Source organism: Chaetodon trifascialis, chromosome 12, assembly GCF_039877785.1.
Source record: "Chaetodon trifascialis isolate fChaTrf1 chromosome 12, fChaTrf1.hap1, whole genome shotgun sequence".
NCBI classification, from domain to species: Eukaryota; Metazoa; Chordata; class Actinopteri; order Chaetodontiformes; family Chaetodontidae; genus Chaetodon; species Chaetodon trifascialis.
The window spans coordinates 3315623-3459801 of record NC_092067.1 but is presented as its reverse complement, the minus strand read 5'-3'; the positions used below and the strand labels follow the sequence as shown (position 1 = coordinate 3459801).

General features: G+C 42.3%; 1 protein-coding gene across 1 annotated transcript; it reads right to left on the bottom strand.

The window, feature by feature from the left end:
• Positions 1-28100: 28100 nt before the first annotated feature.
• On the bottom strand, positions 28101-123074 carry plcl1 (phospholipase C like 1). The gene is made up of 12 exons (XM_070976124.1): positions 122216-123074; positions 61717-61791; positions 61340-61627; positions 60923-61213; positions 59208-59599; positions 57119-58241; positions 56765-56941; positions 42313-42675; positions 38766-38969; positions 35220-35295; positions 34394-34503; positions 28101-33379 (listed from the first exon to the last, which is right to left on the bottom strand). Exons 1-12 carry the CDS (start codon positions 122393-122395, stop codon positions 33188-33190), a joined length of 3471 nt encoding a protein of 1156 aa, XP_070832225.1. The 5' UTR covers positions 122396-123074; the 3' UTR covers positions 28101-33187.
• Positions 123075-144179: the final 21105 nt, after the last annotated feature.

The following is a 144179-nucleotide window of genomic DNA, read 5'->3' as shown; positions in this document are numbered from 1 at the left end:
AGAAAAACAACATGCATGCACAAATTCAGATATGCTCAGTATCACTCTCCCTTCCACACACACAAATACACATACACACAGATGTCCATCACTCACATTTTGTTTCAAGTCGGAACTGTATATGCAGACTTGGTGAGAGACATTTCACAGCACCCATTTCTCCCACACTCATAAGCACACACACACACACACACACACACACACACACACACACACACACACACACACACACACACACACACACACACACCTCGGCCTGATTGGAGGGCGCTGGGGAGGCAGGGTGAGCGTCCCTGCCAAAAGTAGAGGCCAGTAGAGGTGAGGAGAGAGTTTCATATGGAGCGTGGGGTCAATATTTTAAAGAGAGCAGCTGGTCTCATGCTGTCACAGCCACAAGCTTTACCAGGCCTCTACTGCTCCCTGTTGGCCACAGAGGAAACCGTCCACCTCACAGCACTTCAGTCATGTCGTCTCTGTGTATATTCTCTACGGGTAGTGAGGTTTTTTAAGTGTTTATGCTCTTATGTACAGTGCGCTGATGTTCATGTGTATCCCCACTCAAATGCCTTCTAACTCAAAACCTGCGGCACTCTCGGTTCAAAGGCACCCCAGAACCCGAGACAAAGTTTATTTGATTGCTGGTCAAAATATGTGGTGTCACTATGGGATAACAAAGCCTGTAACCCTCCTGCATTACAGAGCGCAGCACAACACTCCATATGCATCCACACAAGCAGCTAGAGTTACAGGCACTGACCACCACAACCCGTTATTCAAGCTTCTCTCCTGTAAACACACTGCGTCTCTCTGGCTTTGCTCTCTTTCATCTCATCCTCCTTCTGATTGTTGTGGAGAGGTGTTCTTGAGAGAATACCACCCCCCGACACATACACACACACACACAAACACACAAATGCAGTGAGAGTCAGTTACCGCTCTTTGTGATGAGCACTACACAAATATATACACTTGCGAGCATGTAAACGTGGTCCAGCAAAAATATAAGCAGTGGACACAAGATGCAGACCAGAGGAACCACTTTTGAAAGTTATTGTTTTTTCTTAATGATATGTGAATGTATCCGTGTGCTCATGTGTGTCCACAACATCTGAAAAATATTTTTCATTTTGCAGTCTTTCAGTGAAATCTTATTTTTCTCAGATTCAGTGAAAACAAACAGGATTTGGTCAATTCTGCTTTTTCTTTCACAGAAAAAAACAACAACAAGATCTTCCTGAGATTCAGGTCTTAGATCTATACTATCAGAAAAATATTTGAATCACGAACCACACAAAATTAATTTTCCTCTTTTTTGGGGGGGGGGGGGGCACTGCTCATATGAGTGAGTGAGACAAAGCCTATATGAACAGTATATGTATGTGTGTTTACGTATTCACACAGTACACTGTATACACACAAATACATATATACATATACAGTACATATACACATGTATGTACAGCCACATAATATGTACAGTACATGAATGTGTCCTTTCAGCTAACTTAGTGGCTGGTTAAACATTAACGAGAAAGCTAACGTTATGTTTAAGCTACGTCAGGCTTGGTTTTGATTCAGTTGTTCATTTTATGATTCTCATGACGTGTCCTATGGCCTGTTATCATTACAGAGCCCTGCTCTCCATTGTTGTTTATTTAGGCAGTTTGTTATTGAGGTGTCAGCAGGCTGCAGGATTTCACGTTAATGTAGAAAATAAAACTCCACTTTTCATGAGCACTGTCTTTAAAGTGATTTAAATGTGGAAACTGGCTCGCCAGGATTTCATATGACTTGTGACTTGTTTGACCTGAGCGATGACTTGTTTTGTGTGACTTAGAGCAGGAACTTGCTTGGTTCTCACCACACTAACTTGGGACTTGTTTGAGACTAGAAGGTTAAGACTTTGGACTTGCTTGAGACTTACTACTACCTCTAATTGCTCTAGTTACTCTACAGATTAAAATGTAATGATCAGTTTAGAAAACATAATGCATATTAAACTACCACTAGTCTATAACATTATTAAAATCAGTTCCACCTCAGGGATCTAATTACGCAGAATAGCCCATTTTCCAACAACATATTATTGAATTCTAATTATTGATGCATTAATGTGTTCCAATTTGAATGACTTTATCTACTGCTGGATAACTTGTATCCCTTACAATAATGTATCAGATAAATTACTAATAATTATTTGTTGCTTATATTTTGTATTATTAATCTGGAACTGCAAAGAACAGTAACTTAAGATGTAAAATAATTGTGGCGTGGTAAAAATTTCCCTCTGAATTGTAGTAGAGAGGTAGAGTAGGAATTATTCAAGTAAAATAGAGCATGTGTGTAAATATACTTAGTTACTGTACTTTCCACCAGTTATTGCACAAAAAAGTTAAATAATTATTCAAAGAAGAGTTTTTTCATATGTCTTAAATGTGTGTAGTTCATCATAAAAGACACCATTCTGCTCACTTTTGATTCATGTACATTTTGCTGTTAACTCTTGTACTTCAATGTAGGAGTTTACTTCCTTTTTGAATTCAGGACTTTCGCTTCTAATGCTGCATATTTCCAGTAGTTTTTGGTTCTGAATACATCTTACCTCACCAGCGAGAGGCAACTCCAGAGTGTGATTTCATTCCTGTCTGTTGTTCATATGGAGCTGCAGTCTTATCAGAGGGGCTATCTGAGTGCTGCATGCCCAGCAGAAGAGGCAGAGAGGGGGGTATGGAAGGTATGACACACTGCCTGGTCTGAAGCCCAGACAACCAACTCCTGTTACCAATGAGAGAGGCATGAAGAAAAAACACAATGGTGGTGGCAGAAGGGAGCATGGGAGCACGAGCTGGGTGTGTTCGCTTTTGTGTGTGCTGCAGGTTTGTGGATGCATCCATCATTAAGGATCTCCTGCACAAACTGGATTGCATGTACCACATGAGGCTGTACATATGTGTCCTCTGATGGCGTTGATTGATCTGTTAGAGCCTCTAAGAATGGACGTCCCTCATTTGTGTGTCTTTATTCAGACTGTGATAAAATCTGCATTTGCCATATTAACAGCAGAAAGCTATGAGGAAATCACCAAAGAGAAAATAAGAACCAGTTAAAAAGCGTTGACATTTTTTTTTTTAAAGGGGGAGGGGGAACAAGAGAGCGAGGGGTGAGAAGGAAAGAAGACAGACAGAGCTGGAGCAGAAAGAAGATGTCGAGTCAGAGCGAGTCAGCGACATATGTTATTTATTTCCACCATGTAAACACAGAGAGAAGGCAGACATAATCAATAGGAAACTCCAGATTGTAAATAGACGGCTCTAATAGCCTAAACACTGGCCGCTATAGTTACACTCTCACACACACACATATCAGCAGCACTTAGACTCCACACACAGAGACGAGGAGGGAGGCACTGCAGGGAGGGGGAGATGGGATGGGTAGATGGAGTAAAGGAAAGATGTAAGAGCATAAGGAGTGAGAGAAAAAGGAGAGAAAGAAGGGGCCAGGCTGGGCGGGCCACCCTTATTTACCAATAAAGAGCCCTGATGAGAAGATAAACACACAGGAGACAGTCTGGGCAGAAGGGGGGAGGGAAGGGGAGAGGAGGTGGGGAGGAGAGAGGGGATTTGGGCTCTTATCCTCCACTTTGTTCCACCAATAACTAAGCAGTAGCCAGGAGCTGACAGAGAAAAGGTGTGAAGGTATAGACTTTTGAAGAGTGAGAAAACAGAGCCTAGTTCCTACAATCATCAAGACATTTGGTCCATATAGACTGGATGTTCAGAAACGGGTGGCGGGCATCCAAATTAAGACTAGTGACCATTTAGTGATTCAAAAGGCTGTGTCTGTTTTTATGATCAACCCTGAAGATTTACATGTTTAAAGCTCCCCTAATTTTCAGATTCATAATATATTGTGTGATGTGAAACAGCTCACTCATAATGTCAGCTGTGTCTGCAGTCCTGCAGTCCCAATATGCTCTATGCAGCTTTGGTGCATGTTTTTAACTGCTCACAACTCTAATGTTTGGTCCAGTCTCACTGGCCTCATCAGTTATGTTTGCTGATGCAGCAGGCAGCTGTTTTCAGCAAGAGAGCTCTAAACCCATTTCCCAGCACCAAGTGGACAGACGGACACAGTTTGTGACGAGCTGCTTAACTTAGAGGAGAATTTCCAGCTAAAGAACCAGATACTACCTTCAGCAGTAGGTGTAGACCAGAACAGAGCTGAAAGGAAGGTGAATGTTGGACTTACATTCGTCTGATGACCAGGAGCATGACTCTAAATTAATAATAATGTTTCTCTGTGTCTGATGAATATGTGAGCCGGCATCTAAAATGTCAGTTTAATAAAGTTATATGTCAATGTTGTGTTTACTGCTGGTTCCGCTGCCACACATAGCCAAATATATCAATTAATGCTGCTTTAAAGATGAACTAAAATTAACGAGAATAAGCATAACTTAATTAATTTGGTCTCCTAGAAATTATGTTAGAGAAAACTTACTTCCAACAGCAAATACATGTGATGCTACCCAGATTATGTTTCCCATTAGCAGGAATGGACACAGAAATATTGTGAATAAACATATCTGACAAGTTATGATAATGAGTGTATCAGTAGAACGTTCACTAGCACATTCCATTTGTTTTCAAACTTAGAACACAATACTGAAATTACACTATTATTAAAGTTGTTCATGGTTATTTTTAGGCACTGGCAGCACTTGTTAATGATGAGGGAATGATCAGGGTCTTAGTGAGATACAGAGAAGGTCCATGGTGGTTTGAAGCATGAGATTTAACCCAAACTTCCATCTTTCACCTGAACCTAACCTCAGATGGGTGTACAGGTTGAACTTTGGGGAGATAAAATGAAGCAAGAATACTTGTAACAAGTAACTACTTGTAACACACAAAAATGGCATCTTTGGTTTGAATATTTTACTCAACATAAGAAGAAGAATTGGAGCAAACTGATACATGTTAGAATGATTTTTCAAACTCCAAATCTATAAAAGCATAAAGCTGGATTGGAAGTTGTGTTATGATTTGTGGCTACAAATACAGTATATTTGGTTTAACTATACCAGGTTCTCTAAAACAAACTATGGTGGTCAGCATCATAAATGGTTCGTAGCCTTTAAAACAATTTCGTTAGATGGAGGAAAGCAACTGGATCTGCTCCCCTTATTTTGTTTGCAACCCTGTTTTGCTGCTAAGTATCAGACATTCAGTCTCAAGTATCAGACAAAGTCTGGAGTGCTGTTAAAAACATATATTTCTTTTTTAATTACAACTTGTCTGAGACTGGTACATTTAGACTTAACCAGTGAGTAAAATGAGCCCAGTCTAATTCAGAACCCCAAATTACTACTAACTTGGTGATATGATTAGAGAGCAACCTTCCTTTAAACATCAAACACAAGCCTGATGTTAGCCTATTAATTGTTTGCAAAAGCTTCTTATCAGTTCATATTTTCTTGAAATGTCCACAAATTTTAATCTGCAATGTGAGAACATGGAGTGAATGCATGAGTGCTTTGAAGCTGCTCTTTATTTTTGAATTTCTATTTGAGCAATATCTGTGGAAGTAGTTGCACAGTTAATTGTATCAGTGCTCCAACCATCCCTAAGGATGTGGCTTTTTGTGCTCTTGAATACAAATCCTCTGTGTGTGTGCGTGCGTGTGTGTGTGTGTGTGTGTGTGTGTGTGTGTGTGTGTGTGTGTGTGTGTGTGTGTGTGTGTGTGTGTGTGTGTGTGGTTTTGGTTGCTCATGCAGTGTCAGAAGTCATCAGGGTGAGGCTGAGCGGCGACCCCATGACCCCCATCAGAGATCAGAAGTGAAGCACTTAGCGGTCACCCCCCCCCCTTCCTTCCTCCATGATCCACGCAGACAGCCTTCTCTGATTCCACCGCTGCTGCTAATAAAGGCTGCAGGAGACTAATTCAAGGCAACAGTTGAAGGGGAGTCCTTGAGAGGAGGAGAAATTATAAAGGCTGTGCTGTCACTCAGCTAGCAACTCTGCTTTCTTTAAACAACCGATATTATACTGAAAGTGAAACAGGAAATTCAGTCCAACAGGGCAAATACAAAATAGAATCATACACTAAGGGAACAGCAGGAGTATTTCTGCCATGTTGACGGTTTCTGAAACCTTTGTATTTCAAGAAATCACATAACATTTACTGAAAGATAAAGGTCGTGTGTGTCCTTTGTTCTTCTCAAAGAGCACCAGTCGAGTCAATTACAGTACTATTGCCAGGTACATATACAGGTAATTTTGGCAACATGAAACATATTCACAATAAAGTCAAAGAGCAGAAATCACAAAGAAAATTCTGCCAAAGTGTTTTATTCACACTGCAAAAATGGGTGGTTGTGCTGTATTTGACGGCTGCATCAGCCAGGGAAGATTTTGAGCCACTAGTGGCTTATCACAGATATATGACTACATACGGTATTTTAGCAGATTACATTTATTGTCTTTTATAGTCTTTTTGCAATACAGTTAGGCAGCAATCTTAAAATTGCTAGAGAGCTTCTACTCTCCTACTAAATATAAATATGGGGCATGAAGTGGTTGTTCAAATCCAGACACTTGTCCTTAGCCCTGAGTCATCAAGTCAGCAGTACAGATGAGCCACCTGCATAATGTACATTATGATCACTTTGTGCTACAGAACAGCAAAAATTTTCTTGCTTGCACCTTTAACACTGACAGTGCTCTGACGGCTCTAGTGCATATCACAGCCACATCGGAGTGTCTACCTGAAGAGGAATTCAAAAGGCAGTCCAAGGCTGAACAAAGACAAACATCAGAGAGACAAGTGATAATAATATTGTTAGGATAAACCCATTTGCTGTACCCTGTCTCCTTCCCGGAGGCTGTTGTCTAGAACCATTAATTGCCGGTGCTGTGTGGGACTGTGGGAGTTGTTGCTCATTTCCCTCCATTGGAATGCTTGCTTCATTAAATTGACTGAGCAGGACGGTTTTGAGGAGAAAAAGATGATAGTTTCTCAGGGTAATAACAGGCCTCAGGATAAGCTATGTTTAAGAGGCTACCGCAATGGCTACCCTGTCCTTCACCGCAGCACTCTCATGACCCTGGCTGCTGGGGACGGCACTGGCCAGACACAATTAGTGGTCACAGATACCTAGGTGCGTGTGTGTTTGTGTGTTTGCATGTGTGGGTGGGTGGATGCTTGCATGCTTGGACGGATGGGCGTGTATGAATGTGTGTCTGCGTGCATGCACATACATGAGTGCATAATGTGTGTGTGCATTTGTAAGCCCATAAAACCCACATTCCACATTCAGTATCAGTCTCAGTGGGTGTGTACTGTCTGTCTGTCTGTTGTCGTCGACAGTGTCTACTGTCAACGTGTCCCTGAATAACAGCTGGCCGGACTGTTGGTCAGTGGAGATCTGCCATATATACAGTCTGAAGCTAAAACATAATGTGATCAGCAATAAAATTGAACATATGACACATTAGATCCCTTCCTCTTTTTGTTCAAATTCTTTCTCAATTTTCAATTGAAGTGAAGCTGTAATGATTTGGGTTACCTTTCACTGAGAAATTCTTCACTTGAAACACATATAAAACACCCACCACTCACCTCACAGAAAAAAAAAAAGAAAAAGAAGTTACTTTTCATGATTACTCATCATTGTACATCATTACCTCTAAATACACTCGTCTGCTGTCTGCTTTCAGCATTCTGGGTCTTTTGATGCTTCTTCTGTCATTCTTTTCAATCAGATTAACAAAGGAGTACACTTCAAGCAAAAGAACAAGAGAAGACATGGAGCTAAGTGTGTGCAACAGGGGGTCTGATCTGGACAATTTGGCCCTGCAGGAGACTGCATGAGCGTGTGTGTGTGTGTGTGTGTGTGTGTGTGTGTGTGTGTGTGTGTGTGTGTGTGTGTGTGTGTGTGTGTGTGTGTGTGTATTAAACATAGGGATGAAAAAAAAGTTTTTTTGTTGCATTGTCTATCTTTTAATGTTTCAAACTTCAAAGTTATGAATCCAGCCTTTTACAAATTCTGTTTACGGCTTGTTGAAAACTTTGATCTGGAACTTTTTGGCTGAAGTGCAGTAATATGATTTGATTAGCCTGACTTCTCAAACGTTTTGCTCTGGATATCTATTTCTGTTCTGGCTTGATTTTCTTGTAAGGTCTCTAAGCAGCAGTCTCTTTTTACAGTCTATATCTAAATATTACAGACTCACACTTCCTCTTGCCTCTCCTGAGATCAGTATTATGTGAATGACTTCTTACCATGTCATTTATTTTCTTTCCTATGTGCTGTATCTACAGTCTAATATCTCTAACTCCTGTATTTGTGAGGCAGTCTGCGCTGCAATGTTTAAGGTTATTTGTCCTTAGATGTAGGTACTCATTTTCACCAGCTGGAGAGTTGCCATTTCCAATTTGTTAATTCAACTGACATAAGTCAGCAAAATCTTAATGTCCTCCCTGTATTATAAAATCTGTACAGAACACATTAAGGGGATTTTGGATTTATCTGGAATTTTTGAAAAAAAGAGGTGCATTTCGGTTGCTCGGTGAACTGAGAGGAGGCTTATGAAAGCCTCTGCTTAGCCTCACTGTACCTGCTTGGGACCAACAGGCTCTCTGAGACTTCATACACACAAACAGTCCAGCTCCACCACACTCTCCCTCTCTCTCACACACACACAAACAGCAGTGTATGGCAGTTCTATTGGGGCTCTTCACATTGTCCAGACGGCCCAGTGTCAGGCAGCGAAATGAATGGCTGTTTATATTAGAAGGCTGGCTTAATGAATTAGACCCACAGCTCCTCTGTGTCAGTGCCAGGCACATACAGACCAGACCCCTCCTTACCCCTTGGGTGGGGACACCCTGATTGCGTCCTATGGGATAGGTGAGTCAGGACGCCTGACGGCGCCCCTCTAAGGACTCCTTGCTTATTTACAAAGGGCATCTGGCACAGGCTGCACATGCACCCTTCTTTTACCATCCCCCTTCTCACTAACCTCACCCATCGCATCTCCCCCATGGTAGTTGAGATGGGCAGCGGCCTGCCTGTTTATATACATGTGTGGGAGGGGAAACAGAGTGGGGAGGATTACTGAGCAACTTGCACATATTTGAACAAATATGTATACAACATGAGGTTTGCCACCCAGCCGTACATATATACAGGCCTCCAAAGAGACCCACCTCTGTTTCTACTCATTCTGTGTAAGCGGTCCTGTCAAAGAAAGAGAAGGATGGCCGTCATCTCACATCTTCATCAGCCAACTGAGAAGAGGAGCTTCTAACTCTGAGCCTCAGGACAGACAAGGACTAACAGATGGAGGAGAGGAGAGGAGAGGAGAGGAGAGGAGAGGAGAGGAGAGGAGGAAACAAGAGGGGAGATCAGAGGAGGAAACAGGAAAGGAGAGCAGAAGAAAAGAGAAAGGAGGGAAGAAGAGAGAAATAAGGAAAGCAAACCAAAACAAAAAGGAGAGGAGAGTAAAAGAAATCAAGGAGAAAGGAAAGGAAAGGAAAGGAAAGGAAAGGAAAGGAAAGGAAAGGAAAGGAAAGGAAAGGAAAGGAAAGGAAAGGAGTATTGGAATGGAGACCAAAAAGTTATATATGGCCAAGAACAGACACTCTATGGAAGTCAAACCCAATTACAACCAAATGAGCCAAAGATGACACACATTTTATAATCAGCAAAGCCTCTCCACACACACATTTTCAAGCTTGCACAGGAGCAAATCACCAACTGTTCACACACGGCCATGTGCTATGAAATGATTCCCCCTCTCCATCCCTTCATAAACCAGTAATCATTTTTTGTGCTCATCTCCCTTCATTTTCTTTTGTTGTCTCCCTTGCCTGGTCCCTCTCTCCCTGTCTTTCTCATCTGTAATTTATCCAGCATCCTGCAGTGCACAGAAGCCTCTAAAATTGCCTTTGTCCATTTTCGTACGAGGTTGGGGACAGTGTGTGTGTGGTGTCTGTTCATGTGTGTGTGTGAAGGGAGTCTGTAGCAGCGGGGTGGTGGGTTGTGATTGCTGTAATCATGGAGTGCTACCTGTTCATTAAACACACAGTGGGGGCCCTGCTTACAGCATTTAGGAACCAATTAAAGCAGCACAGGCTATTAACATTAGCGACATTAGCTAGAGGAGTGTGTGTGTATGTGTACATGGGTGCCTGTTTGTGGAAAGAGGAGGCACTACAACTCAAGTGTTTCAGTCATTTGCAAAGCAGTTCTTACAGGACCGAAAGTGACAGTCTGATTCTGGGAGTGACTATGTGACTAACTCACTGACTAAATAAGTCCACAAGCATGCAATCAAGTGACAAAATGAATGAAAAGCTTCAAGTAGAAGGGATCATTCAAGGGGATTATACAGACAGCTAAATTCAAACTTTAGCGAGTTGTGAATGGCTGTGATTATAATACAATGTCTCTGAAGATGCTCTGTGATTGCTCAGGTAAGGGGGGACTTCCTCTGGAAAGAGAGGGCTCAGAGAGGCGCACTAGCGATTCTGGTGAGTGTAATTATCCATGTACACTGCTCTCCAACTCCATTCCACCTCACACAATAGAGTGTGATTTGGTAGAGATGAGCAGCATTGATGGGCACTCGTTCCCTCCATCGTAGGTTCGTGAAACTCGTTTTTGGGATTCACCCATTAGAAGGCAGTTTCCTGTGGCTCTCTGTTGTCACTTTGGTACTTGTTGGAAAGGGAATGGATTGACTTCATGTACTGTGTTGTAATAATCTTCAGCTGTTTGTTAATTGAGACTCTTCTTGCTTAAGTTACTGTAGTTTTGATAGCAGCAATGCATTTGACTTGTATCTTACAAAGTGGAAGAGGATAAAGAATGATGACACAAAGAAGAGCTGAACCCAGCAGGCAAAATCCACAGACAGAAAGAAAACAAGACTCTTCAGTAACACACAACTGTAATCAGTACTCTGATTACTCAGTAATCACCCATTTGAGGCTGTACTTTAGTAAGCACTGCAGTGGATTGAGTTAAATGCTAACATGCTCACAAGGACAATGCTAAAGTTGTGATGTTATAATGTTAACCATGTTTACCATATAGGTTTTTCTTATTAGCATGCATTTTCTAATTAGCATAAAATATAAACTACAGCTGGAAATGTCATTAGCTTTGCAGGCATTTGGTCATAAAGTAAAGTATTGGACACATTAAAATTTGAACCTGATAACAGCCTAAGAAGAAAAGTCAGAGGATCAAGTAATAATAATTCTTCATGAGGGCGACATGAATCTCTGCACCAATTTTTATGGTAATCCATCTAACAGTCTTAAGACATTTCATTCAAAAACCCAAATGTCAACCACTGTCATTAAAATCCATCGTCTATGAACAATGAATCTCTGTGAAAAGTTTTGTACTGATGCATTTGGTAGATGTGCAGATATTTCAGATGATAAGTGAAAAGTGGGACCTGCTGGCATTGATGGGAAAGAGTAAGGGGATCACCAAAGTCAATAGGCTTCACAATGGCTCACAATGGAAGGAGGCCTGATACAAAGTATGTGTAAAAATGGAAACTTAGAAAATTCTCTGCTCAAAAAGGAGGCATTAAAACTAAACTGAAAGGCCTGTTTGCATCAGGCAGGTTAATGGTGGTCTGTGAAAAAAATCCCATTCAAATTTAAAGAAAATATCTAATTTCTTTCATCTAAACTTTTCCATCAAAGCTTCACTCTCATCATCTCCTGGGTGCCATTTTTAATACCCATGTAACGATGGACCAGATAATGTCTGAGGTATAATTGTTCACCAGGAGAGGTAGAAACATGCAGTGCCATTGTCTGTCTGCCTTTTGTAGTTAGTTAAAAGGTGGATAAATAAGATGCAATTTAGAGACTTTTAAGACATGATTTTTTTCTCCTACCTTAATCACAGTGAAATTACCTCTGGGTGAGGGCTGTCATTAAAATAGAAGAGGCACTTGCTTCTTGGATGCTCAAGGCGAGCATGAAGCTGGCACTAATAGCACAGTGCCTCAGTGGCACTAACAGTTTTAACAGGCCCTGTATTATCCTGCTGTGCATGTAGTCGCGTCTACACCACCCGCTCACCAAGGATGCCTTATGATGGTCTATTTGTAGTTTGTCTCAGCTGTTTACTGTGATAAATACACTGAGAAAGATGGTTCATGATGTCTTCCAAAACTGCAGAACCCAGTAGTTCTCAAACTAAATGGATTTTCCTGCTATATTTTCAACCCTATACATTACATGCACGTTGATGATCTACATACTCTGGCTTCTGCTCTGACACTATGTACTGCCGCTCAATCAATAGTGCCCTCAACATGAGCTTGATTTTTTGCTTTCACTTTCTGGTAGAAGGCAAAGTGACTCCTGCTGTACGTACACCATTATTGCTGCTGCTTCCTGTCTCAGAGACCCAGGTTTGGCCGTGGATATATGTCCCTCAGGGTGGACTTTAGCTCCAGGCAAGAGGACCCTGCCGGCAGGCAAGAAGTGACATGGCCAACAACCTCCAGATGTTAGCCTGCATTAGGGTCTGACAGCTTGTCATGTCACCGCCTACACTACCACGCAGTTCCATCACCTTCCATCTGCTGCCCAACACCTCCTGGGGGGGAGGGGGGCAGATACAGTGACTATGAGATTTTAGTCTCCTTCAACCCAGATAAGACACAATACATCGTAACAATAACAGATATGTCATGATGCCCTGGCTTATGTTCTTTTTTGAGTGAAGTGTAGGATGTCAAGTAAAAATGCTAAATGTATGCTGGTTTCAGTTTCTTGGGATTTGCTGCCTCTCTGTTTCATATCACTGTAAACTGAAAATCTTTGGATTTTAGACTGTTGATCCAGTAAAACAAGCAACTTGAAGATATTAACTTGGGCTCTTATAATCTGCTTTTTTCACAATTTTCTGACATCTTCCTGACAAAATGACCAATTAATCAAGAAAATAATAAGCAGATGAATCAAAATAATTGTTAGTTGCAGGCCGAATACAGACTATTAAGCAAGATATGATGACAATTATGATGACAAGTTGATGTGAAAGCAACATTTTCGCACAAATATGTTTGCAGAATTTAGCACAAAAAATATTGATGTCAATTAATTATTCGTCCTGAATTACTTTGATGACCCATGAAATGAGCTTGGCAGAAAATAGCCTGATGTTTGCCTCCCCCTTCTGGCAATGCAGGGTAACATCATGTCAGGGCTGCAAGCTTTTTACTTCAGTTTGGACTGAGATTCAGCATCAGTGAGGTTGGTGCATGTAGTAGTCCACCACAGGGATCAGGATCATTCCTCCTCAGCCTCTTCAGGAGTATTGTTTATAATGTTCAGCAACCAAAAGTGCTTCCACATGAAATCTGCAAATGCAGTTTATCTTCTGACAGCTTGGCAGCTAAATAAAGCTACTAACCAATGGTACTGTCTGATGAATAAGAGCGAGGATAACTACCGAGCATGATGATGTTTGGATTCTCAAGTTTGTAGTACTGGCCTACAGGGGTGGTTCAGGCATCACATCATTGATGAGCCTAATTAATGTAACCTGATCTGCCTTAATCACATTAAAAGTTATATTTTTTATGACCATTTCAACTTGTCATAGGCGTGAAACTGAAGTACAAAGTGAGGCAAAACTCTACTTTTTTTTTTTGATGTTGGAGTGCTATGGTTGTGTGCCTCTGTCAGCTAAAGACATACAAACTGTGTGCTTTTGGCTCTGGGGAAAAAAATTATCCATGCAATTCATTAGCCTGGGAAACAGGTGAGTCTGTGATCTTGTGTTTTATTTGCTCTAGCAAGTGCATCTGGTGTCCCTCTCATTAAGACAGATTTCCATCCAGCCTGGCCCATCTTGGGCCAATCACAGCCATTTATCAAACATGGGACAGGTTTGATATGAAACAACCAAGATGGCTGCAACAGGGAGGTCGGGCATCGCACATAGAGCCACAGTATTTTCACATCTACATCAGTGAATTAAGGGTTTATACTGACTAAACCAGAGCTGGTGATGTTGGAACACCAGAAAGACTAACTTTCTGGAAAGTTTTGTTGAGTATTATTTTGTTTGTGTTGAGTTTGAAGCAAGTGTGGTTATGATGATCTGCAAGGTAAAATTACAGCTTTTGTCAGTGGAGTCTGGTGGCTTTGAGGCGAGCAAGAGAATGGCTGTTTCTGGTTAAACAAAAAGGATCTTACTCTTTAACAAAGACATCTGTCTCTGTAGGGATCCTCTCAGTAATGTTTTCAGACACTGTCGTTAGCAAAAGTCATGTCTCCCACATAGAGAATTTTACATTTCCATACTGTAAGTAATTATGTTTGATCTCCAGCTCCACTGATGTGTGGGGTGCCACGTGGATTTTTTTCTGTTTATATGCTTCCATTGGGAAGCATTGTCAATCATTAGTAGTTTAGTAGTTTAGAGTAGTTTAATGGAGTGCTTAACTGCTATTGTGAAATGGATAACTTGTAACTTCCTTCAGCTAAACTCAGACAAGACAGAAGTAATAATCTTTGGCCCTGACCACCGAGCAAGTAAATTACAACCAGTCCACCAGCAACCATTATAAAATCTACAGCCAGAAAAATCTAGGCGTCACATTCACACACAGTTCTTATTAAATCCATCTAAAAAATGTCATTAAAAGTAAATCAGCTTTGTATTTTCCTGGCTTAGAGAGGTTTTCTGTTGAATTCTCATTTAAGTTGTGAAGCATTTTGTAACTGTTAGAGAAGTGCTAAACAAAAGTTAAACTTTTATAGGACGCACTTTAACACATGCAGTTGCCCCCAACAATTATGCAGCAGTCATTGAAGTCACTGGTGCAAGCTGAGGAAACTAGACAAAACTTTTTATGCCTCTTAGTCATTTAGACAACAAAGTCATTTAGACATACACAAACAAATGTATGTAGTAGAATTGGAAACACACTGCTACACCATCACAACTCAAGTTTTGAGCGCTTGTTACACGTTTTATTGCTGTGATTGGATGGTTGTAGTCTATTCAACTTTGTCTTCAACTGCATTTGGAGGTATTTGTCGGCCATTCATCAGAATTATTATGTGCAACCATTTTTTTATTATCTAATTATTTTTTCACTGGCATAAATTCATAGTCAGCCTAATAATATCACTAAACTGTGTCTCTTGGTGATCAGACAGAATGCACACATTAACTTCGGGGCAAGAATTACTTAAAGGTAGAAAGAGGAAAAGGAACTGGATACATGAAATGGCTGAAAGTAAGATACAGAAAGCAGGACACTGATAAAACCTTTATTACTAACACTACTAACAAAGAATGAGTCAACAATCACACAGTAAATGCTAACTGCACACAATGACAAGACAGTGAACAAAGAGATGAATGTACTGTAAAACCAGAGTTTTACATTCATCCCAGAAAAGAATGCAGCATATGAATGACTGAAATAAGATTAGCAGTGGCCCATCACTGGAGCATCTGCTAAAAGCAGTGACAAATTTAGAATCACCTTTGGTGAAAAAGCCAACTATGATTATAAATTTATCAGAATAGGAAAATGCTACTCCCATAACTGAAGAATGGTAGCCACTGAGTGTGTGTGGCAGCAGTAGGAAAGAAGGCATTGCAGCAGCTGGGGTGTGCAGATGAAGATTCAGTGGTTAAAGCTGAAAAGAATCCCTCAGGGAGGTGGTTTCCACCCAAGCAATTTCAGTAAATATAATTAATTGGCTCACAGATGTAGAATTTGTCTTAAATAAACTTGTCCTGGGTTCTTAGAGCAGAGTTTGTTGTCCTGGGCAGTTCTGTGGGCCAGGGGCTGTTAAGCCTCATCACTTCTTATATTTGACAAAATGAGCAATTAGATGAATAAATGAATGAATGAATAAATAAAGACTCTGTTAACTTTTGTATTCTATGTTCTTTGTCTTTTAGAAGAAAATTTCTGAATGGAGAAAGAAAAAGAACTGTTAAAGACACACAACTTAAAAAAAAAAAAAAAAAAAAAAGCCACAAAACGGCCAAACAAATGCATCTACAAACAAAAGATAAAACAAATCTTAAAACACCTTACCCGGTCAGTGATGTAAGGCACTGTCCTGAATGGTTTGATTGATGTGCACATGGCAAAACTCTGTCAAACACAAATATAGAAACTTTAGATATTGAGCAGCACAATATCACAGTATGAGTAAACTAAGCACACTTTCCCTTTAATTTGATTGTAAACTATGCAGTAAAATTATGTAAAATATGATATGGAAATCAATAGGGTCATCCTGAAAAAATCCACTGAAAATTTCACATCACAAATTAAGGTTATGTTTCAAACTTGGAGCACAGGAGACATTCAACTATTCAAAGAGCAAAACACAAGGAAGGAAAAAAAGATTGAGGAAAAAGTACAAGGAGGCCTTAGTGTTTGTACCACACTGGCAGGCTGAATGATCTGGCAACCAGTGACTGGAAACAGGGTTTTAGTACATGCTGATAACACGATGAGTAGCAGGTGGGCTGGCTGATGCAGTCAGGAGGACTGGATGGTTTGCAGGTGTGCAGTAGGATCGCCACACCCACAGAGACACAATGGGCACAGACAGACAGGAAGAGAAAAATACAACCACTGGAAACACCAGGGAGAACACCAAACAGGAGAAACACTGTGTGAAGGGAAAGGATCTGGAGCTTAGGCCGGGATCATGAGGACCATTTCACATAAAATCACATGAAATGGGACATGGACATAGCCATGGCTATCCTGTCATTTTGACTTGTTATATCAAATCAAGTTCGAAAGCCACAGCTCACTTGACCAGTGTATAGATGCCATGAGGTAGTAACACACCAGGCACCAAAGCTAGCTCACAAGGTTTTTTCTTCTCAGAAATGGTGGCCAAGATAACAAACACAATAACTCACCATGATGTAAAATGGTAAAATGTATTGTTTCCAAACTTGACATCATCAAGGAGCATGCTCTGGTGTCATCTAGTGATGAAAAAAGCATTATTGGCTGATCAGCATTTGTGCAATTTTCCTAAACTCACTCCCTGATAAAACCTTACCTGATTGTTTTATCGCTCATCATTATAATGATGTGTGCTCTGAGCTTATTACCAGTCTTTTCTGTTCTGTTGTTGTTTTGCACTGATACACAGGTTGCATGAAACAGTAATCTCTATGCTCTGCCACCACAGTTTAAACCACAGGATTGGAATCTACCCTCACTCCCAAAGTAAATAACAGGTATTTAGTATAGGAACTGGAAGGTGCTGCAAACAGCAGCTAAATCTGGGTAATTAAGGTTTCTTTGTACAAGGTTTATTTGCATGAGTGATACCTGTAAATAACAGGAGTATGCTGATATTTATGGAAAATTACCTGATGAACTCCTAAAACAATATCTTCACAATTTTACATAATGAGCATGTAACTAAATTTAGCAGCAAAAAAGTGAATCACCAAGTTTACAGGTTTTCTTTACTTTACTTGAATAATACTTTTTCTGTGGTGTTATATTGAGAGTGTGATTGATTGAGCTGGTTTCCTTTAACCTTTCCCTGAGACATAACTCCCACACAGGTGCTTTAACTTGCCAAATTAGTGTGTGTGGATGTGTACATACAGAGTACAAGGGAATTTTCCTTCTTTAGGCCAAAAATATAATATTACAAACATTCTGTCTCCTAAGGAGCCAGGCTGTACTCAACAGACACAATGACTGCCTGTCTCCCCTTAGAAAGTATTACTGTACATGTGACCAGGGTAGGCATAGTGTCTTGTTTAGGATCCAGTACCCAACAGAATCCTCACATGTGTACAGGTGAGTGAAAGATAGACTTACTTGGACATGTAGTAATTATTGTGGGTCTAGTAAGAGTTAAAAGCTTCCCACCAGGAATCCCTCAGAATTGGGTGGCATTACACAGACTCTCCTGCTGCTAATCTATATTCTCCTCTAGCTTCAATAAATGTTTCTACTAATGTCATAATCATAGGATGATCCCATATCTCCCACAGCTTGACACAACATCTGAGCTCTAAACTGTATGGACGAATCCAGCTATTGTACCTGTGAGGGGCAGAAGAAACAGAAATTAAATTATGAATGGAAAATTGAGTGATAGGTAAAATGTGTAGGTAAGTAAAATGTGTTATTTATCTAACTGAAAGACTGAAAGATGATTTTTGACACAAGCACAGCTCAGCATCTACCACTTCATGTTAGCTGGTACTCTTCCACTGCCATCATGTTGCAGCATAGTCATGGAGGGCAGGGACCATGGGACAATGGGACCAAATTCAACAACCAATTTAATTAAACACCTCTGGTAGTTCAGCTGAAGGTTTGGGAGGACAAGTTTCAGATTTATTCGAGAGGGACAACCTTTATTTTATTTTTAAACTAGCTGCAAGATGTATTTCAATTCAAGGACAATTAAAATGAACAGGAAAGTTACTGTAATAGAAATTAGTCCAAAAACAGGCCTGTACTGTGCTCCAAAACATGTGGTATTCACAGTATTGTCCGCCATGTGATTACCATTTTGTAAGGTTGTCTAATTCTCTAGGTCTCAAGGATTACTTTGTGAAAAATTTGGAACATAAACATTGCGTCCAAAATATGAAAATGAAACGTCTGAGCTGGTGATCCCTGCAGCATGGACACTTACTGTAGGCCCCAGGCTTCCTTGCACTCTCTACCCAGTGCGCAGAGTAGAGGTCTTCTTGGGTCCAAAAAATTGTGCCCAAACCCTCAAAGATCCAGATATATAGCACATGGAGCCATACCAGATCTATTATTTGAAAGCAGGGACCCAGACCTGTGCACAACCCAGAAACATGGGACCTGAACCAGGGAGGGACACACAATACTGTAAAGGAAATTGTTATTATTCATGTTCTCTGTTACTAACCATAAGCATTCACTGTCTTAAAGCCAAATTAATAACCGTGTCATATGATTAGGTGTCCGCGTGTGTCATAATCTGCTGACCATGACACCTCATATGTCATTGTGCACTGATAAAGTGAACCTTTTGTCCTGATTGTACAACGCATTATGACGTGCCTATTGTGCTGACGTTGTTCTAATGGTAGAACAAAGTCATCCTGTTTACAAGGTAATGTATTATATATAATAGAAAAACTTCTCCTGCTCCTGGATCTTTCTTGCCATCTCACACTCAAGACAGCAAGGAAGGAGTCTGTCTGCAGGCGAATAAACTCTCAAAAAGACAACGAACAACTAGTACCAAATTGCCACAACAGACCTGATCAGTTTAACACCTGATTCATTTTAATAAGTTAACATTAACTCAGAAGTTGTCAAAACAAAATTTGTGTGTTACCTAATATATGTAAATAGCCTTCTCCCCTGTGCCTGAATGTGATGCATGATCCATCCTCCGTGCCGAGACAGTTTGTAAAATACATGCAGCTTTTCTGTTATTTTCTCGTGCTGATTAACAAAGCATGGCTAATCCACTTGTTATTTCAATTTAAAAGTCCACTTGCTGTCATGGATGACAAATGTCACTCACTGAGAAATCAGCTTTGCAGTTTTATTGCATCTAGCATGATGAAGATAACTTCAACTGTTTGCCTTTTTGAGCTATAATAATTCTTCATTCATTGCCACAGCTGCTAACTTTAGCATTGCTAATTTGCTATCATCTGTGGTCTCTGAAAGGAGTCTGCTGTGGCTTTTGTGGTTTTCTCACCTTATTTCCTGGCCTGTACATTTGCATTCTGATGTTGCAATTTAGGGCTGCACGGTGGCGCAGCAGGTAGTGCGCGTGCCTCACAGCAAGAAGGTTGCCGGTTCGATCCCCGGGTCAGACGGGGCCTTTCTGTGTGAAGTTTGCATGTTCTTCCCGTGCATGCGTGGGTTCTCTCCGGGTACTCCGGCTTCCTCCCACAGACCAAAAACATGCTCATTAGGTTAATTGATGACTCTAAATTGTCCGTAGGTGTGAGTGTGAGTGTGAATGGTTGTTTGTCCTTTCATGTGGTCCTGCAATCGGCTGGCGACCGGTTCAGGGTGTACCCCGCCTCTCGCCCATTGTAGCTGGGATAGGCTCCAGCCCCCCGCAACCCCGAAAGGGATAGGCGGTATAGATAATGGATGGATGGATGTTGCAATTTACAATACACACATACACATACACATACACACAAACACACACGCACACACACAGCACTTCCATCATGATCAGCACTGGGATCGAGGCCATGGTCATAGCCTTGCAGGTGGGCTGGCACATCAGACAACTACAATACACAGATAGAAGAAGTTTACAAGTACAGTAAATGCAACATATGACATTGAATAAAGTGAATTTCATGTCCCAATTGTCTGCAGAAAAATAAAAATTTCATGTGAGCATGTGGGCTTATTAGCCCTTTAAATCTCTTAAAGAGTTCTCTTGTCCCCTAAATTTCCCAATAAAAGGGTCAGATTAATCTTCCAGGGTAAGGAAAAAAATGGTTGAATGGCTTACCTTTACATGTATACATCCTACAGTTTTCTGAGGCTTTCTTTATTTAGATTTTTAAACATACAGTAATTCATTTTCAAATTTTGGTTTGTATTGACCATACAGTAGTTTAAGAAGCTATCAATAGATTTAGTTTCTAGCTATTAGTTCAAAGTTCTCATCATGAACTGGCAATTAATCATAATAGAAAAGATAAAAAAATAAATAAATAAATAATAAATAAACATTGGCAAAAGACCCATTTGAACCTCATTTCTTCTTTTGCATTCTTTGCTTTGTATTTGGAAGGTTAAGGCTGGAGATATTATGGATTTTTATTATTAGACACAAAATTTGTGTCTAATGTCATGAAAAGACCAAAAGCAACACTGAATGCATTGGTCCATCTCTCATCACTCTCTGACTTCCCAGCTCATCTGTAGTGCTCAGCTCCAGTTCACAGGTTCCTACTGAAGACATAAATCTCAGTAATCTCCTAAAACAGCTTCTAGTTTTGAGTGAACATTACTCAGACAGTGAATAGTCCAGTTGTCAGGCCTATTCTTAGCACCAATTTGATTTATTTTTGGAGCACTGGTGATTATTTCCATTGGCATCCTGCCAATGGTGTATGTTGGATTGACTCAAAATACAGTCTAGTGTGTGTGTTCATGGTAATGAATGAACATGTCAGTGAGTGAAACAGTGTGACTCACTGATGTGTTTCTAGCAGAGCTCTATGGCACAGAGAAATAAGAATTACTGTATTAGGTTTTGGACACACAGACAATACTTGTCATTTAATTGTTAGTTTTGGTGTATTCACAGAATTTGTTGGTATTATTAACACAAATGTATGATATCAGCAGATATGACCTTTCAGGAGGTTTTGTACATAAAGTATAGAAAGAAATATAAGTTTTCTTATATTATTTTTTATGAGGAAATGAGAAATGTTTATTCATGTAATTATACAAGAGCCTTATAATTACTTATCCATATCCATAACACTTTTCATTACTTGTCTAAATCTAAACTAATCATGATGTATCTACATACTAAGTTTATCACCAAATCCTAAACTCTTCTTTTATTTTTCTATATTCTAAAGCTTTTTGTTGTATTGTTTGTCTGTTTGTTTGTTTTCAAAGGATGAGAAGAAAGAATTTCTGAGAAAGATTTAGAAATGCATGCGTGGCAGTGGAATACTTCACCTGATGGTCCAGCTCTGCACGGGTCTTTATCTGTCAGGAGTCTTACATCTGCACAGTGTGAAGAATGGCTCCATCATCCCCATAGTCGTGCCATTACTTCCACTGCAGAAGTGCGTGGAACCCAAGCAGGCATGACAGAGGGCCTGGGACCCCTGATTACAACTTGAACATCACAATGACCCTCTGCTATGTCTCACCTGCTGCTCCCTCCATCTCCTCCTCCTTCTTTAATGACTCTGTTAGAGATGGACAGAGGAGGAAAGGGAACAAGCAGGTCAAACTGGTTCCGTAAAAAGAACTAGACAGACATTTCAGCAGAGTGTTTAGGGATCAACTACTCGCCACCTGCTGGACAACCTCCCGCCCTCCACACTGTAGGCCAGAGGTGAGCAGTGCTTGAGCTCCTCTCTGGTTGGACATGAGTCACTCCAGGGCTGCTCTACTGCTTGGACTGATGCAGTAGAGTGGGGTAAATCAATGTTTTGGTGTCAAACTGAATGTATAAAGCCAGGATAGAGCAATTCTGACCCAACTGACATTAAGTTCTGCTATAGCCAGCTCATGTTTTTTGTCATTAGCTTTTTTAATAACACATTTGCTGTATTTTATTTTTTTTTTATTCATTTTTTAATGAATAAAAAATGAATTAAATTATTTGTTTCTTTTTAAACACTTGAAAAGGTTTTTTATACACTTTTTGGATTGTTTAAAAGCTCAAACAGTTTTTCATATTACAATGAAACAATTAAAATGAAACATTTAATGTGAAGAGTTGCCAAGAAAAATGCAATCACAAAATACATTTCTTTGAATTTCAGTGTCTTTGAAGGTGTCATGTATGATAACTTATTACAAGGAACAACATTACACATCTGCACTACACAGTAACTTCCAGCCACCTTTGAAGCCAATGAGGCAACCATTTGCATCTGGTCTGTTGGGGTTCTTCAACCTTCACTTTCTATAGCCACAAGTTAACAATTTGACACTTTTCCAAAATTTTCAGTGAACACACCACTTCTTTGGCATGTAGTTGGTATTATTACTTAGGCCAAAGCGTTATGCTCTCTGTTCAGCAGCTGCAGTTGTTTAGTGCTGTCTATTATCTGTTTACCATAACTTTGTTTACAAAAACATTAAAAGAGAACAAACTAATTCACGGCTAATGTCACTTGGCAGCAGCAGTTGAAAGGCCATGTGACTGCCCATGCAGCATACTTCTTCCTCTTTTGACTTTGTTAGTTTAACTCTTCATAAGTGACCTCTGAATGTACTTTTTGTCCAAGATTAGAATATCACCCATGACCTCCATAGATGTGAAATCACATGATTGTGACATGACCAAGAATAACTGTAAACTATAAAGACTACAGATAAGGTGTTGTTAGTAAATTATTTTGTTGCAGACACGCTGAGGTGTATTTTGCATTAGTTTTGATTATTGACTTGCTGAGTGCAAAATTGATTTTTTTTTTTTTTTTTGTGAAAAAAATATCTTTTTAGCTCTTGTTCCAGCGTAACTACCACTGGTAGTTTATATCATATTATAAAAAGGTGAAATCCGGCAATCTGATTGGCTGTTAACTGTGATATAATGAGCGTATACCACAGCCACTATTCTAAAAAGCCTTATCACAGCATATCACTCCGCTTCAGGGAAGCAACAATGTTTCCATGACAACAACCGTTACACTATGCAGCAAAAAGTAGCCGGTTTTGATGTTTATTTTTTTAAGGCGTTAACAACATTCATACATGTTCACGGTCAACTTTGATCTCCGGGGAGGGCTAACGATGGATGAATGGATTGAAGAGTGAATTCTCCGGGAAAAAAAAAAAAAAAAGACGACATGCGGAGCTGACGTCCGGAGAGGTTGACCAACCGGAGAAGGGGGGGTGGGCTTGCATCTTTACGTTATGGGACTGATTGCAACAATGTATCCATGACAACGCGACAGTAGGTAGCAAAAAGTTGCTGCGGTGTTTTGACAACGTTAACAAATAGACTAAATTAGTTGAATTCACAAGTCTAACTTAACTTTCACCTCCAGAGAGGGTTAACAATGGTAGAGTTGATTGAGCAGTGACTTTCTCCCGAAAAAAAGGCGAGGAATAGACGACATGCAGAGCTAACGTACGGAGAGGTGGGACTATTTTTTTCACAGCGGGGCTATTTCATTAGATAATATGTATTTCTGTTTAATTAAAAACTACATGAAAATTATTATGTATTCCTCTTTCATATCCATTATTGGTAACCGTTTTATAAAAGCAATACATCACTCCAGTCCGTGATATACGCTACGCATCGGGCCGAAGAACGCGCCTTAGCTGTGGTATAATGAGCGTATATCACAGCCTGTCGTGCTGCATTGCTTAATTTTATCAACCTTTGACTTCAGCTTGATGACAAGTTTAAGTTCAAGAAGTGGAGACACAAGATGCTGTCAATATTAGAGTCAATGCAGCATAATTAATCCACTATGATTCAAAGTTGTAAAACAATAAAATATGAAACAAGTTTACAAGGAAGAGTGAATAGAGGCACTGTATATAAGCCTGAATAATGAGTGGAATGCAAAATGACGTTAAAATCCCTCACATGAGATGTGTGCTGTCAAAGACAGGGGCATGTTGAGTGTGAGCATTAGAAAGAAAAAATTCCTCTAGCTACGCACCATTTCTCTATCTATCAGTAAATAAAATATGTGACTGCACATCTGCTGCTGACCGTTACCTCATCGAATGTCAAAGTAATCCTCTCACTTTAAGCATTTATGTACTGTGATCAAGATTAAATTATTCAATAACAATTTTGTTCAATTTCAAATCAATGAGAGATAATCAAAACTGTCAACATGTACACACACTTGGACTTCAATGTACTCTGTAGACAATGTTAAATAGTCTACAGAATGTACAGTATGGACAGAAGTTATGGTCAAAATGGCAGTATGCATGAATGGACTGAGGACAGACTGGAGTCCATGCAAGCACAGCTTCCTCAGTGTGTATTCAGTGTTGAGTCCACACGTTGTGAGATGAAACACTTAATGTGTGTATCCTCTGTGCTGCTTTGTTTCTTAGCAATAGGACTGTACCAACTGTTATTTTCTACTTTGCGGAGGTCCAGAGTCTTCAAAACCTTTCCTGTCATTTTCACAACTCTCCACTAGGTGGAGCTGTTATCAGGAGTCACTGGATTGACACTGTTTTGTCTGACTCAGTTTCATGGAAAATTTCAACAAGGCTGCAGTTTAAATGAAGATTAGAGATTCAAAGCGTTTTTCTCAGCATCTGCTGTTGGTGTCAGACTGTGTCTTACTGGAAAAGGATCATCTTTGAACAATTCTGTTTGAATTGTGGTCTGAAAGAACAATCCCCATGTTATTCACTAATCACCTTGACATTTCTAGTTTCACTGATGTAGTCTATTTATTGTGTGTTTGCCTGTGGCTTCATAACTCTTTTAGGTCTATAAATGTTTAAATAATTGATCCTGTGAGACCAAAGCATTGTTACTTCATGTTAGGCCAGCCAGTCATTGTTGTCTCTGGCCACCAGTGTGTTCATGACAAATATGAGCACATAATACATGTTATTTTATGGTGGAACATCTTAGTTTGTCAAATCCTTCATTAAAATAGATGTAGGACTGCTCTTTTTCTCCTTATTTAGATTAGTTTATGTATTTCATAAAGACTCAAGCTCTCCTGTCTTTAAAGGCTCACATTTCTTGTTATGTTGTAGTGTTCTTGAAGGCAGAGAAAAGAAAAAGAAAAAAAAATCATAAATGTATTTGTTTGTTTAATTAATTGCAGTGAAATCTAGAAATCTTTCTTTAAGTCCCAACTTATATTTGAGGATTACCATGAAGCCACTGTGTAATGAGATCAAACACCAGACTGACTGTGAGACTAAAACATACTTCATGTTTTTGTAAAAACAGGTTTTCTGCTGAAGATGCTGTTAAACAGAGGTGATCACATTAACTTTTTCAAATGCTTTAAGGTGGAATAGTTTGACATTTGAACTTTTCCATTATAGCTGCTTGAACACTATGTTTGGGCTCCATGTCCAAAAAACTCTTTAAATGTATTGGTAACAACCACTGACCTTCTGCTAAGTGGATGAATGCTCTACCTCCTGAGCCATTATGAAAAAACTAAGTCTGTGAACCTGAAGATAAAGTGGAGACTATTTTTCCATGACTGACCCCCCCTCAGTCTTTAAGTGGAATTACACAGTTGAAGACTTTGAGGTTCTGTGGATATGTGTAGAAGATTTTACAAAATTAAATAACAACAAATGAAGAAGGATTGACAATAAAACATTGATCCTCCTTTATCTGAAGCACTGGGAGATACATAGGAGAAAGCATGTCAGTCAGGAGAGACTTAGTTAGGAGAGACATGGTGCACAGTGGTGATGCCAGAGCTGTACAGGAATGTCCCCCTGATGAGGTCTGAACACGGGTGGTGGTGGAGGGCTGAGGAGAAATGGGTGAAGATCTGTGATGAGATGTGGTGAAGGACCTCTGATGAGTTCAGCTGAAGGATCCTTGGGTGCTGGATGTGATGAGAACTGGAGATGGATGGGATGGAGGAGGGTCGCGTTGATTTCTCACTGAAATGACAGCTGACAGCAGCAGAGAGCAGAACAGTTTGACAGCAATGACAGAACGGCAGGTTAGATCAGCAGACAGACTCAATACCCTCACTGACAGAGGGGAGAGGAAGTGACTGAATGGTTAAGCATAAAGATACTGTACTTCTGCTGAGCTTAATATGTGATATAGTTGATTCAAGCATGGCATGTGCATGTTGTGTGTTGCTGTTGTGTTCACCGAAGCTTGTGCATGTTGTGTGGTGATGAATAAAGTATGTCTTCTTATGACCTGGATCATTTTGTGCAGTAAAAGTAAAATGACTATAAATCTGAAATACCTCAGGTGTTCACATGGACTGAAACTCACGTGCTCCAGCAAATTTGATCAAACCCACACAACAATTCAAAGACCAAAAAAGGTCATGAGTTTATTAAGGGAGCACAACACAATCCACTCATTAAGTCATCCATTGCACAAATTATCATTCATCACAATTGGTACACAGCACCAGAGACACCGGTCAGTATAACAAAACCAACAGCAGCACAAACTGCAGCCTGCAGACCCATTAAGTTGACTTTTTCAGCATAATCTGAACATTATATGAAAGTCAGATTTCTTGTAAGACAGCTGTAAAAGACTGAGTTAGGTGTAGTTAGGTGCACCTAATAGACTGGCATATAAATCATATCAAGTTTTAAGCTCATCATCTTAGTTCTTAATTGCAATCCAATTGCAATAGGCCAGGCAGCTTGTGGAAAATAAGGTGTCAATGTTATCATTATGCTGCTCATCTCATTTAGAGGTTGTAGCTGCAAGTTGTGAACATTAATAGTTCTTTTTCACAGCAGACATTTTGACTTGTCATAGGGAGAGCAGTGTTACTGATGTGACATTCATGATGGCCCCGTTCTGTTCAAATGTCCCAATGAGCCAAAAACAGCGTGACAGTGATCCAGCATGCACGATACCCTGAAACTGAAACAGCTAAATGGAATTCAGCCATCATTTATGATGTGTTTATTTACATCTGTGCTTTTCTTATTATGCCATGTCAAGATGTCTTCTGGGAAAATTCCTATCAGACTGCCACTTTAAAAAAAATGTCAACAAAAGCTGATAATACATCTTTGAGTTTCACTCATTTAGAAATGTAGTTAGTTGCAAATGATGAAAGCTAAACCTATTTAGATTTAATAAGGGATTTATTGACACAGTCTATGAAAGGGATTCAAAGGGTTTCAGATTTGATAAGCAAATTCAGTACTGGGTCCAGATTCAGTAAAATGCGATTGAAACCCAACCATCGTTATCAATTATTAGGGATGTTAGTCTTATTATTACAGTACCAATATGGATGATGGGCAAACTATATGAAAAAAAAGAGAAGTTTTACCACTTTAGTTTTACTGCTTTATACTTTAAATATTTTTGTTTTATTGTAAAGTGTGTATTAGATAAAGGTTGTAGCCAGTGGAGTATGTCATGCGAGTGGAACAGTACAACTGGAACTGTGAGCCTAAGAGAGCCTGAGTCTACACATAGAGACATGAGCTTTGGGACATGGACACAGTGTAAGACACAGTAGAGGCCACACGAGGATTTGGTCAGGAAAAGATAACTTTATTTAGTCTGGGATACACGCTCTTGTTATATTTGATTACTTGTCAGATAGAAAACACAGTAGCTTTTCAAAATAAAAGCAAAGTCCATTTAATTAATTATATTCTGCTTTTTAAAACACACTTCAATAAATATTTTTCTCCTTTTGGTCTTTTTTTTCCACTATTTTACAAAAACATACAGTGACTGTAAGAACAGTTGAGGGAACAACACTGAATTAAAGGTCAGCGGTGTAGACACAGGCCAACACAGACACTGCAGATGCCAAGGGTAATATAGAACTGAAAGTACCTGTACACATTTCCAAGTGTTTTACACAACTTTGTCCACATCACTATGACAGGTATAAACAACTCTCCAATTTTTGTTAAGCACTATTTGACCACTGGTCTGCAAAGACAGGTAGTATCACACACTGAAGAGCACAGAGAGAGCTAGCTCTAAGTTAAGACACATGGGTAACAGAGATACAGTGCACCCCAATGCAACAACCTGCTGTTTAGCATGGATCTGTCTCCCACTCCCATCCGCCAAACTCAAAACTTAAAATTGTATCACAGTGAGAAACAGAGCTTTAGACACACCTGTTTCACTTTTAAAGGTATAAAGGGAAGTAAGGAAGTCCACACTACAGGGATCAGTGTGCAGAACTGAGTTACAAATGAGATACAATTTACTGAACATCATAGTAAAGCACTGCAGTGAGTGGCTGGCTGCAGTGCCGTTTGCAGAGGTAAACATATCATCAGGTAAGACGAGTGCAGTGATGTATGAAGCAGAGTCTGTGAGAGCCATGAGAGGATAACAAAATGCTTTGTACCTGAAACCCTACTTTAGAATGTTTAAAGGATCATACTGGTGTTTCTGCAAGTTTACTTTATTTACTACAAATCATGTATGCTTTGCCTAATTGCTGACTGTTTTCCAAATCTTGCTTGAGCCAGGTGATCCATCACAGTGAACATCATGCGCAGTTTTATTCTTCTGGAGGATATATAATCTTTGCGCGCTAATGTAATGGAAAGCATGGATCAGTTTGAAAACACTGCTGCTGTGGGGAAGTCATGAGCTCATGAGAAGCTCAGACAGACAGTGTTGCATTGATGAGCGCTATTGTTAGAAATTCAGACCTCAACAACAAACGAAAAAACGGACAGTGAAGGGAAGTTTGGCATCTAGGAACAGGGACTGTTTTTCAATGCATATCACAAAAAATTGTGTTGCATCACCACAATACGATATTGTAAAAACACTAAACCTGTGCAAAATGTTCACTGAATGGATTCACTTTAAACAGGCTGAGTCGACTGACATTACCTGAAACCAATAGCTGCCTGGAAGGTATAAAAGCACATTCAATGTATAAATTTCAAATACAATGGTATGTTTTGCTATTACAAGTATACAGTAAACAATTCAAAGTAAGAAGGTTAAAGCATGCAGAAACACAGGTATGGTCCTTTTAGCTCAAGCCCGACAAATGAGGCTCAGGTGCTGTATCCTCCTGAAGCAATGCAAAGGTCGTCTCCACTCAAATAACTAGCTGCCATTTTTCTCAGTTATTACATGATGCTTTCATGTAAGGCAGCAGCACAGTCATCACTCTCTACCATTGATCTTCTTTGTTAGTACAATGTTTACCTAATGAATTATTCTGAGAATGAGGCTTAAATTAACTACAAGAGATCTATTTACTGAAATCTGAGCCCTCGACCCCTTATGTTCATCTATTAAGGTCAGGCCTGTGGCCTCCATTTTCAATGTATCTCCTCAGGTACGGTGAGTCCCATGGCCTGCTTGCTCTTTGACCCAGTTGTACTACCCGTGTCAGCGAGCATGTAAACCGGACACAGAAAGCTAATACTGTGGGTTGTTTTACTGGAGCTGATGCATCATTAATGCAGAGGGATCCTCCCTGCAGGTAAGCAGATCTCTCATAGAGACGCCTCCTGTGGTCATATGAAATTTGTTGTTTTCATGCACTTGAGCCTGCCTTGAGGGGCAGTGGAGATCCTCTAAAAAGCTGTGGAGGCTGCTGTCTGCTTCAGTGCAGTGAAGAGGAAATATGGCAAATAGCTTGGCAATGAGTGTAAACCAGTTTGCATCATCAGGCCAGGAACTGGGGCACCATGGTATCGTGACAGACATACGCACACCAGCATATACACACACCCCAAGGCCTCCAGTGAGTCAGAAGGTTATTAATAGACCAAAGCAGCAGGTGCTGTCACTCTGTCTATTGCTCACAGCCAATTATGAAACTCTGCAGGTGTGCCCAGCCAACCACACATGCAATGAAAAGTTAATCCAATATCAGTCCCTTCTTCTTCTTTAGCCTTTGCTCTCTCTTCAATATATGTCTTCTACTTTTAGAAGCGTATGCCTTCTCTGAGACAAACATACACAAAAAAACACTCACATGGAAATGATATTAGGTCAGCCTCCTCCTGTGGCTGTGACTCAGTACATCAGCTCTGTTACTCCCTAACCTGGAGCCTCCGGAAGAGCAGCAAGAACAACAGCATGGAGAAACATGGAGGTATAAAAGAGGTTAACAGCACTAAAAAAGGAAAGGAATGTGTAGATGGACAAAACAGTGTCATTCAGAACATACAGTAGTCCTGCACAAGCACTTAAGAGGGGCAGAACAAAACTCAGTGTCACACCCATGTTTCAGTGTTTCTCATTACATCCTGTCCACTGCAAAATGCCACCAGCTGGGTTGATCAGCTGGGGAGCTGTGACAATGTTTAGCTGTCTGTCATCAGTCCACCTTCCTGCCTCCGTCAAAGGGCAGGATAAACATTCAAAATGTCTTCCATTCCTAAGTTCCCTCAAGTTGCCCAGTGACCTCACGCCTGCTTTGTGCAGACTGTGTGTACTGTCAGCTGGAGTAGATTTAGGTGCCATTACACTTGTTCAAACTCCTGTGGCACACTAGATTATGAATACTAGTGAAGCAAATTGAACCTTTTCAAACATACCTGCCTTACTTGGTCTTTTTTCATAACATCAACCTTATCAGATGATCAAACTTTAACTTCTTTGGGACTAAGAAAACATCCTTGTATAAGATGGATGATGATGCATTTTTGGCATTATCCAAAAGGTTTTGGACATCCAACATACCATTTTGTTCACCACAGAGTAGAGACGTGACAATATTCAAGGAGGTAAATCTCATCTGGTTAGATTAGTCCTGTGTGTTGCTTAGCTTCACTTTTGTCAATTTTGGTTCAAACACAGCATTACAAGATACAAGAATACAAGTACAAAAGCTGAGTTAAAGGAGCAAGAATCAGGTGTTTTCCTGCCTTAAGAAGAAACACACAGTTACACTCAAAGGCCTTGAGGAACGCCATCACTGACAGGTAAGTACAACTATGAGCCAAGATCAGTAGCACCTGCTAGGCACCATTTTTGTACTTGTTTTCATATACATTTCTAGATGTCTCTGAGCTATGTGGTTAGTTATATTGTTTTCAGTCCTTCAGTTAGTACACAGTGAGTTAAACAGCCTCACTGGCTTTCTTAAAACTTACCACTATTATTATTGCTACATCAACAGAGTTCTTCATCAATGCTGCAGGAGTCTGTTCTTTCTGCACACACACATGCACAGACTCTGAGCACCCATAACCCCACATGTCTGTGCAGTGAGGTTATGTGATCCACAAATGTGCTACAGCAGACATGTAGTACTACAGTATTAACACGCATCCACAACTTCTCCAATTACTGCGTCCCTTTTCCACTACACTGTATTCCTCATGTTTCAGCCGTCGCCTCTCCAAGTGAACATGACAGACTCAGCTCAGGCTGAGATAAGATCCTGTGTGTGCATGCTGCTGCTGGTTATTTTACACACGACATGAATGTAGCAGTTCGATGAAGACGTGTGTGTATGCTCTCAATCTTCACGTATTCTGGTTAAAGTTTAGAAAGTGTACAAATCCTCAGAATCTGCCAAATACGAATATACCTCTGATGGGTCCTTGTGGGTGTTTTGCATGTCAACTAATCTGTGGAGTTATTTCAGGGTAAAGGCCTTTAAACAGACCAGACGAGAGCTCCAGAGCTCCAGAGCTCCAGAGCTCAGCTACTGCTACAAGATTATCTGGAAAGAACTGACACAGCCAATTAGATAAATCAGCGGATGTTTCGATCAATGTGACCTTCCACCTCTCCAAACTCCCAAACCTCATCAATAATTGTTGATAACTTAGATAATGTCTAGTTTTCATCTGAAATTCAGTGAGAAACGGATTTTCTCTGATAGCTTAGGAGAAATTCAGAACACCCGCCTCATTTTTCACGTTTGAAGACCAAAGACAGCCCAGCTATGGATGCTTTCAGCAGATCAGGTACTGAAAAAAGTTCATGTTGCCATCCGTCTTTATCCAAGTCATCCTTGGCCATCCTAATTTGACTACGTCTTTAGGACTGAGGGTTTTTCTTATGTTAAGCTACTTCAAAAGTTCAACTGCATTAACTGTGGTTACATCAAAAAACAAAGGTAGAAGTACCATAAAACATTTGTGAGTTTTAAAAAAGCAGTAAGTGTGTTTTGTTTTTGTGGGTCACAACCTGCAAAGGCACACACACACACACACACACACAGGTAATCTTTATGCCTTCCAAAGCCACAAACTAAAATGCCGAGGCAGAGAATAACATGTCCCCTCAGTTCTACAGCCCCTCCACTTTGCATTCTACCTCTGAAATGAAACACCAGCAGGACTGTAAACGTCAGCTCTGACCCAGCCCCGCTGTCTCAGATTATTCAGCTGTGTATGATTCCTCTCTAATGAGGAAAACCTGCAGAGTTAAAATGTTAAGTCACACATTTTCTCTCAGTTAAATAAGCAGGAGCCGTCATACAGGTAAGTTCAGACCCGTGTGGAGTGTCCGTCTTTGCTTTTCCACCACGGAGTTATGACATTCATGAAAGCTTCTCTGCAGAATGGACCGTCAGTGATATATTGATGATCTCACCCGTAAGGCTTTAACAGATATACTGCTCTGGTCTAGGCTCGTCTAGACACTTACTGCATTGGATAAAGGGATAGAAAATCCGTCTCCTGTGCTGCTTCTCACACCCGCACTCTCTTAGATCACTCTCTATCATACTCTGTCATATCACTGTCACATCTCCTCAGCTCTGCTATCCCTGGTAATTACTCTGTCCACTCCCTTCTCATCTTTGGCAGCATGTTGGACGAGGGGGGGGTCAGATGCGTCCGTTGCCGTGTGTGCTGCTTCTGCGGCCAGACACAGGATGAGAGGAGTAGTGAAGCTCAGCTGTGGAAAAGGTGGAGGAAGAGGAGGAGGAGGTGAGTCCACATGCTTCACAGGCCAGAGCCAGCTGCCTCAGGGCATCCAGGGAATCCATCTTAGCTCCACGCAGCAGATCGTTTTGACCCTGCAATACACAGGCAAACACATGAGACTGACTCGTATTCATTGGAAGAAATCTGAAGTTAAGCTGAGGGTGGAAATTCAGCATTTCATTCTGTTTTACGGGATGTGTTCCTGGGATTGTTTCCTGGGATGTGTTTGGCAGGAGGCTAGTCCTGAACAACTGCAGAAATCTTTAACAACTGACTTACAGCTGCAGTAACTGATTTTTTTTCTGGCCGTTTGTGGGCAGTGGAAAAGGTGTTTCTGTCCACCTGACAAATGCAAGTCTCCTTTCAGCTCTGGTTTTGGTTTCCACCACCTGTGAAAAAAATATCTGACTCATCAGCTGCTAGATGCTGAACTTTGTGCACCAGTTAGGTGCTAACTTTGTCTGTATGCTGCTTTGTGTTGGGCAGGTAGCCTATAGAACTTCCTTGGTTGGCGAGAGCAGATTAGCAGGATGGAAAACCAAAACAATGAGCTGTAAGAGGCCAAACAGCTCAGAGAGTGAGGAGAACTGCACAGTCAGGTGGTTCTGCTTTCTTTCACATTACACTGTCATTTTTAGCCATTGTTAAGTGATTATAGCAAATTTATTCAAGTTTTAGAAAATTATATTTCAGATAACTAAATCCTGAAAATCTCTCACTTCACTGCAACCAAAGCTATCAGAGTGATGCAGTGTTGGACATGTCAAAGTGTGATCAGTTCAAAAAAGTGGATGGACAGATAGATGTCAAAGGGCAATAAGGAAGCGTCTAATTGAGCAATGGAAAGAATGAATAACCATGTGCAATTTACTATGACAGACTGCTATTAGCTGTACTTATGAGTTACATGAACAGCAAGTGAAACATAAGAAAAGACTGTAAAAAGGTTGAACTCTCTTTTAAAAAGAAGAAGGTATGTTCTAATTTATGAAGTAAATTTAAATTTGCAGAACACAATCAGCTTCTCCTTTGTGAGTCTCAGATGTGTCACAAGTACCAGAACTGACAGATATTTATGTGCCACCTATCAAGCAAGATCTGAGTACCTTGAGCACAGTGATGTTCCAGGTGAAACTCTCCACAGCTTTGCTCAGTTTGCGTCCTTTCAGTCCCTCCTTCTCCCCAAGCCGAGAAAGATCTTCATGGAAGTCCATGCCTGCAAAACACAAACACAAACAGGAGCTTTGCATGGGTTTAGACAGGGGGATTCAAATTCAAGTGAAATATAAAGTGATTTGCTTTAATTATTTTTGTGACTAATGCCAAATGTCTAGGGGCAAGTGTCAACAACATGTCTTGATGGGTTGGTTGTACCATCCCTCATGACATTTACACTGACCGTTAAAGGTCAGGAGATTTCTAAGGCAGTGAGAGGATCTAATAATACACAGGTTTAGCTGTGGAGTTGCCTGCCTTTTCACTGTAAATACTTGCTGCTACAGCTGTCATACTGGTTCATTACACTGGAAAATCCAAAATATTCATGCAAAACAGAACTGCAGCATGTTGCGAGTGCAATTTCTTTGAACAGCATTTCAAGCAGAGATACTTGCTGCAGGTTATTTTGAAATGTGTGTCTCAAAGGATCCTTATTTCAAAAGGTACAAACATGACAGCACATTGTTTTTTTCTTATTAGTCCATATCGACATGTAAGAGTGTAATATCACCAGCAAGTACTGTATCTACACTTGTAATGTTGTTTACTCACAGACTCATTCTCTGAAGAGTCGCCCTCATTAAGTTCTGTTTGATGTTCACTTCAGAATTGCTCATGTGGTGAATTTTTATGATATCCTGTACTGTAGTCATTTCATTCATCACCTCATGTCAGCCATTCAGCCATTCAGCCATCTCTCACTGTGCTCTTTACCTTCTCTCTGGACCTGGGCGATCCTCTCCTGAACAGCATCCGCATTCTCAATCAGCTGTTTCTGAGCAGCAATCATCTGAATGGAAAAGGAAGAAAGTTTGTGTTCAACTTTTTCAGCTCTTACCAAAATCAATGCTGTGAAGGCAAGAACTGTTCAAACCCAAAGAGCTTTATTTCAAAGGAGTGTTGGAGCTCCCAAAAATAAACCAGATATGGTATGTCAGGCTGAGAGTGAGGGAAATGTGTATCGAATGATTTATTTCATGTAATGGTGTATCCATAACATACATTACAGCTAAAATGATAATTCAATTACTTGAAATGATTGACACAAAATTTCTCAACTATTTTGACTGATTTATCAGTTAAGTGATGTTTAAACGTGGTTCCTGCTTCGCAGGAGTAGGAGTTTTGAAAGTTGGTCAGACAAAGCAAATGAATTAAAGTCGTCACCTTGGATTTTAGGAATCTCTGATTTCTCTCTATTTTAACTATTGTCTTACATTTTATGGACCATTAATGATACTACTCTGTTGTAGCCGTACATTATGTGTTTTTCCTCTCTAGCAAAAAGTGACACCTGGGAACGCAGTGACATTGCCACAAAAAAGTCCACCTGAAGTGAATGAAGTTCAGACCAGAATTTATCTCAGACAGTCCAGCTGTCACAAGAGCCAGTCGATCAGACAGGCTGTAAACAAGCCAACATTTTATTTAGATTATCAACACCACTTTGATTGGAGGTGAAACCAACAGTGAGTTCTGCCAAAAGGTTGATAATGGTCCACTAAGTGCAGTCAGTCACAGCTGAACCAGCAAGTCAACGTGAACTATGATGGATGTCAGGCAGGTCATGGTGATCCAAGGAGGCTTGAATCATGTGCGGCCTTTCAGGTGTAACAGTTTGTCTTTATGTTGTTGCTGGGTTTGGAAAACACAGGGATGCAGTGCTTGTTGAAAATCCTCTGGAGTTACTCACATACTCCAGACACGTATGGAATGTTATTGCGTTTGTTGTATTTTTCTGCAGCACCCGCAGTGTTGGTGTTCTGTCACGATCTTGAGGCTGTTTCCCTGAATTCTGTAACAGGAACAGTACTGAGCCACTGGTTTAGATATGTGAGGCGACACATGAGTCAAAATCAAAGCTCAGAGGGTGTAAGCTTTCACAGAACACTTAAACACAGTGGACAGTATCATCAAGTTCACACGAAAGGACGTCAGGAACAACAGCTTGGCCTTCTGGACTGTCCCAACTGAGCGACACTGGAGTATACAGGAACCCCCCCACACAGACCAGTACTTACCCTCTGTTTCTTACCACACACTGGAGCATAAGCTAGGAGCTGTCGGGACGCTGCAACACAAACACTGCATCCCTGTGTTTTTCAGACCCAGCAACACACTAAGACACCTGAAAGACCTCACAGCATAACATAAGAACAGCAATCTGGTGCATACAGTCCAGTGCAGAGAGAACTGCATCAACCTGTGTATCAGGGAAACTCAACGACCACTGAACAAATGCACAGCTCAACACAGGAAGGCCAACACCTCAGGTCAAGACCCAGCAGTTTACCTCCACCTGAACAATGAGGAACACTCATTCATTCAGACATGGAGGGCAGATGGTTTGAAAGAGGAGTGACGAAGGCTATTTGTGTAAAAACAGAGAAACCATCCTTCAACAGAGGAGGGGGTTGACGACACCACTTATCCCCCACCTACAACGCTGTCCTTTCATGCCTCTCAGGAGATTTAACAGTGTTTCACGGTTGGCCTCATGTGACAACCTGAACGACTGTTCTCACAGCCAGCCACAGCCAAGTGGTTTCAATGACCATGATAAATACCTCACAGAGGTTAAATACCGGGACTGCCCACCAGCCAGTTAGAACAGAAGAAGCCCTTTGAATGACAGGTGAAAAAATCCCATAGTTTGCTATGCTGGTCAGCCAGCATCACAGACTTTTGTCAAAAATTTGACAGTTTAACCCAAACCCTACAGTTTAGCTCCCTTGGGGCACTGCTCTTTCCACTGCGCTGTCTCACTTCTTTTTAGTGACGTCAACAGATCTCAGCAATTAACTTGGTGAGTAAAATGCAATTATTAGCAATGGCCAAAACTCAATAAACTCAAAACTCAAAAAAACTCAATCAAAATGAGCAGGTTAAGTGAAAGGCAAAAACACAAGTGGCACTGATTTGAATGCTTTGAGTTGGAAAGCAATACAAAGCATTAAGTTTGTTTTACATTAAGAATCTCTTTATCAATTAAGAAACATACGGACGCAAGGGCAGAAGACTAGCTACATGGCAGCAGAAAAAAGAAGGAGGGGGAGTGTGTAATGACTAAGCCTTGTGTGTGCCCGGAAAGGCTGAAGATGTGTGTACGTATGACGCAGATCACACCAACTGTGGCTTCATGACACTGACCTGCCAGGCTCACATTTGCTGGGTTCACACTCAAACATCATCTGAGCCACTGACATGCAGAAACAGAAAGCGATGATCAGAAAAAAGCAGTCTCTGTACTGAGGTGTGTGTAGGTGTACTGGCTGAGTGCTAAAACCAGTGGGCGAGATTCATCCTGATCTGATGCAAGAGGGGATCGAGTAGGAGGAGACACAGCTGGTAGTCAGGTGTGTGTGTGTGTGTGTGTGTGTGTGTGTGTGTGTGTGTGTGTGTGTGTGTGTGTGTGTGTGTGTGTGTGTGTGTGTGTGTGTGTGTGTGCGCGCTTCACGAGGAGTGTGGGTGACTGTTTCATGCATGTCACCTCAGAGTGTCTTTCTGCATATTTAATGCCTTAGGACAGATTTGCACGTGGGTATGCGTGTGCACACTCTGTCATACAGTGTTGGGCACCACCAAACCAAATTTGAAACTTTTAGAATCAATTTTGACCAAACTTGAGAAAACTTAGCAACCAACCTCTGAGTAAACTGAGCTAATGAATTTGCATTTGGTATAATTATTAATTTATTTTCAAGGTGAGCACACTGCCACTGCATGATGAAACAGGCCACTTCAAAGCCTTAAAATGATGATGGCTGACATTATTCTAGATTTTTAGCCACAGTAGCAGCATGGCTCTAGGTGTGGAAATGTTGACAGACAGTACTTAATGTGTGCTAATTCACAAATGCTTCACTGATGTGTTTTTAATTGTTCAGGCTTTTGGAATAAGTAGAATTCCATTTAGTTAATTAAATTCATAGCTGGTTTTGGTCTGTTCAGAGTTTGTAAACAATATAAACCAATAAGAAAAAGAATACTAGCAGCCTTAACATGGCACTCAGAGGTTTCTCAGCTGGAACTACACCCTCCAGTCACTGATAAGCGCAATGCAAACGTGTCCATATTTAAGTATTTTTTTCTTTTACTGCTGGAGAGGTCAGACTTTGTTTTGAACTGTAGATTTTTTTTTTTTTTCCATTTAAAATATCAAAGCTAAATCTAAAAACTATGTGAACAAAAGGGTGAGAAACAAGAGACTGTAGAAGGTTTACCCTCCATCACACCTCCGTACACTTTCGTCATACTGACCGTGTCGTAGGCTGTGAGCAGTTTGCGTGTCGGCTCTGAGAGGCTGACCAGAGGCTCCAAACACGGGTAGCCCTCCTTCAGCACCATGCTGGCCCCCATAGTGCCCTCAGGGCTCTGCAGCCTCGTGGCCAGGCTCTGGATGCACTGCTTCAGTTTGGCCACTGTGGGGAGCCCACACTGCTCTTTGAAACTGGCAGTGGCACTCTGGCAAAAGACAAAGAGATAGAGATGAGGAGGATGGGGAGGGGAGGGAAAATAGTATTAGATTAGATGTACAATTCCGGCTGTAAAATTAAGCTGGGAAAGGTCACACACACACACACACACACACACAAACACACGCACACACACGCACACACACGCACACACACTGGGGACATTTCATCGACTTATTATTTCCTGGAGACTTACCCAAACAATAACCACTACCTAAACGTTACCCTAACCTTCACCCCTAAAGTTTAGGATTCATGTTATGGTAACTTGCATTTTGTACCCATAAGGAATGTGCGTAAACAGATGTGTGTCCCCATTTTGTGAGTGATACACATCCACACGCATGTCCGCACACAAACAACACACACACACACACACACACACACACACACACACACACACACACACACACACACACACACACACTTCCCCTCCTTTCCCCTGTCATCTGCTGTCTCTCATGTGAATTAAATCAATATGGCAGTCATTGCCGCTTTTAATCCAGTGAAATCAGCCTTAGCTTAAGCGCATTTGGCAAAAGAGAAGACAATATGGCATAAATGTGGAACAGAAAAATCACAGCATTTAGAGTGTTTTTCAACTGCTGCAGGTGTGTCAGGATGCAAAACTGGATTGGTATGTAGATTTGACAGGGGCAAAAAATATGAGTCATGTATTAATCTGCTGAAATGCTGTTTTGGGTCTCTTCATCGTGAAGGTAAAAGATTTATTTTTGTTACGTACAAACACAATAATGGGAACCTCTTCTGTCTAACTGAACACAATTTGCCACCTGGCAGAGTCCCAACTGGACGAGCGATTATCACGCCCCACCTGTGTGTGTGTGTGTGTGTGTGTGTGTGTGTGTGTGTGTGTGTGTGTGTGTGTGTGTGTGTGTGTGTGACAGACATACAGCAATAGAGGCATGGTGAATAATAACCGACTGCGACAGATGAGCCCACAGCTGGACTCGTGGCAGTGAGACAGGGACAGAGAGGAGGACAGAGTTCAAATCAGAGGGAAAGGACAATGAGATTGAAGCGGGCAGATAAAAAGCCGTTTGTGAATGAGCAAATGTGTATCTGTGTAGGACTGAGTACGAGAGTATGTGTGGGTTGGAGTGGGAGGATGACAGATTGAATCGGTGGGATCGTTTCAGGGTTGGATGATACATGAGGTGAAATGGATTTATCTTCCAATTTCAGCCATGTACTGGAAAAGAAATTCAGCCCTGGCCTGAGACAGACTGGGCCAGAAAAACTTCATGGTTTCTTTGACAGTCCACGGTGTGCCAGCAGCCCGTTGGTATTTGTCCCGTATGCCACATAGCCAGTACATCACTGCTCAATATAGATTTTCTTAACCAGGACATGTTTTAAATGAATGAGCAGGAGTACTTTATGGCAATGCCGTGTTAAGGAATCTCTTGAATTTTCAAGTGACCAAATTTACCAAAATCAAAGATTCCCTTTTTTTTCCCTGAAAGTTTGAAGAGAAGATTGATATCACTCTCGTGTGTGTGCACTAAGTCTGGAGCTAGACCCAGGAGACAATTAGCTTAGCACAAACACTGTCAGCAGGAGGAAGCTGCCAGCTAGCCTGGCCAGTTCAAAAATACGTCTACCAGCAACTCTAAAGATCACTAATTAACATAGTGTATCTGAGAGGTTTAATCTACTGTATATAAAAATGTAAAAATATTTTGCATCATCCGTCCGTCCGTCCATCCGTCCATCCATCCATCCATCCATCCATCCATCCATCCATCCATTTTCTATACCGCCTATCCCTTTTGGGGTTGCGGGGGGCTGGAGCCTATCCCAGCTGTCAACGGGCGAGAGGCGGGGTACACTCCCCCGTGACTTCCCAGAAAGTTGTCATCACCATGAGATTGCAGGAAACCAGTGGAGGCCCCATATGGATGTGTTGGGTGCATGGGTAAAAGTGCTGTTGATCAAGAAATTGTCATGGCACACACACCTTTAAAAACTGCCCTTTTTACAAAACAACATACTTGATCTCTGCCCTTCTGGTAAAGATCTCCACAAGACTTTAGAAGCTGGCTGGATTTACTCCCAGTAAGTCACAAGAGCATTAACAAGTACTGATGTTTGGCAATAAGGCTGGGCTCTCAGTCAGCATTTCAGTTCATCCTAAAGGTGTTGGATGGGGTTGAGGTCAGGGCTCTGTGCAAACCGCTCAAGTTCTTCCACACCAAACAGGGAAATCTCTCTTTATGGATCTGGCTTTGAGTACGGGGGACTAATGTCAAGTTGAAACAGGAAAGGGCAGGGGTGTCCACATCCTTTCGACTACTGTAAATTTATATCAACACATATATCTCTAAAAACAGATCTACAGCGAAAGATGATCCTCTTCACATCACCCACCCCTGGAATGTTTGTATTCAGAGATAAGCTGGTGGGTGCCGTGTGACCAGGTTCTATTTCTGCTGGTATTTATAGATGCTTTATAATCCTCCTCCACTCTTCTTAGTGAGTCTTCTTTTGTCACTGGCTCTCCTCCTCCTCTCTCTTTCTCTGTCATCTTATTCACCCTACAGAGAAATCAGATGGAGTCCGAGCAGCAACTTCTGGGGCTGGAAAATGCCCAAACCTGTTGTTCCTTAAATGGCCACTCAAAAGCGAGTCTGCCCAACTTTACAGCAGAAAGAAACATGATAACAGTCTGGTACAGAAAACAGTTTTGGTCTCTATAGCTAATTTCCCCATTCAGGACATCTGTAAAGGGTGACGTTTTATATAACTCACTCCTTTAAATTATATTAAAGTTATGTATAATTATGGGCATGACCACTAGCTAGCTACTACATTTCTACAACCAGGCTGCATTCAGCACACCTCAGCTCCACCCACGCTCCTCCTCTTTGCCCTGTCTTGCCTTAGCCGAGAGTTTGGCAGAGTCATGCACTAACAAAATGGCGATGAACCAGAGTCATTGTCACTGAGTTTCACAATGGCTCTCCATTTGTGCAGACTGTGTAAACAGTCAGTCCACAGATTGCATATGTGATCTAGCTAGCAGTCGAAAACAGACTTGTTTGGAAGTGTGCCTGTGTGAACATCACAAGAGCATTGCATCTACAGCATCTACAAATAAACCAATATATCGGAGATATCATGAGCAGACACGGGGCCGTGGTGGGTTGGGATGACTTTGTGCATTAGCCCATAAAACCAAAATCATGTACATGGCTAGATACCACTAGGTACCTAAGAGCAAATATTTTTCTGATTTGGTGATGACCATTAAGTGTCCCTTCCTCGGACTGGTGGCAGTGGCCAACAGTGGCTTGATATATCTCTCTCACCTGAGCATCCTCCCGCAGGTCAGTTGCCTCTTTGAGGGGGACACTAGCTGGTTTGAAAGTCTCATCCACCACCTTGATGCTAGTGTGCCTCAGAGTGACGTACTCTCGCCCTCGCCTCCCCACTCTCCTCACAGACAGACCTCGTCGCTGGGCCTTCCCGCCTCCTCGTCGGTTGGTGATCGCCACATGGACAAACAGGCTGGTATGGGGTAATGGGTCTCCTGCCATGCCCAGCAGGGGCACATTGCGGTAGCCAGGCTGAAGGCACTCAAAGGCCACGCTGTACTGGCCAATGAAATCATCTCCAATGTAGTCGTCGTCTAACACCACAAAGCGCAACAAGGCCAGCTCCGGCATGTTTACCTGCAGACAAGAAGTGAACGATGCAGCTGAAATCAATCCATGCTGCTGTGAACCAGTACAAAACTAGAACCATGGCCATTGAACATTTCATTGTGATGTAACTGAGACTGACATTACTCACTTCAGCTGCCACTGAAGACTGGGATTTATATCATTCAAATTTTCCTATTTCCCGATTCTGATCCTGGTTACTGATTCTTATTCTGATGTATGCCCAGTTGTGATTTTTGTAATAAGAAAGGAAACCATTGTTTTATTTTATTAATATATATATTATATTTATGTCTGTTTGTGTGTGCACATACTTCATATATATATATATATATATATATATATATATATAGAGAGAGAGAGAGAGAGAGAGAGAGAGAGAGAGAGAGAGAGAGAGAGAGAGAGATACACACACACACACACACACACACACACACACACACGTGTGAAATATAGCACTATATAGTGACCAAACAAGTTTACATCAAGTGTTTACAACACAGTGGATTTAGTAGCTGTTTTTCACCTTATCACACCATCTTCATCAGTGGAAGTAATTTGCCCACTTGTAATGGATTGTAGATGTTGAAATATCATGGCTTAAAAGTTGGGGTTTGGACCCTCAGCTACAATTTCATAACAGTTGGACAAATTTTCTTCACAATTACTAATTTCATTGAAAATCAAACCTATTAGTTATATCTCAGAATGCACAGTGCTACAGTAAATTGCGTTTGCCGGAATAAACAAGCTCATTCATTTGATGATCTAGGCTTTTGAAAGTTTAATGTTTTGTCACCCAAGGAGGTGCAGATGCTCAAACAGCATTTAAATGTATCTGTACATTATTCATCTGCTCTTGATTTAGAATAATCAAGTATTAGTAAGCTCTTATTAGGTGGAAAAAGATGCACTTCATTAAATGAGCAAAAGATGATCAATTAGTCGTCATATTCAGCTAAGAAGTTCAAACACCATTTCCTATTATCAGGTGTCACTCATGAAGCTAATCAAGCATGGCATTAATGTTAATTACACAGTAAAATGAAAGGAGCATCCTGGTGTTGCTGCAGAGGGGAAATGCCTGTTTGAAATATTACTATTACTGTTACATTTCAGATCACACCTTCAGATGGCTTTTAGCCAAAGGGACCTAAAAGTTATGATTTATATGAACATTTCAGAAAACACAACCACATATTAATATTAATATTTATTAATATATATTTTGTAATATGTGGTTGTGTTTTCTGAAATGTTGCCATCTGAAGGTGTGATCTGAAATGTAACAGTAATAGTAATATTTCAAACAGGCATTTCCCCTCTGCAGCAACACCAGGATGCTCCTTTCATTTTAAAATGTGGCACTCACAACAGAAGGTCCCCATGGGTTGGTGTACAGTAAGTGTAAACCCACTGTGACGTTACTCACTGGTTTGTGGACTACCATTTTGGAGCCTGCAGTTTTGCAGTATGGCCATCGCTACCTTGGTTCTTTGGAGCCAGAAGTGACCATATTTGGACAAGAGGCAAGAGCTATGAAGGATATGCATTGCTATGCCTTTATTTTGATTGGATATGACTGAGAAGCTGAGGACACAATGTGGTAGCAACTTGTCAATAACAAGGTAGCCACATCCACACCCTAGGAACACAATGCTGTATTGGAGTAGCCTTGAAAGTTCCAATATAGACCATAAACCCATTGGGAAACTGTTTACAGAGGTAATAAATCAAGTGAGAAGTAGGGCCACTTTCTCATAAGCAGATAATACATTCAGACTACATTTGCAACCAGTAGCACCTACTGGCCATGAGAAAGAATGCAGACTTAGGGCACTTCTGCATTGGTTTCACTTTTCAGACCCAGAAGCTATTTATACAGTCTATGGTGAACACACACACACACACACACACACACACACACACACACACACACACACACACACACACACACACACACACACACACACACACACACACACACACACACACACACACACACACAGACAATCAATGATTTCCTGCAGAGAGTGAGAATAAACTTGCCCATGGCCAGCGTGTGTGTGTGTTTGTGCATGGATCCATACCAATAAAACCATCAAGTCTTCAGGCTCAGAAGAAAATAAACAGCACGGTTGTGACACTGAATCCCTCAATAATATTGAGATTACAGTTTCCATTGTTTTGACATTGTGTCTGTGCATGTGTTCTGTGACATCTGTTTAATTTGAAAGCCTGTTGTTATTAATGTTCAGTAGACAACAAGGAGAGTGCAGCAGTAAGGACATTCTTCTGTTCTGCATTGGTAAAAGCCTACTTAACTCCAAAACAAAGACAGCAGACAGTTATTCACTTAGTTCAAGATTTCTATTAACGGATCTAGTTGTGTTCCAATTCTGGGGACCCTGCCTTCAGAGGACTGAACCTGAGCTTTCCCCAAAATGATCTTGCCTCAGAAAAACTGAAGCTATACAGCATTGCATTACCTTAAGCAGAGCACTGAAATTACAGGGAGGCAATCTATGTGTACTCAGTGTTTTTTTTATTTAGAGGCTTAAAAAATACATATGGGTACATGTGAAGTATATTGTGAATACTTTCTATGCTATGTCAGAGAGATTAACATAGTAGAGCAGCAAAATCCAGCAGTAACACGCGAGACCAGCTAATGAAGATACACTGGGTTCTATTTTCGATTCCGCTGCTGGCGCAGCACAGGTGCAGCGCAAAGTCAGGTCCACTTCGCCAATGGGGCGTGGCAGCGCAGATTGTGGCACTTTCATGCACTGCGCCGTCGGCGCAACTCCTCCCCCATCTCATCTCAGTCCCACCCAGCGGCGCAAGTCGGAAAGAGGGAGGAGAGAAGGCGTGGGTTTGACACAGCCGAGTCAAATCTTCACCAATCACACCAGCTCCTCGCCTCACCTTTAAAAACGCCGCTGGAGAGGTGCATGGCGAGATTCGACGATGACTGAGCCCGTGCAGGAAAGTGTCTGACGCCCAAACTTCTCCGAGGAGGAGACTGACGTTCTGGTCCAGGAGGTCCAGGCTCGCAGTGGCCGTGTGTGTGGAAAGTTATTGATCGTCAGATGTTTTTTGAACTGATGTAACCACAAATACTCACTTAATGACAAAGCTGGGCGGCGAGGCGCTCCCTCCTCTCCTGTGCGCTCTGCTGCTCTCCCAGTTGACATGGCACATGCAGTTCAGCCTCTCTCCATCTTAAGTACTTTAATGTTTCCTCCGTGAGTTCATAGTCACATCCACGTCGTACAGCCATGTTGTGTAAAACGCAACATGCCACGAAGAATGAACCGACACTCTGAGGGCTGTATGTTAATGAACCACCTGTCCGGTCCAGACATCTAAAACGCATTTTGAGAACCCCAAATGTGCGTTCAATGACTGACCGAGCACTGCTGAAAACACTGTTAAAACCACGCTGCCGTCTTGTTGAAGGTGTGATATATGGCGTCATCACGTTTTCAGTGGATAGCCGTTATCACCTAGCAGCCACCCATCCAGAGGGGTGTCCCCCTGAAAGACTGTAGGGATGCTAGAATCCGCCAGGATGAACGAGTCAGGTGCCGACCCGGGGAAAGTGGCATACACGTTTGTCACCAGGCAATTTGAGTCACAGATCACCAGACATCCCTGTTTCACCTGTGTACATTCGGTCAGGTTGAGTGACCATTACGCGTGCTGAACGCGCTTGCGATGTGGTCAGATGAGATACTGATCAAAATATATAAATTTAGGTCTGACTGTATGTGCTGACTCAGATAGTTGTATTGAATCGTCGCTGTTGCTAATTATTGATCGCAGTGAAATGCCAGACACTGTGGAAACCTGACTGTGAGGTATTGGTGACGTGGGCGCACGACTCCGCCAGTTTACGAAAATGTGCCGCTGATCTGTTGTGGCGAGCTTTCAGTGCACTTTTACGCCGCCAAAATGGAACGAAAATCCAAATCCACCAGCTGATTATGCCTACTGCGCCGCAACGCCCATCCTGGCGCACCTCTGTGCTCCTCGGTTTACCAAAATACCAAGTGCGCCGTGCGCCTGCCTGCGCTGCACGAAAATACACTGCGTGGGGTGCGCGGGGTGCGCACCCTGCGCCGCGCCGGCGGCAGAATCGAAAACAGAGCCCACTGAGTGAGTGATTTGTGTAGCCTCTATGTCCTCAGCCTTAGAGCCACTAGGCTCTGACACCACCCTGCCTTGGTCCTGGTCGGTTCTCGTTCTGGGTGAGTCTGCTCTATCTGATGGCCCACCAGCAGTGAAAGAGGCTCTCCATCTGGAGAACATGTTTCAAGCCCTGGAGTCCACAATCAATGATTATCAGGTGTTTCCCCCACTGGGTGGGCAACCTCGGTCCTCTGTGCCATTGACTGTGCCACCTCCTCTCTGTGCATGCTTGGGTCAGTATTCAAATATCAAATAAGTGGTAAATACCAGTGGTAGATTTAGAGTTTCATGATACTACATTTTTCAACATGTACAACTGAAAGCATCACACCAGATTAAATCTCTGACAACTGTTTTTTTGGCCACTTGACAGCAGGGAAAACAAGATGTGTATATAGGACTGACATACCATCACCTTTTTAAGTTTTTAAGGCAAATTTGTTAGCAAACAGTTGCTTATTCACATGCCCAACAGTTACAGAGTAACATTAGGACTCATTTGCCACCTTAACAATTTAGGTCCAATATTCACGCTCTTTCATTTTCTGTTTTGGTCTCTACCAACTCCTAAGAGAAATATCTGACTCTTTAGCTGCTAAATTCTCAGTGAATCCAATACTGTGCTCATCGACTCATAAATGTAAGCATAACATAAAACTACTCTTACACAACTGCACTGCATACCACTGTGCAGCAATGTGGCAATGTGATTACTGCTGTGACCGAGTATGTCTCCAGGTCAGGATCAGGCAGGGAGCTGGCTGGTCTAGAGGCTATCTGGCTCTGGGGCGAGGTCTAGCAGAAAAGAAAAAGAGTGCGCTGGATGATTGGGAGCCTCTACATCATTCAGAGCCTCACTTCCCTGTGGGGGTTAGCCAGGTCCCCCAGACAGGAGGCTCCTGGCAATCACTGGAGTTGGAATCAAGGAGGAAGGTAGCCAACTTGGGAACTGAAGCTGGCAGGACGGTAGCAGGGCTGAGGCTGGCCGCCTGGAAGCTTCATGGTTGGAGGCCAGCAAGTTGGATACTAGCAGGCCAGGATGAAGGCAGGAGGCTAACATGCTGGAAACTACCTGGCTCGAAAGTGGGGGGTGTTAAGAAAGCCCATAACTCACCCAGGTCTGGAGTTTCTTAGGCAAGGTTTTGAAGTCACTTTCCCACTTGCCAAAGGCAGAGCTGCCTCTCTGTCTTCTTCCAAAAATATTTTATCCACAGGAGGTCAGAAATAAGGTCGCATAGTTCATCAAATATAGTGATAGTTTTCCAGGCAGGGTAACAGATGAACAAGAATAGGAACACAAATGCAGTTCAATGATTTTTATGCCCAAAAGGTAAACGTACAGAGGCTTACATGGATGCGGCAGACCGGAGTCAAAACTGGCAAAAATCCCCAAAACACTAGGTCACTGGGACTAAACACAAGCTAATGGACTGGCATGCTTGTCACATGGTACAAAGACAAACTTGAAAGCAATTGGGGAAAAACACAAACTGCAAAGGGATAAAAGGTAAATGAGGGACAAGTGAAACTAATCAACAATCACAAAGGTGGGAAAAACAATGACAGGAAGTGAAACAAAACATGACAAGACAATGTTAATGATAATGTGTTACATGTGTGTCCGAGTCGATTCTAATATGAGGGAGCAGCTCATGATGGAGGAGGGAGCAGAAAACATGTCACACTGACTGAATGAGGATTGGGTCGCTCCCTTGCGTGTGTGTGAGTGTGTGTGTGTGTGTGTGTGTGTGTGTGTGTGTGTGTGTGTGTGTGTGTGTGTGTGTGTGTGTGTGTGTGTGTGTGTGTGTGTGTGTGTGTGTGAGGGTGTGTGCATGTCAATGTGTCCCCACTCCCATACGCTGTGAGTGAGGGCTGAGTGGTGGGGAGAAAAACTGAAGTTTCATGCATGGGTAAGCCGGACAGAAACCAAATGATGACTCCAATCCAATTCTCAATTTTTTCAGCAACAAGCCCAGTGCTCAGCAGAAAAGCTCTTTGACAGTTTATTCAATCAGTTTCAAACCAAATGCTCTTCTGAAAAGACAAAAAAATGTGGCACAGGATGAATGAATGAATGAATGAATGACTCACTGTTCTTACATAATCCTTACATCTGGAGGGGCTATGTTACAGTCAAGTGACAATTCATTATGATAGGCAGGGTACAAGGTTTGTTTATTCATCATTCTACAACACCGGGTTGTACAAAAATACAAGTTGTAGTGCCGTTATGCAACTGACAAAACTAAATTTGTACAAATGGATGAATGACGACTCCTCTGTGCTCACTAAAGTCAGCTATGGAGTTCCGCAGGGTTCTGTGCTTGGACCAATTCTATTCACCTTATATATGCTTCCTTTAGGTAAGATTATCAGGAAGCACTCAATAAATTTTCATTGCTATGCAGATGATACCCAGCTATATTTATCAATGAAACCGGAAGAAACCAGTCAGTTAACTAGACTACAAGCATGTCTTCATGACATAAAGACCTGGATGACCTGCAATTTTCTGATGCTAAACTCCCCTAAACATCTTAGAAAGTCACTTTCTGATGACATAGCAGCTATGGATGGCATTGCGCTGGCCTCCAGCACCACTGTAAAGAATCTGGGAGTCATCTTTGACCAAGACATGTCCTTTCACTCCCATGTAAAACAAATTTCAAGGACTGCCTTTTTTCACCTACGTAATATCGCAAAAATCAGGCATATTTTGTCTCAAAATGATGCAGAAAAACTAGTCCATGCATTCGTAACTTCCAGGCTGGATTATTGCAATTCTTTACTATCAGGCTGCCCAAATTCGTTGCTGAATATTCTCCAGTTGCTCCAGAACGCTGCAGCACGTGTTCTGACAAAAACCAGGAAGCGAGATCATATTTCTCCAATACTCGCCACTTTGCACTGGCTCCCTGTAAAGTTTAGAATAGAGTTTAAAATTCTCCTCCTTACTTACAAAGCCATAAATGGCCAGGCACCTTCTTATCTTAAAGAGCTCATAGTACCTTATTGCCCTACTCGAACACTGCGTTCCCAGAATGCAGGTCTACTTATGGTTCCTAAAGTCTCAAAAAGCAGAACAGGAGTCAGAGCATTAAGCTATCAAGCTCCTCTCCTGTGGAACCATCTTCCAGTCTTTGTCCGGGAGGCAGACACTGTCTCTACATTTAAGAGTAGGCTTAAAACTTTCCTCTTTGATAAAGCTTATAGTTAGGGCTGGCTCAGGCTTGTCCTGGACCAGCCCCTAGTTATGCTGCTATAGGATTAGACTGTCGGGGGACATCCAAAGATACACCGAGCTCCTCTGTCCTTCTGTCCCTCTCCATCTGCACGCTTTCATGTCCTACCACAGCGTGTTACCAACTTAGCTCCTTCCCTGGAGTCTCTGTGCTTTGTTGTCTTGCAGGTTCCCATGGACAGTGGCTGAATCTGGATTGTGGATTTCAGCTGCATCTCCTGCCTTGGCCCTGCCTGACATCCACTGCAACTGCTACTGCTGTTATTACATCCACTGTCACTGTTACTGTGACTGCATGTCTGTCTCTCTGTCTCTGTCTCTGTCTCTCTCTCTCTCTGACTGCATTTCTGTCTGTCTGTCTGTCTGTCTGTCTGTCTGTCTGTCTGTCTGTCTGTCTGTCTGTCTGTCTGTCTGTCTGTCAGTCTCACTCTCCCTCTCTTGCTCTTCCTCTCTCACCCAACCGGTCAAGGCAGATGGCCGCCCACCCAGAGTCTGGTTCTGCTCGAGGTTTCTGCCTGTTAAAAGGAAGTTTTTCCTCGCCACTGTCGCCAAGTGCTTGCTCATGGGGGAATTGTTGGTTTCTTTGTAGATAAAAGAGCTTGGTCTGTACCAGCTCTATATGGAAAGTGTCCTGAGACAACTTCTGTTGTGATTTGGCGCTATACAAATAAAATTGAATTGAATTGAATTGAATTGAATTGAATTGAATTGAATTGAATTGAATTGAATTGAATTGAATAAGTCAGAAAATCATGATGGAGTGTAGAGGATGAGTTGAGGAGTCTCACAGCCCAAGGAAAGAAGCTGCCCTGTACTTGGATGCTATGGCAGTGGACACTTCTGTATCACCTGCCAGATGGCAACAGGCTGTGCCTGGGGTGGGTTTTGTCTTTAGTATCCTTTTGGCTCAGCAGGCTCTTCATCTCACCAATATCAATGATGCTCGGTTGATGGGTACCACTGTTGCTTGAGGTAGTTTTAATCACCTGCTGCAGAGCACCCCTGTCCTGGGCTGTGCACATCTCATGCCAATCTGTAATGTTTCCAATGTCAGGGTGATTTCCATTGCTCGTCTGCAAAAGGTAACAAGAACGTGGAATGGGAATGCTGCTGGGCTTCTTTACCAGGGTGGAGATGTGTGATGTCCTTGACAGGTTCTCTGTGATGCTGATTGCCAAGAACCTAAAACTGTTTACCTGCTCCACCTCAGCTCCACTATGTAGACAGGGGTGTGTGTCATTGCCTCTGTATTTCTAAAATCAATAGTCATCTCCTTCGTTCAGTTGACATAGAGCACCAATCTTGCACCACCCTGCAAGATCAGTGATTTCCTCAGGATCAACTCAATGACTGGCATGTCTTTAGTACATGACTAAGGATGTTTCAGGCAGACAGCTGACTCTTTGTTGAGGAGATCAAAGGAAGCATAAAGTATGTTGAGCTCATCTGGCAACATGGTCTCACATAATGGGGGCACTCCTGCTTTTGTAGGCTGTGATGGTCTGGATCACTTGCCACATATCTCCAGTGCTGTCGATGCTGAGGTCTCTCTCCAGTCTCTGCTGTTGTCTTCTTGATGTCAGCTTTCAGTCTTGCTTTGGCATTGTTTTGAGCTTCCTTGTCACCTCACTGAAAGGTAGCTTTTTTGGCTTTGGATAGAGCCCTCACTTCTCAATTCATCCAAAGATACTGCAGTCACAGTTCCATACACTCACTCACTTTGCTAGTGGATCATTATTTACATTATACAAAAAGAAAAAAAGACATCTAGATGAGACTGTCCCCATTAAGATACTTACTTGAGTAACATATCTCAAAATCGTCAGATGGCCATAAAAAGCAATTTAACATCTTGAAAAAAAAATCTGCTTTCATATTTCTGGACAAAAACATGTCGGTTAAAAGAAAATGAGTTTGTCTATTGGCAGCAGTGGAGATAAGAGACAGTTCAAAATATTAATGACTGTAATGTAAGTGCACCGTCTGGCATTTAAATGAGTCCTATAACATGTCCTTCACTGCCTTTTATTGGACTAAAAAAAAAACCAATGTTGCACAATCTGAGGGGTCATCTTTTTTCTTCCACACTGTCACAGTCTGCCAGCTCCTTACCTGCTGCTGATAAGACTCTAAAAGACTTCCATATTCAGGCAGCGCTGCTATTGGGTCCTAATCTTATCTGTTACATACACGTTCTTCTTCCTGACCAAAACCTTGTGCCAAACACAGGACAATAAATACATAAAGGCAATTTCACATTCAACCTGTTTGATGTGGTGTTTCATTTGATCAGGCTTGTGTCACTGCTATCATTTAACTCCACTATAGTCCAAACAACTGAACTGAGACACCTTGAAAACATGGGTCTCTGCCTGCTTTGCATTTGTCGACTAAAAAGACTCTTTAATAGCAAATATGTGACACTGATATGAATTCAAAAGCTACTTGCTAATGAATTTATGTCATTTCTGTCACACAACTGCCAAAAAAGAGACCTCTAAGTGAGAGGAGTTCAGGTACCCTTGTCCTGTTACTGTATCAGCATGAAACCCAGTTCTGGCTGAATCATCAGAAAATATCTTGTTCTTTGATTAAAAGTCAAAGGTACGGATGGTAAGTAAGTAAGGATGTGTGCATAAAAACGTCTGTGGAGAAGTTAACTATGCTGCCAAGGTGTATTTCAGCAAGAATCATTCAACCACAGAACTTGAAATTCTCTCACATGTATTGCTAACAGCCAGCAGAAGCTGCAGAGCATGCCATTGAGAAAATTGATTTTATAATACGCAGCTTAAATCAGTTCACTTTCTGGGTCAATTTTGGAAGAATTCAGTGACTGCATTTTGTGTCCAACAATGACAACGAAGCGTTTAGCATTCAGAACTCTGACTGGCTTCTCCATAGCATTGAAGGCCAAGGCTCACGGCTATTGTAGTATTTAGAACTGGCTGCCTTGCCAAAATGATGAATAAAACATGGTTTCTCAGAAATAATGAAGAAATCATTCAAATTGGTGTTCAGAACAAAAACCTATATTGTTACATTATCCAGAGTCCTGCACTTCTATGATCAGTAACACAGAAAAAGTGTTGAGGATGATGTTTAAGAAAAACATTCAATGGGAAAACAGAAAGGACAAAAACACTTCCAGAACCAGAAATCCCTCTTTTCATTTAGCTATCCAGGATCAACTGGTAACCACAGCAACACATGAGAATGCCAGTATGTGATTGTTTTAACACTGGGGACAGAATGTACCAGCACAGCTATTGTGTGCTCTTGTTCTCTGGTTGTATTTCGTCAGTTCCTTGAAAAGTGAATAAACTAGTAGTGACCACACCCCATTTGACAGCAACATATTCTGCATCATTTCTCTCCTTTGCTCTAGCTTTATGACACATGAGGTCCAGCTGCAGACATGATTAATCTTCATACACTACCCATTTTTTCATGAGCTTGTTGTGAGCACAAGAAAAGATTAATAAAACCATTAGGAGCAGTGATGTCTGAGTAGTGCTGATGACTAGTCTGTGACCACATCAAAATAAATGAGTTACCTGTGCATCCATGTGACTTTAGAATTACAACATTCAACATGTTGCTGTATGTTTATGGATTGTGTTTGTTTGTTTGTTCGGTTTGGCCAGAAGAATTAAAATACAAGTGTGAACACAACCATCCATCCATTTTCTATACCGCGTATCCCTTTCGGGGTTGCGGGGGGTGCTGGAGCCTATCCCAGCCATCAACGGGTGAGAGGCAGGGTACACCCTGGACGATCGCCAGAGTCGATTGCAGGGCACAAACACACAACATCCACGCTCACACTCACACCTAGGGGCAATTTTACAGTCACCAATTAACCTAATGAGGTCTGTGGGAAGAAGCCAGAGTGCCCGGAGAGAACCCACACATGCACGGGAAGAACATGCAAGCTTCACACAGAAAGGCCCTGAACACAACCAAAGTTGCTTCAATTGAATACTCAGATGGAGCTAATCTCTAAAATATGTAAAAATGACATCTGTGACTCACTTATTGCACATTAGCAGTGGCTGCATTTTTGTCAGACGCCTAAATCATGCTTTAAATTTCACTTTGTCCTCTGCCAAATAACTGGTGAAATGCAAATATTCTAATATAACATACAAATATGCACACACACACACACACACACACACACACACACACACACACACACACACACACACACACACACACACACACACACGATGTTGCCACAGAGGACATGCTGTATCAGTTGCGACAGCTTGTCTTTATGCTTTGACTATAGCAATACAGGACTCTGTCAGTGAGTCATCAAATCCCATCTCCTATAATAAACTCACTGCAGACATAAGCGTATTCATGGGAGCACCTAATTTAAATCTTGATGGTCTTAGCGACAGAAGAGCAGACATAGACATCTCTGCAATCACATAATTTGTTGACATTTTTCACTTTCAGTTCCCTATGAATGTTTAGAACTCTTTAAAATGCAAATCAAAATACAATTTTGTGACGGTATCATGCTACAGCAAACTAAGAACACCAAATAAAGTATTTTTAGTGAAATCCTGAGTTCTCCCTGCATTTTCTTTTCTTTTAGAAAAACACCAAATAAACCATTTTCTCGAGAAAATGAAAATAAGATTTTTAGTCCTGTAAATAGGATTATTATGAGAAGCTGTCATGCAGTTATGCAAATGGCCTAAAAAGGGTATTGCTTTTCTAATTATTTACTTTATGGACATTATCGTGCACATGCCCACAATCAAAATATAGGATTTTCACAAACATAATTGAATCAAAACAGAATATTTTGCCATTTTCAGTTTATTTGGAATGCTGTATTTATATATTTTAGCTTATACAGTGTATAATACCATTACTGGGAGCTTGATGTTTGTGCTGCTTTTGACTCTGCACCTCCCAGGCATGAAGAGTAGCCTCCAGTCTCCCCCTGTTCCATTAGGAAAATGTTTGTTGCTTTTAAAGAAGATGAGAGAAATTAATGTGACTCATCATTACTGAAGCTTAACCCAAATCCACCTACCAATAATGAATTCCTGCTAATAACAATGTACTTTTGCTGCATCAGCACCTACTCAAGACTGCACTGTGGGGTGCCATACTTGCGATCACCTTCTGATCACCAAAACTGTATAAAATTTAGCTGACAATACTCCCCTACCCTTGCAAGCCAAGCTTGAGCATTTGCCCAGATTCATAATATGAGTTAATTGAATTGTTTTTTTTCAAAATCAGAGTAAACTCAGAAATACACAGAGAGTACTTCATCCTCCAGCACCTGGACTCTGCAGGAACCTACGCCAGGATCCTGTTTGTGGACTTCAGCTCTGCCTTTAATACCATCATCCCAACCCTGCTTCAGGAGAAGCTCTCCCAGCTGAGCGTGCCTGACTCCACCTGCAGGTGGATTACAGACTTCCTGTCTGACAGGAAACAGTGCGTGAAGCTGGGGAAACACGTCTCCGATGCAAAGACCATCAGCACCGGATCCCCCCAGGGCTGTGTTCTTTCTCCTCTGCTCTGCTCCCTGTACACGAACAGCTGCACCTCCAGTCACCAGTCCGTCAAGCTCCTGAAGTTTGCAGATGACACCACCCTCATCGGACTCATCTCTGATGGCGACGAGTCCACCTACAGGTGGGAGGTTGACCATCTGGTGACCTGGTGCAACAACCTAGAGCTCAGCGCTCTAAAGACGGTGGAGATGGTTGTGGACTACAGGGAGAACTCAGCCTCACCTGCCCCCGTCACCCTCTGTGACTCCACTATTGACACTGTGGAGTCTTTCCGCTTACTGGGAACTGTCATCTCCCAGGACCTCAAGTGGGAGCCGAACATCAGCTCCCTCATCAAGAAAGCACAGCAGAGGATGTACTTCCTACGGCAGCTGAGGAAATTCAATCTGCCAAAGACAATGATGGTGCACTTCTACACAGCCATCATCGAGTCCATCCTCAGCTCCTCCATCACCATCTGGTACGCTGCTGCCACCGCCAAGGACAAGGGCAGACTGCAGCGTGTCTTTAGGACTGCAGAGAAGGTGATCGGCTGCAATCTCCCGTCTCTCCAGGACCTGCACGCCTCAGCGTCCTGAAAGATTGTGGCTGATCCCTCCCACCCCGGACACAAACTCTTTGAGACACTCCCCTCTGGCAGGAGGCTGCGGTCCATCAGGACCAAAACCTCACGCCACAAGAACAGTTTTTTCCCATCTGCTGTCAGCCTTATTAACAAGGCCCAGAACCCCCCCGACACTCTTCACACTTCACCTCTGACTCTACTTTGACATTGCCATAACTCTATGCGTTACATTAATGCTCTGCTTGGACTTCCTTTTGAAAAAACAGTCTGTGCTTCTGTAAAAAAACAAAACAAAACATGTATACTTTGTACTTATTGTTATATTTTTTAGTCATTGTTACATTTTTTTTTACTTTTTTAATAGCTTCTTTTTAATAGATGTGTCATGCACCAACCTCACCAAAGCAAATTCCTCATATGTGTAAAATCGTACTTGGCAATGAAGCTTTTCTGATTCCCTTCTGATTCTGAGAGCCACGCACAAATAGACCAGCATCTGCTCCAGTGAACAGGAACACATGCAGTGTATGCAGTTGTAGCATGCCTTACTTGAAACTCAAAGGTCTCATCAAACAGAGGGTCGTCCTGGTTCTGAGCAGCAGTACGTGTCCGCTGTTCAGCACAGTCTGCTGGTACACCATGCAGCTCCAGAACCACATACGGGTCAATGACCTCTCCCTTAGCCCCTGATCCCAGAGGCTTGGGCAGATTATGGGCACTGATGACCTGCACAGTAAAACACAAAGCAGTTCATTTCATTACTTAATTCATATTTGAGAGTAAAACAATAATCAAATGTTTCAAAAGAATATTCAGGGGAACACTCAAACTCAAATGTTTGAAATGTTTGAGTCTAAATGAAAGACTGAGTGTTAAAAAACACAACAGAAATAACATCAGCACCTTGATGCGTAGAGTCTGAGGTGGCACTCCTGGCACACAGCCCTGTGTATGGGCACTGAAATACGACACCTCATCCCTCATTACTGCAGGTCGGAGAACATAACCACACCCTCCGTTCTGTGAGAAGCGTCCTCTGTGAAGGTCCAGCATGGCACCAGGGGTCTGCTGGTTCAAGGCCACAAGCTGGACCCCTCCCTTCCAGTATCCTTGTGGGTTGGGGTTACTGGAGTCCAGACGCACTGAACTGGGCCGTACCCTGGATAGGGTGCGCTTGGTGAACATTACAAGGTCTTCTGGGCTCTCAGTGGTCAGTCGCCCGGCCTCTCCCTCACCCAGGGAGCACAGTGTCCAATAAGGTGGCTCAGGGGGTACCGGCGTGCTGGGAGAGGAGGGACTACTGGGTGGTGATTGCTGCTGAGCCTGTTTGTGACTGGCTCTTTGGGCATAGAAGCTGCGGCTGCCCACCCTTGCAATAGCCACCAGGTCTGACAGCTCTTTGTGGAGACGGAGCTTCCTGGGTTGAGAGGGAGGAGGCACCACTAAGACCACACCCAGTTCTTCCTCACCAGGGATGGTCATTCGCCGTCCTGCAAGAGGCCCCCCTCCTCCTATCTCCTCATCTTCCTCAGATACTTCCCCATCAGACCCTTCCTGCTCTGGAGGGAGCTTCTTCCCTACTAGTAGGATACGTCCCTTCAGCTGCTCAGGGGAGGGTAAGGTTGTGGCTCGTCCTCCCAGGCTGACAGGTAGGGCATCTGGAGTGTAAAGGCGGGAGCCAAAGACTTTCTTCATGTGCTGTGCCATGGTGCGCTGCTGGGCAGGAGAGCAACGCTGGCACAAGTATACCAAGAGTGGGTACTGAGAGGTCAGGAAGGCATACTTATTGACCACCTCCAGAGCAGAGCGGATAGTGACAGGTGCATGGTGGTGGTGATGGTGGTGGTGATGATGGTGGTGGGGGATATCTGGCCCATAGTCGACCCCAAGGAGAGGCTCCCCCTCTGGGCCGTCAGTCACTCCCAGCTCTATGCATCGACAGCCAGACTGCAGGGCCTTGATCAGTCCTCCTAGGTCTGCTCTTCCATGGACTTGGTCATCCAGCAAGTAGGAGCGGTACGAGGTGCTGCAGGAGAAAAGATCCACACTCAAACCACTCAAACACAAATCTGAGGAATGGCCTGCTTGTAAATGAGGTTTTCTAGAATTAATAACATTCAATGAAAATATCTTACAAAATGTCAGAGAAGAGGACAAAACATATGAATATACAAATTAAACAATTTATCAATAATCACTGACTTACACCTATTAATAAGAAAATCTAAAGGCAGATTTCAACCCAAAATGAGACTTTTAATGAACCCTATGGTGCTTGACACATGTTGCTAGGCAGTGAGGTAGTTCACAGTTTCAAAAAAAGACATAAAATGCCCTCATTAACAATGTAATAGTGGCACAATGTGTCCGATTTAATATCTATATTTTTCTCAAATGTTTGTTTTGATTGAGTGCAGTGAGTCAGCAGAACCATCTGGCAGATGAGTGGACCACCACGCTTAATAAAGGCACTGTGAATGAATTCAGAGTTATGTATAGACCTGTTTTAACAGTGCACTCATTTACCTCAAAACTGTACTTATGTGGCAGTTATAGGAATGTCACATAAGTAGACGAAAGCAGGCCCATTTTTAGCCAGCTCATTTTGTAGGCTCACATGATAATATATGTATATATGCAGCCAGCAAACACATTGGATAATCCAATCCTTATACAGGTCATTTGCGCTGTATTTCTTTTATTTTTTTATTTGGAAAGGCTCATAAAAAGACATAACCTTCCAGCATCACACCAGGACAAAAAAAAGGATGTGCCTAGTTATTGTTGCTGAGCTATGACTGAGCAATCACTGTTCGAGGGAGAAAATTAGCAAATGCTTGAGTGAAGAGCACTCTAATTTCATGAATTTTAATGATGCTGTGAGATTCACTTGTTTGGTAGTTATGTGTATGTATGTCAGTGGAGTTTTTACTGACGTGGATGACTAGATAATACATGATTTGCTCTAATCAGACTCAAATGGAATGCCTACCTGATGTAGTAGTGGGACAGTGGCATGTTCATGTCCTGACAGACTCCCAGGTGCTCCGGATCAAGCAGCTGGCACTCTGGAGACTGCAGGTAGCGGGCAAATCCGTCCAGACCCAGCAGCCCTCTCTCCCTGCCCTGGGCCGAGGGCTCACAGCGCCTCAGGAGCTCCCAGCAGCCCTCCGTTGTCGCCAGAGACAAACCCTGCTCCGTCTCCAAAAAGAGGCGGAGGTCCTGAGGGTCCAGACACTCTCGGTCCTTCGACAGTTGCACCAATAAGAAGTAGACATCAGGCCGGGTACAGAGCTCACAGAAGGCCTCCTGGAACTCTTCACGTGTCACATGGGAGGTCAGCTTCTCCTTGCTGCGCTGGATCTCCTTAAAACGCAGACGGACCTGTGGAAAGAGAAAAGAGGAGCTGAATGAAAGAGCAGGGTCAGGCAGGATGGACTGCTGACTGAGCAAGAGATGAAGGGACTTAATTAGTTCACCAACATTATGCCTCATTCATTCAAAGAAGCTGACAAATCTGATTAAACTTTAGTTATCTTGTCTCAATAAGGATATTACAGTGACCCACATTAAAGAACAGAATGTATCAACGTCAACTGACATGTAACTGACTATCAGAAATCTAAGACAGCAAAAGCAGAAAAGCATGAGGGATTGAATGTTGCCCTGCTCCAAGTACAGGAAGACAGCATTTGATCAGGAAACACACTGCTCCTGCTGTGGCTGAGCTCAGTGAGACTGAGCATCACCTCCTGTTTGGACATACAGTCATGATTACATAGATGTTATTACAGCGGATGATAGCATGCTTCTGTGCTTTCTGCCAGAAAATAATGAATATCTAAGTTTTGAGGGATTCTAGTGCATAAATAGCAGCTCATTTGCATGTTTCCTTGTCACTTTCTGCATCCACAAATATTTTCTTAGCTGTAGTGATCATTTGTTTACAATAGAGCTGCTAGCAGTGTGTCCAGCAGCAGAAATCCCTACTAGTTTGGGGTGTGTCATCAAGATGAAAATGGGTTTGGACTGATATGCCACTCTTAAAAACATGTGTATTTCCTGTGAAAAAAAAAAAAAAAAACTGCCTTCAGCATGACACATGCTCATTGTGTCAGGACATATGCAACTTTACGACCTTCAAACTAAGATGAAAGAAGACACTTTCTGCCAAGTCATTCTGTTTTGACTTGACGCTTCTTCTATCTGTCCTTTACATATCACCATGTGACATTTACATAGTGTTTACTTCAAGTTCCTCTTTAAAGCCAAGAAGAGTGAGAGAGATCCCAGCACTTTCTGAACTCTTCTAGCAGCTCTTTATTTGTTTTTAAACCTGCATTAACTGATTTTTGTGTCTATTTGGGTGGAGAGAAGTTGTGAATACAATATTGATATATCATCACCTTTTAAATTGATATGGTGGACTTATTAGCAAACAGGTGCTTATTTATACATCCAGCAGTTATGAGGGAACATTATCATTCATGTGCAGTCATGTTTCTGGCCACCTGATGAATGGTAAGTCCACTATTCGCTCCTCTTTATGCTTCTCTAGCTTTAAGCTTCAGATACTCAAATGCAGCCTGCAGTCTTTTTGGTCACTATGGTCATTATCATTTTGCCCATGTGCAGCATTCAAGTCTGCATGAAGCATATACATGAAGGCGCATGATCTGAAATTATTCTTTACATGCTCCCCCTTACCTTGGCTTCCTTGATACCTGGGCACAGCTTACAGATGGTGGTGACAGCCACATCCTCTGAGACAATGCCGTACCCATCTTCATCCACCTGGGCGAACTCGGCTGCCAGCCACTCACTCCTCATCTTGCCTCCCAGGCTGCCCTCCACTGCCACAGCACCCCCTTCACCCAGCGCTCCCCCTACTCCACCGGCCCCAGCACCCCCAATGATTGAGGGGTGGGCCAAGAGATAGCGGAGGCCTGTCACCCAGATGTTGGTTACATCTGCGGACAATGCAACCAAGTCTAGAGACTGTAGGGAGGGATAGATGATAAAGATTACTGGGTTGATTTATGGGTGGATGGGAACACTCAGGTTGCAGGACTATAGGATTATAGATCTTTAAGGATGAAACATGGCTCAACATGAATATGGTACCTGGTAGTCATCCCCATGTATGATAGAGAAGGCTGCTTCCTCAGCCAGGTGTTCAGAGAGAGGACCGTTATGGAGGAACGTCTCTGTGCTCTTGCCAGTGCGAACCTCTCGGATGCTGGAGACATCCAGCCGAGCTCGGTCCCCATCCTTCTTAGATGGCTCCCAACGTAAGCAGCTGAGGTCTGTGTCCAGGGTGTAGAAACGACAGTAAACCCTGGAATTGGGCCGGATCTTCTTCAGTTCGCACCCACCCTGCATGAACGCCAAGCAGTCTGCTGCACTGCTCACCTGGGATAGAAAATCAACTACATCTTCATGATCTATTTTCAAGTATAACAAACTTTTCTTTTCAATGTAATTCTGTGATGCTAATCTACCTTCTTCTCAGAGGGCATGCTACTGAAGGACACAGTCTTCTTCCTGCCTCCGCCCACCTTTTGCACTGAGGGATCCTGGAAAAAGACAAAGACAGATGGCCAGGAGGTCAAAATGCATATTTCTACATGTTATGTTATGTTCCATCTGATGCCTGTAAAACTAATTAAACATGAAAACATTAAACATTAAAAACTCAAGTATCGACAAAAAAACACTCTTTTTAGAAGACGCACTGTAAAACAACACTATGGAAACAAATGATTAAGTCCTTGTTCATACACAATGGAAATAAAGTTTTGAGGTCACAAGAAAAATTCAAAATGCTTCTCTCGTTCCTAAGGAAATTAACATTTCAACCTTTTCAGCAGAGCTTATTCTCTTTGATACTAAAGAAAGAAGTATGGATAGATGGTAAATGAACTGCACTTACATAGCACTCATCTAGTCTTATCAACCACTCAAAGCACGTTACAACACAGTCAGCATTCACCCTTTCACACACACATTCATACACTGGTGCCAGAGGGTACCATGTAAGGTGCCACCTGTTGATCAGGAGCAATTACCATTCACACACACTCACACACCAGTGGCACAGTAGTATCTAAAGATCTAAGATGTGATACCTCACTTCAAACAGGGTAGTTACATTATCAATATACAGTTTATCTAGCTTTTGGCAGAAGCATTGTAAAATGTATACTCATTTGTAGGTGGATTAAAAAATGTTTGACATTGTTGGTACACTGGCAGTTTCAACAGTTTCCACCCTTGAATTTCCCACAGGGTCATTCTTTAAATGAACAGAACACTTCTCTGGAAACTATAAACTCATATCGCATCCTTAACATTTTGGTCTTGAAGGTAAAAAGCTGAACAATAACTAAGAGGCTTGGATTTGGATATTTTTGGGAAACATAGGTCTGTTTCACTACTTACTAGTACTTCCACTTGTTCTGGGATGTTTTTGCACGGAGGAGCCGGTCCACTATGTGGTCTCCTTCTTTAAATTTGGCCAATATTGCTTTTGTTTTCTCACAGTCTTGCAGGTGATCATACAGTATTTGTGTTTAGCCTGATGAGCTGGCTTACAAGAAGGGTTTTCAGAAGGGGGATGGAAGCTCTGTGCATGCAGACTCTAGGTTAAGTACACAGAGAAGAACAGAGGCCAGCATATCACAAGAACATTTTGTCTATTTCCCCAAAACTGTAAATGAAAAATGAAAATGAATGAAAAACAAAAAGAACCCAAAAAATGGAAGACAGGGAGCTGAATTATCCGACAAATCAAAGACACAGAAACAAAACCGGTGGGGGAGGGGTGAAGACAGATGTAGAGTGTTGCTAACAAATACTTAATTACTTAATAATTAATACACATTTCTTTCATGGGGTGGAGGAGGACTAACAAATAGAGTGACCTCAGCTATTCAAGCAGAAAACATGATCACTACCTGTTAACATGCCACCTCCTATTATTTGTATTAGTATTATTTGATTCCCCTTAAAGGCATATGCATATGCAACGCGACCTTTCTTACAGTGGACACACCTATTTTGCAGCCCTGTTAAGAGTCATGCTTCCTACCTCAGGCTATCTCCAGCTAATGACAGACTGACTGGCAGCTCCATCTCTGCTTGCTGAGCAAATGTCAATGTTAAGTTGACTTTCATTAGCGCAACAGCATGTTATCTTTATTGAAAGGCTTTTCACTGATTTGTAATGAGCTGCAATGGTTGTGCTGAAATGGCAGCAGTAATTACATGAGGTGCTGCGTGCAGGGAGTTGGCCCGTGTCTCCTGTATACTGTCCTTTCCCCTGCTACCTCAATCAGCCAGCAGTGTTAGGGTTGAGTACGAACAGACAGAATTAAGTGGAGGCTACTTGCAGTAAAGGCTGTTTCCCTTCCATATGTGAAATAATTTCAATCTTAAAAGGCCTTGAACATGGAGGAAACATCACTGAAGATAAAGTGGAGGTGATAAACACACCTACATTACGCAGCACACCAACCAAGCACAGACATCCACTTACAGCTCTTTTTTGTCTTTCATACACGTTGTGAGGGATGAAAAACAAAGTTCTCAGTGTTTTGCTCTTCCTACTTTGTAGATTTAGCCCTTGTGTTTTGCTGACAATGGTGATGTTGACAATCTTTGGGGTCCCACAGATCCTCCTGCTCTATGTAAAAAAATAATAACTGTATTTAAGCAAGTGGGACTGCTGCTGGTTTATTGGAGGTTTCCAGCAACAGCCCAAATAAAATCAGAGATGAAGCCTTTGTCCATTATGCTCCAAGGCTCTGGAACACACTACCTATAGATATCAAGGAGGCCAGCTCACTAAGTATCTTTAGCAGAAAGCTAAATCTTCATGATCTCTTCATTTTAACCTTTAACTAGTGATGACTTCCTGTACAGACCTGAAGCTTTGTGCTTTGCCAAGCACTGATGCACTGCTGCACTGTTTATGTATTCTATGTACTCTATTTTAACTTTATTACTATTATTCAGTGGTTTTCTTTTCCATCTTACATTATGCATTCTCTCTGTTTTACCCTATTTTCATCTTTATAGAATCTTATCTTTACTATTAAAGTGCATTTTATTCTTCACCTTATTTTACATTTTACAACGTACTCAGTAAAAAACAAGCTTGTGCATTTGAGCATGGCAAAATTTAGAAATGACCATGATGCATTATTATAACACCAAATAAGGACATGTTTCATGTTTCATATGTCATAACAAAGGAATATTCCTTTCATTTGCCAAAACGTCATTCATAAAGAAAAACAGGGGTGGAGAGTAACTGAGTACATTCACTCAAGTCCTGTTCTTACAATTTTGAGATACTTCACTTGAGTCACTTTTCTGCTACTTTATACTTGTACTCCTCTATAAATCAGAGGAAAATATTGTATTTTTTAGCCCACTAAATTTATTTCATAGCTCTAGTTACTAGTTATTAAATAGTGAAAAATCCTAATCAATCATAAACGTAATCATAATTATGAACACTTTATAGATTCAATAATCTTTGAGTTTTGGACTTTTGCTTGAATAAAACATTTTATGATCTATAGACTATAATACTATCACCATCAATTACAGATATACCACATATGAAAATCCATTATACCTATACTGTGTTTCATAGCTGGGGTCTCTACAGAAGTAGTAACCCACCCCATTTTCTGCAGAAGACATCTGAAATATGTCTTCAATCCAAAATCAAGGTCATGAACAATTCTCATGAAATGAAGAAAAGTAATGAAGTATCAAGGTGATAAAACAGTGTTCAGTGTGTTTTTGAGCTGATAAAGCAAGCACCCCAAACACAAAATCAGCATTCATCACTGAAGTACCTTCCAATGTGATCTGCTGTTCTATTCTCCGCCCACTGCACTGTGGTAACACGTTTCATCTGCATCCTCTGAAGTAAGAGGATCCACCCCTGCTAAATCTCCCCTACCAATCATAGACAGATTGAGCTGATATGTGATGAAAATGTGTCCAGATTTTCAAACATCTGTGTTTTCAGCTTTGTGTCCTAATATCAGAACACTTTATTGTGCAGCAGAGTAACAACATGTCATCATGACATCATTTTTAAATGAAGGAAAAACACTCCGATCATGCTGCCCACTGACTTTTGATCTTGTGGGTGACTATGATGGTTAATATGACAATTAAACCTCCATTCTAAACTCTCAGGAAGCAAATGTTACAGTATTTCAGCTGAATCACACATAAGCTCCAATGATTGGCTGATCATTTGCTTTTTGTGTTGTCTCACACAGCCAGGCCTAACGTTATCTCCACACTTACAGGAGATCCCCTCTGCTGTGTGCTGAGTCAGTATGTGTGTCTGTTGCTGCTGCATGTAAATGTGCTTGATAGACATGCCCCACGGTACTCTGACTGTTGTTCTTTCAGAATATACTATGTCTAATCCTACTGCTTGTCTAACTTTGAAAATGAATCACATTACTTACTAATTAACCTTCATGACAGGGCAGGCTACTCCTTCCATGTGGATGTAGGCCTACACCTCATTTTCATTCCTATTTGGAGTCAATACACATCCAATTTTTCAAACATTTTTTTCTTTCTGATGATATTATGCTCCCTTACACTGCAAAGACAGTGACAAGAGAATAATGTTTTGATAGAAGTATCTTTTAAGTGCTTTCCAAAGGCAGCTGGACTTGTTTGTGGTTCCAGAAGTGTTTCATTTATGTATGAGGCCATGTTGCAAAAAAAATAATCTGTGCCGTAAACGTGCAATTTATTTTTTTCATTATTTCGAGTGACTCATCTACTTTTTCCCTCCATTCTTTTCTTCACTCGTATAAATTGAAGCATCAGTTGAGTTGTGCTCGTTGATCATCGACCTCTCACTAAATTAACTTTGTACTAATTACTAAGAATTTTTTAAGTTTGTTCTTTTGTTAATTTCTTTCTGAGTACATGTTTAGGGACCCTTGAAAACAGGATGATGCATCTCAAAGGGTTGATCCTGAGAATATATGACTGAAGCGTGGGGACATAAAATCCAGGCGAAAACAATCAAGGGTGAAGATTCATTATTGAAGAAAAATATACTGTGAGCTGATCCTGATCTCAGAGAGAGAGAGAGAGAGAGAGAGAGAGAGAGAGAGAGAGAGAGAGAGAGAAATCACTGCCTTGTTCCATTCACAACACAAACATGTATTGATCTCCAATTGCATTATTTCCACCAGTCCCAGCACATGGACAGACACAGGGAGGCAGCAGGGTCAGAGTTTCCAATTAAGATTGTTTGCTTGTTTGTCTTTGTTCACATAACTGTCCCACAAAATGTCTTTTTTATTAAGTTGGTCGAAAGGGGCTGGCCGGACAGATGAGCTTAGAGAAAGCAGGTCAGCGGGTATTTAGGTGGAGAGAGCTGGGCGGGGATGTCAGTGATGCTTTAGGCCAGCGTGGACATTTGGAAGCATTGACGTTGTGGCTGTCATTATTAATCCAGTGTGTGCATGCCAGTGTGTTGCTTATGTGCATGTTTCCACTGTCACTTTGACATATCGGTGCATGACACACGATGCCATCCAGGAAACTATGGCTACGTCCTCATAAAGCCTTTAATGCAGCGCTATGTTTGGCCTAAAAGGGCATTTATCAGTTATAATCCACAGCCTGCTATAAGCTCCATCTCCCTCTCTCTGGCTTGTTTTACTTCTCGGCTCTCTTTAGCTCAGATGTGATCATTCTCTCCATCACTGAACTGCTGCCAGGGAAAAATCTCAGCACAGATGGAGAGATGCTAAAGAGAAATAGGACCAAAAGCTGGAGGGAAAAAAGGAGATGCAAGAAAGGTCAGACAAGACAAATCAGGGGAATGGGTTAAAAATGACAGAATATCCATTAGTGAAGATGAAAAAAGGGGGAAAAAGCAGAGCAAATGGCTTGTAAATTGACACACAGGCATAAAAATACAGTGCAAAGGAGCAAACTGAATCACAGAACAGATGAGTGCTGGGAGATGAAATGAGGACTGAGGCGCAACAAGTGGGGACACAGAGAGCAGAGAGGAGAAAGGAGCAAAAGTAGAATAAATTGATACAGAACAATAGGTCACTGTATTGAACAGGCCTGGACAGCAGAGGACGTGTTTACAGCAGCTGGCTCTTCACTCAGCGATTCAGCAAATCACACAGCCCTCACACAGCCAACCAGTACAGCAGAACTTCACGGTCACACGTATGACAATATGTCACTATATAAATATACAAGCAACGATGTATCCTACAGAGCCCTCTACCAAGAAAACACTACGCAAAGAACAGACCCTGTTCAAAACCTTTCTGGGGGTTTTGTGGCCAGGCGGGGGTCCATGCATAGAAGCGGTGGTGGAGTCTCAGCTGGCCGACCATCAGGTTTGACACACTGCAGTTGTGTGAGTTGGAAAAACAAAAGGCCAGGTGTGGGATGAAAATGCATTCTGTCCACTCAGACTATTATTGAACATCACTTTAACAGCATGGGCATCAGTCTGCCTCTGTCACAGCCTGCACTGTTCTGGGATGTGGCCATGTCCCGCACAATGACCTTCACCAGCTGGAACACAGACACTGGAAACACTTAAATGAAGTAAGAGGCAATGGACCACTCATGTGAAAATCCATTTACTATGACAAAACTCGCACTCATACACACCACTGCACACACCAGGTCATTAATCAGTCCCTACACTGTGCCTGCACGCTGCCTCAATGTTTCCAACTACTGACAAACTTGTTTATGCAACTTCTTAACTTTGTGCATGATGCTCACGCACGCAGACTGCTGAACACACGAGACCAGCACCTGGCAGTTGCATAAATCCAGTCCCAATCTGATCCCATGATCTGGCTAATGATCTCTCAGCACATTGGCAGAAGATTACCACAATAGATTACTGCACTGCCGCCCACATCCATGGTCTTACAGCCACTAATCCACTGCAAAGGACGGGCCACTGTGGACCAGTCAGCACGACGGCCCAGAACTGTACAGAACACACACACACCAACACAGATCTCAGTATTACTAATGGGAGAATAGCAGACATTTAAACTTCATTTTATTTGTGAACTCATTCTTATTAACTGTGAATATCATCTACTGATGTGCTCAGTTATTAACTTGCATGCTAAACTTTGACTATTGCATGTCAGTTTTGGGGCTCCACAGACAATTAGACTTTCTAATCTTTCTAATGTTATTATTATTGCTCTGTTTCATATATTAGTGTCTAAAGGAGGCATGTCAGTGAGCCAACATGAACATAGCTATAACTGTGTTTGGAAAGTGAGAATGCCTACTGTGAGAATGAGCAAACTTCTGTGGCAGTTTGGGACTAAGTTTCCCCTTAAACCAACCCAACACAAGTAAGTTCATTCAACCAAAGCACATAAAAACAAAATACGAGAAGCATGCTTGTTGACCAGAAGAGCCGGCTGCCGGCTCAGATGAGACAGTCGCTTGTGGTGACATTCTGTCCTGCCCCCAGATAATTCACCTACAGTCAGTGTGCTCTGAATCGTGTCCAGGTGGGTCGAACAGGTGAAGGGGACCTTTCTCCCTCTTGGAATAGCCAAGTATTGAGTTGTGTTTGATGCTGCAGAAGACGAATATTGTACGTTTTACACCATTACATTTCTCTGACCGCTAATCTAGTAACTTTTGATCACAGTTGTTCTTCCTGTTTTTGGCAATGTTGATTATGATTTTTTTCTGATGAACTAAAGGATTAAGCTTTCTTTTACAGGCTGAGAACATTCTCCTACTTCTTAAGCTTATAAACTATTTAAAAACCCTCTTGGATTAGCTGGAAAATGGATTGTCAAAGCTGAAAACAGGGCTGATCATCTGAGCTCCGACAATATTTGGGTCTCAGAGGATAGTGATGCAACAAACATATGATGATCTTACAGATTATGATGCATTGCTGTAGATTCAACAAGTAGTTCAAATTAGCACAACCTTCAACACCTACAGCAGTAAAATACAACATACAAATTAATGCAGCAGTAATATTAATGTAAAAATATGAGATATAATATTCAAACACTGACAGGGACCATTTTACTGCACCATGGCCATTTTTAATTATGGTAAGGATCTGAACACTTTGGAAACTTCAGATGAGGAAATCAAGCGGCAGATTAAGGAAACTTACACAACGAACGCGCTCAGGTTTCAGCATTTGTAGCTGTAGTTAAGGTAGAGAGCGGAGTTCATACACAGCCACAGTCCTTTGAGTGAAGAAGAAGAAGAATTTTTCAGGTCTCAGTCTTGTTATGGCTGTGGTGCTAGTGGCTGACATGCTAGCAAGGAGGTCACAGAAGTTTTCCAAGTCTTAGTACAGTGCAGTTTACACTCCCACAGATGAGGGGCAAATAAAAGTGAACAGTGCGATGCAGCTAATGGGCTATGATACCTGAAGTCAGTGAGGTCAGCACTGTCAAGACAGCTTGCTTTGATTAACGGTGTCAAAGTTCAGCAACGCTGCACTCACCATGAAAAGTGGGCAGCATGGGGCAGGAGTAAGAGTACAGGCTTGGTAGGTATTGTATACCGTGTAACGTCAGCAGGCCAAGGTGCTTCAACACCATCCTCACTGACTGCATCAGAGAGGAAAGACCAGTTCTTCTGTACAAGCAAATGAAAAGCATTTATGTTCTGTGGATTTTAGCCTCCCGTTCACACTACACCAGCATTTTTCACATTCAAAAAGTGTTTTTCAAAAATTCTCTCCCGATGGATGAATCTAAAATTTTACATTTGTAGGGTTGATGGGGAAATGAAGCTATTCATGACATGCACTGACTTCTGCTTTCAAGTCTCTGTGATCACAGATGTTGCAGGTCAACAAAGCTGAAAACAGCCTGTTAAAAGAGCCCTTTTGCCCTGAGTGTGTGTGTGTGTGTGTGTGTGTGTGTGTGTGTGTGTGTGTGCGTGTGCGTGTGCGTGTGCGTGTGTGTGTGTGTCTTTCAACCTAATATATGTCTTTTATGAATAAGAAAGAAACAGAGTCAGTGTGAAGGAGCAGAAAGAGTGGTAGAGGATACAACACTTTGAGGGAGTCATGCAAAAACCAGAATGATCAATTAATATGTGTGCCTGGAAGTGTCTGAGTGTGTATGAGTGGGAGTGTGGGAGTGGGTGAGCAGATATTTCAGTGCATGCCCACTGATTGTGTTTGGTTGAGTCATCCAATAAAAGGTGTTATCACTCAGATTCTTCCAGTAGCTCTGTGTGGTATTGCTCGTCGCTTCCTGCAGTATGAATTCTGTACTGTACAAAGAACCACTGTTTCAATTCAGTGAGCTCAACTGAATTCACTTTGAATGATCTCAGACAGATGAGAATCACAACAAGCCCAATAAGCTGCAACAGTTGGGCCCGTAACCTTTTACAAGGCTCCTCAGTGACCTAAACCTCAAGTGGTCTGTGAATAATGTATTTGTAATGATGTCTGGGACACACCCAGACCACATTCACAGTGTGTGAACGTTACAATGCTTCAGATGCAGTGTATGTGTGATTATGGACTTCACATTAATCCATGTTACAAAGCGCTTTACAAAGGAAGTGAAACAAAACAGATCATAAAAGAGGTCATAAAATCATCAGGTTCTACAGTTAAACAGATAAAAAGAAGAAGACAGGTTAAAAACAAGACAACATTGAAACGTTCTTAACATGTGCAATCTTATTTCTGTTTGTTTCTTTCCACAGTCTCTGGGATTTAGATTCTAGACTGTGCGTACACAGAAAATGATGTCAGAAATCATCTTTGGGAGTACATTTTCATACTGAAACAATGGCTGAATCTATGGAATGAGATCCAAGCTGTGAAACTAAATAAACTCATCACTTGCTTTTTGGTGCTTTCCTGGAAGATGTCAATGTCCCTGAAAAATGGGAGGAATGACGGTCCAAAATTATCTGTCTTCATGGACAAAATGTTCCATTGTTTTTGTGTCTAAATGACTAATAAGGACAGCAATTTTGGAAACTGGTCCAGCACTGAGCGAGAGTGATGCAGCCAGCAGCCACGAAACGCATTTATCATCGTAAAACACACTTCATTCAACCTCGCGAGAAACAAAATAAAACCAAAACCTTTTTGGTTCATCCATACTCTGTTCAAATAATCGCCAACAACTCTGGTTTGGTCAAAATAAACCCTTCATTCAAAACAGATATTACCATCTAACAGAAACCCTGCTCCCAGTCAGCAGTGATGAAGTGACAGCTAGTTGCATGCAGCCGTCATCTGTGAGAGCTTCCCAGCAGTGGCAACTGGGTGACGGCCTCAGACCTCAGTGCATCACACAATTCAAAGTTGTGCTGAGTGACTGGATGTGTTCGCACAACTTATGAAAATAATTGATCAAGCTATTTTTAATATACTGCAAATCTTTATGCATTTAAAGCAGTCCAGCATATGGTAAACCAGTCCAAATCCTGCCGACACACCTCACACCTCATCCGCACCAAGCAACCCCAAACACTGTCCTCAAGGTCCAAGTTGTAATAAAGAGAAATTAGAGAGGGCAGTGACAACGTCACTGCAGCTGCATTACCAAACACAACTTGACATGTAGTGTGTTATTGGGGAGAATGCAATAATGACTTCTGAAAAAACACATTTTGAAATATGGTACCCAATAATATTACTTATGTTATTATGAAGATGAGAGATGAAATAACATTTCATAATAATGAGGGATGGTTTGATCCCTGGTCTCGGCAGTCAATATGTCGAAATATCCGTGGGCAACATACTGAACCCCAAATTGACCCCATTGCCTTGCCATCAGTGTGTGAGTGTGTGTGAATGGTTAAAAGCTCATAATGGCCTTGCCATCGTAAGAATGAGTGGAAATGGGTGAATGCAGACTTGTGTTGAAAAAGTAAGACTAGCAAAGTGTTTTATAAATACAGTCCATTTACCTTTTACCATGCTACTTCACCATTTGCTGATTCCTTTATAGAATATCTTACAAATATCATTCTTTCAGAATTTATTTCACAACGTCTTTTTATGAATTTCATTATTGAACATTTCGGGGGTCCACATTAAATTTATTGGGGCATGTTGGGGGAGTTATTAATGCTGATCACTGTTTTGCAGAGAAGACCAGACTGGCATGGAAGGCAGGCAAATGGTCTGCTGATATCACTGAACACTGAAACTCACTGAGGCAGACCTCATTATCTTCCAGTTCCCCATGTACTGGTTCACTGTTCCTGCAGTGTTGAAGGGCTGGATTCAGCGGCTGCTCACACTGGGCCTTGCATTCTCACAAGAGAAGCAATACAGCCAGGGTGTCTTCAAGTATGAAGACAGAGGGGCTTTGCTTTTGTGACCTCTGATGAGCACGATTCAGTCGAACGGACTGTGATCCAGAAGTACCTCACAATCAACTCTCACCACTGTGCAGTGAGGAAGGCCCTCACAAGGCAGGAGATGCAGGAATGGGAACGAGAGGGCGCAGCAACAGTGGAAGGCCCTACAGATGCAGCAGGGGCAGGTATGGAGGTGGTCCTTAGAATTGCCATGTACACAGATACTCTGATTTCCTCCATTAACCTGGTTCCTCAGGGTGACCTGGATCCCTGTGCGTCTCTGGAGGTAGCGAAGCTTTGGTCTCATGCTGTGGAGATGAACGTAAAGGACAGCAGAGTTGATGGGGGTGTTTCAATCAAAGCCCCTTGCACCATAGACACACACACACACACACACACACACACACACACACACACACACACACACACACACACACACACACACACACACACACACACACACACACACACACACACACACACACACACCGTTGACAGCTCTGGCTACTCTCTGGCTCTCTGCCCATCTGCCCTCACATAATGAAGAGAATCTGATGGATTTCAACATAGCGGCCTGCTTCACTCTGCCTGAATCCTAAACACAAACAAACTTTCACACACATCTGAAAAAAACAATGCCACTGGTTAAAAAAAGATGTGAGGTGCTTGAACACTTGAAAATAGTGTATGACAACATGTGGCATTTTCAGTTTATTCATTCATTTATTTTAAATAGCCTGATGAAGGTTTGTGTACTGAAATGTTGTTAATGAATATCTCTGATTGCAAGTGAAGAGAACAGTGTGTGAGAGTCTTTTGTCCTGTTTTGTTGACCCATGGTCTCCCACACACCTGTTGATCCACAGGTGTGCAAAAGATTTTGCTCTTTAGACATAGAATACGTGACATTGCTGGCATCGCTTATCCATTGAAGTGATGGCTGTTTGTCATTCAGTGTATGCAAAAGTTTGTAATCACCTCACACTACAACTCAATGGAATACAGCAGAGAGGACTAGTCTTTACTTTCAAGCAGATTTAAATAGGAACAGGCTCCTGTTTCAGTGTCAAATGCACAATAATGCCGACAGTAAACTGGAACTAACAGGCGTGTTTCTGTAGCAAATAGGGATGCACATGGTTTACTGTTTAACCGTTAACCGATAACAGGAACGTTAACCGATTAATACTAACGGTCAATTTTGTTTTTTAGCTACGTAAGTCAATCAACTCATGGGGGCGTGTCGAGTTCGTAAGTTCGTGGCTATTACAACGGACCGCTGGACCGCGCTCAATACGTGACAATTACATGTCACTATATCGATGAGTACTGGAAAGTTAATTCTGCCGTCCTGTTAACGCAGAGCATGCCAGGTAGACACACAGCTGATAACCTCACAGCTAAACTGGTTGATGCAGTGGAGACGTGGGGACTTAGTGGGAAAGTGTCCGCATGCGTCCACGGCAACGCGCAACATCGTGGCAGCCAACTCTCCCGGACGGGTCAGCTGGGACTCGATCCCCTGTTTTGCACATACACTGCAGCTGGCGGTAAATGACGGATTTAATGTGTTTGTGCATCGTGTTATTGTTGCAGCGGGGCGGCTTGTCAGGCACTTCAACCACAGCACACCTGCATGCAAGGCACTGGAGGCCAAACACGACCAAATGCAACTTCCAAAGCACCAGCTTATTGTGCGCAATTACGCACAAAACACACGTTACATTGAATATTATTTTTTTTTATCTCCAGACACGCCGCGGGTCGTCCAGGTTTACAGCAAAATGGTTCAGAATGAAGCCGCATCATCCAGATAAACATTGAGCTCCATCAGAACTGTTTAAAAATCTGATTTCAGAAGCGTGAATCAGAACACACAATTAAAGAAATCACCAGCGCGCTCGCTCTCGACATAATTTAAAAAGCAATAGGAGACGATTGAAGCCTACAGTACTGTTAATTATCTAAATCTTGTAGCTTTTTTTTTTTTTTTTTACATTTTAGATGAGTAATCTAACTATTTTCCGTCATTGTAAATCTGCAGTTCGGACCGAACAGCGCCGAGTCAGTGACTCTCTGATTCCAACCTTTCCTTACATGGAAAGCCTTGTCGGAATGGTGGGACGTTTGTGTGTCGGAATAGCGGTATTTCGGGATGGTGATATGTCTAAATGGTGGTATGTCGGAATGGCAGCATGTCGGAATGTCGGAATGGCAGCATGTAAGAGCATTTAAATCTTATCGGTTAACGGTTATTGATCGTTAAAGGGTGTCGGTTAACGGTCATAAAAAAAATTAAAAATGTGCATCCCTACTAGCAAAGCTATTCTTACAGCTTCAGAATAGAAATAGAAGATTATTCTCTGGTTAGCACTCGTAGAATTGGATCAGGAATATCAGATGAATTAAACCTGTTCTTACCACTGAATAAACTGCAGAGAGCCCAGAGAGCTAGAATTACACATTAACATGACACATGTTAATGTGACTCCACCAACCAGTCAAGTTACAGTTTCCATCCATGTGTGTCAAGTTTCATATAAAATACACAGTGAAGACTTTGAATGAATTCAATAAAAGGTATTTAATGGTGAAATGGGAGCTCTCACTATGTTGACATGTCTGATTCCAGAGAGAAACATTTTTCTGGAGGAGGACAGAGGACTGATGGAGAGCTTCATCACATGGTGCAGCAACCATCAGCTGAAGCTCAGTATCAGCAAAACCAGTGAGACTGTGTTGGACTACAACACTTCAAATACGGATGCTGCTGCTACACAGAAGCTACACTTTGTAAAACACAGATGTTTCACGCACACCTTCAACCCGGCAGCACAGAAGATCTGTACAGTGACCAGTTTCAAGGTGGACACCAATTCAGTATCTGACCGAATGTGAAATATGGTCACAATCTCCACTTCTGGTTGAATTGTGGTCAGAAAAAGTTTACCTTTGACCTTTTGGATATAAAATGTCATCACTTCATAATTGTATCCTATGTCTGAAAGGGGCTAAATCTACGGTTTCCCCTGGAATCCAGGAGCCTGTGCTGACACATTTGGCTGCCTCTCTAGCAGCCAATAATGCTCACTGCCTCCTGCAACACACTGCACATAAATTCAACGACTGTGACACCAGAGGGCAAACTAAAGCCACCCAGACAGACAGGACAGCAGCCTCTCCTTGATGACCATTTCCCAGTTTCACCACTCCATCTGCCTGCTCTCACCCTGTGTTTCCCCTTTCCGTCTGTGCTTCTCCATCTCCTTCCTTCCATTTCTCTTTACTTATCCTGAATCCGACCAATGACTGTCCCCCCTGACACCCCCTCAGCCCTGCTTCTTTGTCTGACTTTTACCTTCTCCTCCCTGCTGATCACCTCTCTATCCTCCTTCTTTGCCCTTTTCCATCTCTCCCTCTTTTGTGTGCTCTTTATCCCCACCCTCCTCCATCCCTCCATCCAAGCATTAGTGCTATCAAGGGAGGCCTGTAGGGTCTTTAAGCAGTGGCCACAAGGGGCCCTTATCCAAAGCAATGACACACTTCCAAGTCAAGAGGACATTTGTTATGTAACAGCTTAAAGCTTCCCGGCTTCTCTGGTGGGCCTCTGACTCGGCTGATATCTACAAATGTGCACACAGGCACGCACAAATAAACACAAACAGACAAACCAAACACACACACACACACACACACACACACACACACACACACACACACACACACACACACACGCTTGCGGGGAGGGGGGATTAAGCTGGAACTGAGATCAAGAGGAGGGAGAGAAAGTGGGAGAAGCGACAGAAGGAAAAAGAAAGGAGGACAGACAGAAAGAGGACAGAGTGACAGAGATTAAGAAAGGAGAAGGCAGAGATATATGAGGAGAAGATGTGCAGGGACAGAAAAGAGAGATGATGGAAGCAGGGGAGAGGGGAAGAGATGAGAGGGAAGAAAAGACCGCTGGTGGAGGAAATTGGTGGAGGAACCCAAGCCGAACCTTATAGGGAAAAAATAAATGAATAGAGGTAGGAAAGCGAGAGAAAAATAGGAAGCAAGGGAAGCAGGAGCAGAGAGGAGGTCACGTAGGTATGTCAAAAACGCAGAGACCCAATCGTATTCCACAAAAAAAGAAAAAGAATACCAGGCTGACATCTGAGTGCTCTATTCCTGCTCTCACTGTGGGAAGGAGACATGAAAACAAAGATGAGGAGAGGGGGAAGGAGGGGGGAGGAGACAGTTGGATGGCAGCCCTGTACGCTTCTGAAAAGGAGATGTTTAGTAAATGGCTTGATGAATCTTTCAGAGTGGGGAGAGTGGGTTCAGCCGGAGCAAGAGGAGAAGAATGAGGAGGAGGAGGAAAAAGCTCATTTTGAATAATAAAAGGAGATAAAAGGAAATTAAACTGGGATAGTGGTTTATCCTGATACATAATAAATGTAAACAATATTGTACATGTGTGCATGTGGGCCATATATGATGAAAGGGGAAATGTGAAGATACAGTCAGTGAGCATGACTGTGTGTGTGTGTGTGTGTGTGTGTGTGTGTGTGTGTGTGTGTGTGTGTGTGTGTGTGCTGGAGGATCTTTCTAAAGCTGCAGCAGAAATGTCTCAAGAAGGCTCTGGAGCAGGCAGTCAAACAGTGGCTCTGTCAGACGAGCCCAGCACTGGCCCAGACGGCAGTTACGCAACCCCATCCAAAAACCAACATACCCACAGAGACATGTCAGAGCAGTGACTGGACTGCACAAACACACACACCATCACTCTACAAGCACACCGCTGCGATTTCACTTCTGTCTTCAACATGATTTCAGCTGCCGCCAAGCAACCAAAGGTGAAGGACATAAAGAGAGGAGAAGACAGGAAACAAGGGAGAGGAACTCATTTGTGTGTGTGTGTGTGTGTGTGTGTGTGTGTGTGTGTGTGTGTGTGTGTGTGTGTGTGTGTGTGTGTGTGTGTGTGCGTGCGTGTGTGTGTCAGTTGAACAACCCCGCGTCACACCCATTTCCTGTGTGAGGGCATGGGCCCGAGAGCATTTCTGCAAACAAACATATATTTGAACTCTGAAAAGTCTATGAATCTATCAAGAGCCCTGTGCACAAAGCTAAATGCTGACAGCACATGGGCTGTATTACATTACCCCTCAGGACCATCTGCTCAGAAATCACCAAAATAACACATATATAAATAAAGATACTTCACTCCTGAATCTCTTCATCACATCAGCTGTGACCAGTCCTGCTCTCACGTCTTTTTTACTTGGGTTCCCAGAGTTAGGAACGTTCTGGCTACATGCAGCTGTTTCATTTAAAAATATGCAAGATCTGATCAAATATTCCCTTGAGCTTTTAAACTCAGGCCCTGTGCAGTATAAACCTGCCCTGTTCAAGTCTGAACATAAGTGTGGGTAGCTTGCATTTATCTGGATGAAATACATGTGTGGCTTTCATATTGAAGCCCAGCTGTGTGTGTTCTTCCTTTAAGCACAATTATTATACATGCATGTGATTTAGTTTACTGAATTAAGGTCAAAACATTTCTAAATAAATCATACACACAGCAAAAGTCATCGTCTCTGAGCTCCTGCTGTCCCTGTCCTGTGCCATGTTCTAAAAAAAAGGATTCATGATTCTACCTCTTTTCACTCTATTGACAATCAAAGAGAACATATCTTCAGAAAGAAAAACTGAATTAAAAAAAAGGATGTTTATAGGCTGCAGGAATGAAAATGAGGTATAGGCCAACATGTCTTGTGGAAGGAGTAGCCTGCTCCATTGTCAGTGTTGGACAGCAGCACCGTTACTAGTTTACCTACATTTCTCAGGAATGTGGTCACTGTTTTCTGACTGAAATAGCTTTTCAGGCTGCCTCTGATCTACACTTGAAGTTGGTTCAACGTTAAAAAAATAAAAAATAAAAACTGCTACATTTTGCTGCAGCTTAACTTGCTGCAGGACATTTACACACACACACACACACACACACACACACACACACACACACACACACACACACACACACACACACACACACACACACACACACACACACACACACACACACACACACACACACACACAGGAGGCTTTCCTGTAGCAACAAACCAGCTGCACTTGCAGTATGAAGTGTGGAGATAACATTAGCTCTGGCTGTGTGAGACTATGTGAAAAAACTGTTTCCCACATCCAAGCTTCTACTCTTGTTATTTAATTGCATTCAAATGAGACTTAACATTTACCACATTCGACAGGTTAACCAGCAGAATAAACAGCAAAGCAAAATAAAAATGTCAAAATTTACAGGGTCTAAGTTTGAAGGTGGTATCGATTTGTCCTTGAGCTTCAGTTTTGAAGTAAAGCTTGCTTTGTATTGGCCCTCAAAGCAGTCCCTAAGCACCCCTACATTCTACTGGAGTCATCTGAATTAGCTACGAAATGTTGCTGATTATAAATGTTGCTGATTTATATGCTGGTGTGACTGGGTCTTCAGACTATAAAGTCACAGTGATTACACCCAGAGTCATCTGAAATGTACGTTTCGAACACTAGCGTGGGAGTTTTTAGTAACATGAAAGCAGCTTGGGGAACTAAAACTTTACTGAAGTGCCAAAAAAATCGAATGCTAAACACTAATGCGAGGCATCTCTGACAGTAAAACACCAGAAAATAAATTGTGTCTGAAAATCTGAATGTAAAAACCAAAACATCTCATTTAAATTGCAGCTATAATAATCATGGTGGCAGGTGTGCAGTCTGAGCTTCATCAGGGCACTGACACAAACAGCTCAGGGATTTATGTTCCCATGAATCCAGAGGAAAAAACACACAAGGTCAAAAACCAAGCCAGCTGCCCTCTGTGCAGAGTGTGATGCAGTGTGTGCTGTGAACCCACTGTAACTGTCTGAAAACTAACTAACAATCCTTTTCATCATTTACAGCCAATAAAGGTAAAAGATGACAACATTTTTTGCTAACTCTAGAGCTAAGCTTCAGACAAGGATTCACGCAACCACAAGCCAAGTGTCATTTTTTGAAACAGCTGTCCTCACCAAAGAAACGGCTGGGTGGTTATTTCAACCCAGATTTACATTCATTGTTAGGCACAGTGATTATTACAGGAGCAAAAGCAAGTCAGGTGACATAGTACAAAAAGCAAAAAATATGGAGCATATAAAGGAAGGTGGATTAAATAAACACAGGCCTTTCACCCAGGAGAAAAGTCAACATTGACCTATTTTAAGTTACATAACTTACTTAAGTTATGACACATACATAACAGTAACACTTATTTGAACCAATAATCCTCTCCTGAATCAAGTAGTTTTAGTGCCTGAACTTAAGCAAACTGCATTTCACAATAACCGTGTGAGGACGAAGGTCCGGGGCACGCTGGCAGCCTCCACTGGTCATATGTCTTTTGGGAGTCCCTGGCAATCGACTGCTTCAGTCATTCAGGTATACGGATGTGGAGTTCTGAAAAGGTGACTGCTGTTAAAAACAGCAGTTGCTGCTTTTATTTTTTATATGAAAGCCAAAGTGGAAACCTGTGAGGGTTTAAAATGAAGAGGGAAAGAATGAGTGGGTGAAAGAGTGGGTGAGAAATGATGCATGATGTCAGAAAAGCTGACATTAAATGACAGGATTTCATAACATCTGAGACATTAGGAGCCATCAGAAATAACAGGCAGCTGCACTGTATAAACACTGATATACAGCCACGAGCTGTGAGGAGGAGAGCACAGCCACAGAAACAGATAAAATGATCTTCATCATCATTATTACTGAAACACCTCTAAAAGCCTCACAGATCAAAAAGAGTTCAGTCGACTGTGTTGTGTTGTATGTTTCTATTGATTTATAAGGTAATATCTGTCAGCTGTCAACAAAATCTCAAGCTGTGATTGTGAATCTGAAAATCACACTCCTACTGTCATTCACACTCCTCCACTGACACTGACTTTAAAATCTATGATCACTCCCCAAAGAAATGCAGTTTCCAAAACAAGTCCAGGGAGAACAAGAGGCAAGTATGGCAAGTGTTACGACACGACGTGCACACAGTAAAGATATGGAAGATTTATTTGAACTGGACAGCATTAAAATGCAGTCCAGCTCTTCACTGTGTTTTCAATATGGCGATGTGACAGCACGGAGAATTCATGCCACAGTGAGGAACAAACTGTTCAGCTATCAAAGACAAAACCGTTTTAATGGGCGTTTTAAATATTCCATATAAAAAGAGATTATGCTAATGGTATGAAGACTAAAAATTCACAGTTTAACTAAGCTGTCATTGTGTGCATTTTTTCTATTCAATTTCCTGGAGATTAAACGGTGCACTGTCTTTGATAACTGCTTGAATTTGTAAGAGCACACTGACACCCTGCATGTTTGCAGCCGTTTCTGTGAACTCAGAAACCAGGGTTTTCTTTTTGTTTTCCTTTAATTGCAGAGGTGAGATCAATGCCAGGTAGCACCTAATCACCACACACAAATGCCTGAAACTGTAGTCTGGTCTTGTTACAAGAAAACTGTGAGGTGATCTGGACTGACCAACAAAAGACATGACCCTACAGTAAAACACAAGGTATTAAAAGTTCACACTATCTAAGTTAAACTTTAAAAAGTATTCAAGTAACATGTACCTATGTATTTACAGTACAAAGACTCATCCCTTTCCAAGTCACAATCATTGACACTGAATTTCAGAACGTCCACTCTATGTTAAAACAGATTATTGGTGACCAGGGAGCAGAAACCAAACTTAAAACAAGCAGATGGAGGTTATTTCAGAGCTGAGCCACCACACTTGACACTATTCAATATCTCCAAAGCCTGCATAGTGAAAGCAGCAAGTTCTCAGAGCAGCAGTGCTCTGTGTGTGTCTGCACAGGATGCACTCAGCTCTGAGAGAATTGAAGGTGGTCATTATAGCGTGTCTACATGGTGGGCGAAGTGTGAACAGCACGTTATCAGAGCCTTCCCACGAACAGTTGTTAACCTGAACTTCCACAGCAGTTAACAGTTCTGCTTACTGATGGAAATCCCACTTTTCATGCAGTGTCAATTGATGAGGAGCCACATCAATATTTATTAAGTCCTTGGCTGACAATTTGTGAACTACTGCATAAGAGGAAATTCTATTTTACAATATGCCGGGTGAATGTCTTCAGGTGAAACAGGCTATTTATCCAGAATGGACTTGATCCATTTCAGAAATTAAGTCTTGGTATATAACACATATAATAAGTGCAGTTAGAGCAGGAGCTGGTCCAGGAAGTGGGACTTTCCTTCCAGCACATGAAGCATGACAGTGCAATTTGCGCTCGACTGGATTTCATTAAAGTGAGGCTGTGCTAATCAAGTAGATCTGAGTTAATCATTTTTTCAGTTAATCTCCCCAGACGCACGCTGCAGGGCTCTGCACCTCAAACCACCACCATGCCTGACAGGTGAGGAGTGAAAACAATGCATGGATGGACGGATGGATGATGGACAGATGATGGATGGATGAGAAAGGGGGCAGAGAGGAGGCGGCGCTGGACTGACATTGGAGAATAGATGGGACACAAACTGAGACAAGAGAGCGGGAGGGAGGCATACAGCAAGCAAGGAATGGATTATGATAAATGTCATTCTATTATTGCCTGAATAGAATTTAGAGCAGCGGAGGGGGGTTGGGGGCTGAGGCAGAGAAAGACTGAGAGAAATTGAGTGGCTGAGGCGAGAGGAAGTGGGCTGGAGGTTAGTAGAGCGGTAAGTTCAGAAGTGTGTCAAGAAATACTGAAACACACAGACACACACTCAGGCTAGACTGTCGTCCTGGAGTGCTGCAGACAGGCAGGGCAGCAGTGGTCACAGGATGCTGTGTCGTCTCAGCAGGCGGTCTGTGCTTTCACACACAATGGATTCATTACTGCTCTACGGTAGGTGCTACACCAAGGACCTGAATGTCAACAAATCATTAAGTTCTACAAACAAACAGCTCTTCACTGACAGCACTGGAAATCTCTGAATGATCTCAAACTGGCTGTAAGACATTCATGAACAAGCCATCTGATGACACCCCGACAGATGGAAATCCCTGACGTTTCATGATACAATAACAAGAATCCATCCATCCATCCATCCATTTTCTATGCCGCTTATCACTTTCAGGGTCGCGGGGGGGCCGGAGCCTATCTCAGCTGTCAACGGGCGGGAGGCGGGGTACACCCTGGACCGGTCGCCAGCCGATCGCAGGGCAAATAACAAGAATCCTAAGAATACAATTCAATGTCTGGTGGCTTTTGTAACATTTGAGGACACTATTTCTCAGAATGCATGTTGGAGCATTATGTTGGGTGTAATCTGATGCAATCCAGCTGCACTCCTTTAACGCAGCCGTCTTCATTTGCCAGCTGGTCCGTGACAGGGCCCATACAGGCCCCTGCTGGGCCCTTAGCTGAAATGAGACCCTCCTCGATGACTTGGTGCCTCCTGATGACTCCAAGTGCCATGTATGGAAACCAGATACAATGTTTTCTCTATCCACCAGGAGGAGCAGTGAATGTGGAAGCTGAAGGAGTTTACTGCCATCAGTAGAGTGATCATTTCACTTCAAGTTTGCCAATTTGCCGCTGGACAGTCTCATTGACTCTTATCATATCTGATGTGTAGGAGGGAGTGTGTTTCCTGTACGGAGCATTTTCTTCATGTAGTGCTTATTGTCAACAGCTAATTAAAGTGTGTTCTCTGTGATCAAGTTGAACAGGAGAAAGAGAGGTGAAAATGTGTATATTGGCTATTCAGCTGCCTTAATGACAAAGACATGCACACACACACGCATGCTACTCACTGTCATGAATTATTGGAGCTCTGCAATAGAACAGAGCCATTTTCAATGTTGTTAGAGACACCAGGGTTTTTCCTACTGTGACAAGTCAAATCATCTGCTGTGAAAAAGGCCTAATTTTCAATTATAGTGTTGAAGTGATTAGTCAGTTCATCTAATCGTGCCCCAGAAAGAGACTCACTGACAATTTTAATAACAGATCAGTTGCTTGAGTCATTTGTCAAGATGCTATCAAACATGACCTTTTGAAGGTGGTCAGATATTCAAAAGCATAAAGAATGAAGTAATACTTAATGGGAAAACATGCAGTCCTCATATAATCACCCTCTGTGCAATCACTGTGGAGGACTGTCAGGGCATCCAGGTAGACAAATGTTTTTATTTCAAGAGAGTGACTGTAATTACAGGCAGGTGGTGCTGCTGACAGAGTTTTTCAAATTCATCTGTCCTTGCTGTGGAACAGTGAATATTTGTGTCAACATGTCTCTGGACATGTAGTGCATCCTATTTAACAGTAGAGATGCAAGATTGTTTGAAAGATTAACTAAAACGTGTGTGTGTGTGTGTTTGTGTGTGTGTGTGTGTGTGTGTGTGTGTGTGTGTGTGTGTGTGTGTGTGTGTGTGTGTGTGAGATAAGAGAGACATAAAGTAAAAGTAAGAGTGAGTGCAGCAGAGAAAGACAGAAGCTGTCCAGCTGTGAGTGCCTCACCTTGCTCCCAGCATGTGCTAACTGCAGGATGGTGCGTGTGTGTGTGTGTGTGTGTGTGTGTGTGTGTGTGTGTGTGTGTGTGTGTGTGTGTGTGTGTGTGTGTGTGTGTGTAGGTATCACTGTGTGCACTTGGGTGCAAACAGGGATATGGAGCCATGGGAAAAACACCCAGACGCTGTAGTTGGGTGCCGGCTTGTGTAGCGCCCCGCTAAGGGGGGATAGAAAAACATGAAGTTGCCGGCAAAGTCAATGTTCACTAAACTTCACAACATACAGATGTCTTTAAGAAACCATACATTTGGAAAAATACATTTAATGCAAATTTAACCAGACAACACAGACAAAAGCCGCTTTCTTACTGAAGAGCACTGGGCACGTCTCTCATGCTCTGTCTGTGACCCAAGGAGCAGGCATGCTGCAGCCAGGCCAACACTCTCATGTTTAGGCTATAAAATTCACATCATAACATTACCTACACATATTTTACCAAAAGTGTGTTCCTTGTTACATATTGTGGACAGTTAAACACACTGCAGCCATTGCACTCACCTGTAAGGGGAGGGATAGAACGAAATGATGTGGACACAATGTTGCTGGCTTCAAGTCCGAACTATAATGACCGAGCCATCAACAACATGCTCCACCTACAGGAAAAATCTGTAAGGCCTGGGCAATCAAAATACATCTCTACACTGAAGCAATAGATTACAGATACCGTGAAAATGAATGGCCTAAACTAGGTGACCAAATTCTGTTCCTACAAGGGCCTATTCCACAGGCAGCCCAAAACACTTTGGGAGTGGACTGCCTGTTCACCCAAAAACTGACCCCAGAATGGCTGGTGAAGCCTGCTAACCACAAGCCCCTCTAGCATCACCTATTTCATCATACCAGCGAGACTACATCAATGTATTAACTGGGCTACCAGGTCGTAAAGACATTGTAGAGACTGACCGAGCAGAGCACCGTGGCACACTCCTTGAGCTTTGGACAGGAAGCATAAACGTCTGTTAAATTCATGCTGGTACGGATCTGGCCTCTGGACATCAAGACACCAGAGAAGTTTCTCAAGAGGTGGCAACGCCCATGGACAAGAAAAATGTATTAAGATATTTTGCAATGCACAGTCTATTCCATGCCACAGATGACCTCACCATTCCTGAGTGATTGCAAGAAACACAGGAAAACCAACTACGCCAGTCCATCAGAAATGTGGGCCCCGGTTTAAAGATCATCCCCAATGATCTACTGCTGCTGGAATCACTGGTTCAAATGAACTGCCCAGATATGACGTGTTCAAGGCAGAAAAGCAAAGCGAGGTAAATGCTGATGGACCCATTTTGGAAAGACAAAGATTATGGCAAGAGGCACACAAGTCCTGACAGAGTTAATCTCAAGACCGCTTCCTGATAACACACACATATGTATCCACACATATTCACTGACACATACTATGAAATACAGCTGTCTGTTTGCTCTCCTTGAATAAACCAAAACGTTACATAATATAATCTCCTTATGTAACAAAGGGAAGTCCTTACACATAGAAATGCATATGCACACACGCACACACACAGACACACAATTGCAGAGACAAATACACGAGAGACAAATACTGGATACAAGGTCAGACTCATGTAAAACAAATGTAAACATACACACACATACATACACACCAACACAAACATACAGTACTGTGACCCCATCAGTTCAGCATCAGCCCACCGGATGTCTGTGTGTGTGTGCGTGTGTGCGTGTTTGTCAGTGCTTTGGAGAGCAACATGGGAACACTGTAAACACACAAACTATGGGAGGTAACTAATGTCAAAAAAGCAGTTAGTGAGCTTACAATCAAATCAAAGTAATCTATTAACTAATCATCCACTGCAAGACTATTTGTTGTGCAAATCTTTTGATCTGAGCATGCTCAGTACAAAATGCACTCTCTCAGTTTTTTGGCAATCAAGGACAACATTTGCAAACAATTTATGTACTCGGTGATTGAAGAGGACACATCCAAAGGGTCATATTTACAGTACTGTATGAAGAGCCAAAATCCTGCCCCCTCCTCAAGCTAGCCTCTGTTCCATGAACCTCCTTTGGGACTGTCTTATCCACTGTGTGGAAAACAGTGCCGGATATATCGCAGTGAAAAGCCCTGGGAAGCCAGAGTGCCGAGAGGTTAACCCAATTTGCCAAATCAGCCCGTTAGCCCTTATCCTCAAAGCTTTTTCTGTTGTGAAAGTTTCCAAATACTAACGGAGCCTAAATCTCATCATCTTTGTGTGGCTATGGCAGTGTCACAAAACACTCTTACACTCACAAAATAGTGCATGATATTTACTTTTCTGAACATGTAGAAGCTGATTTCTTTATCTTATATATTTTATATTATTTTATATCAGTTTCATTTTTTTTACGATTGGATTTAATTGTTTTAGAAACAGAACAAACCTCTGTGAGTAGTGGTCTCTCTCTTGAAGCATATTCCTGAGGTTTTCGGTCCATATCCTCAACAATTAACTTATTTATCATTGTAAAAATGACAAAATAGTCAAATTTTACTGCCAGTCAAGAGAACTTTTTTCTGCTGTTTGGAAACTGATAATTGAAACCTTCTATGAGAAACCACTCTGTCATAAGCTGTTTTTTTTCCAATACGAACTCAGGACAATATCCAGAGAATCAGGTCCAGACATTTTCTGGAGCTGCCCTTCACACATGCAGCACAACAGGAGATGGTCCGTCTCACTAAGTGGAAATACTCTAGTTGAGACGAGGGGTGGTGCCTGGGTACAGTGAGCAGGAGGACGACAAGTCATGAGTAATAATAAATGAATACTACATGAACGTAAGGACACATCTGCGATGTCACAGAAAGAGTGGAAAGCAAGCAGAAAAGAGTGAAGAAGCTACACTGTGCACATCATCAACGTCATCAACACACACTCACTCGCTGTGAATTCTCCTACAATGACCTGCTCTATTCAAACACAGGCTCTATCAGACATTACACAGGCTTTGTAATAGCGAGATGGCTGGATAAAGTACATTTAATGTCCAGTTTAACTGTTCTGACATTTGCATTGACACATACAGCTCATCTGGGTGATATCTGAAAAGATTTCAGCAGCAGCCAAGTTCAGGTAGCAGCACATGTGTGAATACGGCTATGGAAATGGGTGGAGGAGGGGATAGCTATGAGAGAGAGCATGATTTTGGCTCTCCATTTTACAGTGATGCTATTACACAAATAAGGAGAGAGCCAATTGAACACACAAACAGTATTATGATTTTCTTCTGTGTCAAATCCAGTTGAGTTCACTCAATCAATCCTGACTCTCCTGTAACACTGACTTACAGACTGCTCTACTCAAGAGTTTTTAACTTCCACAGAAAACAGCAAAAACCAACAATAAAATACACGACTACACTGCACACAACCCTACCACCTCTGTAAGGACAAATTTAATCCACCTGATACACGTTCACTAAGACAGCAGGAGCATATGCAACCAAACACACACACGCATATCCAGGCACTTGAAAACATCATTAGTCTAAGAAGCAGCCTACTTTTCTTGGTGTCCTACATCTAAGACACTGCCTCATCAGTGTTATTTGTCACTGCAATGACCTCCTATCAGCCTCAAACTCATTAGCAGCGCGTAGCACATATTTTGCATGCACACACTCACAGATAATGGCCCTGTCTAACATGCTATATGAGCCTCCCCAGCCCTTTTCCTCCTTCACACACTCATGTCACATAACAAAAACACACACATACTTGCACTTTTTTCCATGTGAGGACAATCATTGACATAACTCATTCAGTAGCCCCTTACCCTAACCTTAACCATTGCAACTAAATGGCCAACCCCAACACTAACCTAAACCTCAGTCTAACTTCAGACTCAAAACAACCCTTTGCAGTTGTGAGGGCCAGCCAACATGTCCTCACTTCCAAAAAACTTTCTCACTATGTTGGCTATTTTGCAAGTACACACACACACACACACACACACACACACACACACACACACACACACACACACACACACACACACACACACACACACACACACACACACACACACACACACACACACACACACACAAGTAATAAGTTGCCTTAATGTCAGGGTCGTTGCACAGCATCAATGCTCGGTGTCATTATCTAACAGCATGCACCTCTCAGTGTACAGTGTGTGTGTGTGTGTGTGTGTGTGTGTGTGTGTGTGTGTGTGTGTGTGTGTGAGAGAGAGAAGGGGTTTGAAGTGTTCACATAACTATCTCCATGGAGAGCACACAAGTCTATCTGACAGTTTTATATCACTGGAATGACTCTCAAGTCAGTATTTGTCTGTAATAGTCTGTGTATTTGAATGTAATTGTTTTAATGATTTCTAAACCGTATGGCGCACAGAGTCAAAACAACTAATTCACTCTGTGTATGAGGATGAAGACATGAAGTAGAAAGCAGTAATATAATGGAGGAGTAAGATAGATATACTATGTGATCATTAAGTTCTGAGTGTATGTTGGATTCCCTTTTGGAAGAAGAAACACAGTAGTATGTGTGTGTGTGTTCCTTCTCTGTCACCACCTGCAGTCAGAACTGAAATTAATCTGCTATTATAAATATCTGCTTTGTAAATCACATGTTCTCTGAGGGAAAAAAAAATCAATTTAAATGTTCTGTTTCATTCTCTCTTCATATAACTCAACCCACACTCACCTTAAGGCCCCTACACATGATCAGCGGTGAAAACGCTATGCGCCGGCTGTCCCATTGTTTTCCTATGGAGAGAGCACTGGCGCCCGACTAAGCGGCACCGCTACCCTCGGCGTGGCGCACCGCTCGGATCTGCCGCTTACTGCTGCACTCAAAGTTCAGATTACTTGAACTTTGACCTTGTTTGCCACTGACCTTTCAAAGCACAACCAATGAGATAACAGCTCTAAGCAGCGTTTACGTTGAGCTAAATACAATGCTAACGTTAGCTTAGCTGTTTGTGTACATTCGCTATTCCAGGCAGTGACTACTGCGTCTGCCTGGAATAGAAACTACTACTACTAATACTACGCTACTGCAAGGGCCTTCTCTTGCGACAATCTCAGATACATTGTGTGTAATCATTTACAAACAACCAAGAATTTTTTTAATCAGCCGCAACAGACTATAGATGTAGACAAAAATGTAGATTCTCCTCTTCTATAAATTTGAATGTATCTAAAAATGTTAGAAATCCATTTCTGTACAGTAATAATGCTCTGGTTCTCTTCTCTCAATATGTCATGACAGATGAACAGAAAATCTAAACTTTAACCCAAAATGCACTAGTGCGTGCTAATCAGAATACCACTGAAGAGGGAAAAAATATTCAACTTGATCAATCAACTGAGGCGATGGTTTGGGTGTATTGAGGAGCTCGACATGACTCATGCAGTACGCTGCTTTTATTGATGTTGTTATCAGGTTCTTACTACAGCATGATCAGCACTGCTAACAGGAAGGATTTAGTTATGTTTTCAGAGCCCTGCATTATGAAACAAATGGAAGGTACGATACCATAATGGATTCATAACAGTAACAAATAAGATAAGATATTCCTTCAGTGGGGGTTTTTTCAAATGAAAGAATGAATTTTTCAAATGAGACACAGAAAAGTGAGTGGCAGTACAGCCAGACGGGAACGCGTCTAAAGGCCTGAATATAAAGTAGGGAGCAGGCTCAGTCCATCTTACTGCACTATACTACTAGATGGGAGTGTTAAATCGGGCATTATGTGGATGCTTTGACTCCTTGACTGTATGGTAAATAAATGTAAATAGATTTGGAAATGGTTTCTGATATGGAATATGATCTGGGGTTGAATTGATCATGTAATTGATTCCAATTAATGATGGTATGGTCCAGTGGGAGGGGCCTAGCCTTTAAATGGAGGGCATCTACACTGCCTAGGCAGTCAGAGGTGGGCTGTGGTGCTGTGTAGACCTGATGGTGGTTCTTTGTAAGCATTTTTTCTGCAGCATTTTGTTCTATTATTTGCCCCATTTTTCATGGACTGTCTTAGAAGGGCAATAAAACACTTTGTTTGCATCAAACAGACTCTGTCTTGCTACCTTTTTTTTGATTTTGAATTTGATTTTGGCTTTTTGCCAGACTACCCTCATTCTAGGTCAGAACGTGACATTACTGAACCTGCCTGCCTGTGACAACAGCTGATCATCTGTCCCCCGGTAAATATGTCAGCCGTCTGACTAAGAGTTTTGCCCTGTTTTTTTTGTTGTTTTTTTTTTTGCCTGCCTGCCTGCCTGTGACTATTTTTGGTTCACCAAGCATTTCAGGATAACACAAGAGAGTGACTTGAGTGAGCCTCCTCTGGTCAGTGAGTGCTTTGCAGCATCAGTTATATTCAGAGACTTTACATCCAAGCTTGACTTTGAACTTGTTGCTGCTTATCTGTTTCTGCCAAGTCTGAGATTAAAGTTGATACAAGCTATATCCATGTTCCTGTGGTACTGCATTTGGGTCCAAAACACCTGTTACAACTGACAGTATCAAGCGATGTTCTGAACGAAAAAAAACAAAAAAACAACCCATAATGCAACGATTGATTATTGTATTAAATATGAATATTAAGTATTATTTTAAGATTTGAGAGCCTATTCTCATCCATGCTCTCAGTATCATAGCTAAGCTGTCTTTTGTTACATTTTGCTTTCATCTCTCAGCATCAATCTGTGTCTCTGCTGTCTTTTCATCAGTGTGTCTCCATTGTCACGTTGAGAGTCTCTCACAGGAGGCCCTACAGCAGTCTTCTATGCACTCTCACTCATCTCTCCGCCTTTCTTCATTCCCTCATGCTCCACTTTTTGCTGTATTGCATGCATCTTTTCTCCCACAAGCTCTGCATTGTCGTCTCGCTCTCTGTCCCTCTTTTCCCCTCTCACAGCTGGAGAGGACACACACAGGGCAGTAATGAGAGCACACAACGATGTCTGCAGGAGGCACACTTTCATAGGCCACCCTGGATCATTGTAACCATGGAAATAAGTACCAGTGTGGTCTCTCTCTTTCACACACACACACACACACACACACACACACACACTGACACACACACAGATGTTGTGCTCTTGACTCCTCAGAAATCATTCTGCGAAGCTGTACCCCGAATGAGTTGTTGCCACACTACGCAACAGGGGCAGGTTGGACCCCGAGAACACATTCATGCCTCAAAGAACAAAACTGCCAACAATACCTTTTCAACCAACCCAGCAATGTGGACATCATCTTAGAGTGGCTGATAAAAATATACAGTATACATCACAAGACACGACACAAATACACACATCACGTACAAAATGACAAATAATGAAGTTCTATATGTGAAAATTAGATGTTATATATAACATGAAAAAACACGAGCAAAAGCTGGCATTGTACACACAGCTAACCCACATAAATACTGAAACACACACACCTTGGACTACAGTGGACTACAAGCTGTAAAGGCTGGCTAAATAAATAAATACATAAATATATGAATAAATGACCATGAACTGTGATTCAGTGATCATCAAAATCCAACAAGCAGCGTGGAATAACCAACCAAAACACAGGAAGACCAATTGATAACCCTGTCAATTTTAACATGAGGGCTCCCAGGTCGAATAGGAGTAATCCCCATGTTCTGGACCCAGAATGATCTCCTCTGAGTTGGAAATGCATAAAATTCCTCTACAATAGCCAGGTTAGGAGCAAAGTAAAAACTCTACATGGCTCAATATAAAGACGAGGTCTCATCAGCATCAAGGAAACCAGGTATATGAGGGATGACAGAACAGACAATTGTTCAAAGGGCTTATGAGCTGGGAGTGTGACCCTGAAATCCCCATTGAGTGACTGTTGAACAGGCATGAAGGTTGGAGTGCACAGTTATCCTAATTTTCAATGTGAGAAGAGAGAAAATGAGGAAAAAACACACATCAAGATCTGTTCTTGCAGTTTATTGAAAGCTGGAGTTTCTATGTGGCAGAGGTAAACTGCAATCAGTGAAGAGAATATGAGGCTGACACACACTGCTGCACAGCTAATGGTTTAGTACAACAATGTTGTGGGTCATGTCATTCTGAATTTCAGTTACATCAGGGGAGAACACACCCCAGCACACAAACACACACACTGTATCTGCCTCATGTGGCTCTCAGGTGTGCAATAAGAGTATTTGCATTCACCCCAGTTTCATGCTTCACTGACATGCTCCAGGCTAAAGTAACTCTCTAGTACAGCACTGACATAACAGCTGACTTCTCTCAATGGAAAAGTAATTGCTCAAAACAAATCATAAAAATGTCACAATGTGTCATGAATAGACACATGCATACAGTACATACACCCACAAATTCACACATTTCTGTGCACACAGACACAAAGGGCAACAACGTTAAGAGCAGAGGGGGAAAACGTGCCTCACATTATCTCTGTTACACAGTCTCTCCAGGCTGCTCCACATTATTGACTTTATTAAGACGTCTAGACAAGACATCCTCAAGCAAGAAAGAAGAAAATACAGCGATGGAGAGACAAATAGAAAAAATGTAGAACAGGCAAATGGAGGGACATAGAAACTGAGACGGGAGTAAGAAGGGACAGGGCCAATAAAACAGGATAACACAGCAATAAGGAGGGGGGTATTATTTAGACATTATGAGCTAAGATTCTGATTGTGATTCCTGATTGGCTCCTCCTTTTATTTGATTCCTGGTTTAGATAGATTCTTGGCATATTTTGCAAAATTGAGAAAACACATCAACCAACATAGACTGAAAACAAAAACACCTTTATTTTTAGCCGATTATTCTCCCATAGTTATTTGTCATGACATGACAATCATGCATATTTTGTAACATATATTATTCTCCTACCTTACATTTTTTAAGTCAAGAATCAGTACTGGCACCAATTCTACATTGTAAAGTGATTAGGCAGTAGAGCTCTGACTTGAAAAAGATCACCGGCCTCATGTAACCTTACATAACCATTAGTCCAAGGGGTTCCACACAGTGAAGGTAAGCAGAATTTTAAATTTGGGAATAAAGAGCACTGGTGTCTGAGTGGTACTCAGTGCAGATATGCTGAGTTGTGGTTCAGTTCATCCTTTAGCCTCACTTTTAAACACTCTGCCACAGAGGCGTGAAGTGGAGGGATCTTTTAGAACTGTTTTAATTCATCCTTAGTTATGGTGAGTGGCTCTTCATACATCCTGCATGCTATGTTCACCAGATGCCATCCAAGTGCTTTTTTCAGCTAACACACAAATACTTCATATGCTGCACACACACACTTGCACTGACATGGCAGTTCATCTTTTCCTGCTTGCCACTAAACCAAAGCCACACCTGACAGATTCAAAAGAGATAAGCTCAAACCTAAAGAGCTGATAATAATAAAAACAAAAATACATGCAGTCCATTTACCATAACTACAGTGATTGTGCACTGTGCTGTACCAAAATGCAGGAGCCTACAGCGATACTATACTATGTAGACCAGGGATGGGGAACTCCAGCCCACAGGGCAATTCATAAATACAAAAAAGCTATTAATTTTTTTAGTCGCTGAAAAAGTAACCTAAATCAGCACCACAATACGTTGCACTCTCTGGGCGCAGTGGTGAAAAAGGCTAATCTTGAGCATCATTACAGCTACAAAGTTATTGCTCTTCAGTGGAGTTGATTGGGGGGGGGGGGGGTGTCAGGGTCTGAAACACTGAGCAAGGACTGAAGTAGCTGCTGTCTTACGTCGTGGGGACATAAATCTGAAGTGGCTGCTAAGTGCTTGCTCATGGCGGAATTACTGGGTCTCTGTACATTAAAGAGCACGGTCCTGACCTGCTCTGCATAGAAAGATGATTTGACACTACATAAATAAAACTGAACTGAACTGAAGTGATATAGATAAGGTGTCAGCCTACATTGTTGCACAACCCAGAGGTGCATTTTGAGCAAAATCCCACGTCACTGACCCAGAAACCAAAAGTGCATTGCAACAGCTAAACATATTAAGGGGTGTCTACAAAGTGTAGTCTTTAGCTTTAGCTCACTGCTAGCAGGTCAAGCAACAGGTCAGCTTTTTATGTTTAAAAGAACCAGAGATTTTCATACACAGATGGTCATCTTCTGTATTCGTGATTCAGGTGGAAAAGTTGCATGGCCATTAAGTTCACGGACTGCTAAAATAATGAAAATACTGCCTTCCAGTCTGCAACTGTTGTAAACACTACTGATAATTGCACTCTATGGAGTGACACAATACAACCTTAAAGTAAGAAACTGTCAGAGAGATAATAAAAAATCTAAAGTACATTATAAAGAGCAAACCATTCATTACCCAGAGTCCTAATACCTGAGAGGAAAGTATGACGGACAGGGAGCAAGAGAGAGAAAAGACAGAGGTGGAATTTAACAGAGGCAGGATACAGGATAAGGGAGTGAGGCTAAAAGAGGGAGATAGGACACAATGGTAACAGGGCAAGGAGAGAGAAGAGAAGAGAAGAGAAGAGAAGAGAAGAGAAGAGAAGAGAAGAGAAGAGAAGAGAAGAGAAGAGAGTCGTGTGTGTGTGTGTGTGTGTGTGTGTGTGTGTGTGTGTGTGTGTGTGTGTGTGTGTGTGTGTGTGTGTGTGTGTGTGTGTGCGTGTTTGTGTGTGTGTGTGTGTGTGTGTCTGTCTTTGGTCAGTCCTTACTTTCAGACAGACCTTCAGAGGGCTGTTTGAGGGTTCAGGGGTCTTGGTTTTAAGGGATAGGGTAGAATTAGCTTAGCTTAAGGTTAGGGTAAGCAGCTCGGGAATGCATTATGTTAATAGGCATCCTCACAACAATAGAAATACAAAAATGTGTGTCTGTCTGTCTGTGTGCACACGCGAACGTGCAGGCATGCTGCAAGGCACTTTAAGTGAGCGGGAGTGACAGGCAAAGACAGAGATGGAGAGGACAGCTCTGTACGCAGGCAGACATGGAGCAGCACTAAATAAATCAGCCAGCGCTGCAGCTAAGTGTGACTGAAATGTTTACGGTAGGCCAGCATAATGGAGAGACAGATGGGGTTAGAGAGAGAGTCAGGGATAGGGAGAGCAAAGGGGAAGCTGTGTGGCTGTCATCCGAGAGAGAGAAAAAGAATTTCAGAAAAGAAAGAATAGGGTGTAGGTGGATCTTTAATAGGGAAGGCAGACCAAAGAACAGTGGGACTGAGTTAAGAGCTTGTATGTGTCTAAAAGGTGCTCATTAAAACACCCATGGCCATTATTTTCTGTATGAGCGCACACAATGGCAGCGTTGAGATGTGAAGACGTGTGTGAACACTTCTGGATATGCCACAGACTCCTGAAGAACTCCAAAATGCCAACACGTTTTGTAAATTCTACACTGAGTGTCTGCCACCATGTTGCTACACAGTTGGCATGCTCACATACAGAGCATCATCAACGGACAAAAAGTAGCCCAATTTTTCATTTTCATTTCAGAGAGGACATTTTTTGGCCCATCCTCTTTCTTTCTGCATATACAGTTAAATATAGGTAGTTCAGTAGAGTTGAATATGAACTTAAATATCAGGATAATTAATGAATCTTTCTCTACAAAGTCTTCTGGATGATGTAATGTTTAAAAGTCTTCACTTATATGACCAAATGTAAACTGTAACAAGTATTTCATCACAGAGCTATGACCAAATAATAATTTTGGACAAGAGCAACAGGCTCAGTCTATTGAAACATTTGCTGATCAATAACCAGTGATCAGTCATTGGATGCCAAGCCACAGAAAGTCCACTCACTTGGGTCACTCCTCCTCCAGAACCATAATGGCTAACATGGTGCACTGAATTTGTTGAATTTAACGGTTTATCCTAGTGCTGAGTAATAGGAAACATTCATTCTGAAAGACTTTCCACACACTAAGCTTGAACAAAAGCCACGACTAATGTTACTCTGGTTTCAGCAGCAGCACCAGGGAAGATGGCGACTGCAGGTCACCGGACAGCCCGGTAGGCTGGCTAACAGCCCCCCCAGCAGGTACCAGTGCAGGCCTGGGACCAGCCCCTGACAGAAAAAGGTGGAGAAGTACTCATTCTAGCATAATCTTACATTTCTCCTTATAGTTGTAATAACACTAGGACTAACTAGGTTTAAACTGCAATTCCTGTTATTTCCATTAACTTTTCCAAGGCTCATCAGCTGGCGAGGATGATGGTTTGTTTGTCTGGGACATGCAGGGCTTAGCAGACAGTCAACCTGCCTGTGAATTTCCCTTCCTGCATTGGCACAACCATATCTTGACCACTTCTTCTGTCTGAACGGTGCATCAGGTGTGTAACTCTGGGTGACAAATGAGACAATGTGATGCAGCATGAGTGCGTTGCCCTTAAGCGTGAGGGTGGAACAGCTACAAACGAGCCGACTAATACTACTAATTGGTCGCAGTATGTCACTAACATTTCTGTTAAATCTATGGATAACTGCATGTCACCAATGTTTAAAGTGATCCAAATTAGTGTCTCGTCCCCAATCAGTCAAAGAAGCAAAGAATGAAGGGAGGTATGAAAGGATCCTTGAACCTTGTTCAAACATGACAAGAGAAGAGCGGCAGAAGCTCAAAGTCAGCTGGGATGTACATGCAGCTTATGACCTGCTTCAGTCCACTGTGATCAGTTCATCAGGCGTCCATCATCTTCATACAGCACTGAAAGAGCTTCTATGTTAAAAGTAATACCAACGTACATCGTCTCAGGCCACGTCCACTGAAAAATGGAGTGGAAATCTTGAAACAGGTTGGTGGGTTGAGTGGGACAGCTGGGACAACAGCCAAATCAGCAGCCAAACTACAGTTACTATCTTCCTGTTGTTTTCTGAATGCCAGCATGCACCTGTTCTTTTCACCTCACTCAGTATCTCTGCCTCACCCTCCTTTCAATCTGCCCTAGGTGTACTTTTCTTTGAGTTTAAGTGCTTGTCTTATCAAATCCATTCTTGCAATACACAGGCATTTATTCTGAACATAAAAAGAAAGGGACTGACTGACTTAAAAAAATAATGACTTTGAGGTACTCTGTAAACTCAGACTCACATCAACTTCATTCATGTGTGAGAACCAGGTGGGAGGAGGCATTTCTGTAAAAAACATCTGTAAAAACTGGAAATGATAAGCATGCATTACCTACAGTCATGTGAAAAAATTAGGACACCACATTACATATTCAGTTATTCATTAGGAAATGTTCACATATCGATGTCTAATCTTGTTTTTATTAATCTCTGGAAAAGAAAGTGATCTAATTACAAGTAAACAACAAAAAATAACACTGTTTTACTCATTAAGCAAAAGACATCACCATAAATGCATATTCTAACTGAGGAAAAAGAGAGGGCACCCTATCCCCTAATACCTCCTGTTACCCCCTTTGGCTGAAATAACTTCAGTGAGACGCCTCTTGTAACCCTCTACCAGTCTCTGACATCAGTCTGGGGAAAGTTTTCCCACTCCTCAATGCAGAATGCTTTAACCTGTGTGATGTTTGAGGGGTTTCTTGAATGCACAGCCTGTTTCAAGTCACCCCACAGCATCTCAATGGGATTAAGATCTGGGCTTTGACTGGGCCATTCCAGGACTCTCCACTTCTTAGTTTTCAGCCAGTCCTTGGTGGATTTACTGGTATGTTTAGGGTCATTGTCATGTTGCAGGGTCCAGTTCTGCTTCAGTTTCAATTTTCTTACTGATGGTCTCACATGTTCTTCAAGCACCCTCTGATACACTGTAGAATTGATGGTAGATTCTATGATGGTGAGCTGGCTAGGTCCTGTTGCAGCAAAGCATCCCCAAACCATGACACTTTCATGTGTCCTTCCATGCTTCACAGTTGGTATGAGGTTCTTTTCCAGGAACGCAGTATTTGGTGTGTGCCAAACATGTCCTCTGTTCTGGGGTCCAAATAATTCAATTTTACACTCATCTGTCCAAAGAACATTATTCCAGAAGTCCTGTTCTTTGTCTATGTTCTCTCTGGCAAACTTCAGTCTGGCCTTAATGTTTCTCTTCGAGAGCAAAGGCTTCCTCCTTGCACACCCGTGAAAGTTAAACTAGTGCAGTCTCTTTCTGATTGTAGAGGCATGCACTTTCACATCAACAGTCGCCAGTGGCTGCTGTAGGTCCTGTGATGAGATTTTAAGGTTTTTGGAGACTTCGTTGAGCATCTTGCGGTCTGCTCTCGGGGTGAACTTGCATGGACGGCCAGACCTGTGCATGTTGGTAGTTGTTTTGAATGTCCTCCACTTGTATACTATTTTCCAGACAGTGGAAAGGCTAATTTTAAAATCTTTTGAGATCTTTTTGAATCCCTTACCAGACTCATACACTGCAACAATCTTCTTTCTGAAGGCCTCAGACAGGTCTTTTGATCTCACCATGGTGTTCACTCTCACGTCAACAGTCAGGAGCACATCAAACTGAATGACTGAGGTTTAAACAGGGCAAGTCTCCTTCAAAATGCTGAGTGACAATGTTGTAATCATGTGGACCTGATGTGACACACCTGTGTGATTTCAGCCAATTTAAGAGGGAAAAAAATGTGGGGGTGTCCTAATTTATTCCTCAATAGAAATTGCATTTTTATTTTATTACATTTTACAGAAGGTTTTAAAAATATTTTCTTCAGTTTTACTTGTTTAGTTATATTACTTGAAAGTCTCAGTATTGTTAAAATAGATATTAAATATCCATATGTTTAAATTTGTAAAAAAAACACACGTTTTCATTGGGTGTCCTAATTTTTTCACATGACTGTATGTGTTAGCTGCCTAGTAGACTGCCGACCTCTCAGCCCGTGTATGCTTTCCCCAAATAGGAATGATTCCTTGAATAGGAATAAGCCGCTATAGAAATTGAATGGATAGACGTCTTAACCTGGTCTCTTAGTAATCTCGTCTGTTAGCTCCAGCAGATTATAATCAATAAAGTGCTTAATACTCCTCAGGTCAAAGTGTCAAGAGGGTAAAGGAGACCAATAGGATTTCTTTGCTTAGCTCACTGTAACACAGAGAGACCAACATAGCAATACTGCTCACTAATATAGAAACTCTAAAGACTGAGCCTATTACAGTGACATGGTGTCTAACAAGAAATGCTTGTATCTGAAATCATTTCATGTTCCAAGATACTCAGTGCAATATTTACAGTTCTGGATTCTGATCCTTGTGTCTATCAACCTGTCACAAAGGCATAAACACAACACACACACACACACACACACACACACACACACACACACACACACACACACACACACCTGTACTTCTGTCCTTGTGAGGAATACTCATTGACATAATTCAGTCTCCAGCCCCTTACCCGAACCTTAACTTAAATGCCTAAATAACAACCCTGACCCTAACCTAAACCGAAACCTAATCTAACCTGAACAACATACAGACAGCGATGAAATACACAGAAAATGAATTCTCAAGCATATTGGATGCGCTGTCTGCTGTGTGTGTGTGCGTGTGTGTGTGTGTGAGAGAGAGAGAGAGAGAGAGAGAGAGAGAGAGAGAGAGAGAGAGAGAGAGAGAGAGAGAGAGAGAGAGAGGCCATGTAATCCTCACGTTGTGGGGGCATAAATCTGTTTACACAGTCACATTGGAGAACTTGCCTTCCTTAAGGGGACAATTCAGGTTGTAAATCATTACATTTTAGGGTGAAGACTTGGGTTTAGGTTAGGGTAAGGTTAAGGTTCAGGCAAGTAGTGATTGAGGTTATGGTTAAGGCAAGTCTCCAAGAAATGAATGGAAGTCTATGTAATGTCCCCAGAAAATATGGGTTAGGGTTATGCAGGTCCCCTTAATGTAAAGCATTAAATTTTAGGTACAGGGTTAGGAATAGGCAAATAGTGGTTATGGTTAGGGTACGGGCGCAGTGCTCTTGGGGGAACGCTCCGAGGGGCACGGGCTCTCGGGGGCTCAAGAGATCTTTGATCCTAAGGTTAGGTTTGGGGTTAGGGTTAGGGTAAGGCTCCAGGAAATGAATGTAAGTCTATGTAATGTCCCCACAAGTGATAAAAACACAAAAGGTGCGTGTATTTGTGACAACTAAAATCAGTCCTGGACAGTACACTAACGGCTATTCTCTATCAAGATTCTTTTTTACAATTCCTGAATCGATTCTTTGATCGATTGAAAAAAAAAGTATATATATATGTGTGTGTGTGTGTGTGTGTGTGTGTATATGTATATGTATGTATGTATGTATGTGTGTGTGTGTGTGTGTGTGTGTGTGTGTATATATATATATATATATTCCATTAATTTGATGCTAACAGAAATTAGCATTGCCATGATAATATTATCTGAAAAAATGACCTATTTTACATCATCTGCTTAACATGAAACAACATGTGCTCTCAGGCTTACAGGCTTATATTGTATTTCCTGTGCTCTGTTGAATCAATCTGCAAATGTGCAGCTGAAACAATACACACTGACCAGCTACAGCAACCTCAAAGGGTCAACTCAAAATTCCCAATGGATTGAAAAATAGAGCCACCACTAGGTGGAGACAGCACATACAGCATATATGCTAAATCTATACAATTTATTTACCACCTTTATATGCAGTCATTTTAGGGTTTTAAAAGTTGAATATGTGTCAATTTAATATGTGAAGGATATTATTTTATCATTGTATCATTTTGGCCTAAAACCGTATTTCATTTCATTTTTTTCTTATGACACTAGCTTGATGATCAAGCACAGCTAAATGCAGCAGTTTACTTCAAAATCTATTTTATTTATCACTTCTTCATGGAATATAGCAATGATGTACCAGAATGACACTCACAAAGACTGACTGACAGGATATGCATTGTTTTCGGAAATATCATTCATTCATTGTGTACAAGTGTTTGATTGAACTATTTTCCATTGATCTAGACTTAAATCATAACATCCAATCGATTCAAATGCATTTGTGAAACATGGGTGAGTGTATTTACAGAGCAAAATGTTTTGAAATGGATTTAGAATTTTAACGACTGAAATACTGACTTCAGGGGTATATGATATGGACAAAAAGCTGCTCTTCATAATGTCACTATCCTCACTGTATGTCACATTACTTACTAAAATATATAATATAACACAGTAAAAGGTCTTAACACACAGCTATCCCACAAGGTCATATGATATATGTGTGACACATATGTTTGTTAGTGTTTGGAGTTTAACATCATATGGTAATAATTTCCTTAATATTTAATTTCTGCAAAATTAGAAATGTAGAAATGTTTGATGACTTGATATCATTCAGCTCATCAGTGAGGTCACATAAACTACATATTTAAATGAAGCTTTTTCTTGGGCTCAATGACAATCTCAAAAAAAAGATGTCAGTGAATCCAGTTTTGACACCTTGAAAGAGTAGCAACAGATCATTTATGACGAAGGTGACAAAAATGACCACAAAGGCAATGTCATCAATTATGGCTAAACGGGAGAATTGAAAGGCATATGAATGAAAGAGAAAGAAAGGAAGAGATGTTCATACAGAGAGGAGAAGACTATTTTGGGAGTGAATAGACTCCTAATGATGCCTCCATTCCTGCAGCAGTAATACAAAACAGCAGAGGGGGGAAAGAGCGGAGAGAACATCTCTTCATGCTAGAAAAGCAGTAATTATTTTAATTAGCCCTTGTTATATCTGAATAGAGGCCCAAAGCTGGAGCTGCAACACACACGGGATCCTCACGTTTGTGTGTGTGTGTGTGTGTGTGTGTGTGTGTGTGTGTGCGTGGGGGGGGGGGGGGGGGGTATGTCAGTGTGTGCCAACTACAGATGTGTCCCTTGTGTCTTACTATCCTCAAGTGGAATCACTGCTTAGCAGAACTGTTATTTATGTCTGGCTGTCTGTGCACCAGCCGGGTTCCCCGTCTCCCTGCCTGCTCATTAACAAACAGTTTATCAGCTTCTCTGTCCATCACTGCAAAAAATGTCAACAGCTAATCCAAGTGACGAAGTGATGATGGTTAAGAAAATAAGATCTCTGTAACAGGAGCCATGAACAGCTCTTTGGATCAACAGTTTTAGCCTATACTGCCGCACTATCGATCTGGATCCGCATCAGATCTGACGAGATGTTTGCCCTGCAAGGTGATGATCTAATTGGTTTAAGTTAGCCCATGTTAGACAGATGGTTCATCCAATCACCTGCCAAGTGTGTTTTGAAGGTGCCTGCTCTTTCCCAAACAGCTTCCATGGACAACTTCCCAGATGGTTCTGTGTAACAAACCATCTGGCGTGTCAGGTTAGCGTGATGTTTAAATTGCTTCATGTACGTCAGAAGTACTTTTTTTTTCAGTATTATAAGTTTTTGTTTTTTCCCTGAATTTCCAGCATCTCCACTCAGGGCTTCTTATACACAAACAGAAATGGTGCTTAACATGGTCTCCACTGCAGTCCTCAACCTCCTACATTTTCAACTCAGTGCTGTATCCACAGCCGAGACCCTCCACAAATGTGCTGAGAGAAAAAAGAATGGGTGTGTATGAATGAAAAAGAGAGCCAGAAGGAGAAGTCAGAGAAGCAATTGATTTTTCCCCTCTCAGTAGCCAAGGAAACCAACCAAAGATGTCCTCATGCAAGGTCACAGGTCATGGGTGACGTACAGGAAATGGCTGCTGGAGGACAGAGACGTTGCTGGAGAGAGAGATTTGACTTTACCATTTAAGCTCAAGTGATACAACAGAGTGTGACAGAGAGAAAGACTACAGCCAGAATGGTCTTAATGAGGAGGTTTTTATGGCCTCTGTGAGATGTGTTCACTCCACCCAGCATGTCTGGGAGCACAATGACCTCACCATCTAAATTCACAGACCAATATGTGCAGCAGCGAGCACATTGGCCTGTACACTGAAACTGGACTGAACTGGTCATACTGTTCAGACAAAGTGCCTTAATGTGCCTTTCTGGGTCCAGATCAGACCCAGATCAACCCAGCAGGAAAAGGTCAATTTGCCCAAATCACCCAAAAGACTGCAGAGTTTCCATTTTATTTGTTTAGGTTTTGCGATATCTGTCACTGAAACTTCTGCTATCCATAGAACAAAAGGTCCAGACTTCAAGTTGACAGAAAATTCATTTGGATTTTGTATTTATTTGGATAATTGCTAAGATTTTGGATAATTGTTAGGATTTGCTACTTTCCTCTGTTTATCAAAATGTCTGAAACTGAATGTCTTTGGGTTTGGGACTGTTCCAAAAATCCAAGGCTAGATCCAGTGGCACCATGAGGACTGGTTAACCTTTAGACAACAAAGAACCATCTGCACCAGCAGGATGAGGAAGGCTAAATCACATTATTAGCAGCCAGCTCTCTCTGCCTGTGATGGTGCCACCAATATTTTGGAACATTACAGCATCTCTTAAGAGCTTAAAACCAAACCAGTGTCCAGTCATACTTACTGACAGATCACCCATTAATTAATTAATTTAATCTCCTCTCCTCTGGTCCTTTATTGAATATGTCTGCGGGTTAAAGAATAGATAATTACTGTTGTCTGCAGGTGGAGATGTTTCCACTCTCACCTCACAGAGAGAGCTCCGATTGCTGTTACTGATGATGGTACTCAGTCAAGTCCTCTTACCATGAGAAATGGGTCACCACAGGGGTCTATCCCTGGTCCATCACCATTCAGTTCTTTCTAATCAGTACTTCAATGTTCATTTTTTGCTGAGGATACTGTATTATATGCCACAGACTCCATCCCGACCCAGGCCCTGACTCATCTTCAGTCTGCCTTTCATGCTTTCCAATTATTGCTCCTTCATCACAGATTAGTTTTCAATACTGAAAAGACCAAGTACATGCTATTTTCTGACTCTGACTGTCCTGCAATTAAAACTTTAAATGGCACTCAGATCACTCTTGGTGAGTCATACAAATACTTAGCAGTTTCTTTTACTTCTTTTAAAAGATTTCAGAGAGAGAGAGGTATGACATGCAACAAAGGTCTCCAGCTGGAATCGGATCGACGACAGTTGTCACCTTGTGACATGCACTCCCAGATTTGTTATTGCTAACAAAAAGAAGGAGGCAAAAACTCTTGTTTTTGCTACTATTTTTAACGTGCTCATTCTTCACATCCTCCAGTGAGATAGAAATCTGCTTTTTTATTTTAATCAAGTCCATCCAGTAACAGGCAGTGAGGAAAATGGAACTGTTACCTTGCTTCTTTTGTAATGTTAATCTCTCTCACTCGAAAAGCATGGCTGCTGTGAATGACTGAATGAATAAACCTCCAAAGAGTGTCTGACCCGCTACTCTTGCTGATTTTGTTTAAACTTTCACAAAGGGAAGCTCTCAGGAATTTCATTACGTCAAAAGCAGAAACTTCAGATCAACTTTTCCACAGTAACACATACTGACTCTGTTCACATGACCCCAAACACAGAGGCATTCTGTGGAAACTGCAAGTATAAAATGAGCATCTGGCTTGTGATGCTTGTTGTGTCAGTCATGCCGTCACCTCTCTGTTGCAGCTCTCTTCGTACTGCACTCGGTTTTTCTGTTCCCACATAAAAGCAGAGAACTTTTCACATTACTGTACATGACGTCACCCAACTGCATTGTGCAATGTGAAAAGGTTTTATGAAGAATTCAGTGGAGCGTTTGGTTGGAGGTTTTATATAGAAATTATAAATCATGCAACATAAGCTCAGACAGAAACTGCAAATTCCTGTACAGGATGTCATGAGTGGTGGATTAAAGAAGACTAGCAGATAGCAGACTAAGGGCTCCAAACCAGCTACTCTTAATCTTTCACGTATGACATGTTATCTATCAAATCCACAAAACACTCACTACGTTTACATGCAGTCAATATTTGGGTTATGGTCAATATTCCAGTTTCTGAAACATTCGGAATGACCTGTTTACATGCGTGAGCAAACAGAGGTAATCAATTGGGATATCCCGATCAAAACAGCGACACACAGATCGGGTTTTTAAAAACCAGAATATGAGCATATTCCGGTTTTTCAAATGTTTACATGGCCGTGTGCAACCGGGTTATTGCTGATATTCCGGTTATGGAAGGGTTCTTGACTGCATGTAAACGTAGTGACAGTGTCAATTAAATCCAGTGTTTTCTTGAAAACAAATGCCTCTATTGAGTATGCGCCATGTACAATCTGCTCACTTCCCATCTGGGAAGACAACACAGGGTCCCTCAAGGTTATGCTTTACTTTAGGCTTAAAGGATAAGACTGGTGTTGTTCTGCCTTTTCAGATATGTCAGTAAATTCCAAGAAAAGATCAAAACCAACAGTGCATTACAGGGCATTCTGGCTCTTTATGCTTTCCAACTTCACTTCATTCCTACTGACGCCATAAATGTTTAAATATGGGTCACAAACACAGTATGTGTTTGTAAAAATGTTCAGTAATTTCCCACACTGTAGGATTTATCAGGAGGACGACTGCTTTACTCCAAACAGTGTCACAGTAAGAACCTGGACTGTGTGTGCGACCTTTTGGTTGTGTAGAAGAACATAGAGCATTAATTACCATCTTTGGCAGAGTGGGTAGGAAGTAGGGAAGGTACCACTGGCTCCCCCACTTGAGGTTGGACCGGAAAAACACACTCACTTTGTGTGTGTGTGTGTGTGTGTGTGTGTGTGTGTGTGTGTGTGTGTGTGTGTGTGTGTGTGTGTGTGTGTATAATGTGTGTTACTCATGTTGTGGGGACAACACAGGTCCCCATAATATAAATCCTTACATTTGAGGGTGAAGACCTGGGTAAAGGTTAGGACAAGGGTTAGGTAAGTAGTGATTATGGTTCTAGTTAGGGTAAGCCTCCAGGACATGAATGTAAGTTTATGTAATGTCCCTACAAGTTACAAAAACCTAACAAAGCGTATAGTGCAATGGAACACAGGATATGAGAAAAATGAGTTGAGCAAAACAGGTGAACTGTGGCAGATTTATTCAATCTGGTCAACTTTTAAGCTATGTTAGCATTGACATGTGCTTGTGTTTTGCTGAAATATTCCTTCATTTGATACATGGAATGCAAATCATTGAAAACAGTTAGTTATGAATGAAAATGTGTTATTATTGGCAAGAGATAAATGATCAGTTGTTTAGCAAGACTTTGAATATGCGTCTGTCACAGTGACAGCATCATAACAAGATGCAGTCACAAAACTTTAATAATGTTTAGCTGAGATCACAGTAATGTTCAGAGATGAGTGCTGACTGCTCATATAATACTGTAACAATAACAACTGAGTGCTCAGGGGTGGGAATGTCAACACGTTGACGTGCAACACAGCTGGTTTGATGCATCTAGAGAACATTAGATCCTAACCGATGCTGTTGGTGTGTCAGGAGATTTAAATAATGATGTTACGCTGCTGTGCCTATTGCAGAAATGTGCACAGTGTCTGTTTTAACAGGGAGACACACTTATCCTTTCTGGTACAGGGGGGTGGCTGCAGGTATTTAATAAACTCATCTCTTTAATGAGGCTTTATTTCACCCATGTGCTGTTAATCAGAATGTTAATTTTTCTGACACGGCCCGCCTGATCCGCAGATTATCCACAGTATGCATTACTGCCCCAAATCACATCACTCCGCTGAGTGCACTCTTAGTTCATGCACTGAACACCTCTTCCACAAAAGTGTGTGTTTCTGTGCGTGTGTATATTTCTGGTGTGGTTCCTCATTAAACCCGGACATATTTGAGCTCAGACTGATGTTATATTGAAATCTCTTTCATTTACTCATTGACTATTTCCTACATAACAATAAGCACTACGTAGTTTATTCTGAAGTGAACAGTAAAATGAGATTTGGGACATTTCTGAATCATCATTTTGTGCCATCACCAACCGGCGTTCTGTCTCATAACTGCCAATTTCACATCTATCAAAATTGAAGCAATGCATTATTGGATTTTTAGCAAAAAGCAGAGTGTGCTGCTACCAACGAACGTGTTTCAGGGCAGTATGTAGTGCAGACATTTCACGACAAATGAAACAGTGAAAATTATTCTTGTGTACGAAGAATAAACAGAATGATTTTGGACCTATTTTCAAACTGGAATAAAACAGGAGATGAGGAGTTTATAAGCTGTATAACCTACTGTAGACACAGACAAAGAAGGAGGGAAACAGCTACACTAGAAAAAAGACAGATAGCAGAGAGGAAGGATTGTGGGTAAAAACAGCCCTTCAGCAGCAGTAACATGTTATTTCATCTTGGAATACAGCAATATGTGTCATTATATTGCTGTGGGAGGATGTCCAAGTGCTGTATTGCTTCTTTTGTTTGTCTGTTTCCAGTCCACCTTTTGCTCCATCTCTCCTGCTCTTGCCTCTTTATATTTGCCACCTCCACATGATTCACAATAATTTGTGCCTTCATAACACCTGACCATGTCCACGCGTGTCTCACACTCTGAATCCACTGCCCTCCATGTCATTACCCTTTTCCTCTTTTGTCTGCTCTCCATCAATTTGTTCTGCACGGCTGAATTAGGCTGGCGACAGAGAGACCGACCACAAGGATCAAACGAGACAGAGAGAGTACGGCTGTTTGAAATGTTATCATTTCTGAAAGGATTTCTTCCAAAAGCCTGTCAAAATGTATCACCAATTAAAAACTAAGCACAGGAAAAACATCAGACTTCCTGGGTAAAATGATAAAACATAGGATATACTGTAATTGGAAAATTAGTTTTAAAAACAAAAAAAAAATGTGCCTGATGTTTTCATTTGGCTTCACTATGAGCTTGAAGGATGCAGAATTTCACATTAACAGATGTACACATATGTTTGTCTCATATTGTCTTTCTCATGCATTAGCAATGCAGATTTCAGTGTCTATAGACATTTGGTGCTACTCTTCCCTGTACAGCTTCCCTATAATAAAATCATCACAACAAATATGAAGTCTTCATTTAGCTCGCTAAAAGTTCTTGTTTTGCTGTCATTCGGCTGTTTGAGGGTGAAAGTTTTCATCCATCCATCCATTTTCTATACCCGACTTTCCCTTTCGGGGCTGCGGGGGGTACACCCTGAACCGGTCGCCAGTCGATTGCAGGGCAACACACAAACAACCATTCACGCTCACACTCACACCTTCAATATCCACACCACCTACAGTACAATTAGAATTACAATTAGTCACTTGGCAGATGCTTTTTTCCAAAGCGACATACATATGAATTCACCAACGAAGGCACAGCATCGGGGGCAGTTTTGGGGTTCAACATCCTGCCCAAGGATTCTTCAGCATGTGGACTGTCAAACCAGGGATCAAACCACGACCTCCTGATTGGTGGACGACTGCTCTACCTGCTGAGACACAGCCACACATCACATCCTTTCTGTGGATTTTTCTTCTGTGCTTTGTCTCATAGTGGGGCTTCACTTTGCTGCTTTTGATAATGGCCAATAATGGTCGTCTCTGAACATATGAGACATACTGATGTTGAAGTGCCCGTGGGAAGAGTGAACATGTCATTCTGTCCATTCTGGATTAAAAGCTCTGCTGGCTGTCTACTTTTCAGAGCACGCCAGCTGAACTCACTTTTCTCTGACTCACATATTTTTCTCTTTTCTTGTCATGTGTAATGTCATTTCTCTCACTGACTCGAGTCAGAATGCACAGATTTGACTGGCTGAGTAGCATCACGTGAGATGCACCGATAAAAATAAAAACGCTCCTTCAAAATGTAATAATTCTCAACAATTAATCGGTTATAGGTCATTCAAACTACTTCACGCTCAACACTACATTTCCTTCAGTCCTCATCAATGCATCCACCAAGTGTGAAGTCGATGGGATGAACGGAAAAGATGTGTGTTGAATAAATGACTTATGTCTAACACATTATGTAGCCATATTTTCACATCTCCAGTCAGCTTTTGGCATTGATTTAATGTTGGCTCTATGTAATCTGTGTTCTAGCTTTTTTAAATTCTCTACATCTGCGATTCAATCCACGACTCTGTTATCACACAAATTAACCTCAATTCTGCCAACAGTCTGGCCATTGGCCCCCATCATAAGATACTTGCCACTTGGCCTAACAACAAGTCACTCACACACAAATTTAACAAGCAGTAGGTTGTTTGCAGATGATGTCACGTCACTCTTTTGTTGAGGTGCAAAATGCAGATGGAAAGCTGAAAGTGATTTTCTGCATAGGAAGCACTATGACACACTGAAAATTCTGATGTTTTGAATCGTTTACGGATGCTCAGATTGATCAAACCAAGAAACCATGAGGAGCTTTTACCAAGTACCAAAAGCTGTTGTTCATACGAGTGAAAAATGCCGGATAGAAATGGCTTAACTGTCTGCGGTCCGGAGGAGCTGAGATGGCTAATGAGGGAAATTTTGTAACATTAGCTATTGTTTTAAATCTATAATGGTAGATTTAAAGTAATGGCCGAAGGCAGCACGACTAACCTTTGTTAGATCGGCGTTAAAAGTTTCATGTGTTCACGTATGTTCTGATTTTCCGTTTATACCCTTCTCTCATAATTTCATAGAAACTAGCCCAGTGAGAACTTTCCTTCATCTCATCCATTGCAGTTTTCACTTCTGGCCCTCCATCTGAATTTAACGTCACATGACTGCAAACAACCTATTGAAAGACACACACACCCCCCCACCATGGATTGGGGGAGAGGGGGGATCGTCATGGGGCTTGTATGTGGTTGCCATGGCAGCAGGTGTGTGTGGTGCCAGGGATCTCCGCTGGTCCCAGTGAAGTCACAGCAGCTGACTCTGGCAGCCATACAGCATTCCTCCGCTCTGAAACAGCTGAAACATGCCCTTCACTCACACACAGGCTTTATTATAAAAGACAACATCAACAAACGTGTTTTAAGTACAGAAACACACAACACACACATTACTTGGATCAACTTTGGGTAAATCCAGACACACCCATTGGCTTCATAAACTAACAAGTCAGCTGGAGAGGACACACTCAGAACAACGTCATTATGTTGCACTGATGCAGAAAACAGATATGAGCATGGAGCTGCTTTAGGAAAAAATAACCCACTTTCAAACTGGTAGTTTCTGAATCTCAGTCTGAATCCAGGAGTGGTTCACTTCAAGATGTGGTCATTTAAAGACTTCTTCACAGAAATCTTGACCGAGTCCATCTGAACGAGCTGGTCTGAGATCCATGCAAAGAAAATTCAAGACTGCACAACATGATAACATCATTGGTGACATTCCTGCACTGCTGGCCAACTACAGCAGGATAAAATGCCTCATGGCCCAACACAGTGCTACACAACATTTTCTTCTCTTGCAGGATCATAGACACTCATTCATTTTTTTACTCCTAGTGGCTCATATGGTCGGGGGTTACACTCCCTTCAGTAGAAAATAGAATAGAATAATATAAAAAAAAAATAGAATAATAATAGAATAGAATAATATGTTATGCTAATATGTTCCTCATTTGCTAGCAATTACAGTAGTTCCCGAACTAACCCTGTGAGTAGACACTATGTTACCACGCCTCAAGTGCAGCTGATTTCATGAAGACATGAAGATAAACTTCACTGCGTCACTTTCCAGCGTGACCAGGCCTCAACTGCACCAACATGGTTCCTGAGCAAACACCTGCCATTTGCAGAGGGAAGGCATGCACAAAACTACCACAGTGTGTGACAGAAGACCACTGGGGTTATTCGCAGAGGGATTCAAGCTAGCAAAAAACTTTAACGGCCTCTTGACCTATTGGGGACCTTTTGTAACATAATATACTGACTTGGTCAGAGCTAGTCCTCCTAATGGAGACCAAAGCGTGTCCTACTGATGCATGTTATAGTAAGGGCTAAGGTGTGAATTGAGGTTAGGGTTGCATTTGGATTAGGCGGCTGTGCAAATTTGGGGTTAGGGTGTATGTGTGTGTGTGTGTGTGTGTGTGTGTGTGTGTGTGTGTGTGTGTGTATGTTGCTATCTAGACTACAGCCCAAGAAACAGTAAAACAACTCGACATGCAGTCTCAAGAGTTTTCTATAACTTATCCACCCTGAGGTTAATATCACACACTGCTGAGCTCACACACACACACACACACACACACACACACACACACACACACACACACACACACACACACACACACACACACACACACACACACACACACACACACACACACACACACACACACACACACACACTGCAAACTGCATCTGCCTGAATGACTTTCTCTCTCCTTCTTTTTCAGTATTTCCCCTCACGTTGAGTCCTTCGCACTTCAGTTCTAAAATCTGTCGAACCACTCAGCATTTCTCTGCGTCCCCTCCGAGCTGGAGATGCTCCTTCCCTGCTTCAGGAAATGTCATCTCCTTCCTTGTTTCCCCGCATGTTTGAAGAGAAAACTCAAAATGATTGACGTCGACAGAAAGGCAAGACAGCTGTGCAACTGGGAAATGTGTTTATCTGTGTGTGAATGCAGGGAGAGAGGGGTTTAACCAGGGGGAGATTTGTAGATATAAACTGCTTGCCCTCCTCCCTCGTTCTCTCCTCTGTCCTTGCCACAGTCATCCAAGCTGCCACTCAGCTTTAAACTAGTTTGTGTTTGCAGTTATTCACATCTAAAATCCTCTTTATGCTCTGGTGTTTTAATTCCACCACTGGAAACCTTGCCACCTCCAGAGTGAAGGTCACTGTTTAAATCCCACATCATTTGCACTAACGCTAATGACAGACATGAACACTCTCACATGTATCAAGTGTCCCTCATTCTATCTGTCGTATGTATTTCCTACTTACAGCCTCCATGAAATACTTCCAAGTCTTTCACAAATGGCCTCCTTGTCATCTGGAAAAACTGAAGTCCATCTGCAATTACAGCGCATGTTTTTTCTGCATACAGCATTAAGGGCTGCGTTTCCTGTACAATCAGAACCCAAAAGTTTGAAATGTACGCTGTATTTGTGGTTTTCATGATGTTTCAGTCTGTGTGTGAACTTTGCAGACAGAACAAAGTAGTTTCTTTGACGAAGAACCATTTTGAATCATTAGTCAATTGAATCATTCCATATGATCATATCTGCATAAAGCAGTAACATCCCCTTTTGATCACTGGCTTGCGGTCGCACTGACAACCAGACAGCAGGCCCCCACCACGCAAAAAGCTACAGACCTAAAACAACAACCTACATTAGCTTTTCACCGAGGAGGATCGACAGACCGAGGATGTGGGCGCTGGTGGTGTGTCCTCCACCATGCCTTCGGTACCCGCTGCTCGAGGAAAAAGGGCCTTTCTGTGTGGATGCATGTTTCTGCATGTTCTCCCCGAGTTCACCCAGGGTTTACTCCTTAAATAACCCCCACTAAAAACATGCAAGAAGATCACCACCTGACCAACGGTGACGAAGGAGCACTGGTCCCTGGGCGTCGGCTGGCAGCTGGCAGCCCACCACTCCTGGTCTGCCGCGGAGGATCGACAGACCGAGGATGGGATAAATGCGGAGAAAAATTATTTCACGGGAAGCATGGCGTGTAGTGTGCAACTAACTCTGTGTGATGTGATCAATAAAGTACGTTTCTTCTTCTTTTGTGAATTTCTTGGCTTGTAATGAACCTGAATTCCAGGGCATCAATATCACTGTTGGTGAAGAATGAAGTCTAAGGTGCAGCAGATGCATTTTGAGACGTTTCTGCAACAGGACACCCTCTCACATGAGGAATGAAGGAGACATTAGATACAATTTTAAGTTACAAAGGATTATTTTTCATTGGTTCAAAGCCAGAATGCCTTTTTTTTTTTTCAAATCTAGTATATCTCAACAGTGACATAAAAAAGTCAATATGGTAGACAGGAACACATGCCATTAAGCCAACAAAGACCTGACCCACTAAAGCTCAAGTTGGAATAGTGAATAGTAGGCTGCTTGACATAAATTTCATCATCCGCCCATGTCTGTGAGGGTCTGCACAGAGCAGAATTGATGAGCAAACTGTACACACTGATAAACTGTCCAGGATGATATATCAGCAGACATTAGCTTATTACAGATAAATTGGTATCTGGATATGTCGGACAATAAATAGCAAGAAATTGCAATGCCAAACTAGGTTTGAGGCGGTTTAGTAACACTGACACATTACAGAGTTTGTTCACCAAAGAAAATTGACAAGATGATTTTTCAGCTATATGTCTGCAGCACACAGAATGTATCACGGTCACAGTTGTTCAGAAAGAAAATCGAACGTATCTGCTTCAAGATTGTTTATATGCTATGTGACAAAAAACAAACAAAATACAATTGGCCTCGAAAATCCAGTATTGGTTGGGCAATAGGGTGCACATCTACGTCAAGTCCATGTGGAGTCTGTCAAGAACAATGCATGGAGAACAGCATATTCACAGAGAAACTCTGCAATTTCCCCTCCGGGGGACTAATAAAGGCATTGTGATATATATGTAAGCTTCATTCAGTTCTTTAGTTTCCACTTTTGAATGAAATACTGTACAAGGCAAGCAACTAAAACCACTAACACAGGCACGGGAAGGTCACTTTTCTTATACTGGCTGAATACTGACAGCAACCTTGTCAACACATAAGCTACAGTGTATAGGATCTGTCAAGGACAACCAGAGGATGTTTGTGTCTGTGGCTTTATGATTGGAAGATGCTGTCTGTAACCTTCAGCATTTCAAAACACAGCACTGCAGTCACACATTTAGTCATTGTTCTGCAATGAAAATGTGATCATTTGACCGAGTGACATGAACACCAACGTGTCATCTGCTGAAGTGATGAATCTAGACAGCACTGCCATTGTCAGAAGGAAAGGTGCGACCCAACCAACCCAATCAACATTTCTAAACAGCAGAGACTGACAAGCACTCACACAACAGTAGTAAGTGCATTATTTTCAGAGCTCTACCACGCTCTATCACATACATTGATATTATGACAGTGTACCAGAACATTTCAATAAGTTTTAACAGGTCAAAAACCTTGGATCTTCCATATAGTCTGCAGCCCGTTTCAGTCATGGTATCTGCATCATTGCTGGCTTCATCTCCTCTATCAATTTAAGTAATGGCTTTCTGACATTCAAACACAGAGTAGATCTCTCTTACATAAACTCTGAAATGGCTCTCGAGAATCGTAAGCCATATTAAAACATAAGAGCCAAATTCCTATATTACAACGTACTGAAGATTAATCATCACAGCCACCGATGGTGGAATTTTGGGAATGATCCAGATATCCATATTTAGGAGTTCATCATGATATATCAGCCAACAGTCTTGTTTTTTTACATAAACACAGGACAAACAACAATCTTGAAATGGGTCCCTTTGATGATATACAGTAAGCCGGACATTTTACAGTGTAAAAATGCACTTCATGAGACTCTCTGCTGAACAGACTATGCATTGGCGCCACTGTTTCTAATTTACGTCAAACCTAGTTTGATATTTCCATACTGAAATTTCTCGTTACTTATCAGCTGACACATACATATACACAGCTGAACTCTATTCACGATCATTTATAGATAGATATTCATAATAATTCAGCCTGAAATGGAAAAATACTCAGACTGATTACAATTTCATTTGTGTTGGTGTTACTGGTGGTACAGTCACAAATATGTTTATGTCCCTTTAAGACTGACTGTGAAATTTACTAACTTAAGGTAGTTTATGTGCTCACAGGTACAGCAGTGTTTCCCCTACCATTGTACAGGCCTGGTGGGCCGCCAGGCCAAGGAGACCCCCCGCCAGGCCCAAAAAAAATCAATATGCCAAAAATAAGCCACCTATCCATTCCTTCATAAATCAATAATCATTTACGTTTAGGAGCGCCTCTGTGCAGCGCAACGTGAGTCAACCTGCTTCGTTGCCTAGTAACGATGCGAGTACCGCTGCTGAGAGCGCGGGCATATTTTATGTGATGTTTAAGGTTTGTAGCTAGCCAACTATGGCGCCGCCGAAGAAAAGAAAAAATATTGCGGGCGACAGACAACTTAATGTAAAGAAGTTTTTCTGCCAGACTCTGGAGCCAAGGAAAATAGATGAAGGGGGAGTAACAGAGGCAACTCTAAAAAAAAAAAAAAAAAAAAAAATGACAGGTGCAGGTCCCCGCTCCGACTGCCGGCTGCGATCCGACGGGTGACTGCAGGCCGGGTCCGACTGGTAACCCAGTCAAAAAAAATACAGCTAAACACAGAACATCTGGCTGGGATCCCGAATGGCTTAATAACCATAAATACAGCCCGTGGTTGTACCACACTCCCCATGGTACGTTTCCAATTTGTTGTTTAGCTTATATTTTTGTTCTGATTGAGCTTCTTTTTTTTTTGGTAAGCAATAATGATGAAAATAACACAGACAATAGGCTAGTTTTCCACTAGAACCATCATTTTTCCCCAGGCATTGTCAAATGTTATAATACAACGAATAAAAAACTTCTATGTTTAATGTTTGTTAAATGTTTAAATTATTCATAACTGAAGAATCTCAATTATGTGTAGGAAATTCCCCTACCACTAAGCTTTGGTGAAGTTCTTCTCTTAACCGAGAAAAATCAAGTGCAGCACAGAACAATGCACACTGTGTGGTTGAAGTGCCAATGTGTAATCAAGCATGTTCCACTTGTATGCAATACATGCACCTTATCAAGTCACCCTCTCCTGGTGATCTAGAATACAGTCTGGGTGAACAAAAATTTGAATGCAAATATAATAATTGCAGACTTGCAGACTGCCTGCTGTGCCACCTGACTTAATCCAACTGCGCCAATACACCATCCCACGCGTCTCGTCTGTTTAGGGTTTTTTCAGTGGGTGCCACCGGGCCTGAAAAAAATTCTAGGGGAAACACTGTGCAGAGTGGAACCAAACAGTTGTAAGTTGTAAGTTTGTTGACTTCAATCATCAAAGTAATAAATGCCTTTTTGCGTTTATATCCAGAAGGTGCTGATGGTGTCTGCATAGGATAGCAACAAGTCAATTTAAGGTTCACATTCTTAACCAAGTTTTGGATCCAGCGAAAAATGGTACTGAAATGAGGGTCAAATCAAGTATGGATGCCATGGCAACTGTTATAGAACAGAAACAAATAACTTGTCAAATTTACAACATATTTATGTAATGAAAGGGGCTCACTTAAGAGGACAGAGCAGGGAAAACACAACTCGTGTATAGCCAATACAAAGCCATGACTGAAAGTATCATCTGAGAAGTGTCCATGTGTCAATGCTTCGGTCACTTTTGAGGCTGCACTTCATGGTGCTTCTGTAAAGACATATTTCATTGGAAGGTGTTTCAGCACTGCGTACGCACATGTGCTTTGTCTCCTTTGCAGTGACACACACAAACTCCTGACCAGCAGCTGTGATGAGGTGGTGTGTGCTCCCGGCGAGATGTGGCACCAGTAGCAGAATGATACTGGGAGACACAAGGCCCTCAGTGGCCCTAATTGCTTTCCATGTGCACACACACAAACACACACAAAACCACAGGGGATACATTGTCATTACTCTTGACCAGTTTCCAGGAGTACGCTGTAAACAAATCATTGTTCACTTCTCAGCACAGCAGGAGCAGGACACTGAATTAGAGGAATGGAACAAAGTGAGAACAATAATGTCAAGGACAACAACAGAAAACATCAAAGTAGTACTGAACGAAAGAGGGAGCGAGTACGGATTGGAAAAAGAGAAAAACACAATGTTTCGGACACAGAGCAGGGAGTGCAGATGGGAGAGGAGAAGCAGGCAGAGAGGGATAAGAAACCCAAACGGCGCTGTGTCTGAGAAAGGACAGAAATAAACTCAGCTACTCGTATCAAACATAAACAGGGCTCCACTGTGGCCTTGATATGAAATTCCATGACTTTTCCATGACTTTCCATAATGGAGTGGAGGCACATCTGTGCACTTTTAATTTGGAAAATCATTCATGGTTTGTAATGCTGTTTCTGAACTCGTGATGATTTATAACGTGATTACTGGCCTGTTTTATAATAGCAGCTGTAACTACTATAGAACTACATATTCTGTATTACATTTACCCTTTGACATTTCATTTGAGTGTCCAGGCTCTGTGCAATTCCATGTAGTGCCTTAAAAACACACACAGTGGACCAAAAAAGTCTCTTTAAAAAAGTCTTTTTAAGGACATTTTTATTCCGTTCTGCTAACAATCTCACAGTTCAGTCTGTATTTTAGCTGCAAAGTTTACCTTGGTGTGACACGGTGTCTATCATAGAAGTGAATGAGGAGGCGATTTTGAACACACAATACTAAATATTGTCTCTATATTCCTGTCATGTCACCCTTATGAAGGATTTTGGGAACACAGGATAATGAACTGATTCCCATTTCAATTCTCAAAAATCTTTAATGTTCAACGTTTGAAAAGCTCTGGAAGCCTTGCACTAATACTAAACACAGTCTGGTGGTCAGACACTGAGACATCAAGGCTCTGCTCTCCAAACACAGCAGCAAGGGAGATGGACAGAGACAGTGTCCTTCAGCACTCTAACAGCGAGCAGTCAGGCAACACACAGGCCTGTCAGAGAGACGTCCAACCATGCTTTCCCCTGAGCCTCATCCTGGGAAACCTGTGTGTGTGTGTGTGTGTGTGTGTGTGTGTGTGTGTGTGTGTGTGTGTGTGTGTGTGTGTGTGTGTGTGTTGTCATTCACTTGTGTACTCACTCAACTGTTAATCCTGCACCACTCTCGCAGGCCTGACTGCCGTGCCTACCACGGAGTGCCGTGTTTGCCTTCTGGCCTGTTACACAGTAATGCTGTAAGCTAATTGCTGATGGTTTGCTGGGGAAAATTAATATAACAGCCTGAGCCTAATGTGTTTAACTTGATTGAGATTAACATCCCTTTAACTCACTCTTAATGCTTGATGAAGCAGCGCTCTGGCAGCTGCACCAGCTCATCTGGGTGACTATGGCCTGAATAACAATGCATGAATGAGTGAAAACGAGCCTGAACGATGGAGGAGGAATTGTCGAACAGTTACAGATTTTGAGTTTAGTTTTGGCATATTTCTGAGAGAAATGTTTTTTGCATTATTATATTGTCTGCTGTGCTCTCAAACACACACACACACACACACACACACACACACACACACACACACACACACACAGTACAACATTTCTAGAAGTCTATTGGAAAGATACTATAGGTTTCACCCCATTTCACAACTTAGTTTGTATTAGCTAAAGGGAAAATGAGAGTTTGAAGTTATGATAAGCTGCTCGTCTTATTGCTCACAGTTCTGTTTGGCTTTACTCTAGCTCAGCTGTTCTCGGTGGCCCTGCATCCTTGAAGAATACCAGGGGGGTTTTCTCTACAGCCCAGCACACAGAATTATTTTCTTATTAAACCAGAGAAGAAGGAAGCTAATTCTGGCATCAAGGGTCAAGAGGTGACTGGAGCATTTTCAGGGTAAGACGGACAAACACTCCCAGATGAATCATCAGTACAAAAGATGCACAACTGCACTAATCTGCACTGGTTCTGTAATATCCACCATGAATGTCAAACCACACAGACATGTTCACACAGACATGTTTCCATGAAAGGTTTTCCTTCATCTCTGTGAATCAATCCTGATAAACTGACACCATTTTACTTTGTCTGGTGGTAGCAAGTCTCAGCTTCTTAGCTAGTAGCTCGCTCACCACAGAACCTGCATGTCTCTGTCTGAATGTGGTGTTGTGAAAGCACCCACACTCCTCTGAAGAGTGCTGACTTTATCCAAGTGTGTTTGCAGCTCATCCAGTTTAGCATGTTTCGAGTTTAATGATGCTCAAGATTTGCCTTTTTAATCACTGTGAGCTCATCCCCGCAAACTCACTGAGACACACTTGCCTTGTACTTCTACAAAAATAATTGATGGTGATGATGATGATTATTACCATTACCTACATACTGTGCAAGGTTTTGAGCTTAAGATGCAATTACTACGTACATGCAACAGAGACTGCACACTGACCAAGGGCTGTCTTAATTGCCTGCATGTGTGTGTGTGTGTGTGTGTGTGTGTGTGTGTGTGTGTGTGTGTGTGTGTGTATGTGTGTTTGTGTGTGTGTGTGTTAACGGGGTGAGCTGAACAAACAGGGGTGTGTGCGTGTGTGTGTGCAGAAGCTAACGTGGTATGTGTGGGTGTCTCACACATACGTGAGTGTGTGTTGTTGTAGTAATGTGAGCCGTGCAGGAACTAACCTCTCCCTTTTCCGTCATTTCAACTGTTAACATGAAAAAATCCTCCGTAAATGAAGAGGCCTTATCTTAAGGGAGGGCTGTGTTAAAAAGGTAAAAATTAAATAAATAAATAAATAGAACATTTAACTCCTAACTCCTTCTCAAGCACCAAACCATCTCGCCATCCTCGGTGCTTCCACTTGCTCTGTATTCATCAGAAGTCAAAGTGAAATTAAATTTCATTTTTGCTCAGAAATCACTATGTACAGTATATGGTTGCTGTTTGTTTGCCTTGCATATATTAAAATTGTTAATGCCAAAAAAAAGAAGTTTAAAATAAAAGAAACCAACAAAAAAGAAGTGAGAAAGTTTGAAGATTTTCCTCAAAACATACCGAAATGATTACTTGATTATCAAAATAGTTGCAGATTAATCAACTAATCCTTGTGACTCCATCCATCCATCCATTTTCTATGCCGCTTATCCCTTTCAGGGTCACGGGGCGGCTGGAGCCTATCCCAACTGTCAATGGGTGAGAGGCGGGGTACAACCCAAGGTACTGTGGTCGGATACTCCGGCCTAGCTATCTTCTTGCATGTTTTTAGTGCTTTTTTATTTTTCGTTTTTTTTTTTGTTTGTTTTTTTTTAAAGGAGGATACCCCAGGTGAACACAGGGAGAACATGCAAACTCCACACAGAAAGGCTCGAGGAACGGGGCCTTTCTGTGTGGAGTTTGCATGTTCTCCCTGTGTTCATCTGGGGTATCCTCCTTTAAAAAAAAACATTAAAAACATGCAAGATCACCACCTGACCAATGGTGACTGAAGAAACTGGGTCCCCGGGTGCCGGTCGGATGGCAGCCCACCGCTCCTGGTCTGCCGCAGAGGAAGGCGACCAGGATGGGTTAAAGGTGGAGGACAAATTTCACCAATTCGCATGGTGTGTGGCAGCATGTATGTAGTTTGTGTGACTAATAAAGAGGATTGTCCCTCCGATTCTTCTTCTTCTTCTAGCCGTCACAGCTGACGGTGCCTGTCACTGACATCACTCCTCTTATCTGTCCATTCTTTCATCTACTTCCTCCCCAGCAGCAGTCAAAGGAGTCTCTGTTCAGCTGGCTGGTCCAGATGGGGCTCACTGGGCTGTCTCGCAGCCTGTATACAGTGTGAATGAGAGCCTGGCAAAAATCACAACCTCCCCCATGACCTGACCACGAACATGAAATATGAAGCTTGATGTTCACATCAGATGGGAAATGGGCTGAGAAGGTCATAAACCTTAGTGGCAACTAAGGCGTCAATCTATTTCTCCTTCAGCTGTCTTTAAAATCACAGAATTCCTCCACCTGTCAAGTTTCTGCTCAGCTGAATGACTTCAGCAACACAGGTGACACATAACCTGAGGTGGAGAGTCTCCCACTGAGCTGATATGTTAGCGGTAATGATCCCCAAACATGATCCTCGCTTCCCACCCCTCTCCTTCATGGGACTGTGTGACCTGCAACCTGAGCACAGGTGAGGGTGGAAAAGCACGATGTCACCATGACGTCAGGCGGTCAGTAGGTGAGGGGTCTTTCCAGCAGTGGTGGAAAGTAACGATTTCATGGTACTTGTGCTTGACTTGAATATTTCTATTTCCTGCTGTTTAATATTTCTCCTCTGTTACATTTCAGAGAGAAATACTGCACTGTACTCCACTAAAGTCAGAGTTCCTGGTTTCTGTTCAGATGAAGATTTTAGCTGAAACAACATGTGACAAACTTAATAATGCAGCAGATTAGATAACAATGTAATAATGTCACTTGCAGTATAAAATGATATCAGTCACTAGGGACATTTTTTAAAGTAAAAGTATTCTAGTGGTACTTTTGATCATATTTCAAGTATATTTTGTGGAACATTCTCATGTACTTTCACATAAATAGAATCTTAAATGCAGGACTTTCTGTAGCAGAGTATTTGTATATAGTTGTACTGGAGAAAAGGATCTGAGTACTTCTTCCACCACTGCTTTCCAGAGTACACCCTGATGAAATTCATTCCCAGTGTGAGGGTGTGTGGTCCATTTGTCTGCGGAAGATCACTATAATACTCCTGCAGAATTATTGTTCCTGCAGACTTTCTTGCCATGGTATTTCATCTTTTAAAAAACACATCAAAGCTCTTTCTTGTGAGGGAAAACTAATCCTTAAGGAGCTCTTAAATTGCACCCCACTATGAATCCAGCAGCCTTTACGGTCACACACAATCAATGGCTCGAGAGTCAAAAGTTTTTTTTCACCTTGCACAGCTATCCTATCATCTGAGAATGTGGCATGGCTGCTTTGAAAGTCAGTCACAGGAATCTGAAATTACGCACATGTGACGCGCGTGAAAGGGCGCGTGCCACGAGGTGCGCTGCTGTCACACTCGCGTCAAAAGCAGCACGGCCTTGGAGCAGGAGGACGCAGGGAAGGTGCAGCCTGGTGTGTGAGCCATGGCCGTTGGCTTTGAACAGGCGTCACCAAAATGTAAGATGACCTGTTACTTGTCAGTTCAAGTAAAACGAACATTTCTGATCACTTCTCTATTTATTTAGTCCAGCTTCACTTATTTATGATTTCCGTCAAAAGGCTTTCCACCTGTTGACACATTAAACAACCCACAGTCTAATATTTTGGTAGAGTCACGTAAGGTACTATTTTACACCATTATTTGGCCATCTTGAACAAAACGGATCCAGTATTTCCACTCCGTGTTTGTACAGACAGGTGAAATGGAGCAAATAACACTATCATGTCAGGTCGGGCTTTCTTTACCTTAATGATGCTGCTCCGGCGAGGTGCTGCCTTCACCGAATCCAGGAGGATGGTGTCGGTGTCCTGGCCGCCACCGGTGAGGATGACACCGCTCCGGCGGCCGCGGGACGCTCTCGGCGGGATGCAGTCCGGCGCTCCGTCGCTGCACAGCCCGTCTCCATATCCATCACGCTCAGACATGTCGAAGAGGCGGAAGACTCGATTTGAAACACCGAAGAGAAAAAATTAATCAACTCGTCGGATCTGATCCGAAGAAAGTTTGACTTGGCTGTGCGCTGATGCCATTTAAAGGATAAATGGGTCCTGGCTTTCCTGAAGCATCGGCAGTTCACGAGCAGCTCTGTCACAACTAATCGGCCCAATTTCGTTAATTATGAACAGATTGTCATATTCACTGCGCACCAAGCTTCAGGCTTTGAGTCCGAGCTGCTCTCCACAGTCCATTCCCGCTCCAATAGATGACTCGCTGTTGGAATCAAACCATCACACGCAGGTACAGAACCGACTTGGATGTAAACTGGACTGGTGCGCTCCCCGGATGCGAGCAACAAGTCTTCCCAGTGTTGCTTGTCCTCGAGGCGCTCAAGGCACAGTTTGTGCATGAAACCCTTAAAGCCCCAGTGCGTGACGAAAAACCATGAAAGCGAGGTGATGTTGCTGGAAAAAGGTTTGAAAAAACCCAGCGTTTGGCTACACGGCTACCCGAAACCCTGCTCGTTTCTCCCCAAAACACAGTGATCTTAAAGTGCGGAAAGGAGCGAGCCTGCGCAGCGGTGGGCGTCAAGTAGAGAGAAGATCCGCTGAAGTGTGAGTGCGGAGCGCACAGCTGTGACTGACCATAGCCTCCACGCTCGTCGTCAGTCCACTCAGTGCAACGACAGCCGACTTTTGACGAGAACATGCAACACAATTGACAGTCGAACCGCACCGCCTCCTGTCCGCCACCCCTCCTTTCACCATTCCACCCTGCTCCTCCCACATGCTCGCCGAAATCATGATTGACAGGCGGAGCGTCCAATGCGCTGTGCCGCTGGGAGATTTGGAAGCAGTCAGAGGCACTGATAGGAGGACTGTCGAGTCCCGAGGACTAAGACAGCCTCCTTTTCGCTTTTTAAGACAGGCAGCTGGAGGCAAAAGGTCAGGAACGGCGAGAAACTGTAGATCCAGATTTTTTATTTTGATTTCGATTTAATTGAGTAGTTTTTACTGTTTAACATTATGGTTTAAAATGACTACAGCAGAAACAATTGGTTAATTAATAATTTCAAAAAATTCAGGACAACTATTTTGCTAAGTGAATCAACTACGTCAGCTTTCAAGCAATGATGCCAAACCTTGTGAAGCCTTTCCTTGTCTTACATATTGCTAAACTGAAAACATTTACATTTGAATTGTTGTTGGACAAAAACAGCTGAAGGGCCTAAAATGTCATCTCTCGTCTGTTGTTTTATAGACCAAACAATCTAATCTAATCTCATCCATCATCACTGATAAATGCAGTCTGATGCACCTGTAACCACACCTGACCTGTAGGCAGGTCCTGCACCCGTACTTCACTACAGCAGGGTGAACTCAAACCACTGGAGGTCAACAAGATTTCCAGGCAGTGTGAAGTTGCTCTTTAGATAAAGAAATAAACTCAACATGATCTGTGCATTCAGCACAGGAACTGTTCCGTCTCCAACTACAAGCAAGATCAGATTTAAGAATTACAAAAAGCATCAAACTTTTCAAGGATAGTGTGGTTTAAAGAAATACACACAGCGAAAGAAGGCTTCTTGTCATGAGACTGTCTTTATACCCTCAGGATCTGTGTGAATTTAGATGTCTGAGGTGCACACCTGACCTCTGACCCCTTCTTATTGTCCAGTCGGAATTGGTTCAGTGACAGGCAGACCAGTAGAGATTGGTAGGCAGTGTAGAGGTATAATAAAAGTTTGATACATTATTCATCGCTGTAGAAAAATTGTCTTTTCTCTCTTGGGCTCTTTCTAAGCAGGTCAGAGATCAGGGTCAAGTAGACAGCAGCACCCCTGCAGCTGGCAGGGATTTAGTGTCTTGCTCAAGGACACATCAGTAGGGTGGATTATTGCTCACACAGACACTTGAACAGTAGTTGTGCTGGTCACTTACAGCCTCTCAAATTAAATTCCCAATCAAACCTACTTCTGTAGTTGCTATTGAGGAGCTCATTACTGAAAAAATATAAATGATGATTTAGTAAAAATGTATGCCTATCCAAATATATGTGTTTAGTAGCTAAAAAGGATTGCAAATTAGTGCAAGGCTGTCCTGTCAAATTTTTAACCACCAATAAACTATTGTCATTTATTAGTTTAGTCACACCAGGAAGTGGTGGAGAAGAACAGGAGATAGCATGGGAGCACGTAGTTGTATTATCTGTTGCTTGGACAATAAAGTAAATAAAAGCAAAAGCTCCACATCATGATTAGATTCCACATGACTAATTAAGTATTACACAACAATGGTGATGAGGACATTGTACTTTTGAAAGACAATACAGCCGACGTTGGACAACTGAATATATGCTTAGCTGCTCAAAATAAATACAGCATTTGTCCATCAGACATTTCACAAGTTGTGTCAGGAATAAGGTGAGACTGTCCAGCAATTTTCTGCAAATTCTGTGAATTTTGAGCATATACAAATAATCAGATAAGTGGTGCAATTCTGAGGAAGTGTATATTAGAATATGTGCGCAGAAAATTACTGGAGGATGGGCATTGACTAACATTCACCCACATGTTGGAATTAGCCTCACAGTTTGAAAGCTTTGAGGAACAGATGGCAGCTATATCACTGAATGGATGAAAGGGGGGGAACGGAAACTGTTTGTGTCACACAAAAAGGTGGAAAGTACATGAAAACAAAAGCAAAGATAGGGGAAAAAACGAAAGAAAAACTGAGAGAAAATGTTACAGATGTGGTGACACTTACTTATATGCTTCTTTTAAATTCAAAGTAAGCTTACAGGAACTTACACTTACAGCTTCTGTTGCACATGGACAGACATGTCACAGGTGAAATGGAAAAGACCATTTCTGAAAAATATGCTGCACAAAAGGATAAAAAAAAATGTGAACATTGTGGTAAAACAAAAAGAGTTTGCTTTTAATGTAAAAGGATGAAATGACAGAGATACTTACTTTTGTGTGGTGGTGGAGACTTCAAAATGTCATGGGATTCAAGTGCTACAGATAATATAATGGGAGAAAATGTGTGGGACAGACTGAAATTCTGTTTATATATGCCCAGAGGAACTTAGGAATTCGTACCCATGCTCATCCACTAAGTCACTGCTCGTCAAGGGGTATTCAATATTGAAATCACAATTGATAACAGAACTGCTTAGGTAGAGTTCATTGTAATTAAAAGCAATGGTGAAACACTGAAACAGACAACCATGAAGCTAACAGTGCTGAAAATAGGTGAAAATATCTCAGCTGTTACAGACATTACATACATATTCCAGTAGCAGTACCCAAATGTGTTCAAGGGAGTGGGAAAGTTGAACACTGAGCAGATTAGCCAATACATCAACCCAAATGTGAAATCTGTGGCTCAGCCACTCAGATGCATAGGATACAACCTCCAGGAGACTGTGGAGGAAAAGATAAAAGAACTGACGTACATGGGCATTGTAGAACACCCCCTAGGAAGACCCAGTGGTGGTACTTTCAAAACTCTATATAGATATCAGGATGTGCCTAGATATGAAAAGGGCCAATGAGGTAATCCTGAGGGAATGGTACCCTACTGTGAATGAAATATTCCAAGGTATGAATAGCTCTGCTATATTTAGGAAGCCAGACTTGAAATATGGTTACCATCAATTAGAACTTAGCCCAGAATCCCAGGGGACAACCATATTCACAATACAGATGCAAGAGTCTTATATTTGGTGTAACTCTAAACCTGACTCACCCTAGCCAGTGAGCAATACCAGCATGAGATAGCAAATGCATGAGCTGGTATTGACAGTGTCAAGAACATCTTAGATGGTGGAATGATGGATGAGGAATAGTACACGCCCCAGACCAGGACACACATGACAAATGCCTGCACACTGTCATGAGGAGACTTTGAGTGTTGACTAACACTGAATCCACAAAAATCTGATATTCATGGGGATATCTCTGTCACAGAAAAGTATCAGACTAGCCAAAGGGAGAGTGAGAGTTGTAATGGAAGCCAGAGAACACTACAGAGGTGAGAAGCTTCCTGAGGCTTATCTATTAAAGCATTTGATTCATATCACAGTTTACAACTCTGTCACAGCCACTACAATGTCTGACCTGAAAGGACACACCATTCAACTGTGGACCACAACAGAAACAAGCGAAATTCATTGCTGATGAAAACTTTTGTTGAAAATAAAGGGAAAGTTACCAGACATCTGGGAATCAAGGGCAATTGCACTGGAGGTACGTGATGGAGATGCAGAGCTAAAAGACAAAATTCAATGCTGATGAACAAAAGGGAACTCAGCACTCAAAGGTGGACATTGGAGATACGGTAGAGTACTCATACAGCAGGAGTTGAGTAAAAACATTAAATCAAGTCGTGATCGAATATCCAACAAGAGCACCCTGTCAGAGGAATACAAAAGATATGAGACACACAAGCCACACCTTCAAACGTGCCAATAACCTGAAAGTCTTTGTGATGTTGAAGTGTGTGAGTTGAAGTGAACTGTATACACTGCATGGATATATTGTAAAATAGTTGTCTATTGTTGAATAGACACAAGTTAAGGGGGCAATAAGTTAAGGAAAACAGCTGCCATAGAAAGCAAAACAATAAGATAATAACCACTTATGTTCGGTACAGAACAGAGTTTGTCTAAGTGGATACGTTTATTTCCAAGAAGAGGAGGGATGTCATGTGCCATTTCATGATCCGTACATCCTGCCTGATCGCCACTGTGCATGCGTACGTCCCAATGACTTATCCAGGTCATCATCAGGTTTCTTGTACAGATCAGGAAGTGACGGTCATGTATTGGGTTACATAGGTCACATGTCTAGAAGAGTATAGCAGGTATAGGATTCATCCTCTGGAGACAAGCAATGTCTGTACATAATTTTCATCAGTCCATCTAATAGTTCATATTTCAGTCTCGGCAAAGGTGATGGACCAATGAACAACACTGCTATCCCTAGAATAAGGCTGCCAACATGGCTAAAATTCTATCAATATTAATTATCAGATGAATGAATAGTGTTAAACAACATCCAGTTTAAAATCAACACGTGTGCCACATGATGAATAGTGTTAATGAAATACTACATGAGCTCAACGCAATACACCATCATTCAAAAATATTTAAGTGTAAAAAAAGTCTTACAGAAAAAATATTTCTCGTTCTTATCCCCATTTGAAATAATAGACTTTTATCCTCTAAATCCAGAATGAGGGCTAATATATGTCCAAAAAAGCATATGCCCTTAATCCCAAATGAACTTTGAGCACTCTTTTCACAAAGTGGAAACACTTTGAAGGTACTTGAGACTTGGCTGAAACTCACAAACTCCCCTGAATTGCTTTTTGAAGGTGTTCCGGACTGAGCAGATATGAGGTCAGTTTGAAAGTGTGTGTGTGTGTGTGTGTGTGTGTGTGTGTGTGTGTGTGTGTGTGTGTGTGTGTGTGTGTGTGTGTGTGTGTGTGTGGACCTTGAGCCACACAGCTGTGGAATGTGGTCATCTGGTGAAGCCTATTAGTGCATGAAGCTCACAGTCACACCTTGCTGTTAGTATTTGTGGACCCAGTGTTCAGTCGCTGAAAGAGACGATTTGCAATGTATGCATTTTCTCGTAATGATGGAAAAGCCAATAATAGAATGTGAAGACTTGGTGTCAAAATAAGTTTTTGTCACTTGTTCGGCATCTGTGAACCTTTGCAGCATGCTAGTCTTCCCTTTTCTTGGAGGTGTTTTGGAAATAAATGATGGGAGAACTACTCTGTTATTCTATTATATTATTATGACTATTATTGACTCCATCGCTCCAATTAAGACCAAAGTTTTGTCAGGAAGCAAAAAAAGCACCTTGGAGAAATACCACACTGGTCAAAGTCCAGAAAAGAGTCTGCAGACAGGCAGAGCGCAGGTGGCGAAAAACCAAACTCCAGGTTCATTATAAAATTTACAAAAACAGTCTCCACACCTATAACCATGAACTAAAGAAGGCAAGGCAAGCATTCTTCTCAGAGATTATCAACAGAAACTGTACTAATGCCCGCACTTTATTTTCTGTTGTGGATAGACTGACAAACCCCACAGCATCAGTCCCTCCTGAGCTGCTGTCCAACAAGTCATGCAATGATTTTGCAGCCTTTTTTACAGATAAAATTTCAAGGATAAGACAAACAGTGTGCAGCTCCAACTCACGCAAAATGATAAGTCCATCTGTGCCTTCTTGTTCTCCAGTTAATCTACCACATTTTAACCTTCAAGACCATACAAGGCTGACAGAAACTGTATCACAGTTAAAATCCACAACATGCTGCCTTGATACTCTGCCAACAAACTTTTTTAAAAATGTTTTTAATTGCATAGCTCCAGATGTGTTGCAGATAATAAATAATTCTCTTCAGTCCGGTCAGTTTCCCCAGGCCTTGAAGACTGCAGTAATAAAACCTAAAAAAGACTAATCTGGATGCTTCAGTAATAAGTAACTACAGGCCAATATCAAATCTTCCCTTTCTAGGAAAAATTATTGAAAGGGTTGTTTTTCAACAAACGCATGCTTTCATGATGCAGAACAATTGTTTTAATGCATTTCAGTCTGGATTTCGTCCACACCACAGCACTGAGACTGTACTTATCAAAGTTTTAAATGACATACATCTGAATAATGATGCTTCCAAAACCTCAGTCTTAGTATTATTAGATCTCAGTGCTGCCTTTGATACGGTTGATCATGACATACTTCTTGACAGACTGGAAAAGTGGGTGGGACTAACTGGCACTGTACTACACTGGTTCAAATCCTATTTACAAGATAGAGACTACTTTGTGTCAATTGGTGAGCATGTGTCTGAACGAAAGAAGATGATGTGTGGGGTGCCACAAGGGTCCATTCTCGGACCACTTCTTTTCAATATCTACATGTTGCCCCTAGCTCAGATTATGGAGCATCATAATATTTCTTATCATACTTACGCAGATGATACACAACTTTATATTTCTGTGTCATCACATGACTACAGTCCCTTACTTTCACTGAGTGAGTGTATTCATCAAATCAATGAGTGGATGTGCCAGAATTTTCTTCAGCTTAATGCAGATAAGACAGAAGTGATTGTTTTTGGCCCCAAAAATGAAAGGTCAAAGATCAGTGCTCAACTTAACTCCATGTCACTGACAACAACAGATAAAGCCAGAAATCTTGGTGTAATTATTGATTCGGACCTGAATTTTAACAACCATTTAAAGCTGATTACCAAATCAGCCTACTACCACCTGAAAAATATAACCAGAATCAAGGGTTGTCTGTCCAAAGAAGACATGGAAAAACTTGTTCATGCATTCATTTTCAGTAGGTTGGACTATTGCAATGGAGTCTTTACTGGCCTAAACAAAAAATCAATTAGGCAACTACAGCTGATCCAAAATGCAGCTGCACGAGTCCTTACAAACACCAGAAAAATGGACCATATCACACCAGTCCTCAGATCACTACATTGGCTTCCTGTGAATCAAAGAATAGACTTTAAAATCTTACTGTTGGTCTATAAAGCATTAAATGGTCTAGGACCAAAATATATTCTAGATTTATTGACTATATTGACTTACTATTGACTTTATGACGTATCCAGACCTCTCAGGTCATCAGGGACAGGTCTATTGTGTGTTCCCAGAATCAGAACCAAACAAAGTGAAGCAGCTTTCAGTTATTATGCTCCTCACCTGTGGAACATTCTCCCTGCACACCTGAGGTCTGCACCAAGTGTCAGCTCATTTAAATCAGGGTTGAAAACATTTTTATTTGCTACAGCTTTTACTTAAAGTAAATGTATTTGCTCAATGGTTTTAATCATTTTAAATGCTAAATTATTGTCTTTTCTGTTTTTAATTTTTCTATTTTTTGTTCTCTTCTAATCAAAATGTATGATTTTTATGTTTCTGTAAAGCACTTTAAATTGCCTAGTGTATGAATTGTGCTATACAAATAAATTTGCCTTGCCTTGCCTTGCCTTGCCTTGCCTTATTCATTTTGGTAAATCCACCAATTCATTTTCTTGCCAGTTAGCTTTATTTAGCAAAGACTGGACCTGGCTCTGTGTAAAGGTGAGAAAAATGCAGGCACCAGCACCTCTAAAGCTCACTCAATAATTTTCAAAATGTATATGCTGGAAATTGGTTGTTCATACACTGTTTTTTATATAGACAAACAAATGAGACATGTCAGTTAGCTAAAAGGTGGATCTTGTTTTCCTTTGGGCATACCCAGGGAAGCTGTATCCCTCTGTTTCTAGTCATTGTACAAAGCCAAGCAAACTAGCTGCGGGTGGTGGCTTCATAGTTAGTGTACTGACATGACAATGGTGTCAATCCTCTCACTTGACTATCAGCAAGAAAGCAAATAAATGAACAGTGATTGATAAATTTATTAGACCACCTGTCATAAAAACAAGAAAACATAAATATTTCAGAAATCTTTCAAAAACTTGTTTAAAACTAAAAATGTTATTGTCATTTATTCGGCAGATAACAAACTTAAATAAATAGTCCTTTTTCACACAAAATAACCAAAAAACGTAATATTTTGTATGGCCTCCTTTGGCCTTGATAACAGCTTGCATTCTTGCTGGCATTGTTTTTATGTGCTTTTCGACAGTCTCTTTTATTGTTGAGTTCCCAATAGTTTCTAGCTGTTCCCAGATGAAACTTTTGAGACATGTCAAACCGGACGGTGCCCTGAACACCACCGACTGAAGCCAGGCCTGGACGTGCTCTCCTGCAGCTGCACACTCGGCAAGTTAAGCGTGTTCATGTGTTTGTTTGTACTTTGGCGGGTTGGTATGACATCCTACCTCACCGGAAAAATTAACTCGTTATACCGATAAAACGGTGGAATATTATGTTGTTATCACGATAAAACGGTGGAATATTATGTCGTTATCGTGGTAAAATGGTGGAATATTATGTCGTTATAACGAATAAACGGTGGAATATTATGTCATTATAATGATAAAAAGGTGGAATATTATCTCGTTATCACGGTAAAACGGAGCAAAAAAAATTATGTTGATCCATGGCTTTTTAGGGCTTCCATACAATTGACTCCAAAGCATACTTGACCACACTGTGAGAACACTTTATGTCTTTCCTTATTTGTCTCAGAGACCATCCAGCATCATTAAGTGCTTTAATGCGGACTCTTTCATTTTCAGTGAGCTCTCAACGTTTTACCATTTTGAACAGGAATGAGGAATTTCAAACTGAATTCACCTTTTTATACCCAAATTTGAGCCGGCTCACTGGGCTTCTCTGAGAAGTCAGAAATGAATCAAGCAAAACATTCAATCAATAAAACTCATTTTTCTGTTCAGGAATGCAAGTAAATAACTATAATTTAAAATTTTAATCAAGAAATAATAATGTGCTTTACTATTTTTTCAGTTTTTTGCAAATGAGCAAATTTGAAAATACATGGATAACAATAATAATTATATTTCAGCATTAAAAATATGATTTTGGTTAAAGAGCTTCTACATATTGGTGTATTAACCATTACAGAAACATAAAAAATGATTTTGGTAATTCCGAATGCTGTTAATTTAGGGCAGCTGTGGCACAAACCTTACTCTTTGAGTGGTGGTCTAATAAATAATTTTTAATTTATACACATATATATAAAAATAAAAAATCCCCTTCTCGCCCCGCCTGGGACAGTATTGTGCCTCCTTCAAGCTTGGATCCTCTACCAGAGGCCTGGGTGTTAAGGCTATGCAGCCGCCAAGTATTAGGACCCAGAGATGCAGAAACCAGAGGCAGGGATTGTGTGAAACCAGGTATAAATTTATTAACAAAACAAAGAACAGAAAACGCGCTCAACGAGCGGAATAACAAACAAACAAAAGGCGCACTCAAACGGAGTGGAGGACGAAGCAAACAAATGACGCACTCAAATGGAGTGGATGAACCAAGGGAGCACCGACGAAGCGGGTATGGCACGAGGCACGCGTGGAAGCAGCAGACAGGCACTGAAACAAAGAAAAACACAGCACGTAAACGGCTCGACAAAACGAAGGACAAAATAAGACTTTTAACTGACAAGGAGAGGAAGACGAGACTCGTACTTATGGACCAAACAACCAGAACTCGACATGGGAATGAGGAATAATCCAGCAAAGGAGAGGAGCAGGTCCAAGCCTTAAGTACTCTCTCTGATCAGGGAGAGTGAATGCAGGTGAGTCGCAGTGGGAGGAGCTGGCAGCAGGTGAGGGGCTGCCCAGCCACGGATCCAGGGGTAGACAGACAAACACACACACAGGGAAAAGGGAGAGGAGACACACAGGGAGAGACAGGAAGCCAGGATCTTAACAGTACCCCCCCCTCAAAGGTCGCCTCTCGACGGCCTAGCAGGACGATCTGGATGTGTCCGATGTAAGTCGTTGATGAGGGATTGGTCAAGGATGAAAGACCGGGGTACCCAGCAGCGTTCCTCCGGCCCGTAACCCTCCCAGTCGACGAGGTACTGGAAACCCCTGCCTCGACGTCTTACGTCCACCAGGCAGCGAACAGAGAAGACTGGATCCCCGTCGAAGAGTTGGGGGGGAGGAGGGGGCTCGGCTGGTGGGCACAGAGGGCTAGAGGAGACTGGCTTAAGCTGAGAGACATGGAAGGTAGGATGAATCCTCATGGAATCAGGGAGTTTCAGGGTGACGGCTTGAGGGTTGATGATCTTGACGATGCTCTGCCGAGCTGCATGGGTTCCTCCCTGTCGGTGGGCGGAGGCGGAGAGACGAGAGGCTGAACAGTCCTGAGCTCCGAAGAGACGGCCGCTGAACTCTACCAACGGAGTGGCGGCTGAGCGGGGAGACGAGAAGAGCGGCGCCGAGACTGCTCCCTCTGGTGGTTGTCCGCCTGGACTGCCATGTCGATGAGAGCATGAAGGTCTGCAGGTTTCTCCCGGGTGGCAAGTTCCTCCTGCAAAAACTCGGAGAGTCCATGAATAAATACACCCTGAAGAGCGGTGTCATTCCACCCGGAGTCGGCGGCAATGGTGAGGAGTTTCAGGGTGACGGCTTGAGGGTTGATGATCTTGACGATGGGGAATGGACCGATGAACCTGGGGGACATCTTCCTGGATTCAGTTTTTAGCGGTATGTTTTTTGTGGAGAGCCAAACTGACTGACCTGGCTTGTACGTGGGATCTGGAGTCCTGTGGCAGTCGGCCGCGCGTTGTTTAACCTCCTGGTTGCGCTCGAGGGCTCTGGTGGCCGTCTGCCAGATCTCCTTGACCCTCTTCATATGCTCGGCCACGGAAGGAACAGCAATCTCGGCCTCCTGTGCAGAAAAAAGAGGTGCCCAGGAAGACCTCAAAAGGAGAGAGACCACTGGCCGAGGGAGTTGCGGGCATACTTCACCCAGGGAAGGAGGGAGCTCCAGTCCGTGGGGTTGTCCGCACAGATGCACCAGAGGGCTGCTTCCAGGTCCTGATTGGCCCTCTCGGTCTGACCGTTGGACTCTGGGTGAAAACCTGACGTCAGACTGACCGTGGCCCCCAGAGCCTTGGCGAACACCTTCCATACTTGAGAGGAGAATTGAGGGTCATGGTCAGAGATGATGTCTGCAGGGATGCCATGAAGGCAAAACACGTGTGTGACCAGGAGGCTTTGCCGCGGGCACAGGTGGAACAGGCAGCCACGTACTCTCGAGCATCTGCCTCCAAAGAAGGCCACCAGAAATGGCGACGTAGTAGGGAGATGGTGCGATTGGCTCTGGGATGACAGGAGAGGCGGTGAGCGTGAGTCCACTGGAGCACCTGAGAGCGGACAGACTGAGGAACAAACAGCTTATTGGGAGGGCCATTACCTGGGTCGGGATGCTGGCGCTGTGCCTCCCTGACCACTCCTTCGATCTCCCAGGAGAAGGCAGCGATGATGCGTTCCTGGGGAAGGATGCTCACAGGTTCCCCAGAGTCTTCTGAGGGGGAAAACTGCTTGGAGAGAGCGTCTGGCTTGGTGTTGCGGGAGCCTGGTCTGTAGGTTAGAGTGAAGTTGAATCTACTGAAGAAGAGTGCCCAGCGGGCCTGGCGGGAGTTCAAGCGTTTGGCTGACTTGATGTATGATAAGTTTTTGTGGTCTGTCCAGACCACGAACGGTTGTTCCGCTCCCTCCAACCAGTGTCTCCACTCCTCCAGTGCCAGCTTGACAGCCAGAAGCTCACGGTTGCCGACATCGTAGTTGCGTTCTGCAGGAGAAAGATGACAGGAGAAGAAAGCACATGGGTGCAGACGATTGTCAGGCTGGGCGTACTGGGAGAGAACAGCCCCGACACCCGTGTCGGAAGCATCAACCTCGACCACGAATGGTCTGGAGGGGTCGGGTTGGATAAGCACGGGTGTGGAAGTGAACAGGGCTTTCAGTCTCTGGAACACATTGTTAGCCTCTGCTGACCAGTCAAACTACACTTTGGAAGAAGTTAACTTGGTCAGAGGTAAGGCTATTTTGCTATAGTCCCGGACAAACCTGCGGTAGAAGTTAGCGAAGCCAAGGAAGCGCTGTAACTCCTTCCGGGTCTCTGGGACTGGCCACCCCGCGATGGCCCTGATCTTCTCGGGATCAGCCTTCAGGTTGCTCTCCTGAATAATGAACCCGAGGAAAGAGACAGAGTTAGTGTGGAACTTGCACTTTTCAGCCTTCACGAACAGCCAATTTTCCAACAGACGGGAGAGAACCTGCTGCACGTGGAATTTGTGCTCTTCCAGGGACTGGGAAAAGATCAGGATGTCGTCTAGGTAGACAAAGACAAAATGGTTGAGAAAGTCACGGAGGACGTCATTAATTAAGGCCTGGAAGACCGCAAGGGCGTTAGTAAGCCCGAATGGCATCACAAAATATTCGAAGTGTCCTAGCGATGTGTTGAATGCAGTCTTCCACTCGTCCCCCTCCCTGATTCGCACCAGGTGATATGCGTTGCGTAGGTCCAGCTTGGAGAAGACGGTAGCCTGTTGGAGGGAGTCAAAAGCAGAATTAATGAGAGGTAAGGGATATTTGTTTCGCACAGTGATCTCGTTCAGGCCCCGATAGTCTATGCATGGATGGAGAGACTTGTCCTTCTTGGCCACGAAGAAAAACCCTGCGCCAAGCGGGGATGTGGAGGGTCTGATAATCCCTGCAGCTAGTGACTCCTGGATGTACCTCTCCATGGCTTCTCTCTCTTGGCATGACACATTGTAAAGACGACTGGAGGGAAGAGGAGCGCCAGGAAGGAGGTCGATGGCGCAATCGTAGGGGCGATGAGGAGGAAGCGATAGTGCCCTCTCCTTGCCCAGATGGTGGTAGGCCTCGGGGACAAGGGAAAGGTCCAGTGGCTCAGGAGGTTTGGCAGAGACTCCATTGTCTCCGCCTGTGGGAGGAATGGCTGAACGAAGACAGTTAGTGTGACACAGAGAGCTCCAACCCAAAATCTTTCCCTGGCTCCAGTCTATTTGGGGGTTGTGCTTTTTAAGCCAGGGATGACCAAGAACGTTGGGTGAGTGTGGAGAACGGACAACAGAAAGAGAAATCTCCTCATGGTGATTCCCTGAAATAGTCAGCCTGATAGGTGTGGTACGGTGCGTTACCTTGGCCATAACCTCACCATTGAGAGCGTAGGCTTTGATTGGCTCATCCAGCCTCTCCAGCACGTAGCCCAGGTCGGAAGCCAAGTGCTCGTCCAGGAAATTCTCCTCCGCGCCAGAGTCTATGAGTGCCAGACAAGAAAAAACCTCCTCTCCCACATCCAGAGAGACTCGAGCTTGCAGCTTGCGAGATTTGGGGGGTTGAGATTTGGGGTCGATTGGGCTCGTCAGTACCCCCAAACCTACTGATGAGCCCTGCCTTTTGGCCAAATGGGACAGGCTGGGAGGATATGGCCAGTTTGTCCACAATACACACACTCACCCGCGGCGATCCTCCGCTGGTGCTCCGCGACAGAGAGCCGTGCTCTGCCAAGCTGCATGGGTTCCTCCCTGTCGGCGGGCGGAGGCGGAGAGACGAGAGGCTGAACAGTCCTGAGCTCCGAAGAGACGGCCGCTGAACTCTGCCAACGGAGTGGCGGCTGAGCGGGGAGACGAGAAGAGTCGCGCCAAGACTGTTCCCTCCGGTGATTGTCCGCCTGGACTGCCATGTCGATGAGAGCATGAAGGTCTGCAGGTTTCTCCCGGGTGGCAAGTTCCTCCTGCAAAAACTCGGAGAGTCCATGAATAAATACGCCCTGAAGAGCGGTGTCATTCCACCCGGAGTCGGCGGCAATGGTGAGGAAATCGGCGGCATAATCAGCGGCGGCTTGGGAGCTGAAGTAAACGGCTGGAGGCATTACCCACGTGGTCTGGATGGTCGAAGACTAATCTCAGCCTCCTCTCAAAGTCAGCAAAAGTCAACGAGCTAATGTCCACAGACGAGTTCAGTGCCTCCGCCCACGTCAACGTCTTGCCTCGCAATAACCCGAAAGCATAATGAACTCGCGAGCAGTTGGACTGAAACGCCCGGGGACGCTGACGAAAAACAATATTGCACTGCAATAGGAACCCCCGACACTTGCCCCAAGTGCCGTCAAATGGCTCGGGGTTCGTGGCCAGGGAATCGTTCGGAGGGATTAACCGAGGGCTGAGACGGACCGGAAAATAAACTGGAAATGTTTGACATGTGGCGCGACAGGTCGGCAACCTGCACCGCCATATGCTGCAAGGAATCACACAATGCCTGGAGCAGTTTCTCATGCTGGCCCAGCAAAGTGCCTTGCATGGATAATGCCGTGCGCACTGGATCTGCTGGGTCCAAACTGGCCGGATTATTCTGTTAAGGCTATGCAGCCGCCGAGTATTAGGACCCAGAGATGCAGAAACCAATGCAGAAACCAGAGGCAGGGATTGTGTGAAACCAGGTATAAATTTATTAACAAAACGAAGAACAGAAAACGCGCTCAACGAGCGGAATAACAAACAAACAAAAGACGCACTCAAACGGAGTGGAGGACGAAGCAAACAAAAGACGCACTCAAACGGAGTGGATGAACCAAGGGAGCACCGACGAAGCGGGTATGGCACGAGGCACGCGTGGAAGCGGCAGACAGGCACTGAAACAAAGAAAAACACAGCACGTAAACGGCTTGACAAAACGAAGGACAAAATAAGACTTTTAACTGACAAGGAGAGGAAGACAAGAGACTCGTACTTACGGACCAAACAACCAGAACTCGACATGGGAATGAGGAATAATCCAGCAAAGGAGAGGAGCAGGTCCAAGCCTTAAGTACTCTCTCTGATCAGGGAGAGTGAATGCAGGTGAGTTGCAGTGGGAGGAGCTGGCAGCAGGTGAGGGGCTGCCCAGCCACGGATCCAGGGGTAGACAGACAGACACACACACAGGGAAAAGGGAGAGGAGACACACAGGGAGAGACAGGAAGCCAGGATCTTAACACTGGGAGCTTGAGGGTTCTGTGCAGTATCTTGGCTGTTCCAAGGAGTGCGCTCTTCTGGACAGAGGTCTCAGATGTTCTTCCTGGTATCTATTGGAGCCATTCTCCAAGCTTGGGGGTTACCCCTCTGAGTGCTCTGATCACTACTGGGACCACTTTTGCCTTTATGCCCCACATCTTCTCCAACTCCTTGTTGAGACCCTGGTATTTCTCCAGCTTCTCATGCTCTTTCTTCCTGATGTTACTGTCACTTGGGATCGCTACATCCACCACTGTTACTGTCTTCTGTTCTTTGTCTACCACCACTATGTCTGGTTGGTTCGCCATCACCAGTTTGTCTGTTTGGAACTGTCTGTCTGGAAAGTCGCACATGATCTTGGCTCGGTCATTCTGGATCACCTTTGGTGGCGTCTTCCTTCTTGATCCTGGGACCTCCAGCCCATACTCAGTACAGATGTTCCTGTGTACGATGCTAGCCACCTGGTTATGACGCTCCATGTATGCCTTACCCACCAGCATCTTACACCCCGCTGTTATGTGCTGGGTTGTCTCAGGGGCGTCTTTGCACAGCCTGCACCTGGGGTCGTGTCTGCTGTGATAGATCCCGGCCTCTATTGACCTTGTGCTCAAGGCTTGCTCTTGTGCGGCCATGATCAGTGCCTCTGTGCTGTCTTTCAGTCCAGCCTTTTCCAGCTACTGATATGCTTTCGCTGTCAGCCATTTCCTCAAGCTGTCGATGGTACATCACATCTTCCCTCTTCTGCACACCATCCGTCCACACTTATTCAGTCCAAATGACATCCCGCTGTCATTGCTCTATATCCTGGTGAGGTGAGCGAGGGAGTCAATGTCACGGTCACTCTTGGCATACAGCTTTGATGTCATCCATGTAGAGGAGGTGGCTGATTGTTGTCCCACTTCAGAATCGGTATCCAAAGCCACTCTTGGTGATGATCTGGCTGAGGGGGTTTAGGCCTAGCAGGGAGGACAGTGCATCTCCTTGGTATATACCACATTTGATGCTCACTTCTGCAATTGGCTTCCAGAGTTGTCTTCCACAAAAGCGGTTATCATGTTGGGCCCAGGTGCTGTCCATGTCTTCATCTTAGACACTCTTTCTTGGATGTCCACAGTGGTAATTTCTACTGGTTCCTGTTCTGGGAGGCTACTGTGGTCTGCTTTCAATGGTGGATGGATGGTGTGTGTGTGTGTGTGTGTGTGTGTGTGTGTGTGTGTGTGTGTGTGTGTGTGTGTGTGTGTGTGTGTACATACACACACACACATACATACGTACATACAGTATATATGTATGTATATGTGTGTGTGTATTAGTGCTGTCAAAAATATTGCGTATTAACATGTTAATGCAAATTAATTTTAATTTTAACGTCATTTTTTTATTGCAAGATTAATGCTCTTTGTGACCTAGTGAACTTTAGTTTTTTATAAACTGTGGCCACTGCTAGTAACGTTAGAAAAACTACAGGATCCGGTTATAAACCGGAAACAAAACAATAGGCATGCCCCACGCATGTGTTTGGTCTTGCCTGCTCGCTAGCTGTAAAAGAGTAGGCTACCGGTTTGTGTGGATGTCAAGCGTGAAAGAGCAAAATGGATGCGAACAAGATCCTGAATGGAAAGTTTTGTTTCAAAAAGTTGCCAGATGGGTCAACTGACAAAACCAAAGTTATCTGTGTGTATTGTTGATGTGAACTGAGTTATCACCGTAGCACATCAAGTCTGAAATACCACTTGATGGCCACACACACAGCTAAATGTGAATTCTCCACCACCTCCTTGTCAAAACCAGGTGACAATGGATGGCTTTTGACAGAGGGATATGGATACCGCAACTAAGAACAAGCTTACAGCAGCCATAGGCAAGTAATGTTCATTCTTTCTAAAGAGAAATAAGAGGCTGGGTTGATAAGTCTGTCTAAGTTGATTTGGTGAATCACTACATTTGTATAGATCCAGTTGTGTCTTATTTTGAAGTCAAGATTCTCACATTCTTGACTATTGTATTTTACGTTTAATGTTTTCCAGATTGTTTTGATATTTAGCTTTGGAAAGTGGTTCAGCCACACACCCTCTGAAGTAGGCTCCTTCACTTCTTTCCTCAAGAGGATCTTATAAGTCATCTTGAGGGTTGTTTCAGACAAATGTTTTTTCTCGTTCTCATGATTAAATCTGGTAATCCACTCTCACCAAGTTCAAGTTCTTTTTCAATACAATTTACCCAGACCATCAGTAGACTTTGTTTGATACCTTCATATTCCTTGTCAACTTTTGTTTTTTCAACATTGTCATCACATTCTATTACACTGTTGTATATTGCTCTGTTTGGAAGAAACCCTGTTATATATTCATATGTCTTTCATGTGTCTTATACCTGCCATCATGAAGAGTCTGTTGTATATTTGTTTCCCATTTACACTGGTCTTGGGATTGAGGAATATGGGCTGATTTAGGATTTGGTTTATGTTTTTACACTCATATATTATGTTTTCAGTGAATTCTGACCATGCACTCAGCACCTCCTGTTAATACACTGGTACCTTATCTGTCATGTGCTTCTTGAATTTCCTGAATAAACCATGCTCCCCACAATTATCACTCATACCTCGATATTCTTTGAAGAAACCTTTACATCCATAGTCCACTTTATCATACAGATATTTCTTTATTACTTCAACTCTTATGGCTTTCCGTTTTATGTCCATATCTACTAATGTTAGTCCCCCTTGTTCATATTCCCCTATGTTATGCCCCAGTCTAGGGGAGCAGGGACACAACATAAAAGAGTGAAAAACAAACTTTGTCTCCAAACCAACAAATGTGCTAAGCCACAACCGGGTACAATAATAAACCACAAATTTATTGTTATTAACAAAAAGAGACCTGATGTACAGGCAAAAAAGGGTCACAGCCAAAACAAAACAAAATAGTGTTAAATATATACAGTGTTACTAACTACCACCCTGGAGAGTATCAAAAACCCACCACCAACTACCACACTACTAAACTAACACTATCACACTATACACAAGAGATCTGGGGACAAAGTTCGTAATTTCATGACGCCAGAAACCACAAAAGCCACTGCTGTCAAGCCAAGTCCCTCCGATGAATGAAAAATCCGCGGTTTAAAACAGGCTGAATGCGGCAGCAGGGACCAATAGGATAGCGACACCACTTGCTGTATGGAGGAGGGCTGGACCAGCATAGCTGCTAAAAAAGAGAAGACGACACACTTACACACAAAAACATGGACCAGACAAAAAGACACCACAGGACCACACAGGACAAACAAACAGTGCAGAAGCAAAACGGCCAGGGCCGTAACACCCTATCAGTGTTTTTGTTGATATTTCAATTCCTTTGCCTCCCCATAGAAAATCATTTACAGTCTTCTATATGTCCCGTAACACCCACTCTGGCATATCCAGCACCCCTATCACATAATTCAGTCTTGATAACATCAATGCATTAACTACTACCACTTTCCCCTTGATTTTCAGCCCTCTTGAGTTCCAAAAGTTTAACGTCTGTTTTATTCTGTTCAATGTCCCTATCCATGTGGCATCCCTGGCTTCCTTTGCTTTCTCTCCGATGTTTATTCCTAAAACCCGAATATAATCCGTCACTATTTTAAATGGTATGTTGCATTTGTTTGTTTCCACTTCCCCCCATACACATGATTTCCGATTTTTCTACACTCACCCTTGCTCCCGACGCTCTCCCATAAAGGTCCATGTGTTCCATGATACCCTTAATGTCCTCCCACCCCCTTACAGTGAATGTTGTGTCATCTGCATATTGATGAATTAGGCTGCCCGCACTGTCTGGAGTCTGAATGCTTTTTAAAGAAGAGTCACTTTTGACCAGTGTTGCTAAAGGTTCAGCAGTTATTGTGTACAGTATTGCAGACAAAGGGCATCCTTGTCTGACTGACCTCTCCAAAGGGAAGGGATCAGTGAGCACTCCATTTATCTTTACTTGACTCTTTGCATTTCTGTATAATAGCATGATCCAATTTGTGAATCTTTGCCCAAATCCAAAAGTGCTTATTGTCTGTTCTAGGAAATTGTGTTCCACTCTATCAAAGGCTTTGTTTAGATCTATATTTAGAACTAGCCCCGTCTGACCTCCCCTTTCCATCCTCTCCACCACATCCCTAATGGTACATATGGTGTCCGTGATCTCCCTCCCCGGTATACTGTATGCTTGCGTCAGTGTGATGATGTTCCCTATAACCTCTCTCATTCTATTCGCTAGCATTTTTGCTATTATTTTAGAATCTGTATTTAGTAAACTGAGTGGTCTGTAGTTTTCCAGCTTTGTTGGACTGACTTTGTTTTTATATAGGATGGTAATTACCCCCATAGCCAAAGTATCTGGCACCTCCCTTCTTTCCTCCATACAGGTATACACTTTTAACAGAATTGGTGCAAGAATGTCCGAAAATGTTTGATAGAACTCATGCGTTAAACCATCTGATCCGGGACTCTTGTTGGGTTTTGTTTGTTTGATTGCTAATTTAATTTCTTCCTCAGTGATATTCCCATCACATGCTTGTTTGTCTTCCTCAGATATCCTTGCACCCACTGTCCCCAAAACTTTCTCTATGCAGTTTTGTTCAGTATTTTCTTTTTGAAATAATTTCCTGTAGAAAGTCTCTACCACATCTAATATTCCCACCAAATCACTTATTTTCTCATTTTCAATTTCTGCAAAAAAGTCTTTCTTTGCCTCTTTTTTTCTAAACCTAGAAAGAATTTTGTACACTTTTCCCCCTCCACCATGTACTGTGCTCTGCTCCTTATGATGGCCCCTTGACATTTTTCCTTCTCATATATTTCAACTTCAGCTTGGAGTTTTAGGAATCAAGTGCTCCCGTGATTTGGGTTTTGATCCAATTCCGGCGCCTCACACTCTAGTTGTTCCCTCCAGTAATTTTTGTTTCCCCTCTTCTCAAAGTTGCGGTTTTTTGCATATGTAATCCTTCTTTGTTTTATTTTCCTTTTTATCGTCTCCCACCATGCACACATGTTGTTTTCATACTCAAACTGATCTTTCCCCTGTTCTACACATTTTCTGACCATTTTCCTGTACACCTCCTCTGCTAGCATGCTTGAGTTCAGACACCACACTCCCCCACACCTCCTCTCCCTCCTTTCTCCGAATTTCAACATCAATTTCTAAAACTGAAAAAAAAAAAAAAATTTCTTTTAATCAAACATAAATCTATTCTGCTCTGCTTTAATGTGCCTATCAACATTTGTCTTCTTGAGTATTCTCTTTTGTCTGGGTTTTCCTCCCTTCATGCATCTACCATGTTCTGATTTTTTAACAGTTCTTGCAAGGTTTTCCTGGATGAGTCCGATTTGAAGTTTGCATTTATATACACGTCCAATTTTGTACACCACACATTGAAGTCTCCCGGCACCATGCAGTTCCCCACACACCATATTTCCATATTTCCCTTCCTTCTCTGTGTTTCTGCGTTTGTTGCATACAAATTAATTATTCTATATACAGTGTGATGGCCATGACATCATGAGATGTTTGGTGTTGTCAGCCTGAGCCTGTGTCTGTGAGTGCAGCTCCTTGATTGGAGTAATGTCAGACACCTGTGCTTAGAGTGAAGAGGTTATTTAAGCTCCTGCAGTCACACAGTCTCTCTCTCCCTGTTTGACCTGGCCTCCACACAGGTATACCACATTTGGGTTTAGTTATGTTAGATTAGGTGTTTACAACATTTACTCACATCTTATCATATCTTCACTCATGCACATTCTACACTACTGACTCCACTGATTTGCACACTTCATGCTTTAAATATTTGATTTGATCTTATTTAAAGTAACTGTAAACTGCCTAATTTGATTATTTGATTTGGCCCAATTTGGTTTAGTTCTGCCTTATTTGATTTAATTAGAGATTTGTTTGAGTTGAATGCTTAATTTGGTTTGATTTGGAAATAAAGACTCTTAAAAACTTTGCCATGGTGTTGTCTCCCTCTTTCGTTATGACCACCTTAGCCAGGTCATGACAACAGTGTTGTGTAACTCAAACTCTACTATTATTCTCCCCTCATCGTCCTGAAAGATTTTTTTCCTGTTGTTTACATTCCCATTTTTGATTATTATTGCAACCCCACATGACTTGTGTGTACCATGATTTGTGTAAATATCACCTGTCCATGTCACCTTCATTTGTTCTCTCCACATCTGCACCACGATCACCGCTCGGCCCTTCTCTCGTTACCACTGACAGGTGATCCTCGGGGGTGTCTGTATGGCAATCCAG

Excerpts from the sequence above, each read along its gene's own strand:
- plcl1 (XM_070976124.1), bottom strand. The coding sequence starts at position 122,395 with ATGTCTGAGCGTGATGGATATGGAGACGGGCTGTGCAGCGACGGAGCG. Across the intron at positions 58,242-59,207 it reads CTGTCCCACTACTACATCAG|CACCTCGTACCGCTCCTACT; the intron begins GTAGGCATTCCA and ends TTTCTCCTGCAG. Across the intron at positions 33,380-34,393 it reads GGAACATCACTGTGCTCAAG|GGTCAAAACGATCTGCTGCG; the intron begins GTACTCAGATCT and ends TGTGTATTGCAG.